Raw genomic sequence first — 133,331 nt, 5'->3', positions numbered from 1 at the left:
AAGACACAGCACGCGATCTGTCAGTCAAGATGGAAGCAGTAAATCTGGGGGCAGTGGTATGCGCAAGCTGATACCTGGACACAGCAAGCGGAAGAGAAGGAGGCTTCGTGAGGAGGAGTTGAAAGTTGCTGCCGATCAACTTGCCGCAAGAGGCAGAACTGGGTCTACATTGAGCTTACCAACTCCTTCGGACCAGACGAGCAGAAGGACAAGCAGTATTGCTGCCGATGGGGATACCAGTCTACTCACAGACGACTCCGAAGTGGAAACACCACCCCTTGTCTCACGGGACTCCCACACAGGTTATTTGACGATGTCGTCTCCCTTGATATCAACTACGACCACGCAGAGCGATGTTGATCCAGCCCGGAATCCTTCTCCACCGCGGTCGCTTGGGAACATACCGTTGTTGGTAGAGCCTAGTAAAGAGGATGGATCTCCATCGCCGAAGAGCCCGCCTGTGGCTGGCTCAGATGCAGCCTCGCTAGCAGCGGGGCTGTATGACAAGGCAGATACCCTTGGGCCAGTGTCAGGTGATGACAGCATCACCAACTATAGGGGCACCTCACCAGCTGGACGGTTCAAGGATGTTTTTGGGAAGACTAGCAAGAGTCCAAAGGTTAGCCCGGATAGAGGATCGACAGATATGACCAGCAGCATCTCCGGCCCAAAGACCGGCTCAATCTTGGTGGCAGAAACCAGTGCTGCTGGCGAGTCGAGCACACAGGTGCCACCTGCTCTACCCTCGCTGAATCAGAGTTGGCGGAATAACAATTCAATGCCGAACCTGGAAACGAAATCCCGACCATTGACGCCTCCTGCTGCTCTGATTAGTACACCCGTCACAACCGTTACGCCTCCAACCCCAACCGACACACGGTTTGAAGGAAGACAAGACCCTGTGCAGCCAGACAAGCCTGTGTCTAGGCCCAAAGAGGAGCCTTCGGGTATTGTGGTCAGTCCTTCGGGAAATATGATATCTCACCGCCGAATCCGGTCGACGTCGTCAATTGCACATCAGCCAAGCAAACTCTCAAGCTCCATGACTGCCCCCCTGACCCCTACTTTAGAGGAGAACAAATCATTATCGGGCACCACAACAGGGAACAGAACCCCAAGTAGTGGTTTATTCTCCTCTTGGGTCTCTGCCGCTCAGAATGCTGCAACTACCATCACCAACCTGACTGGCCAGAGTCGGGCCCGATCCGGAACCATCGCATCCGAAAATTCGGTCAAGCAAATGCCGACTGAGGAGCCCATAAAGGAAGAAGAGACGTCTGAGCCCGAAGTTCCACGGAAGCAATTAGCCATAGAAACAATGGGCTCGGGAGATCTCAATTTCGAGCATCTGGGTTTAGAGGCAGATGACAAAGCCACGGCGAACAATCGACCGGGCCTAGCGGACCTTCGAAAAGACTCAACGATGGAACGAGATGAGGCGGCTGCTAAGGCGGAAGATCTACTTGCGAAACGAGCTGTTTCAGCCGCTTACGAGAGGTTGTCCGACCCCGCAACCCCCGTGACAGAGATCACAGACCCGGTAGGCAATGGGAGACCACCGCAAGCATTTACGGGCATTGTCGGGGGTGAAAGGACCCCCCCGAATGGTAGTATCGCTGACAGCGACGCCTACACGGTCAAAAGAGCAAACAGTGTTCGCAGCAAACTTGGAAAACGACGATCACGCGGCTCATCGGCGGCAACAGGGCAATCCGCAATTGGTGCTATCATAGGAGCTAGTGCTGCGGCTTTAGCAAATCCATCAAAAGGGCCTCGTTTGCCTGGGTTCACGCTGGCCCCTAAACAGCGAAATCGCAACTTCCATCAACAATTTCGCAGTGTACCTGAGGACGATTATTTGATCGAAGACTACAGTTGCGCGTTGCAAAAAGAGATCATATTGGCCGGTCGAATCTACATTTCGGAAGGGCATATCTGCTTCTTCAGCAACATCCTCGGTTGGGTGACCACGGTGGTGATCTCCTTCGAAGAAGTGGTCAGCATAGAGCGCGAGAATACGGCCGTGGTGTTCCAGAACGCCATTGCAATTCAAACACTTCATGCTCGCCATACGTTTCGAAGTCTGATCTATCGTGAGCAGACCTACGATCTTCTAATTGGCATATGGAGAGTCAGTCATCCGGCAAGCTTCCAGAAGAGCGTGAATGGCAAGCAGCTCGCTGCTGAAGAGGCGAAAAGCAGCGCAGCACCCGCTGTTGAAATCCTTGCAAGCGATCAGCTTAGCGAGGAGAGCACGACTGAGGAGTCAGACTCGGAAGAAGACGACGATAGTGCACCCAGCCTCGTGGATAGCAGTGGGAGCCATGCCGGCAGTGAGAATGCAGATGGCAAGATTGTATTGAGAAAATCATCGGGCATGAACGCAAGCGCTGTTGCACAGACCGCTAGTTTGCTTGCTGGCACTGCCAGCGATGTATCCCCAGCTCTTGCTGCCCAAGCCAACATGCCCGAGGCAGCTAAGGACTTCCCTGGGCCTGCGGCCCACCCTCCAACTGACTGTACTGATAGCGCCACGCATTACGATAAGATCCTGAAGGATGAGGTTATCTCTGCTCCGCTAGGCAAGATCTACTCTTTGCTGTATGGCCCTGAATCGGGAGTATTTATGCGGAAGTTTCTGGCAGACGAGTGCAAGTGCACGGACGTCATTCTCGAAGATGACAAAAGGGGCTTGAATGTCGAGATCAAAAACAGACAGTACACGTATATCAAACCACTAGGGGGCAGCATCGGACCAAAATCAACCAAGTGCATCACTACCGAAAACTTGGACTTCTTCGACCTCGAAAAGGCTGTCAGTGTCACATGTACCACGTTGACGCCCGATGTGCCCAGCGGCAACGCTTTCAGCACCAAGACCCGATACTGTTTGACATGGGGCCCCGGGAATTCGACAAGGTTCCAGATGAACTGTACAATCGAGTGGACTGCAAAGTCCTGGCTGAAAGGCCCGATTGAGAAGGGTGCAAATGATGGACAAGCGCAGTACGGTGATAGTATAGTCAGGGTCCTTAAAAGCGCCGTCACCGGTCGACCTAGGGGGACGACCAACGCTAGCAAAGTCTCGAAACCGACGAAAAAGAAGCGCAAGGGCGACAAGAAGTCTAAAGGGATAGAGGCTGAGGAAGAGAAGAAGAAAGCTGAGCATTGGGGATTATTGGAGTTTTTGAGACCTCCGTTACAGCCCATTGTTTCGGTTGTGAGCCCTCTGTTGAAGCTGGAGGTTCTGGTGGCAATCCTGTCGGTTACAGTCATGATATTGTGGTGGCGTGGCCCGTCAGGAAGTGCAGGTTTGAGTTCACGTACAGGTCTGTCGTATTCAAACCGGCTTGCAGCCTACGACACTCTCTGGACGCAAGAACAAGACGAGTTTTGGGATTGGCTTGAAGCTCGTGCTGGCGTTGACACGGTCTTGCTGCGGAGCCAGTCTATGCCACAGCAGCAGACGGCTAACGAGGAGACGGCAGATAGTCTGAAGCAAAGGACGAAGCAGCGCCAGCGGGGCAAAGTCCTGCAAGCGGCCAGAAAGGATGTCGAAGCCAAGATCCGAGAAGAGAAGATCAGCCAGCGGGAAATGGAAGACGCAATCAAAGTCACGCAGGAGAGACTCCAGGTACTGGAGGATGTCATGGAGAAGAAGAAGCAGCCCAAGAAGGACGGCAGCGCCCACGTAGGGCAACACAATTCGAAATAGTTTGTATTCTGGGAGCCTTGTTGGCGTACGTTGGAAGGGAGACGACGCAACAAGGATTCAGCACTCTTCAGGCCTGAAAAGCCAACCGGTCTTGATTTAGGCCCTTTTCTGATGGATTGCTGCATTTTCGGAGATGCTGGGTGCCTTTGGACACAGCAGGGGACGGCTTACACAAGTCGAAACATTATTGTATTCGTCAAACGTCATGAGTATGAATATGAGCGCAATGAACAACAGCATTGCTCTCAAACAGGATCTTTTCGCCATCGTAAAAGACTACTGGTATGGAATTAGAACTCGTGGTGGTTTCCGCCGTATCAAAGCTGGAATTTGGTCCTTGTCTTCTCCATCTTGGCCTTCCACTCCCAGTCCTGCCCGCTGCGTCGTTGAATGCCTCTGTCAACACGTCTCAGTTTCAAAGTCATGCGCGGCCCGAGCTCCTGCAAGCCGGCCCGGATGCCCTCTACACCCTTGACCTCCCTGCCGTCGGGGCCGACCACGGACTTTTCAGTTTCACGCTTCTCGCGGAAAATGTAGCGGTGGCGCCGGACAAATATGTAGTCGCGCTGGTTGTGCAGAGTTAGGACCTGGCGGCCCTGCAACTCGGGCGTCGCCGGGAACAGAGACCGGAAGAGATGTGCAGTCAGCAGTCCCAGAGGAGTAGTGAAGTTGTTCAATATGAGTTCCGGCATGTGGCCCGTGGCGCGGCCGTGGCCGGGGATCGCTTTGCCGGTATACCAGTTGGAAATTGAAAAGTGAAACGTCGGCCCCACGGGCAAATGGACGATTGTCATCCCAGACGGTCTCTTCTGGTCCTCTTCTAGTACGATCACTGCGGTATAACCATGGTTATGCGCAAAAGAGGAGATTTCTCGGACGGAGAATTTGTATCCGTGGCGGTGGGAGGAGCGGCGGATGTATTTGGAATTGGGGAAAAGGGATGTCAGGATCGCTGCTTCGTCGTGTAGTGTCGAGTTTATTGACGTTGTGATAAGGATCTTGGGCGGAGGCGGTGGAGGAGCGTCCGGAGGCAAGAACAGCGTTGGAAATTTCGCGATGAGGGCTGCTGGCGCGAGAGATAGATTCGTCGAGGCGGTGGAGCGGGTAGGAGAGGCTTCGCGGTCCTGTGCTTGTGTTTGTTCTATTCTGGAAGAGCGGAGGATCTGTGATTTCGAGGGCAAAGGGTTGTGCCCCCTATCATCCAGTTCGTCTGGCTCGAGGTCTTCTTCGTCCTCGTCACTGTCACTCTCGTCCAACATTGAGTCGTTGTCATCGTCGTCGATGTCTCTGTCATTCTCGGCCCCATCTGGGTGATCGGCTCCTTCTTCTCCCAAAAATTCAAGCTGCTGCTCCTCAGCTAATTTCCGTCTCTTCATCCTCTCCACATCGTAAGCCACTCCCAAGCCGCCATCGTCTGGCTCATCTGTAACATCGTCGTATACTCGTTTCCTGTCCAAGGTCACTGGAACATTGCGGCGTAACCGCTCTTCTCGTAGTTTCGGGTTCTTTGCCTCCTCCTTTTTCCGCCCAAACCGCTCTGCTCTTTTCAATGCATCCCTTGCGCGTTTCTGCTTAATATGCAGCTCCTGCCGCTTTTGCTTGTTCGATGTTCGGAAAGGGAGCGCGGCTTTATCAGACAGTCGTGTGGGTCGGGACGGCATGACTGAAGAACATGCACGCTGTGCTAGGGGAGATAGCGTATGCGGACGGAGGACGATGGTGCTGATGATAAGAGTCTCATTCAGTGGCACAAGAAAACCACTCAATTCGCTCAGTGTTGCAGACAGACTACACCTTTGGTTGTTGTACGTGCGGTATTGTACTCTGCGGACTGAAAAAAAGTTTTGGGCACGGAGCCAACGAGGGCGGTTTGGCCGACCTCCCCGCCCGATGGGGGGTCAGGCCTAGGAGCCTAAAGGGTGCAAAGCTTAGGGGCTCAGGCTTACCTTAGGATCCCCAGCCTGTGGCACTGTGGCTAGTGCGGACTGTGGCGCACACATGTGGTTCACCGTCCACTGCACTGCCGTCAAGGTTGCTCAACTGTCCTGCAGGTGCAGGCAAATAAATTTATGACTGTTCCATTGCCCACCAACCCTACTCCGTACTTCGAGTCAACTGTCCGATTGACGCCTGACTCTCCGGAGTGCTCTTGAGTGCTTATTTCCCTTACATGCGCACTCTAAATCTTGTATCAAGAGCGACTACCGGCCACCTCTCGCAGTTTGCGAAATCTTTCAGTTCCACCGCATCGGTTCTTGGTAGGGTTCAGCCTGCCAAAGCCAACCCTAAGATGGCGACCAGCACCACCAAGACTGGTCAGCCCCTTGACCGAAGTGCACTCGAACCCGTTTTGCGTCGAAGGATGTTCTACACTCCTTCCTTTGAGATATACGGCGGAGAGCGTGGTCTCTATGACTACGGACCGCCCGGCTGCGCTCTTCAAGCCAATGTGGTGGATATATGGAGAAAACACTTCGTCCTTGAAGAAGACATGCTCGAGGTCGACTGCACCATGCTGACACCCGAAGCTGTCCTCAAGACCAGCGGCCACGTGGATAAGTTTGCGGACTGGATGTGCAAAGATCCTAAGAGCGGGGAGATTTTCCGGGCAGATCACTTGGTCGAGCAGGTCCTCGAGGCCAGGCTGAAGGCGGACAAGGACGCTCGTGGCCAGAAGGTCGAGGTCGACGAGGCAAAAGAAGCAAAGAAGAAGAAGAAGGTCAAGGATGCAAAGATCGAGAAGCTCGACGATGCCGTCGTCCAGGAATACGAAGAGACTCTGGCAAAGATCGACAACTATGGAGGCGACGAGCTCGGCGAGCTGATCAAGAAATTCAATATCAAGGGCCCTACGACTGGCGCAGATTTGGACCCTCCTAGAGCATTCAACCTGATGTTCCAAACTCAGATTGGCCCCAGTGCTGAGAGACCCAATGGCTACCTCCGCCCAGAGACCGCTCAGGGACAGTTCTTGAACTTTCAGAAGCTGCTCGAGTTCAACCAACAATCCATGCCATTTGCCTCGGCTTCCATTGGAAAGTCCTTCCGAAATGAGATCTCCCCACGATCTGGACTACTACGGGTTCGAGAATTCCTGATGGCCGAGATTGAACACTTTGTCGATCCCGAGGGTGGGAAGCAACACCACCGATTCGAAGACGTGAAGGATGTCAAATTGACTCTTCTGAACCGAAAGACTCAGCTTTCAGGCCGCACTACGCCTGACGTCCTGACGATCGGCGAGGCTGTGTCCACCGGAATCGTGGACAATGAGACCCTTGGATATTTCATGGTCCGGATCCAAGACTTTTTGCTGAAGATTGGCATTGACCACTCGAAATTGCGATTCAGACAGCACATGGCGAACGAGATGGCCCATTATGCAGCGGACTGTTGGGATGCCGAACTCTTTACCACTTACGGATGGATTGAATGTGTTGGATGTGCGGATCGGAGCGCCTACGATTTGACTGTGCACGCGAACAAGACCGGAGCATCGCTGGTTGTCCGCGAAACCCGGCCGGAGCCGCTAGTGATCGAAGAGTTTCAGATCGACTTGGAACGCAAGAAGTTGGGACCTAAGTTCCGCAAGGATGCAAAGGCTGTGGAAGCTGCCGTGGATGCGCTGTCCCAGGAGCTACGTGAGAAGTTGTCGCTTGAGCTCGAAAAGAGCGGCAAGATTGAAGTCCAGACACCAGGGATCGGAAGTGGTACAACAGAACTCGACAAGGACCTGATCAAGATTGAGAAGAGAAAGCGAACGGAGTACACCCGTGAGTACACCCCCAATGTCATCGAGCCGTCGTTCGGCATTGGCCGGATTCTGTACAGTTTGATGGAGCACGTCTACTGGACTCGCGAAGGTGACGGAGCCCGGGCCGTGCTGTCTTTCCCTCCGGCCATCGCGCCTACGAAGGTGTTGTTGGTGCCGCTATCCAGCCACCAAGACTTCAAGCCGTTCATCAGGAAGTTGACTGCTCGGCTGCGCCGGGTTGGCGTGTCCAACAAGGTCGACGACTCTTCTGCGAGTATTGGTAAACGGTACGCGCGCAACGACGAATTGGGCACGCCTTTCGGAATCACCATCGACTTCCAGACTGTCAAGGATGGCTCGCTGACGCTTCGGGAACGAGACTCGACGAAGCAAGTGCGCGCCAGTGAAGACGACATCATCGCCGCTGTCAAGGCTTTGGTAGATGGAGAGGAGAGCTGGGATGATGTTTCCAAGAGACTGCCTATCTTTGAGGGACAAGAACTTGACTAGACAGATGGGCTGGCAAGAGATGGAAGTGCGTGGACTGATTTTGCTTTTGCTTCTTGTGTTATTCCCAAAGATACCCGACCTTTGATGGTGCGATCTCCTCCTCTTTGCAATGGACCAAGGGGAAAAAGCGAGACGGCACCTCGGAGATGATGGCCAGAGCACCGTGGCGGGAAATCGCTGGGCCATGTACTTCACTAAACAAGCGTCAATGTATAAATAACAAGAAGAGACCCAAGACCCATTTGAAACCCGCTGTCGTTGTCGCTGTCGCTGTGTTGAATGTTGGCTGTTTTGTTTGGGGGACCGCAGCTTGCACTGCAGAACTGCAGAACTGCGAAACTGCGGCTCGCGTGTGCAGTGGTTGGCCGTTGGTCTATTTACTTCTTACTTGCATCCCGCATTCCGCCAGTCCTGGAAGACTGCGTATTGATTTTCTCGATTCTCCTGCTGCCCACATCCTTCTGCCGATTTCCGTACTCACTCTTTCTCTACGACTACTGTATCGCCACTGGTGTCCCGATTTTCATGCCGACCTTACGCCCTCAAGCCGATCTCTCTCCCACAAGCGCCGCCTTCCTCCCCTCCGCCTCCGCCTCCACCTCCGACCTTGTCACGTCCGGATCTGTACGAAGAAACCTGTTCTCAGCTCATCTGTCACGTCATCCGCAGTCTCAGTCTCAGTCTCAGTCTCAGGGCAACTCTCACGAGCAGATCAATCCCCAAACTACCGTGCAGCCGCGATCGACGCGGGACCCCCATCACCAACACCAACACACCCACCAGCATTCCCTCTCTCACGTCCACACACACCGACGGTCTGTCTCAACGCCGTCTCTGTCACCCTCTCCTTCACGGTCATCGCCGTTCAACAATGTCTCTCCTGAAATTGGCCACCCTCCCGCATACGTATCTGGGTACCAGCACCAGCACCAGTCGCCCCCATATCCGCAGTTACATACTCAACAACAACACGTTCTCCAGCCATCCTCAGGCCATCATGCGGTTCTGACCGAGGGCTATGACCCGACTATATCGCCCAATCGACCGCTAAGCCCGCGGTCCTCGGCAACATTGTTTCCGAACTCCTCAATCATAGCCCTGAACCCACTCACGGGCAGGCCTGTACTTCCCCATCTCCCTGTTCTCCCGTGCCGGCTACGCCTCTCGGATTCCGATGATGGCCATGATGCAGCAGAAGACGAGGATGTAGACGATGCGCGTCAGTCTACCGAAGACGAGGCTATGGCACAAGCATACCAACGCAGAGGACGAGGGGGCGATACGGCAGCATGGAGACAGCACGCATACGCCCATGATTCTACTACTACAAGAGACCAGGACCACATTCAAGTGGCGGCGGCCATGGCTGCGGCTGCAGAGGCCGAGGCAGATGCCGAGGCAGACGAAGAACGGCGCGACCGAGAACGTATTGAGAGATTACTAAGGGAGATGATGGCCAGACAACGAGCCCGGGCGAAGAGCAAGGGATCCTCTGTCCCCCCGGGTTCTAGTGGCGGGGCAGCGTCGCACAGCACTCAGTCACATTCGTACTTTCAGATAAGAGGAGGCCCACGGAGACGGAGGGACATTAACAATAACAATGATAACCACCTGCCGACGCAACGACGGACTGCACCAGACACTGAATTAGGCCGCGCCATTGACCCGACCGGGTACTTTGATCATGCACACGGGCATGAGGACGACCTTGACTATGATGGCCACGACCATGACCAGGACAACAGCGAAGGGCCCAGTCACAGTGAAAGGTCTCGGAACCATGGTCGTGACCAGGATCGAGATTCTGAGTCGGAAGCCGAGCGCGAGGAGCTTATGGGTCTGATCGTGGGAAGTCTACAACGAGAAGTTGACCGCGCGGACGAAGAGGCCTGGATGTTTGGCGAAGCATCCATCATGGGAGCCGGGGCTGGACGGGATGAAATCGGAGTCTATGACTGACCGACATGTTAGCCACGAGGTTCCTTGCCTAAAGCCAGGCCCAGACGACTGAACCACCTACGCTTGTGTCTTGGAGAATCCTTCCTTGCATCGGGACAGCAGCGCTAACCTATATATTCAGCTGGTCAAATCAACCTTGGTAATGTCATACCAGAAAAGGACGCTCATATGCCATTTTTTGATCAGCATGTGGAGAATGCTGCTACCACTTAGTTGTCGACACGTCCCTTTTGATTCGACCACTTCTTTGCTCTGTTCAAGGTACGGATAGACGAATGAGTGTGCAAGGGAATGAACAGCCGATGTACCGTCCCACTCTCACTCGCAGCCTCGCCCGTGCAGTGTATTGAAAACATGGTCTTTAGTATTGGCCGGGATCAGACCCTGACATTGATGACTGTTATGAGCTATGACTATGACTGTAGCGCAGAGCACAGATCACAGAGCGCAGAGAAGACAAAGAGAGGACAGTACTAGCTGTCCAGAATACTTGTAGCATAAGTGCAAAGAACAGAAGAATGAATGAATGAATGATTCTCAAAACAAAGGGCGGGAATGGAACTCAAGTGACCACGAGACAAGACTCGCGATGACCATGACCAGTGGAATAAATGATAGAGGTGATAAATAGCACTATTATTTTTATTTAAAACCACCGCCAATGGTCATTTGCGGATCATGGATCATGGGTCGTAATGAAGCATCCCGTACTAGGTCACTGAAATGGTCCGTCGCCAGCAGATCAGAGACAAAGACAGACATAGAGATTAACCGAATGAATACCTTCGTACCCGGTTTGATATCAAGGCTTAAAAAAATCCTCGGGTCGCGCCGCAGCCCATAAAGGGGGCCAGGCCAGCAAAGAAGCCGGACGGTCCAGCTTTGTAACAACACCCCACAGTGAACACAATGCGCAACCTCAATCAATCCAGATCCATGGCAGGCGGTTTCTCAATCTCCTTCCTGGCCGGTGGAAGCTTGGGCGTGCCCTTTGCTCCTGCTGCAGGGCCGCCTCCGCCAAAGAGCATGCTCCCCATCATATCAAACAGTGGATTCCCTCCTTGTCTGGGAATCTTGATGCCAAACCAGATCTCGCCGATGTTCGCAAGCGCGTCGCTCCAGAGACCTTCGGTATCTTTGAGGTGCGGGGCATAATATTTGGCGAGCTGGCGGAAGAGAGAAGCATCGCCCTTTTGCGCCGCGATCAGCAGCAGCGATAGGAAATTGAGCAGCGGAATCGATGGGAAGATGCGCAGGCTGAGACCGGACTTGCCGGATTCCAGAGGCTGCGACATGGCCAGGAGCGCTGGGTTGGAAGCCGTCAAATGCGACGTGAATGTGCTGAGTGCTGTATTGGCTGACCTGAGATCGCCGACTACGAGATAAGGCAGGACGGAACGAGATGCGTAGATGGGCGCCAGGTGCGGCTGGTCCAGTCTGTACCAAGTGTAATGCAGGGAGGCGAGGATCGGGGCGGACTCGCGTGTGCCGAGGACCAAGTGTCGTTCCGCGTCGTACACTTCTCCTTCTGATGGAGGTGGAGCAGGTTAGCAAGTCGGCCTGCGACGTGAATGTTCTGCATCACTTTGGATTTCTTTTCCATACCTTCCGCATACACCTTCCCCGCCTCATGATGGATCTCCACGTCTCCCCTCTCCAGTTCTCCAAACCGGCTGGACCAACTGACTGCCTCTGTGATGAATCTTTTCCTAGTCGGCTCGCCCTTGGGAAATGCGCGAAGGATTTCGATCAGTCGCTTCTTGTTCTCATCGGTGCACGCCCATTCACCCTTGGAATAGACGTCGTTCAGGAGCATGAGTGCCAGGTCGCCGCCGGACCCGCCTTGACCGGCACGTAGAAGCAGTAAGGCTCCGTTGTACAGCACATCGCAGGCGGAAGGATAGTCGCCTGCCTTCAGATAGCGGGCGGTGATGACGCGGAGTTGCTGGTGAGCCTCGTAGAAATTTCCTTCGGCGATTCTATTCGAAAACAGACAGACGTCAGTTCTTACGGCTTCACGGCTGAGCAGACAGGCATGTTGTAGATGTTGAACGGCCTTGGGAGTTGCGTGGATATAGGTATGCGGTGCCACTTACTTTTCCTTTTGCCGAGCAAGGGTCTTTGCAATTTTGCCCGACATGTTGATGGAAGGTGGGAAAAAGGGTCGCATCAGGGCGGGACAAGCTGCTTGCGTGAGCCGAGTGTAAGGTAGTCTACCTGGTCCCAGAGTGCGAGAGGCAGAATGTACGGACGGAGTAGGACGTTCACGTTGTCGTGGCTGCGTTGGATGTTTGCACAGGCTTAGGCCGACGTCATCTGGCTAGGAAGACCGCCGTCTTGGCGGCTCCCCAGCCTCAGCCTTGCGATCGACACCCAAAGGCAGTCTCAGCCTTGTCGTGGGCAGCGAGTTTAGGTCATGTACGGAGTACGTAATAGGGATGTCAAGCGAAGCGAGGAGAGGAGAGGCGGAGCTAATCGGTGCTATGAATAAGTTGTTTGTTAGACGTTTGATGGGGAAAAAGGCTACCACATGCATTCCCGCTCCGTGTATATGTCCCAAGCCCAAGCCCAAGCCAAGCCGTGAAATGGTAAGGTAAGTCGATGCTGTAGAATCCATCTCGTCGAAAAGATCAATGACCTCGGTTCCCGCTCCGCCATGCGAGACACGAGCGATAGATGACCAGGGGCAGGTTCAAATCCGTCAACAGTCTCCAGGACATGAACGACATCATCCCCTCCAATGCCAGTTCCCGATTGTGTCAAAACTCCGAAGGCAATGCACACACGCTGCAAAGCTGTAATCAAGAATAATCAAAACAAGCCCGACACTCGGTCCGTCCAAACAATCAGCGAAGAGCCTCTCGACCTGGCCACGCTTCGGAGTATTACCCCTGTTGTCATGACCCCTTCTCGTCCTCCTCCGCCATGCTTTCTAAGCCTCCACTCCCTCCGCCCCCACTGCCCGGATTGCTTCGAGTCAGTTTGGGGTTGCGGGAGCTTCCTCCTGTCGGACTCGGACTCGCGCTCTTCTTTGCAGACCCATTGCGCACCGGCGTTGGCGTTCTTTCCGTTGAAGTCGACGAGCCAGTACTCCCTCCACTGTCTTTCTTTACACCGGGTGGAGGCCGAGAGAACATGGCTTTCAATGCCGCTTTGGTTTTGGCCTTTTCTTCCTTCTCCTCTGCGGCCTTCTTAGCCGGATCTTCTTGGGCCTTTTCATCAGCATATTGTTTCCATTTCCTCCATCCATCGAAGTCGATCAAAGCTTGCATACATCCCCATTCCGTGACTTTCCGCTCCATCCATACAAAGTTGACAGGCTATGTACTGTTAGCACCCCATTCATGATCCTAGTGGCGGGCAGTGCTTACCTTTGTCAAGAAGTCGTTGCATCCAGCCGCCAACGCTTCATGCCTGTCACTTTGTAAACTGCTGGCGGTCAAAGCCACAATAATGACGGGACTTTTGAACAAGCTTCGGTCTGGTAGGGCATCGGCCTCTCCTACTGGACCCCCATTCTTCGCGGCCATCTTCGCACCGGCGTCAATGGGGCTTCCACCGAAGACACCAATTCCATTTACAGCCTCGAGTCGTCGAATCTCCTTGGTCGCTTCGAGTCCGTTCATGACAGGGAGCTGGATATCCATTAAAACCAAATGAAATCCTCCAGTCCTCCACATTGCCACGGCTTCTTTACCATTCATGGCCGACTTCCATCGGACCTTTAGTCTCTTCATGAAAGCTTCGAGGAGTTTCAAGTTGATGACGTTGTCTTCCACGATGAGGACATTGATCGGTGGAACCGTGCCATCCAATAGGGCTGCTGCAGCAGGCTGGGAAGACGACGGAGGGTCACCACCGGTCCCTCGGCCAGCGAACGCACTCCTTCTCTTCTTGGATTTTTGACCCGGATGTGGAGACGAAACTCGGTTCGGGGGAGTGATGGATGAACTGTGCTCGTTGGAACCTTGCGCCGCAGGCGGGGTGGGAAGCGGAGGTGCTGAGGGAACGGTGCCGTTCATCTGCGATTTAGACTCTATTGGGGTCAGTACCTCTCGTCCCAAGAGTAGAGAGCGACAAACGTACCAATGACTTGCCCGTTGGGTTGGACGGTATGTAGGATGGTGGGGCTACTAGTATGCTGCCTGCCATATTTGGGTCGTCCATGCCTCCTTTGCCCGTGCGAACCTGGGCTGGGTAACGGCGGCAGCTGACCCGTGGTCAGAACCGTCATGGCATGAGGAACGCCGTTGTGTTGTACTTGGGCCAGGTGTGGAGAGTGGAGGGGCATGGGGGGGAAGTATTCTCGAGCGGCATCATCAGGTCGGTATTGGTCTTGATAGATATAGGAAATCTGATGGTTTCCGGAGCGAGGAGATGGACGGGGAGTTCGGCGGGGAGGGACTTCAATGACGAGCGCCTCGTCGTGCTTCTGTCCCCCAGGGTAGTATGCATCGAGGGTGGCCCCAATCGGTTCCTCGGGTCCCAGCACCCGCTCTGTGGTCACAATTTTGTTACTTTGTTCGCGGCTCACGATTTTCAAAATGATGTCTGGGGCGTCGATGCTCCGGCCGAGCGAGTTGGCATATTTTCGCAGAATAACATCGCGGACGTTGTCGACCAGGTCGTCTTCGGCCACTTCGACTCTCGTAGGGGAGGCGCCGGGTCGCTTCACCCATATCTTTCTCTGCATTGCTTCGGGGCTACCATGTCGAGAACATGGCAGGCTGCTAGGAAGGGTATGGACGGTCGGGGTGGAGGGTCGCTGGAGGAGGAGAAGGGGAGGATCGGAAGCCACGGAGACTGGACTGGGCGCGCCGGCGGCCGGCGAGGGAGCACGAGGGCGGATTGAGATTGCCTTGGAGGGCGATGTCGTGGCAGCAGGGACAGGCGCAGGAGGATCGAGGTGAGTGGCCTCAGTCGTAGCAGAGAGTCCTGGGTTGCTGCTTCGGGTGGGTTCGAGTGGTGGCAGAAGAATGGCTGATGGAGGTGTGGCTGGTGCCTTTGGAGTGTCGGGATCGGACTCGGCGACTGTCTCATTGGGCGGAGACGGATCCAGAGGCTTGACGGAATCGGCCTTAGCAGTGTAACTAGTCGTAGTAGTCTGTGTACGAATATTCGTATGTGTAGGAGGAGTATCCGTATCAGCAGGAATCGGGGCTGGCTCCAGCTGAGGCTCTCTGCTCCGGCTTCTTCTGAATCGACTATCCAAACTCCTTCGCTTTGCCCCGGATTTGGCACGACTCCGGCGATGGATATTCAGGTTGGCTAGACTTGCTAAGGTAGGAAGATTAAATCCCATGGACCCGGATGGCGACCTGGCGGGAGGGCTGTCATCATCGTCTGTGGCTTTGGCCGACGTGGTTGTCAAAGTGGTGGTGGTGGTGGTGGTGGTGGTGGTGTCACCTGGGGTGTCGCCTGGGTTGTTACTGGTGGTGTTGGCGGCACTGGCGCTGAGACTGCGGAATAAAGGGAAGTGCGGTCCTGAGCGGCCTCTGGACAAGGGCATCCCGGATTATGCTGGGCGCGGTGAGGCCTGGAAAAGCAGCGTTTGAGACCTTAGCCGCGGAGGTCGGGCAAGGAGGGCATGGAGGATGAAGATGGAATGCATGGAGGAAATGTCTGTAGGAGGAGGGCAGAGCGGAGGGTGGGAGGAGACTGAAGACGGCAGACAGCAGACAGCAGACAGTAGTAGACAGCGGGATGAATCTTAATCGACTCTGGTTCAGCGACGTTTGAGGTGGATGTGGATGCTGATGCAGATGCAGATGCAGAGCTACGCCACCTGGGGGAGTCTGGAGATGGCTTCCTAGAGGGATTAGGATCATACAATCATACAATAGACCTGGTAGGTAGGTGTATGTATGTACCTACTAGGTAGGTACGGATACATACATACTCCGTATACCTTAGGTTACCTAGTAGGTGCCTAGTAGGTACCTCTCTGACGCCGCCGCCGCCACAGACCAGACAGGCAGCCTACAAATAATTAATCGACGGATGGTTACCTGGTAAGACACTATCAGTATTATACTGTAACAACAAGTCTTAGGCCCCTTAGCCCCTAAGCCACCTCAACCTAAGCCTAAGCCCCTAAGCCTTAGGATGTCCTCTATGCCTACTACTAGTACTACAGTAGGTACTACTACTCCTACTACTAGGTGCCTACTTCTACGATTACTTCTACGATTACACATATCCATCTACTCCACTGCATTAGGTCTGGTACATACAGAGTACTGTATCCCTGTGTGAAATGTATGGAGAGCTCCGAGCATCTCACGGAACATTCAACTACACAGCAAGTGCCGCGACAAGCGGGCAATACTGGATGGCGATATACGAATAGATCAAAGACCTTCCCTCATCACTCGCTAATGTATATATACCTAAGATCTCCCAATCCTGCCGTCCTAATCCCATGCAATCAGAATGTGGAATGTCCATCAAATCATGTAGGTATGCTGTCGTCCCAACAACCCACCAGCCACTCCATTGAATCTCATGCTTGCCAGCTAAATCTTGTTCAAGCCCGATCCTGTCTGCATCCATGCGCCTCTTCCCAAGCGTCCCTCAGATTCCGTGCTGATCGATCCGGAAATGACAGACTGTACGTGAGCTGAAACCAAGTTATAAATGTCCCGTACCTCCGGCTCCTTCCCGCCGTCGCTGCCACCAACTCAATCGATGAACGCCAGTTTGCTTTACCTTCCCGGCTGCGCGCCTCTTTGGCTGGCTTGCTTTGCTCAATGCTTGCTCGGTGCGTGTTTGGTGTCTGCTAAATGGGGAATCTCATGCGCGAAAAGTAAATAAAATAAAATAAACCGGAAACCAGATGTGCATTCCCGCTGCCCGCCCTCAATGAGCATCATCGCATCATCTCCTCTTGAAAAATCCGTGTAAGAGGAGAAGTACCCTCCCTCATCAAAATCATTCAGCCCCCTCCCATGTACAAGATTCCAGTCAAAGGCTCCAACTTGTCTATCAACGTCCAAGCATATAATCCGGATACACACCGCCCAGACCTTGTGCGCTAGGTCCGCTGTTTAATGACATCCCTCGCAAGCTGGGCATGCCACCATTGCCAGCGCCAAACCCTTGATTCCCAAGAGCCGCCGGAGGGACGACTCCAGCCACGCTCGGTATGGTCATGTTCAATCCTGGGGGTGCTGACAATCCCGGTGGAGGTCCATTCGCAGTTGAAAATCCTGCTGGGGTTGTGTTGTTGAATCCATTCAAGTTCATGGGCCCAGAGGCACTCAGAGGTGTTGTAGGCGTCGTGCTTCCAGGTTGGCCCGCCCGGACACCGAGTGGGTTCTTGGAAAAGCTCAGTCGAATGCCCCCCTTGACGCTGTTGTGAAGCTGCGCCCCGTACAGCTCATTCAAGGCTTTCGTTGCGAACGAAATGTCCTCAAACTCAACAAAACACATGGGTCCATTATGCTTGGTCCGGAAGCACAACCTCTTGTATCCCCGTTGTTTCGAGAAAATTGCTTTCAGCTCATCTTCCGAAGTGTCCATGGGGAGATTTCCGACGTAGAGCGTGTTACATGGCGGATTTTGATCGGCAGGGTTGGCCGGCGGGTAGTTGTGCCGGATGAAAGGTTGAGGAGGCACCGAGAACGGGGTATTGGATCCCAAGTTGGGAGGAAACTGTGATTGGGGAGTACGAGACTGGATCGCTGACCGTGGCGACACGTAGCTGTTGGAAGGCCCGTTAGCCATACTGGTGTTTAGGGAGAGGGTCGAGAATGCTGCAGTAGGGATACGTGGATTCGCAGGTGTTCTGCCTGTGGCCGTGCCAGAGGAGTTGTATATGTACGCCAAGGGGTCTTTTAGCAACTCTCCCGTATCATCGTCTCCGGCATCTTCGTCGATGACTTTCTTGCCACTAATTCGTGAGCGCTCAGTTGTCGCACTAGTCACGGGAGAATGCGGCGAGAAGAGGGTTTGCAACTGTGAGCTCGTATCCGACGAAGCTTGGTCCAGCGGCGATCCAGCCAGGGGAGGCGAAGCCTTATCCATGGACTGGAAAGTCCCATTAAACCGCGACGACTTCTGAGCGTGCGTGGCTGGCGGAGAGATTGAATGCGCCATTTTCCGCCCTGCCATGGGATCAATGGTATTGCGCCGCGGTATCGAGGCTAGGTTGGGGCCCGTTATCACGTCCACAATCATTTTGGCCTGTCCGGCCGTATTGGGTTTGCCATCAAGCATCGCCCTCGCTTCGGAGGCGCCAGTAAGGGACCCAAATCGAGCAATGGCCGTGGTAAATCCGGCGTCCTCCTCATACTCGTTGGGAATAATTTCGGTATCTTGGAGATCTTTGGCAAAGAGAAGCATCGTTCTAACCGCCTCAGATGTCGTGTTCCGTGGTAGACGTCGCAACAGAACGGTTGGAGATTCGACAAGAGCCTCGTTAACACTCGACATCCGTCGGTCACCTGACACTCCTTCAAAGCCTGCAGGATGCGAGGGCATATTGTATGGATTCAACAGAGTAGTGTGCAGCCGATTCACCGATGGACTGACAGCGACAGCACTCATGCTATCTCGGCCTGGGGACAGATTGAGTTGTTCGACCTCGTGACGCAAGTGAATGCTAAACTACCCAGACTGACCAGGCTGCCTGGACGATTCCGAATCACTTTTCCCTTGAGACTTCGCCTATTCTGCAGACTGAGGACAGCTGGCGTAAAGACTGGAGGTGGCTGTCGCTCCTCTGATCTAGGTTGATCTAGCAGGCCACAGCGAATTGAAAGTAACCAGGTCGTCAAGGACCATATTCGAAAGTCGATGCGAGAATGATTTCGAGGACAATTCCTGTTGAAAATTCGTGCGCGACAAGTCGAAATAGCAACTCAAACAAGTGTCCTGGGAAGAACAGTCAAGAATGCTGTCGATTCAAGGGCAGAGCGCAAAGTACAGAGTACCTAGGAATGGTCCTCGAGATAACAGGATCCACTCCTGGTTCGACTATGCTTCAGTTGTCGCAAAAGGGGTTGGAGAAGTCAAGGATGAGCGTGTCTGGCAGTTGTAATGGATGGTGTAGACCGTTTTGTGTGTACGCAACAGCGATCCAAGGTGAGCATACAGATTGTGGAAACTTGGGGGAAGTGAGTGAGGGATAGAGAGAACGACGTCTGAGCTTAGAGAGGCTCCAGGAAGTCGAAAGTGCCGGAGGTGGGATAGCGATTCAGCGACGCGGAAGATTTTGGCGGCGAGAAGTGGCCAGTCGATAGCAGCGATAAAGGTACACTAGGCCCGTGTTTGGCATTGAGCCAGGATGATCAATCGTGCCAATCCGGTGCCCGTGTGGCTTACAGGGGCGGGCCCAAGCACCAAGCTGGAGGCACAGGGTGGCAGGGCGAGATACAAATCGCGATCGCGCGGCGACCGGATGGTGGAGAGTCGAGCGGCCAGGGCGAAACAGGTCGTAGGGTCAGGAGTTTGAGGCCAGAAACTGATTTCGGACCTGATATTGGCTCTCCTCGTCAAGCTGGGAGTTGCCACGGGTCTGCCCAGAGACGCAGTAAACGCGGAGGGATCAGCGGTGGGTACGACAACCTACACCTTGGGACGATGATCGTCGGGCAGTAAGGGAATCGACACGCCGGACTCGACGTGTCCGCTAGTGAGATAGACAGAATAATGGAGTTGAAGATGGCGCAAAGTAGGTGGTGAGGGGGAATGTTGGTGTACCTGGTTGCCGAAATGCATGCGGCGTTGGGCGTGCCGTTCGTTGGCCGGGGTTGGATAGTACTAGTAGTATCCAGGAGGGGTGGGAAGTCGAGAATCCGGGCTCGTCTCACGAATATCGCTAGTTTCGTCCCAATGATAAAACACCAGTGGAAATAGCGGCTGACAGGCGAGCCCTGCTGAACCGTTTCCGCCGAGATAGAGTTGGACACAGGGGAGAGAAAATAGAGCGTCCCAAAGTTCCTTTATGGCCACACCGACTAGCGTGTAAGCTTCTTTCCGAGAGAAGATAACATGCGCCCGTATATGTAGCTGGCAGAGGCGAGCCCGCAAAGAATCGTGGTGTCGCGGTTTGCTGGCTAACGTTAGGTTGCGTGATGGGTGGTCGAGGCAGCGCGTGTTCCTTGTTATTAGAGATGAAGGCCAGATGAAGCCCCTCGACAGAGCATTAGAGTCTTCGTCTGAACAAGATGGTGCGCTAGTGAGACGGCCGACAGCTAGAGGTCAAATTGAATGGCCAGTCAGTTCTGTTAGTCTTCATGGTCGTGTCCGTGGGGAGGTAAAGTGCGCCGGATGTGTCAACGACCATTCAGAACCGCCAGCGAGTCCACCGAAATATGGGACTTCGGAGCATGAATAAGTGTGGATGGGCATGCTCCCTTAGCTTGCACTTCTTCGTCCGCCCATCCAAGCTAGCACCCCTGGGCCGTCCTCCAGGCCGGGGGCCGTGGCAGCACTCCTGTTGTTCGCATAGGATGCGTCTCTGCCGGAAAACCGTCGATGACTCTCGAAGCACGTATGCGCTGTGTTATAGTCATTTACGCGTCAAGTCTTCCCCACGCCCCTCGTGAACGAACTGGTCGGTCCTCACAGGAGCTGGGTGTGTTACTGGAGCACAGGCTCAGCATCCTATTGTTCTCTTGGTGATGATCAAGAAAGCCACCACTCTGTCTTGCAGTTCAGCATTCAGCTTTCAGGGCTGATGCCATGGACACTATTTTTCCACCACCACTGACATGTCACTCTCGACGGATTGTTGAGCCAAGTGGGAACAATCGATTGGACCTGGTACCGTGGTAGGATGGTCGGTGACCGTTCGCGTTATTACTGTTGCGCCTGGCACTGCCGCGCTTCGCAGGGATCAACCTTCTTCAGCACGTGGGTGCTTGTGTATCCGTACGGAGTCATGTTTCGTTATCTCCTACTCCGTACCATGGCTGTAGAAAACTATGTGATGGATATCGTGCCAGGACTGCATTCGCTAGGATTGACTTGTGACCGTGGGGTTTGGTGACCTCTGACCGATCTGGTGTCCCCATTGCTGGGACCAGACGTGGGAGCTTGTCAATTGCCGGTCGCTTCGGTGCCTAGGAAGGCTAGGATGGCTGGGAATCCTGCTGCAGTATCCGTACTCCGTACAAGGTACTTGAAGCTCCTTCTTTCTCATGCAATGCTCTCCAATAGAGTTTTTCAGGCGCAGCCTGTCAACGGGGAATGCTGCTGCCGCTGACAGGTGGCAGGGCTCCGCAGCTGCATCTAGCAGCATTACTCCGTACTTAGTCTGGAGCTGTCCTGTAGCCTCGAGGTACGGATACTGCCAGTGCGTGAAGCTGATGTTGGCGTGGGTGCGCTCCCGGTGTGGCTGACGGGGTGATGATTCGATTCGGCTATTTCGAGCCAGGCAAGGAGACCCGTCCGCGTCTGCTAGGTATCGGGGCGTATCACATCTTCGACAGAGAGCATGACTGGCTCATTCTGCAATTTGACAAGCTTGCTGAGGGGTGAGCGGATGGAACTAGTGGACTTGATACAGTACGTACTTGCTCCTTGTCGCCCAAGTTGGGCAACGTCGCCTACAACGCAACCCAGACTCGGGCCCAGGCTCAGAAACATGGGACGGTCCAACCGGCACACGGGAAGCGGCCCTTGCAGTCTGCACGAGCAGATTGCCCGGGTCAGTTGGCTTGACGGAGTACGGATACCACCGTGGTGAGTTCACACATGTGCGCCTTTGTTAAGGTCCAGCATCATGCCTTGCTAGCCAGGTGGGAACACCCTCCTGCCCATGTCCTCAGGCGCAGCACAGCCACTATCCGCACCGGTATCTCCAGCCTGAATCTCTCTTGTTCATCAGCACGTTAGAATGCCTTGAGAAGCAGTCGGCAACACATCCGCCCGCGGCTTTCCACGGCTAAGGGGCTCGTGTGACATGTTCCCCTGAACCCTAGCCTTCCAATAAGCACTCGAACAATCTTGATAGGAGCCAGGATTGACCTCAAGTCCAATAATGTTCTGCAACCTTCCACCCGACAAAGTGAATGCGCAGCACAGCCACCGTGATCTCAACCATGTCAGTGCATGGGTCGATCAAACCCTCCCGAAGAGTTTCGCAAACTTCTTCCTCGATTGAAATTACCTCCACGCGCCAACCCTCCTATCACACAGCTACATAGGTAAAGCTATGATGAGTCCGTAGACAATCATGCCGGGACTGTCTTTGCTTTGCGAGGCTTGGTCTTGTCGAGCCCGAAGTGTTCGATATGCAAGGAGGTTTTTTCGAGTCTCCTACTCTTTGGTGGATTGATTGGCCTCCTCCCCGTACTTCTGGAGCATCTGTTCTGCATACAAGCCAATCTTATTACCTCTCCTCTCCTGCATTTCTTGCTTGCCAACGCTTTCCTCGTAGGATGGTGGCTGGTCGGCACACTTGGGGCTATAGCCACCTCTGGCTCGTTTTGGCGACGGCTGTCCGTCCTCGTCACGTCCAGGAGTCGACGTGGACATTGGGGTGAACTCTCGCGCGGAGCTGCTGGAACGCGTCCGATCAATCAAAGGCACGTCCTCGAATTCCGCTTCAATCTCGCCCTCACCTGCCAGGTTCGACAACGAGCCTGCTTCCTGTTGCAGTTCTTCGGTGAAGGCTTGATTGTCACGGTCCACAAAGATTCTGAGCGGGCGACTCAACTCACTACCTTTGAAATGCATCGCATTTTCATTGGCATAGACGAGGAGTACAGAGCTGTGCTCTCTCCTCGCAGCTTCCAGGACTTCACTCTCACTGATCTTGCTGACTGAGTAAGGTTTAGAGCCACCGTCGCCGTCATTGTTCTCCACCGAAGCATTTTGCTCCCTTTTGGCGGCTTCAGCCTGGGCTTGTGTTACAGGTCCCATAATGGTTACCGATGGATAGAGGGTCTGGCTGTCATCTTGCAGCCATGAGCATCTCCACCATTGGTACGCCGAGCCTCCTGAATTGTCCTGATCATCATCAAGGTGAAGCAGATCCTTGTTGGGCAGACGGAGATAGGTGATTTCCGGTTTGGTCGACACTCCTTGCAAGGTATATTTACGATATGGAAAGTTGGGATTCTGTGGAGTTGGCTTTGTCAAATTCAAGGCGATCTGTCGACTTTTCCGGTTGAGTTCAGTCTTTTTTTGCTCCAAACTCTGCAACTTCTGCCCAATTCTTTGCACGATGCTGTTCAGCTCCGACTTGATTTGCTTTAAATCAGGTTGTGTCACAGAGCTCTCTGTCGAACCCGCCGGGCCGGTAAAACGACTGTTCGATATCGATCTCGGACTGACTGCCACGGTTGAAATCTTCGCTGCAGCATCGAGAACTTCACGAGTTTTGAGGACTCTTTTGTCGGGCAGCTTTAGGACTTCACAACGACGCTGAATGTTGGTGCATTGCTCGATCTCTCGGCGTATCAGCTGCAGTTGTTTGCGAATGTGTTGCATAACTTCTCTGCATTCGTACATGTACCGATCCGGATACCATAGAGGGTCAATGGTCAAGTCGAGTGCGCTTTTACCGTTGTTTGGATCACGTACTTGTACAGTGAAGACTTCAGCGCAGCGATCAATCCAAACGTCATCGAGGATACCCATAGCGTCATTCCAGACAGTGTGATCGAGCAAATCGACAAGAGATTCACCTGGAATGCGATTAATGGGTGCTTGTACATGCAACAGCGATCTTTCCTCCGGAGGACTGTCACCAGGTCCAGTGTTTTTCATTGCAACGCTGGTGAAGATTTGCGTCAATTGCTCTTGCGGAGCCTGGCGCAGTGCGGCATTACTCCAGGCTGTTAAGCAACGAAGAAAGTTAAGCTCTTCATTGGTTCGCCGGACCGCCTGCAGATCAGCCAGTGCATCAATACTGCCGTACGCACGATTTGTTCCGTCCAGAAAGGCCATCAAGCATTGGACTTCTGCAAGAAGATTGCAATCATCTTTGTCAATCTGCAGGGCACTGTCCGCCGATATAGCCTTGGTGTTTTCGTTGCTAGACCCCGACCACCAGCTCCCATCGTAGCCATAGTTGTGGATCTTCAGACTGGGCATAAGTAAAGCCTCTCGTGCAAGTGGGATACTATGATAAATTGTGAGCAAGGGCCCAAGGTAGTCGGTCTCCTTTGATCCACGCAGAAATGCAGGCTCGTCACCTATCCGCCTCCGTTTGGAAGGCGCTGGATGATCAACAATCTCGCGGGATGAGGAAAAGGTGGTCATGGCCCAATTAGACGGATCATAGTAGTCTCGAACGGCTGGGCCAAAGTGTGTATCAGCAACGGTGACCCCATTTTCTTGCGCCGGGAGATTCTGCCGTAAGGATTCTTCCATTGCACGTTGAAGCGCTGGGTCATTCATTTCCTCTTGTTCCTTTAGCGTCTTCACCGCGCTTGCTGAGGCTGCCAGACGGTCAGCATCTGTGAAATCCGCCGAATACAACCTGGACAGGTACCTGTGGCATGATCGGATGAAAGGTCCAGCAACGGGCGGTTGTTGTCGGCTCTTGAGGGTGGACGGGACATGGCGGCCGCTCCTCCCATACTCGAGTCATCCGCAACTATTTGAAAAGCTCGTGTCAAAGTCCTTCTGTCAAATTCGTCAAAATGTGCCTTACAGGGAAGATTGTCCTGAAGCTGCCAGTCATTTGCAGAGACCTGTGGGAGTTGAGCTGAGATCCAGGCTGATGGGTGTACAACTGACTGCATCTTTAACAGATCCCACTGGATCTTCGTAGAAAGCGTTCACGGCTGAATTGACATCGTTGTTGCTTTTCTGTGCAATCAACTTCAGTATTGTATATATGCTCTGATCTCCTAGCCTCCTTACTCTGAGTAACACCCTTGCGCTGGACTCATCAACTTGTGTCAATTCGCAGACTTGCTGAATCTGGTCGGCGGTGGGCTCTATGCCTGCCATGTTGAATTTCGAGGGGTTGGATTAGGCGGATAGGAGGACATTAGAGGAAGACGTCGGCAGAGGAGAGACGAGATCGCTTCGTGAGGTAGAGGTCGGCAGGGTCAGAAGTCTAGCACAAAGACCTGTAGTTGTCTACCATGCCAGGCAGTGAATGTTGTGAGGCGTGGTGAAGGCAGTGACGCTGCACGGTGTAAGCAAACGAACAGTGCCGGCCTTCCCCAAATCTGCTGGCCCGAAGGCTTAGGAGGCTAAGGAGGCCACATATAAGGCTGGGATCCTAAGCCTTAGCCCTAAGAAACAGCCGGACAGCTTCCCCGCCCGCAAGGACAAATCCAAGTAGGCACCAAACACTGAACAGGCCTTCTCATCGACCTCACACCGCCTAATTACTACAATTTCTTCATCAAGAGATGAGCAAGCCATGTACGACTACACCGCAAAATGAACAGCTTCCCAACTCTTGCTATACCAACGACATTGGGTGATTCTCTAAAAATTTGATTTGAAATAACAGATCATACCTATATAATTGAACAGTGCCCTCGTATCTCATGCCATATAATGGTATCTCTGGCCAAAATGGCAATTCCAGGACCTATAATAAACCACACGGATCTCGATAACGCCCTTTTGATTGTTGTTACTCATGCAGACACGAATCCCAGCCGCGATCCAGATCACACGCCCTGAAACGCAATCTGGGTGAGCATCCAATCCCATCGGTATTGCTTGATCATTAGAGGGTCTTAAAAGTCCTTGAACGCCTCCTCGAATTCGGCACGTAGTTCATCAGTATACCTACCTCTTCCCCCCTCGCTCTCTTCGCCCTCGATGGGGTCCGGATATTCATCAAAATTGCCAGCGTCCCCAGCCCATTCCACTCTGGGAATGATGGGGCCTCGTTTTCTCCTGTAGTAAATGTCGTCCCAGTTGATGCCGTCGAAGAAGGGATGTTCCATTACTCGTTTACTTCCTCCGGCGATGTGACCCAGGCGCTGCGTCGGGTCCGTTTTGCACAATGCTAGAATGAAATCGCGCGCAGCTCTGGGGACGTGGAGACTGTGACGGTGGCCTTGGGAAGAAGGCTGCGTAGTAGGGAAGCGAATGTGGCCAGCAACAATCTGCTCGTATATGCGCATAGGATTTTGATCCCAGAAGGGCGGCTGCCCGATCAGCATCTCGTATACCAAAATACCGAGCGCCCACCAATCCACTGCTGTACCATGACCCGTATTACGTATCACTTCTGGCGCGAGATATTCGGGCGTACCACAAAGGGTATAAGTGACTCCTGCTCCGCTCGCCTGTGGTTCAGGATGTTCGCTGCTCGGCTTCGCGTGACTGTTGTGGTGGTTATCGCCGGATGTCTGCTCTGGGACAGGTGGCAGATATTTAGCGAATCCAAAATCAACCAGCTTTAAATGGCCATCTACATCCAGCAAGATGTTTTCAGGCTTCAAGTCGCGATATGCAACAAATTGGACCTCATGGAGATAAGCCAAGATGAGAGTTATTTCTGCGGCGTAGAACTGGACGGTTGCGAATGGAAAGCGGCGAGCTCGTCTGAGATAGGAGAAAATCTCTCCTCCCGGGGTATAGTCGAGAAGCATGTATAAGGATGTTTCGTCCGAAAAAGAGGTAATCAGGGTTGTTATAAAAGGGTGGCCGGCGACCGCAGCAAGAACATCTCGTTCGTTGCGAACGTGTTCGACTTGCTTGAGTTTGATGACGTCCACCTTTTTTAGGACTTTGAGGGCAAACACTTTGTCTCGATCTTGCGGGGATGGACTGGCGAAGCGGCATAGCCATACGCGAGCAAAGGTGCCTAGAAAGAATCAAGTCAATCAAAGCTCTCCGACGTGGCTCGGGGAACCCCATACCCGTTCCAAGTGTCCGCATCAACTCAAAGTCGGTGACCTTCAGATGACGAGACGAGTGGCCCAGCTGCTTGTTCTCTGGATCCTTCGAAATCTCCTCGGGGGCCATGGTCTCTCTTGCTCTGGCCGCCTCGACATGCTTAAGGACAAGGTCCTTTTCATGTTGACGGCTTGGGTGAGGGTGCGAAGCGCTTCTGGAGTTGTGTGGGTTGCTCGGTCGCAGATGCGCTCTATGATCTTGCGCAGAAGCAGCCCGCGGCGGTGGCTGTTGCTGCGACGGCTGAAGCGTCGCTGTGCTCATCGGAGCAGCCAGTTTGCATCTTCCTCAATCCTAGGGGCCGTGGAGGCTGGGGCTCATAACGACGCGCTAGCTGAGCCCATGCGAGACGTGAATCCAAGGCAGGCGGTCGATGGCTGTAGTTTTGGCGAGACAGGAGTGCGGAACTGGACTGCTAAGTACGGAGTACGTAGGATGAAAAATGTTACAGATGAGCACTCCGTACAGAGTAGGTGGCGGTGGCAGAATAGTTGTAGCAATACCTGTCACAGCCACTGCAACAGAAAAGCTCCGTCAACCATCACTGCGGGCGCTCAGAAGGCTGACCGTGGGGTCCTGACCGCCAAGTACTAGTAGAAATCTTGAGCAGCCCTGAGAAAGGCCATGACGACAGAAAGGACGCTCAGAGTGGCGGGCCGCAAAAATGGACAGCCTGAGAGCAGGGCAATGAAAAGAGGGTCTTTCGTGTGGGACAAGGCAGCCCAAGTGCTACAGCAAATGCTAAAGGCTCGCCTAAGCTGTCCTCAAGGAAGGCCAGCAACTTGGGCTGCTTCGAAGCAGTACGTAGCAGTAGGTAGACCAGTCAGAGACGCTTACGGAGTACTATAGGTACTGCTGTCAACCCTATTAGTGAAGGCCGAGCTCGGCGACCTTGCCATGTTGGGCAGCAACTAGTGACAGTAGTTGTAGGGCGGCGAGATCCACGGGCCTGGAACTGCATCTGGATGCGGTGTCTCTTTTCGTCGCCTCACAAGTTGGAGAGCACTGGCTCCCGCTACCTAGGTAGGTAGTAACCACCATACGGTTACTGTATGGTATGGAGGGACAATTACGTTGGCAAGTCATTGACCGGTTACTAGCTGAGTACCTATGTCGCCCCCTGTTTATGACCTGGATCGAGTCCCATCACTGTTTGCTTACCGTGAAGAGAACATTTTGATTGGGGTATGTCGATCCTGATCATTCACACCTAGGTACGTAGGCAGACATCTAACAAGGTAGGTGATATCTCCTGCGCACAAGTCCAGCTACTAGTCCTAAATCCCTGCTGAGAAGTTTGCTGACCAGTCACTGATGGTATGTACCGAAAATTAAACCTACAACCTCAAATAGCCCATCTTGGAGACCCTCTCCATTCCTTTGCTGGTGCTCCTTCCTTCATCGCATTCCAAGATGACCGAGCCGTCCTGGTTATTTTATGTACGTACCACAGTATGTACCCGAAGTCGTAGTCATACTACTTCATGCATGAATCGAACGAGTCCGCAGAGCTGGGCTCGCAAAAGGACCTCACAGTTTCGAGGTGCATCATAATCAAACATTCTCGAGAGCTCAGATGACTCTCTGTGACCTTCATTCCCCTTTCATTCGCTCGTTTTCAGGCTTCCAGGATCCTGAGGTCTCGTCAACTAGCTGTAGACACATGAGCAGAGAATCTCGGGGACGTACCATCAAATTCATGTTTCACGAAGGCCATGCGATGTTCAGTCCCTTCAGCCCCCATTTGCCCAACCCCAGGGCTGAAACTGGTGATTGGCAACACAACGACGTCGCCAATCTTTTTGTGCTCCGTGATGCCAAAGAAGTCCGAGTAAGTGACGTTGGTATTTCGCGAGCTGAAATCAAAGTACTCTTTGTTATTGAAGTAAGAGAAGATGGTATCTGTCCACACGCCGGGACCCGTAAATTCCATGATACTCTTCGTCACTTGCTTGCCCTTGTGCAGTTTACCGGCCTTTTCCATCTCCAGTGTGTCATCCGTGATGGTGGCTACAATGTCTCTCAGGATAGGATGACCAGGTTTGGACTGGATTGTCCATTGGCAAAATTGTATTCGCCTGGCATACCACTCGTCCCAGTCTGCTCTATCTGGGTCGGCCTCGATTCCGATCACCAGGCCCACAGTAGACTTGTCAAGGGTTTGCGGCAGCCAGTCGGTGGCTGATTGTAAAGCTTGTGTGTCGATATCACTGTAGATGCCTCCACGAGCGAGTAGGATCAAGTAACGGAAGAAATCCGCCTTGAGGACCGGGAGAGGCATGGCTTCATATGCCTGCACCACCTCCGGCACCGAGGCATACAGATAACTGATGAGATGTGCCGCAGCGTCGTCGGTAATGACTTCATGCACAAATCCAGGGTGTAATGATGACCACGATGCCTCGAATGGTCTCAATCTTTCTTCAAACTTGCCTGAACCTGGAGCTGTCTTCCATGTCTGCCATATGTAGGCGGGGAACTTGGCCTCAATGTCGTATGGGAAATGGTATCGTAATCTTTCCCGCAACGGTCTGGAGGCAATATCTTGCACCGTCTTCTGGCCTGGCTGAGGCTTGTTCGGGGATTTTGGAGGAGGATATGGTCTCGACGGTTGCTCCGTTTGCGCTGACGTTGACTGTACCGAAAGAGGGTTTGGCGATGATGGGGAGGAAATCCGTAGAAGGAGGAATAGTGCAACAAGCACCGCGGCGACGAGTGCTGCTCTTCTAACGGTGGTCGACAATGCCATTATGAGGTCCTAGCTGGATGCATAACCTCGAATTCGGGGACCTCAAGATGAATTGTCCGCAACTTCTCAGACAATCGGATCACCGTCTAGTGTGGGGTTGCAGGTCAGAGAGGGCGCAGGCTTCTTGGAGAGAGAGGATGGAGGAATGAGCATTCAACGGATTGCTTCGCTCCGTTCGAATCAACTCAAAAGAGCGGAAGAATAATAACCATGATAGGTGTTCAAGGTTGGGGGTCGTACATTTTCACCGTAGCATGTTTCAGTCCAACCAATATGGCCGCACCATCGAGATCTCCAGTCGACGCGCAGTCAGGAGAAGAATACCCGATCGTCAGATAATAGCTGTGGACCTTCTGAGCACTTCTCAACACCTGCCGCTGGCAAGGCGAGAGCCACAGTGGGCCGTATGTCAACCAGCCGATGCAAGACGCTGAAGTAGCGGCAGGGACATGCGCAGCGAAATGTTAAGGTGGTTTTCCAAGAGCACGATTATAACCCATGACGAGGCACCAGTCTCAGGTCGGAAGGGTCGGGAGGCTAGGTTCTAGAATAACAGCGCCCCTTGTTTCGGAGACCTTGAATGGACTTATCCGTACTAATTTACTACTTGTTCATAAGGTAGCACTCATAGCCGAACTACTAGTGAGTCCAATAATGGAGGCTCCTTAGGCCTCAGGGCTCCTTAGGACCATAGCATCAGGGTCAAGCTTTGCGGCTGACCAGGTGGCCCTGGCCCAAGATCTTCGGTGTCAAGTTGTCAACATCTACGGAGTACGGAAGCACTCTTTAGGTGCGCGTACCCGGGTCCTCGGTAGCACGAGAACACTGCAAGGGTTGATTTGATTCCTTGCACGTTTAACATCAATTTCTTTTTCGCCTCGCAGGCTCGGCTATCGACTGATGTGTCCGAGAACTTGAATGCGGTTTAATTATCATTTGCTTCCCGTCGAACCCCCCCCAACCAAATTCATTGATCCTTGGGAGGTCTGCCCTGAATTTCAGTTTCCAGTTGCCCTAAGCATTAAGTGTCGTATCCGAAGCACAACGTTGCAACTGCTAAGGCTCGTGCAGCATACTGTCATACGGAGCCAAATTAACCGGAGTTGTTTTAAGCAGCATTTCATGGCCCAGAAAGACAAGCCATTGCCACAAGCCGTGCAACTTGCGTTCTCCTCCCGCAGATTTGTCAACACGGACCCGTGCTTAGAGCGGTGATCCGACCCTGTTCACACTTCAGAACGAGACACGCATCCTGATTGAGAGATCTATCTCACTTGGTATGTTGTACAAAGGCCGTCCATACGTAAAGAGTACCTACGGTCTTGCGATCAGGACCTCCAAGGGAGCTGATTGGTGGCCAATGACGTGATTACATAGAGCCTTAGAAGCCCTGCCATGCCGCTGGCCTGGCCGTTAGTCATCCATCCTACTATGGCTTTTTATCCTTCCAAATGCACCCAGAGGAGGCCCCGCAGGCTCTTCTAACATTGCCCATGCTTGAACTCACCAATTTTCCAACATGGCAGCTCCTCGAGGTGCTCAGATCGCTGCTCGCCTTCTCAGTCGAGGTTCTAAGTCTGTAGCTTCAGATCTCTCTTCCCTAGTCGACCGCAAGTTAAATCCACATCCGATCGGTCGAAAATGGACGACCACTGCTCCGTCACTTCACACACGAGCAACGCACCATGCTCAAGCTACTGCCGCAGCCGAGGAACAGCGATGGGAGACCTCTGAACCTACCAACCCTGCGCTGGCATTCCCTTGTCTGGACGCGCAAGAGATGAAGACCGCTGCACTTCAGACCCGATCACTCGAATCAGGCCCTGAGCCCTCTTATACCACCGGCAAGCATCTGGTCTTTCACAGCTCTCAACCTGTTCTGCTCGATTGGGGCGGCATTCTGTCTGAGTTTGACATTGCATACGAGACTTGGGGAACACTGAATGCGGACAAGAGCAACGCAATTTTGTTACATACCGGTTTGTCGGCGTCAAGTCATGCACACAGCACCGAAGCCAACCCCAAGCCTGGCTGGTGGGAAAAGTTCATTGGGCCCGGTGCCCCCGTCGACACCAACAAATACTTTGTCATATGCACCAATGTTGTGGGAGGTTGCTTTGGCTCGACCGGACCCTCCTCCATTGATCCATCCGACGGACGTAGATATGCAACAAGATTTCCCATATTGACCATGGACGACATGGTACGCGCGCAGACGAGATTGCTGGACGGTCTGGGAATTGAGAAGCTTTTTGCGAGCGTGGGAGCAAGCATGGGTGGCATGCAGAGCCTTGCTTTTGGTGTCCACTTTCCAGAAAGGGTGCAGAAGATTGTAAGCATTTCCGGTTGTGCAAGGAGCCATCCTTACAGCATCGCAATGAGGCATACTCAAAGGCAAGTCTTAATGATGGATCCCAAGTGGAATAGAGGCTTTTACTACGACAGCATCCCGCCTCACACTGGGATGAAATTGGCAAGGGAAATTGCTACCGTAACTTATCGGAGCGGTCCTGAATGGGAGAAGAGGTTCGGTCGTCGACGAGCAGACCCCAGCAAGCAGCCTGCATTATGCCCGGATTTCCTGATCGAGACCTACTTGGATCATGCCGGGGAAAGGTTTTCCCTAGAGTACGATCCTAATTCCCTGCTCTACGTCTCGAAAGCAATGGATCTCTTCGATTTGGGGCATGATCACCAAGAAAGTGTCAAGCGCCGACGCCAACAAAATAGTGACAAGTTGACCCAGCTCCAAGGCCGTCAGATTCAGAATGATCCATCTTGCAGCCTCACACTACCGGCCAAGAATTATGAAGAGCAGACGCAGACGGCTCCAATGGATGAGGTAGTCGTTTCCAACGCAGCAGGTGGACCACCAGAGGACCTGGTCAAAGGAATGGCGTCCTTGGCTTCGCATCCGGTCTTGGTGATGGGTGTAGCCAGTGACATCCTATTCCCTGCGTGGCAGCAGCGTGAAATTGCTGAGACTTTGAGAGCTACAGGAAATGGCCGAGTCACTCACATCGAATTAGGAGAAGATATCAGTCTCTTCGGGCATGATACATTCCTGCTGGATCTAGAGCACATTGGAGGCCCGCTTGGAAAGTTTCTGCAGCAATAGCCCGCCATACACCAAAGGACATTTATCACCTCAAGGAAAAGGAAGGTACGATCCTCTCTAAACAGAGCTTCTTCTTTTAGACCTCTTTGTTGTCACCATTCTAGCTCGAAAAGCCATACAAGACCCTCTCGTCCCATCATGCAGCATAGTTCCAATTTTGTAAAATATCGATTGTCGTTCTTCAGCTCTTAGATTGCAGGATCAAGCCCACGATGAGGCCGTAAAGTCCCAACACTTCACCGAAGATCAAAATAAGGACCATTCCAACGAAAACCCTCGACTGTTGCATGTAAGATCGTACTCCCATATCCCCGACAATGCCGATGGCATACCCAGCAGCCAAACCTGCAAGTCCAACACTTAACCCAGCGGCGAGGTGCATGAACCCTGTGAACAAGCTGTAATTTTGCTGTGGCGGCGGACCGATATCTGAGGCGATCAAGACGGCGATAACTAGGGCGTAGACGGCAATGATCCCAGACATGACCACAGGAATGAGCGACTAGACCAATTGTCAGATGCGCATGGGTAGCCGGTACTGAATGATTGTTCCCAGACCTTCATAATCAAATCAGGCCGATAGGTTCCAACACCGGCGATTCCAATGCCTGATTTAGCGGTACCGTATGCTGCTCCTAGACCTGCATATCTTTCAGCGCCTGCCCAGAAATACCATTCAAGATCGAGGTGGATGCGTACAGCCAAATATCATCTATCATCAAGCTGTCATTAGCGATAAGGGTCTTCGCGCTGAGGGATAAATTTAACGTACAGCAGATGCAATGCCGGCCTATCTCGTCGTCAGCTCAGTTATACACAGGAAGCAAGACAGAATTACCATGCCAAAGAAGGGTGCGAATTTGGGCGTGTACTCGCTGCCCGGCCCTTCCATGAGTGTTGCCATTGCGGAAAGTTGGAAGATGAGTAGAGGGCTGCTGTAGGAGAGAACGTGTGAGGAATTCGAGGGTCTGAACGAGCGGTCGTGGAGGTGAAGCTAGGAGACAAGTAATAAAAGGCAGTTGTAACGACAACAATGCGATGATGTGCCTGCGGTCCTGTCTAAAGACTCGGAAGTGCAACTGCACTTTGGCAAGCTGGCGCGGGCAGGAGCCACTCCGTCAGCCAATAAACATCGAACAAGCCTAGCGTAGTCCGTCCCGTGAAGATGCAACCAGCAGCCTGAGGTTGATCCTCAATCCAAGTTCCCATACCATAATCCATCTGCCCATGACATTATCCCTCAATATCCTCAGAGCATATACCTCTATTTTCTGCTCTGTTCCTGCTGGCATGAGGAGAGCATGAATCTGCGCGATATCATATGTAATCGCAACCGACCTGGTAACCTCCTCCATGCACGAGAAATAACCCAATCTTAAGATCAGCCGCCTTAGTCCACCTCCACCAACATCTCTCTGCCCGTGTACAAGAAGTTTCCCCAGAGCCTGGTGTCTGGGCGGGGAGAAGCGACAAGATCACGAAGGACAGAGCATAATCGTACCTGCGACCCCCGACTCGTTACCGATCACCTCCCTCGATGCACCTCCAGTGACTTCCACCCCCTTTAAGGCTGTTCATCATCTGCTATCTCTTGACTGAGCATGGCAGACTATGGTGCGCCCGATCCCCGCTATCATGGTTCTCGGGCCATGAATTACAGCGGCTCCGCCGACCATCAAAGAGATGCTGCGTTCCATAACATATTCGGCGGTGCGCCGCCTCCAGGGAGATCTCAGACAATGACAACCCAGTCAACAAACATGATGTATGATCGGCTTCCCAGTATGAACTCAATGACGCAGCCTCCGCACACAATGTCCATGAGACAGGGTCCTCCGCCACCGAATCGGCAAATGCCTCAAGCTTACGATCGAACAAATGGCATAGCACCTGGGCAGCCATACATGAACGGGACGAGTGGGACAAGACCGCCACCACACAACCCTGCACCAATGTTTCCAGATCGGAGACCTTACCCACCACCACAGCGGATTGATATTCGGCCAGGAGGGCCCCCGTCCATGCCAATGGGTCCGTACGATCGCAAACCAGTACCAAACCGCATGCCACCTCCAGCGTTAAACAACGACGCTTACCGGTCGCGATCGATGGTGAGACCTGGGGAACCCACGATGAGTCATAGGCCCCCTCCAAGCAGTTTCCAACAGGGAACCGCTAGTTCATTCAGGCAACAGCCATATGCTTCGATGGGTGCTTCGAGGACAACTGCACAAGGAAGACACATACCAGAACGGCCGGACGACATCCGGGCAATGTCCATGGGTTCATACTCTTTGGATCGCGATCATGCCCAACAATTAACAAGTGGGAGGGTTGTACCCGGACGGCCGCGTGAACCAGAGTCGGATCCATTCGCGGATGGCAGCTCTCTCAACGGCTCTTCAATTTCATCCAACTCTCCGGCGTACAGTCAAATACCGCATTTGCGGCGCACCAGTGAAGCAAGCGGCCCTGCACGTACCGTATCCGCAGCCTCTGTCGCTTCGGCTTCGTCTGACTTGACTACGATCAATGGATCCCGCAGTGACAGTATGATGAGTAGGCCAACTCCTACGACTCATTCATCTAGCCAGAGCCAGACAACAGCAGTCGTTCAAAGAAAATCACCTCTTGTCTATCCTGCTCTGCTCTCACGGGTGGCAAGCGCTTTCCAAGAAAGAATTGGTGTGGGCGACAGGACCAAGAATGACCTCTCCTACAAAAATGCCTTCACCGGTGCAGAGGCCGTCGATTTGATTGCCTACATCATCAAGACCACCGACCGAAACCTGGCACTCCTCCTTGGACGAGCTCTGGATGCACAAAAGTTCTTCCACGATGTCACATATGAACATCGTCTGAGAGATGCGCCCGGAGAAGTCTACCAGTTCCGAGAGACTATGGGCGAAGAAGCCTCATCCAAAGACGTCAACGGTGTCTTCACCTTACTTACAGAATGCTATTCGCCCACCTGCACCAAAGACCAGCTCTGTTACTCTATTGCATGCCCAAGACGACTTGAACAGCAAGCGCGGTTGAACCTGAGGCCTCAACCAGGACTCCGACACTCCAATTCAAGAGGCAGCTTACATGGAGACGACGATCAGGAACAGAAACTATGGATCAACAGTGTGCCCAAGGAAGTTGCCGATAAACTAGACGATCGAGAAAAGAAACGACAGGAAGTCATCTCTGAGATCATGTACACAGAGCGTGACTTTGTCAAAGACTTGGAGTACCTCCGCGATTTCTGGATAAGACCACTCCGCGGTTCAGGTCCTGGCCCATCCCCGATCAAAGAAGAGAGAAGAGAGAAGTTTGTCCGCACGGTATTTGGCAACTGCCTTGAAGTGCTTGCCGTCAACGGCAGATTTGCAGAGGAACTCTCCAAGAGACAAAAGGAGCAACACGTCGTTCACTCCATTAGCGATATCTTCTTGAAGTGGGTGCCTCAGTTCGATCCTTTCATCAAATACGGTGCGAATCAAATGTACGGTAAGTACGAATTTGAGAAGGAAAAGGGTGCAAACCCCGCCTTCGCGCGCTTTGTCGACGAGACCGAACGACTCAAAGAATCAAGAAAGCTCGAGCTGAACGGTTATCTTACGAAACCGACCACACGGTTGGCCAGATACCCACTCCTTCTAGACAATGTCTTGAAGTACACCAAAGACGACAATCCAGACAAAAAGGATATACCGAAGGCTATTGGCCTCATCAAGGATTTTCTTGCTCGTGTCAACACTGAAAGCGGCAAGGCTGAGAACCATTTCAACCTCCGCCAACTCAACCAACAATTGAAATGGAACGCGGGAGAGTATACGGATCTCAAGCTGACTGAAGAGAACCGTGTCATCTTGACCAAGATGAACTTCAAGAAGAGTCCGACGGATAACGCCGAAGTCCAAGTATATCTGTTCGACCATGCTGTGCTGATGTGCCGGGTCAAAAATGTGAATAAGAGAGAGGAACTCCGAGTGTACCGAAAGCCAATCCCGTTGGAGCTTCTGGTGATTGCCGAAATGGACCAGGTCATTCCACGTCTCGGCATCGCCAAACGTCCCTCATCAAGCTTGATTCCTGGCGCGAAATCATCCGCGTCCAGCACACCCGGTCAGAAGGAGGTGTACCCAATAACATTCCGTCATCTTGGAAAGGGAGCCTACGAGCTGCAACTCTACGCCACGTCGATCACGCAACGTAAGAAGTTCATTGAACTGGTTGAGGAACAACAAAGAAAGCTCCGCGAACGAAGCAGCAATTTTTACACCAAAACTACTCTCTGTGAAGGATTCTTCAATGCCCAGAATCGGGTCAACTGTCTCGTCCCAACTGATGGGGGCCGCAAGTTGATTTATGGGACTGACAACGGGATTTACGTTGCAGATCGTTGGCCGAAAGACAAATCCATCAAGCCAAAACGCATTCTCGACGCAACCCAGGTCTCCCAAATTGATACCCTGGAGGAGTATCGACTTCTTCTAGTGTTGTCAAACAAGACACTGACCTCTTATCCATTTGAGGCACTCGATGCGAATAATCAGAATCCCCTGGCCACGAGGCCACGCAAGATTCAAGGACATGCCAACTTTTTCAAAGCCGGAATTGGCTTGGGAAGACATTTGGTGTGCTCCGTCAAGACTTCGGCACTGTCAACCACAATCAAGGTGTATGAGCCGATGGATGATCTTACTAAGGGTAAGAAGAAGCCAGCGATCAGCAAGATGTTTGCCAGTGGCCAAGATGCTCTCAAGCCTTTCAAGGTAATGGTCGACGTTTACCAACGAGAGATGAGTTTACTAAATGTAGTCTAGGAATTCTACATCCCAGCAGAATCAACGTCGGTACACTATCTACGATCGACACTGTGTGTTGGGTGTGCCAGAGGATTCGAGGTTGTTTCGTTGGAAACCACAGAGCGACAGTCTCTCCTGGATCAGGCGGATACGTCTCTGGATTTTGTCACGAGGAAAGAAAACGTCAAGCCCATACACATTGAGCGGCTGAACGGCGAGTTTTTGCTAAACTACTCCGACTTCAGTTTCTTCGTCAACAGAAACGGCTGGCGTGCTCGGCCAGATTGGAAAATCACTTGGGAAGGCACACCACAGGCGTTTGCGTTGAATTACCCGTACATTCTCGCGTTTGAGCCCAGCTTTATCGAGATCAGACACATTGAGACCAGCGAATTGATTCACGTTATGACAGGAAAGAATGTCAGGATGCTTCATTCGAGTACACGAGAGGTAAGGCTTGGGCATGTTTCTGCTCGTCGTGGGCGTTTCACTGACGGATGGCTTAGATTCTGTACGCATACGAAGACGAGAACGGCGAAGACGTGATTGCTAGCCTTGACTTCTGGACCCAAGCACAAGTTTGAGGATGACCGGGTTGGAAAGGATTCGCGACCCACCGTTATTTTTTTTTTCCCCTTTGCATCCACAGGCTTGGAGACCAAGGATTGATATTGAAGTGCACTTGCTTCGAATGGAAACGACATGGGCGACGGTGCAAGCACGAGATCGAGAGAAACGAGGGAGATCATGGAGTTTTTGCTGGTACCGAAGCTACAGATACGTGGTCTGGCAGGAAGGCAGATGGGGGATTTGACGATTGACCAACCTGCAGCCTTGTGGTGGCTGTCATTGAGTGGACATGAGGGCGCGAGCTCTAGTTGTTATCGTGCTATGGAGAAACAAAGCCAAATTCAGTCCCAATTCAATGAGAAGGGCCAGCCTTGGTGTTTGAGTATTGGGTGCGTACTGCGTAGGGCTAAGGCCGAATAAGGGGGGAATAAGATGGAAGGAGGCATGCCGGTGATTGCTCGAACAGACGACCGGAGTCCGGAGTAGTCCGTCCGGAGTCGTAGGCCCAGAGCAAGGCAAAGCAGCAGGTGACGGCGATCTGATTGAGGCCTGAGGCTGAGGCTTGGGGCCCAGGATGCCTGAATGACGCGGCTATTATTGGGGTTAGGGGCTTATTATAGGCCTAAGGCTAAGGGCCCTTAGGCCGCTTGGCCCCGGATAGGCATGAGTTCCACCACCTTACCTACTGTAACCCCAGGCTGGCTTGCACGCTGCCTCCTTTGCCTCGCTGTCGAGTTCCTCAACAGGCTGCTTCATCCCCTTCCGTTACACACAGTACTCCGTACGTGATGGAGGATCTCTCACAAACCCCATACCCATGCTCTGCAATGGTGGGGAGCCCGCACGAGCATCAACTCTGGGCTTAGGGCTCTGGTCTTTCGCCCCCTGGGGCAACCTGCTCCCATCTACATCTACTGCTATTAGTATGGACGAGAGCGTCGACCATTTCTACCGAGAGAATCAACTTCGTCGCGTATACCTAGCCACCACTCTGAAGATACCACAACCGAGCTGTCCATCTAACACCAGCCATGTCTCCCTCGCGCCGCAGTGTCAGTTTCCGCACCGCTGATCACCTGGAGTTGAGAGGCTGGTTCTATCCTGCGGGCGACAAGGCCCCGACAGTGATCCTAAGCCACGGGGTTCGTTTTACCCCATTTACTCGAGCTTTCAAGCTCAAGCACATACATGCCTACTATCTATATTCCACTGCTAATACTTGTCACGGACGCTGCTAGTTGACCGGGCTCAAAGAGCAGTTCCTCGATTCTTTCGCGGCGCGGTTCCAAGCCAACAGATTTGCCTGTCTGGTGTACGACAACCGCAACTTCGGCGCCAGTGACGGACTGCCCAGGTATGAAGTCGATGCATTCCGACAGGTCGAGGACTATCACGACGCCATCACCTTTGCCACGGGTCTTTCCGAGGTCGACCCCGAGCGCATCGCCGCCTGGGGCTCCAGCTACAGCGGCGGCAATGTCATTCAAGCCGCCGCCGTCGACCGGCGCATCAAAGCCGTCATTGCACAGGTCCCCTTTGTCTCAGGGAACAGCAACGCGGCGACGCTGTTGCCGCTGATGCCTACCATTCTCGCCGACCGCGCCGACATTGCAGCCGGCAAGCCGGGCCAGATCACCCAAGTCGTGGCTAGCAGCCTCGCCGAGGCCAAGGCGGGCAATTCTAACAGCATCCTTCCTGAGCCGGACGCCTACCAATTCTTTGTCGAAAACCCGCTCCCCAACGGCATCGTTTGGGAGAACAAGATCACTCTGCAGAGCCTATTCAAGTTGCTCAAGAATGAGCCGCGGGCCTACATCCGTCGCATCGCCCCGACGCCGTTGTTGATGGTAGTTGCCGAGGATGATACTGCGGTTCATGTGCCAACCCAGCTGGCCGTCTTTGGCGAAGCCGGAGAACCTAAAGAACTGCTTTTCCTGCCGAAAACCGGCCATTTCGAACCCTACAGCGGCCCCGCGTTCGAAGTCAACATTGAGAGACAGTTGGCCTTTCTGAAAACGCATTTGCTATGAGATACAGGAGGCCTCATTTCAGTTCTCATGGAGTATACAGCACGCTGCTGGTCTGGACCGGTGGAGGAGCCAGCGGCACCCCTTGTATATTTTATGTTTGATAGCACCTCCATGGCTGTAAACTTTGGATCTTCTGAATGAATGACTGTTTGACTTATCGGGAAGCACGCTTCTGGCTTCTGAATCAGATACAGAGATGGTCAGGATAGATGGTCGACATGAGCGTCTGGGTATAGCAATCAGCGACTGTGGGTAAAAAGCATGGGAGGGATCCACATGGGCGACGGGGGGGAGGCGAGGCTGATAAGCCAATGATGACAGCCTCAGGGCCCATCCACGGCAGAAGGTTGAATGGCCTCGATGCTTGAGGCAGCTGACGGCGAAACCGCCAGTCAGACTTCGTCCACTGTGTCTACTCTGTGTGGTTCACGGTGGTCGGGCCAAGTACATGATAAAGAATTAAATATGGCAATATGTCTCGGTGCCTGCAATGCTTGTTCACGCGGCACCTCCCTCCCACTTCTCGTTCTCTCTGCTCTGCTCGGTTCGGTTCCATTGCCGGCGATCCCATATGTCTCGCATCCTGAAGTAAGAGAGTTGGCCGGCATCTGATGCAAATCTCCAAATGCTAATCAATCGCCTGCCAGTCTCGACGGCCGGGTCGCCATTGTCACGGGCTCTTCTTCCGGAGTTGGTCGCACGATTGCCCTCGCCCTCGCGAGCGAAGGTGCTTCTGTCGTGTGCAGCGATGTGACCCCGGACCTACGCCCGGGCGGATATGAAGAAGAGACAGCACCTACCCACGAGCTGATCGCAAAGACCGGAAAGGCCATCTTCCAGAAGGCCGACGTCAGCTCTCCCGAGGACGTCGAGGCCCTGGTCGCATCCGCCGTGGCCGCATTTGGCCGACTAGACATGTAGGTGAGACGGAGACGGCGAGAACGTGAGATCGCGCAACGTCCCCAGCCAGAGATGTCTTTCTGGGAGCTGGATCTGTTCTTGAGCCAGAGGCGCTGACGGTATCAAAGCTTGGTCAACAATGCGGGAGTCTTCTGTGGGCAGAACCGAATTGCAGAAGAGTCGGTCGAGGCCTTCGATAAAACCATGGTGCGATAGTCCGCAACATGGCGATGATTCCAAGGAAAGACCCCCCTCTGATTCTTCCCAGGCCATCAATACTCGCGGCACCTTTCTTGGTATGAAATATGCCATCGCCCAGATGATGAGACAGCCGCCCCGTCCGTCCGGGGATCGGGGCTGGATTGTGAACATCTCCTCGATCGGAGGCCTGGTCGCCTTGTCAATGGAACGTATGTCTTCGACTCTTTGCATTGTTCTTGTCCTTGTTCTTGTTCTTGCTCCCACCCTCTCGCGGCCCATCGTTCGTTGTCTCCCAGACTGATGGCCAGCAGCATCCTATTGCGCCAGCAAAGGCGCCGTGACGAATCTGACCCGACAGGTGGCGGTCGACTACGCTCCAGACAAGATCCACGTCAATGGGGTATGTCCTGGGTTCCTGAAGACAGCCATGGTCCGCTCTGCGCTCGAAGACGCCGCCCTGCACAAGGAGCTGCACGATGCCTCTCCATGGCCGCACTTGGGCACCCCGGAAGACGTGGCCAAGGCCGTGTTGTTCCTGTGCAGTGATGGCGCAAGCTGGATGACGGGCACCATGGTGAATGTGGACGGTGGCTACTGTGCAAGGTAGCCGATCTATGTCTAGGGCCATGGATGACTCAAGAGACCGGCATCGTCGCCTACCCGTGAAGCTGCGGTGACACGGTGGAACGAACCACTGGCTATTGATAATTGCTTCAATGAACAAACCATCACTGCTACGTTTCGTTTCACACAAGAATTCCTACTGTGATTCAGTTTGACTCCGTGACTCAGGACTTGCCAATGGACAAGTCTGCAGGCTTTTGCCATGAGTAAGGCACGCGACGGATTGATCGTGATCGGTTGTAGCTCTATTATCAACCAGGCAAAAGGAGATTCACCATCTATCGCAGGGTTGATCAAACAGCTAGAACAGCACCAAAAGCAGATGCAGCCAATTGCGGGCAACAAGAAGACACAGTCAGAGTCAAGCTACCAGGAGTGTGAATACTTGTCCAGAGGAACGCCCGAGATCAGAACCGGGACACCGCAATTACTCGGTTGGCTTGATTACAGCCTCGAATCGAGCTCGGAAATCTCGTGCCAACGCTGTCCGAACAAGGCGGACCTGACTCGTGAAGACAATGATGATGCCAAAGGTAACTCTTAGGATGCCCATGCTGATTCCGCTGCAAGCAATGCTACTGAAGATTAGGCAAGGGGAGAGATTGTTTCTGCAGGATGCGGAAGCGGAGAGAACTTCTAGAGACACGGCCGCTGGTCAAGGTTCCTAGTAAAATGAATGTTCATGCATCTAGGAGATGAGGCAACTGTGGATTCGACAAAGTGTAGCGGTACACCAACACAGTGATGCTTTCGACTCGGAGTGGAACGGTCGACTGGCAAACAGGATAGTGCACTACCTTGACCTTGTACAACCCAGAGCTGGCCATTGCAACTCACGCCTCTTTCGCTTGATCGAGCGTTACAGTTAGGTAGGTGGTGCAATCTTTTACGTTCATATCCCACATATGTGTTTCCTTCTTGGACGAGTGAGAACAAGTTTTCTGTAGTGTGGATAGCAGGACTCTTGAACAACGTAGCCAGAGGGTGGAGAGCAATGTAGGGGATGCATCGAGGGCCAGGGCCAGGGCCAGGGCCACTCCTGAGGCTGATGATGGCGAGGTTGACATCTGGTTTCAGGTGCTGTGGCCCTGTGGCGAGGCTCTACAGAGTAAGCATCGCAGGGCATTCTTCGACATCCGAGCACAGTTGCCACGTGTACAGAACGATGCGTGCGGTGCGTGGAGGTCTGTGGGTTGCGTCAGTAGGTGTATGTTGCCGTCGTTGAGCATCCTGTCTCGTGTCTCGTGTCTCATGTCGCATGTCGCATGTCGGACAGGGCGCTGGCGGGAACTGCTGTCGTGTGCCTGCTCTGTGCGCCGGAGAATTTTTGTAGGACATGGACCCCTTTTTTCTTCGCAGCTGCGGCGCGCAGGACTAGGACTGTACAGTCCACTAGACTGGTCTAGGAGGCTTAGGAGGCCTCCAATCTGTACCAAGTACGGATACAGTCGCAAGACTAAAAGGTGCTCTTTGCTTTAGAGGCTCTAGGCGTCAATCAACAGGCTTAGGGGTTTAGGAGGCAGGTCACCGGCGCCCTAACTGGCTCACACCGCCAGAAGCTTCAGGTCCCCTAATGCTTATCGGCCCTGCCCGGCCTCAAGCTTCACCGCAATGGTAGAAGTTTCACTGGCAGGCGCCCCTAAGCTCAGGGCCACGCCCCCCTATTCGAGCCAGCTCCGGCCCACCTGAAACACCCTGCTTGGCTGTTTCGGGTGGCCATGCAAATCTTCAGGCAAGCCCACGTCATTTTGGGCGAGGAAAGCACTGTAAGTCCCCGTACGAGTTCTAAGTGGCGCTGCAGCGGGTCGTGCTAAATTTTGGGGCGATCTGGCTTGCCATCGTGCGCAATTCCACTCACAAACTGATGAACCCCAGAGACCCTGAGCCTGCGGCTGCGCCTGCGCCTGCAACATTACCATACACTAAACTACTATTACTACGAACAACCTCACACCCATTACTGCTGCCTCATTTCTCCATCGCTGCTGCTCGCTCATCCTCTATCCTCTCCCGGCCCTTCTTCTCCTCCGCAATCACCGACTCTATTCTGTCGATAATGCAGTCATCCTGCGCATCATCACCCTTGCATCTTCTACGTGGTCCATCTTATTGATGTTATACTAGTCTAGTGCCTGCTATTACTTCATACATCGACGACCTCGGCTTGGACGGCCAGGCCAGCACATCATATTCCATTCCACTTGGCCGACAGAACTATATTGTCTCTCTTTTTCGGAATTTCACTGCTACGGTACTTTGCATTCGGCTCCCTCGCATCTGTTACATCCTCTGCCTTCAGACACCTCCGACCGAGCCTTCGATCGACACGACTACACGACTACACGCCCTTCTGCAGACATGGGTCCGCCTTCTCCAACCCACGCCTTCGATCCCACCCCGGCTCTTGAGCATGACCCAGACAACTTCTCCCCTCTCAACCAGCCCGACTCAACGGCCGTGCCCTCAGACAATAATGGCAGCGAAGACATCTCTAGAGCCGTCCGTTTCTTGGAACAGTCCGTCTCACGGCCGCAGGGTCGCCATTCTATTGCTACCGACAATGTTCCTCTTCTCCCTCATGTACTCTCTGCCAGTCAGCTACCAAAGTATGGATTCCAGATCACGAATACGACTTCAGAAATAGACATAACAGCTTACATGGAGCAATGTCGTTTGTGGAACACACAATTGAGAGAGTCTCATGAAGCTGAACGAAAGGCGTGGGCCATAGAACGGACTGCACTCAAAGCACGCATCGCTGAACTTGAAAGGAAACTGAACAAAGCGAGAGATCCCAAGCGGAGGTCAAGCAACGATTCTTCAACTACCGCCATCCATTCCTTTCGGTCGGATTTCCACTACTTTGGTACCGACGGCACTCACCGAGACCGATTTGCTTCCGAACCAGCAAATGCACCGTCGCCCGTTTGGAAGGGTCCCGAGACTACTCCACCAGTCACCAGAGTCTTTACTCGTGAGGAGGATGTTGCCCACCTGCCCAGCATATCTGAGGATGAACCACTTGAGTCTTTATCTAATGAAATCTCGCCGACCTCGACCCGCCAGGAGAATATCCCGGTGCCAATTGAGCAGGTGGACAACACTCTCGACGGCATCACCCTCAAGTCAGGCGCCTTGACCTCCTCCTTTGATACCAAAATCACCAGTCCAAAGTTTGCTTCTCCAGTTCAGTCGCCGTCAGCCGAGCCAAAGCAAGGCGCAGACAGCCTTTTGCAGTTCGATGTCAAGGCTCTGCTGTCTCCATTGGATGCCAAGTTGAAGATGCATGCAGGCCATACGCCAATGATCTTTGATGGCACTTTGTCTTCCGACGTCGAGAGTGCAGACCATCTGACTCCCACGCAAGAGCAACCGTTGGAGCCCGCTCCCACGAAGCGACCTCCCCTTCGTCCTTCTGAGAACTCAGACTCATACTTTTCCTTCACGTCTGCTGTTAATAACGAGGATGATCTGTCCAAACAAAGTATTCCTGAACAGCCAGAATTAGAGGAACAACCGACCCTTGAACCTGAGGACGATCCCGCTCTCAAAGGCCCACTCATGCTCGATCCCAGTGCTAAGACCGAGGGGGCTAGTACTTTCCTAGATATTGTGGATGGCAAACTGGAGGATGAGCTGGCGCACCGATCTAGGCAGGAGTCCAATTTGTCCCCCAGCACAGAAGAGAAACTGCCCTCGGAGCCACCCCAAGGAACACAGGACGCTGCTCAGGAAGAAGCAGATGAAGATATGCCGAGATTGAGGATAAGAAACAGCACCAATTTTGGTAGCGCTTGGGGTGGAGATATGCCCGGGCGCATGTGATGAGTCTTTCCATCGGTTTGCTTAGCGATCATGGCGGTGGAGTTTGAAAAAGATTTTACCGCTTGTCAGCGACCACAGGAACAAAGCGGCCTGGTTCAGCGAGAAAAGTTGGGTTTGCACGTCTCTCGCGTGTGACCGGTTATATTTTCGTTCGGATGTTGAAAAGAAGACTAGTTCTTGATTGAGTATTGTGGGTAGGTGAGGTCAATCCAGAGGCAGTTGTTGAAACCCGATCTTTGGGTCTCGAGAAGGCAACTTGTCACTGCGAACCCGGTAAGGAGGCACAGGGAATCGTCGAGGTTGAAGATGTTGCTGCGTGTAGATAAGCAGGTAGAAACAACTATGTTATCGAAACGAATGTGCATACATACATCTGGAGGTACCGTTTCCATCGGGGAATGCGATCCAGACCTGCCATGCTACTGCCAACCCCTATATAGAAACTAATTGACCGAAATCTAGGATCGGGGTGCCCGTCCACAAGCCAATACTGCTCACGTAACATAAAAGTGCAAAGTCATCTCGACGCTTGAAAGTCGTGATCATTATGCCTCCGTCCGGGTAGACGGCGTCGTAATGGTATACGCAGAACTTCTCTTTGGTCTAAGAACCATGCCGCATGCCGATTTCATTTGCGGCCAGAAGCAGTGGAGGTTTCTCGTGCCCACGGGACCTTGAACGATCATGACCACTATTGAATTCTCCTGCATTTAGAGGTGACGAGAAGATGTATGCTAGGCTTTGTAGGCTGATAGAGTCCGGTAGTGTAAACCGCCCGAAAGTCGGTCGGAAGGATGACGGCCCTGTGGCCAACAAGCTTCAGCGAGGGTGCGTTGGTGTTGGCGCAATAACTGCGTTGAAAGCGAGCGGAAGGAAAACCGGGTGGAAAGGCGGTGGCGCTGGACAGCCTCGTGTTAGATCGGAGACCCGAGATTGTAGTGGAACGAGATGTTCGTGAATGGTGCCCAGGGATACTCGTTTCAATTGCAATATATGTAATTGCGGCTGTGACGATGTGCACACGTGCACTCTTCCTCCCTCCACCGCTGGTCGCTTAGTATTCCATTCGCCGTCGTGGACATCGCGTGACTCGGAACCAGCATCTATATAACAAGACCGGAATGGTCACCATCACAACCAGACCTTCAACTCCTCAATTCTGCAAATATATATGGGAATATGACCACACACGCCTTCCACAAGATCAGCAACCCTTGAACGAGACTGAGAGGGAACAGGAGGAGACCATTCTCTTGTATTAGGATCCAAATGCTCCACAACGCCACGCTGAAGAAATGATAAAGCAGCACAAATGGCCGTCGAATGAGGGCGCCTAGCAGGCCCACCGGTTCATCGATGCATCTTCCACCAAGTTGGAAATACCGGAAACAGCCTTTCTGGAGATACTTCAGCTGCCAATCGTTCGCAGCGAATAGGGAATACAGGGCCTGTGCGAGAATGTTGACTATGGCGGTCAGGGCTTTCCGGCGCCAGTGGAATAATCTGAACTGCTTGAGGACAAGGTCTGTGTTGGCTAGGTCCGCCACGTTCTCAGGGGAAAGGAGTTCAGATATCAAAACCACGTCGTTGAGCGCGACGGACATTCCGCCACCTGTCAGGGGATGGCGCATGTTCAAGGCGTCTCCGAGAATTGCGAGACCGCGAGTCCTGTTCATGGTCGGAGGCAGGAAAGAGTTAGGCATGCTGCGAAGCACACCCTTCTCCAATGCCATCTGGAAAGAAGGCTGCACTGCAGGAGGCAGAGAAGGCAGGACAACTTTTTGGAGATGACCCTTGATGCCGCCGTTGGCTGTCGATGTGGAGGGCAACCCTTCCGGTACATCTACCAAGACGCGAGTCTCGTGAGTTCCAATCTGATAGAGCAGGACGGGTGAATTTTTCCCTAGGACCACAACACCGTGTTGAGGTGTCGGCAATGGACAATCCAGCAATTCCATGCCCCAGAATTTCGACTTGACCTGAGGAGTATGATGGATATAGGACTTCCGAAATTTTGAGGCGTACCCATCACAGACTACGGTTAACGAGCCAAAGAAATAGTCCTTCTGGATCTTGCCAGTCAGAGATTCGACACCCAGGATCTGGTTGGTATATGAGCATGTGATCAACGAGGTGGCCTCGGTCTCGAAGACCGAAATGTTAGGATGCGCCAGTGCCGTAGCTCGTAGTCGGGAGACAAATCGACCGTGATGGAAAGATCGCCCTTCTGGTTTATTGGGCTTCCCTGATGTTTTTGAACCCGGACGGATGGTTTCCGTCGCAGTGGTGGGATAAGGGATGGCCACCGACTCATCATAGTAGAGCACGGTGTAGCCCGTGACGGGGATAGCGTCGATGCCCTCGAGGGTATGTTGTAGGCCCAATTGGATCAATGCGTCGTAGCCTCCTGGTTGCAAGAGTTCTCCCACTATCCGGTCGGGTTCCTTGAGAGATCTCTCCAGCAATATCACACTGCGCCCTTGATTTGCCAACGCCACCGCCAATGCAGCACCCAGAACCCCTGCGCCGACGACAACAACGTCGGCATCGTGATGTATTCTCCTGCTCTTTTCCCGCTCTGCTTGGGAGTGGATGGAAGAATCGGAGGATGAGTCGAGAATGAGAGGCATGTTGGAGGGGAGGTGGTCAAGGTTCGAGCAGGCGCACTCGAGAGCCTACTGAGGCATTGGGTGGTCGGAGGAGGAGGGGGAAGAGGATGGGGAGGGAGAAGGAGGAGCGTGAAGCTAGAATCAATTATATTATGAAGGATATCGGTGAATAGAAAAACAAGGGTTGGGTTGTGGCCTGAGATGTGGTGTGATGGAGCAGAACTCGAGCCAACTTAGTAGACTGCGTTGCACGTTTGATATGTGCATTGATCGTTGCTTCACAGACGACCGCACAGGCCAGAATCGATTACTTCAGCATGCATAGAATGATCATCACTGGGTAGGTGATTGGCAGGGGAGGCACAAATTCTGGCAGGGGCGCTTCTTCCGAATCGTACGAGCGGCAAATCTAAGCCTTAGGGCCTTAGGCTTACACTTAAACCTAGCATTGCTAGTGCTACGGCTAGTACGAGCAGGCTCTAGCCTAGGTACAGAGCCTAAGGACTCAGGAGCCTCATAAGCCTTGGGCTCAGGGCTTAGGGGCCCCTGAGCCCTTAGCCCCGCCGGAGCCTCAGCCTCATGCACCTGTACTCGATTATCCCCCGTTCCTGAATGGAATCTCTCAGCCTCATCAACCCCTTGAACTTGAAGAACGTCTCTCAGCCTCGCTAAGAAGCACACCTCGTCGTTCACTATTAGGTACCTGGTAGGTGCCTTCCTACCTAGGTACAGGTAGTAGTGTATCCGGCTCTGTAATCTCATACAGCACTCCAGAACCTCAAACTCCTTGCCTAGGTACAGGTACCAAGTAGGTACTCTCCAACACTGATCCCATACGTACATGTACCGTGCCCGTTTCACACCTGGTGCTCATCGCGGCCTTGACTGAACCAACATGAGAAACGGCCGCGCTTCATTAATAATGGTCACATTCTTTTCATTCAGTCTGCTAATCTACTTCTCGCCAACGTTTCTCCTTGCCCAGGATAACAGACAGCTGAATCCTTCCTTGTATCCGCTTCTTTTTTTTTTAGGTTGCGTTTGTAGCTTTTCGACAAGGGAGCGTCTCCCTATTTGTGCAACGTTTCCTTCCGTGGCGCAGTCTCTTCCTTGCAACCTCAGTGGTCAAAATGACACAATCGCTCGCTTCTTACTGCGTCCACTTGAATGCCATCTCATGACCATTTGGTCCATGCCTCAAAATGCAAAATCCAGAGCTCGTGGCCGTCGATTGGGGCTCTTTCCCAACGTCTCCGAAGGGGTTAATATTCCCTGCCTCGAGTCGTCCGCGTTCAATGAATCACTCCGTGAATGCTCGTCTCCCACTGTCGAGAGTACGCAAAACGCCGCTTTGACGTCCAGAACAGCGCTCGCAAAGCCACCCGCGCCCCATGGTGCCCTGAAACAAAGCACCGCCTGGGTTAGATCGACAAACGCCAACAGATTTTGTTCATGCATAACCCAAGAAATATAAACGACCAGATGTATGCTGTCGATACCATAAATGCTCCCAAAAGAGGCCAAGGTGGCCGACCCGTATCGTATCCCACCAGATCCAGCACGAGCCAAACATCCAGAGCGCGAGAACAAAGGGGAACACCATGCATAAGCCAAGTTTGGTTGAACTATGAACATCCGCAAAGGAGCCCCTAGCCACCTTTTCGTAGGGACTCATCGGCCGGCAGTGACTCCCCGCCGGAAATGTTCAAAAGGTGAGCGTCGTTTTCTGACTTGACCGTCTTCTTGTTCTTCCTTCTTTTTTTTTGTGTTTGCCAGTCATTGGCCGAGGATACACCAGCAGTAGAATTCGTTGTCGGCTCAGATGATCCCACCGAGCCGTTTGGTCGGGCAGCCAATGGTCTTGGGCCGGGTCCTGCAGCATCTCCGTTAGCCGTCCCCTCTGCCTCTCCCAGGGATTGATCTTGGCTGGTTGAGCCGGCAAATTTGGGAGACAGGCATTCGCGATTGAAGCCTTCGACCCTGGGTGAGGGAGTTCGAACTTCCTCCACTGAAGAGAGCTGTCGATCCAGAGGCCAAGCAGCGTTTCCACCTTTGGTCGCAACGCCCGGTGTATTCATCGCCACCGAATCTGCAAGTATTGTACCCTTCGTGTGTGACTCTTTAGGTTTGCTCCCCAATGTCCTCAGTGGTAGGTGTCCAATCATGTATTCTGAAGCTCCTACTGACTGCGTAATTTGCTTATGGGCGGTGTTGAGGCTGCCTGATGGACTCCTTTCCCGGGTGTGAGAATCGAGAGTGTCTGCCTGTGACTGTTCATCGGAACTCGACGGAGTGTCGAATGCCAAATCTTCCGAGGTAGAGGCGCTGAAATTGACATGCTCATCAGGCTCGTTGAACGACTGAGTTGTCCGTTGGCGTCGTGGCGACTTGACTGAGCCATCAACGATCAGAGGCCCTGACCTTGCATTGGGTAGCACCATTTCGCCGTTCACGCCCTCGGAGTTCTTCCCAACTGCTTCTTCGACCTCCTGATTCTCTGAGGCATGAGTTGGAACTGTCTGCAACAAAGACGTTTGAGTTGTCCCAGAAGTTCGAGTCGACGCTGGAATCAGCCGTGGAGACAACCCCCCATGTTGAATGGCCAACCCTACATGAGAAGGGATCGGAGAAATCGTAGTGCTTTGAGTATAAGCCGACAGTGAAGGAGACTGCCCAACATAGTAGCCAAGATACTCGGCCGGCCTTCTCATTGGGTCATAGATTGCACCGGATATCCCGAGGCCATTTTCCAGGTAGCCAGGAAAATGGTCCTGGGAAGTTGAGGACGCGGAGGACCTTCGACCCAAGGAAGCATCTTGTAGATCAGAGCGGTCGGGTCTCGAGTGCATCTGGCCCAAGGAAGAGACTGGAACTGCGCGGGCGGGTGTAGATTGAGCCCGTAAGGCAGCCCCCGACGACTGTGTTACGGAGGTTCGCCGCGAGTACCGTCGCGAGTCTGGAATGGCGGAGTTTAGCCTTGGAGACGAAGGATTCGTTGCGACGCCTTGACTAGGGTGAGAAGATGCTAGGTAAGGCGAGGAAGGAGCAAAACGTTGTTGGTACAAAGGTGCGGACATTGGGGCGCGGCTCATCTGCCCATTGGTACTAAAGTCGAGGCCATCTTCGTGCGAGGCATAATGTGCATACCCCGGGTGTTGATGATAAGCAGATGCCATCAACCCTCTTTGCCGAAGATTCTGTTGGTGTAGTTGCATCCTCAGTTCCTGCTCTTGTAATTGCAGGTATTGGTACTGCTGGAAAAGCTGGTCGTGGAGGAGATGTTGCTGATGTTGGGCTTGTAGCTGCAGTTCTTGCGTCGTCATCTGGAACGGGAGATTCCGCAAGTAGGTCGAACTCCTGCCTGAAGGGTTCGAGGATCTTCGACCACTGCTATTGCGGTTCACGTGGCTTGCATGTCTGCCTCCGCGGGCAGGATTTCGCCCTGGCCGGGGCAATGTGGTTGATGCCTGTGTGGGAGCCTGCGTCGGGAGCTGCGGAATCACCGGCCGTGCCGATGGGGGAACGAAATGTTCAGAGGGTTTGATCTCTTCGGCAGGATACTCGAACTGCTCGCAGCAATCTTCCAGTTTTCCCTCCCCTATCAGCTTGTATGCCCTGCGCAATTCTAGATGTATACCTCGCATCGACGTGTCGTCGGCAGTATTGGCCAGATTTCGAGAGATGTTGAAGGGTTCTTCAACACACAAACGATTATCCTGAAGCAGATGCCACGATTTCTCGACTTTTGGCAAAACGCGACCTAGGCGAACCGAGACCACGCTTTGTTCGAGATCAAACTCGTGACTATAATAGCGGAAGAAGTGGAACAAGAGTTCGCCTAGTGAGGACTTATTTCGAGAGCCAAAGTCCTTGTGCGACTGGACATCCCGATCGAAGGCCACGTTCACGCCGGCGAGGAACTTGGGTTCCAACTTGGGTTGCTGCTGCAGAGCTGGTAAGATAGGAGGGTCTCTGGTCTGCAGAAAATTCAACGCCAAACAGATCCAGGTATAGGAGCTTAGGGTGCCTCCGAGCGCTTTGAGATAATCAGTACCAAGTGGGATTGTGAGGGTCCCAGGAAGAACATACCGGCGTCGTTCAATATCCTCCGCTTGGCCCAGTACTTGATTATCATGGCGAGGGGCCTCACTCGACTGTCAATACCGACGTAGGCTCGGACCAACTCAGTATTCTCCAGTGCGAGAGGGTTGTTGACGTTGATATCACAGGCCACTTGCAGTTCTGGATCCCAGATCTTGACGATGGGGACTTTGGCGCTGGATACACATACAACTCTTTCCATCCCATGCTTTGCCAACAGATCCGCAATCGAGCAAACGCGCTCCATTTCCTTGCAGTCAGTGGTGATGCACACATCGACGTCGGAGTCAGAAGTGCCAAGATTGTTCCCAGTGGAACCAAAAACGTTGACATTTATAGAAGATGTAGGCCATCTCCCTCGTAGGATCTTGTCAAGCTTTTCGATGAATCGCGACCTGCGTTTTTCACTTTCAGCGGTGGGTTGTAGCGCTTCGTAGAGCGTCTGCATGTCTGCAGTAAGCTTTTCATTCTCTTCATGGGTCAATCGTGTCTTCAACTCCGTCTTGACCTTCTCCAGCGGCTCGGGACCAAGTGAGTATGGGACGCGCCGTCTTGCCCTCGCCATCCCTGTCTCGTATTTACAGCCTCCATACTGCTTTCGGCCTGCAGGTGGCGTTTGACTCTTGTCAGAGGGTAGCGAGAGTGGGGAGACGCTTTTCCCCACGGGCTCTGGTGATGGCGATGTTCTTTTCTCCGAACAAGACTGTGGGCGTTGAAATGGGGTCGAGGGTCCTGAGTTTGAAAAAGGGGGTAGTTGGCCTGGGCGCCTTTCAGAGGAAGATGGCGCCTTAACTGGAGATCTCCCCTCCATCTCTGACAAGGTAGCCGTTGTATATGACACAGTCATTGGTGTTGGTTCACTCTTTCCACCATCTTTCGGCGCTTTATAGGTCATACGACTGCCCGGGTCGGCTGGACGACAACTCCAACAATGAGACCGCTTGGAAAAGTACCAGGCGTGTAGGTCGAAATGCGTATATTTCTCAATCCAAGGGAAGGTCTAGCAACGGGAGAGTGTCCCAGATCGCACACGGTGGTCCAAGATCGTCGGCCGTAGTCGAAAGAGCGAGCCAGGCGTGTATATTCAGTGCGTCGTTGAGTGAAGGGGCCACGAAAAACCTGCGAAATGTAGCACGCGCAACACTGGGCGTCGCCTTGAAGCGAAGGGCCACTGGCTGGCGAAAGGGGAAAAGGGTGCGATGTAAATACTCCTCGAATGGTCTGAGTAAGCCTTCGGAACGGGTCAAGGAGAACCGGCTTTAGCACAAGGATTCGGCGGGGACCAATGCCAGATGGACGTGGTGAGGAGGTCGCCGCACAGTCTTCTAGAGCGACAGTGTGAAGGGATCAAGAAGTGGTGGAGTTGCGGCGGGATCGAGGCCAGCGAAATTGTGCTTCTCTGGGGGGGGCGATTGAAGGGAGAATACGGATCGAAGTTGGCGATATACAGGAATGAGGATGCGAGTAGGAGCAGGATAGGCAGCTAGACGCGTGTCGGTAGGAGAGATGAAGAGGATGAAGCGGGAGAGGTGGAAAGGAGCAGGAGTTGTAGAAGGTGAGAGTGATTTCGAGGTGCAGTCTGCAACAGGCGATCCTCGCTTGTTCCTGGCTGCTACGATGAGGACAGGCACGGAGGCTTAGGAGGCAGTGGTAGCGGGAGTACTCTAGATTAGTAGCACCAGTATTAGGTGGTTTAGGTATTACTAGGTAAGTGGTGAGCAGGTAGGCACCTGGTAGGTATTCGAGCAATCCTGGCTATTGGCCGCAGTCAATGGGAGCAGCTGTGCAACTGACGCCGCCCACTGGCACCACCGCCCACCGAATGATCGAGCACACCGCCTGCAATTAATTACCGGCTACCAACTACTTGCTCACTATTGGTGATTCATAAGACACTGGTCACTTAGGTAGGGGGTTACCTACGTGCCTACATCAGGTACCATATAGGTGCCATAAGGTAGGTAACCTTACCTATGCGTAGGTTCCCTGAGGAAGACGATGAACAATACTGGATTTGCCCAGTCGCGTGCGTACAGTGCCAGTGCCCGTGCCCGTGCCCGTGCCAGTGCGTGAGTCGCGTTACTTCTGTCGCCAAGGCCAGATAGGCTGCCAGTGGCAGCAGTCACCTACTAGGTTAGCTAGGTACCTCACTTATAGGTACCTAGGTAGACATAGGTATCTACCTACCTGTGTAAACCATCGCAGTGGGAATACTATTAATTAGGTGGCACCTAGGTGGTAGGCACCTACCTAGTAGTAGGTAGGTGGTAATTAGCAGCAGCAGTAGCAGTGATGATACTAACATACCACTAATTAGTAATTTATTACGGAGTACACCTATTAGCTATTAGGGATGATTCTAGTCCACCTTCAGCAGGCTTCGAGATTGTCTTGGTTCCTGCACCTGAACAACCAGGTAATTACCATGGTCTCCTTCGGGTCACCACCAGACTCACAGAACTAATGCTTATTACAAAAGACCAGGATGGTTCATGTCCAGTTATCGCCCTCGTCTTCAGCTGGAGAAGGCGGGGAAGGCCTTGCAGGCCACACCGTCCTGGATTGAACTCGTACGGCCTCACAACCCTACAGACCTATGACTGTGTTGGTGCACAGCAGGGCGCTATTATTGCGAGGGTAGTATGGGATGGGATGAGTGCGCCAGAAGCAAGTCCAGTTTCCTACAAGTGCTCATTCTCATCGTTGAGCTCGCCCGCTGGAGATCTGTTCATCATGCTCAGCCGCCTTCTCTTCGACCTGCGCCTTCTCAGCAACATCTCCGCGATGCTCCAACCTCTTAGGCCCTCTAGTATTATATAATATACATACTATGTTGACTTCTGTCAGCGTGTACTTCTGTCAGACTGATTGGACTTGTCGATCAGCACAGCCAAGGTGTTTAGGTCTCTTTGACTACTCCGTAGTCGCGCCATCATGAACGGCTAAGGAGGCTCTCAGATGACGGTGCACACGTGCAGAACACAATCAGCTTGTTGTCATGGACCGCGAACAAATCCACCCGCTTACTGGACGGAGGTACTACGTATCAGCATCTCGTCAGCTTCCCTCAGCTTCCCTCAGCTCCTGCCAAATGCCAGGGCGGTGTCTTCCTTCGTCTATGTCCGCGTTGCGGAGGCGTTCTGACCAAGACAGCCTGCTTGTCGATGCCAATTATAGACCGGCGCTATCCTCCACGCTTTGGGTGGCTTTGAAAATGGATCTGGCCCTGAAATGGTATTTTCGTGCCAGAGCCAACGCTCAAACTCATCTCTCACTGCTCAGTAGGCCTGATTACGGTATGGAGCTCCAATATTCTTGTCTGTATGAGATATAATCTAATCTTTGGAATTTCTGCTAGGCATTCGTCTCCTCCTACTGTATGTACTCCGTAAGGAATAATCGACTTTGCGCACAGTGACTGGGCGTCTCCTTTCTCACGAGCATGCGCTGTCTTTGCACTGAGACAATGTCTGAAAGCCGTTTTGCGTAGCAGGCACAGACAGGGGTTGGGTAGGCCGCTCATCAGTCTACAATGCTCGACGATCCTCCCCATCCAGACACGAGTTTTGCGAAGTACTAGTATTCAGGCCTCGTTGTCAAGCATCGGCACGGGGCACGTGTACCAGAGCTAATGATGATGCTGTTCAATGCAATCTGGGATTGAGGGTCGAAACAAGATCGTAACACAATTACACTGCTCAATTCCTTTTTGCCAACTAGGAAGCAGTAATAATAATGTCGACTATCAATTATTGTCAGACTCATCGCCAGCCCTACCGCGCTGTACGCTAGCCTCGTGGTCGTGGTTCGTGATTTTTGGACAGTCTGTTATGTACCTAGTAGTCACGAATCACCAGTACTCCGTAGGTGGAATTCCGAGGCGAATCCCATCAGGCTAGTTAATGACAGGCCAATGACCACTGGTAACTTGGTATCACAGAAGCATCCCAAAATTGAAAGAAGGGCCCCTGTACACGAGCCTACCCTCGTATAGGAGACGTTTTGGACGCTGGCTGAAAGTCAAACCCAAGGTTGTGGAACCGTGCGAGATTTGAGGACCGAGCGGAATCTCAGGCTAGGCCGAATCACAAAAGTTGAGCGACCTTCATCGGGTTCTAAGTTTCTTCTCATCACTTAGTTCAGCACACGTGGTATCACCAGCTTGTATCACCTCCAAGAACAAAGTACTCCGTAGAAGTGACGAACATGGGCCACAACCCGTCAGTTACGCTGGTACATATCTGTACAGCAGTTATTATAGAGTAGTCAGGTCAGACCAGGGTGACCGGGCTGCCCATACCTGTTTTGGGAGGACCGATTGGCATGCTCCTGGGCGCCATCAAACTGTATGATCTGGATCCCCGCTTGAACGGCTCGTGTCCGTTGGAGCGCCATGCGTGCGACAACGTGCCTGGGCGTTTTTTGGCGTCAAGTCCCCTGGCCAGTTATTTGCGCTGCGAAGGTGAAAAGGTCTTGCATCACAGCGAAAAGCTCGTAGTTCTCCTCTGTTCATCACGAAGAAGTAAAGTCTGAAGCGCTCGTGTTTGCTCGAAGCTGCAAGAATCGAGGTGCAGACTGGGGCCGACGGGTACTCATGCCAAAAGGCTTTCATGAGCCTCATGCGCTTTCATGACTTTGTGGCACTCGAAGCAGAGCTCGGACTTGGAGATCGAAACCTGTAGGATACGCATACGGATATACATACCCTGAACCGTCAATAATGGTGGATGGCCAGCATAGATACGGAGTAGAGTACCGTCCTTCATTATGTTGTGGCCAAACTAGAGAGGGGAGCCGGTCGATGGTCGCAGGGGATGCCATCGGCAGAGGGAGATTGGCAAACTGAATTCTTCATGTTGGATCCCCCACACCCAAGCACGCGAAATACCCTACCGACATGGCACTGGCTCCACTAGATTGCTGTCCGTCCGCATGGGCCTTGTCACTTGTGATACAGTGGTGCCATGGTTGCTATCATTGGAGTAGAACTCGGAATGCCGGGTGTAAAGGGTATAGCTGCCGTCCCCGGAACATATTCTAGCATCCTTTCTCTTTCTACCCAAATACCCCATAAGGGAGCGACCATAGTGATATATTGATATTCAGAGGCTGCGAGCTTTAGTCCATCCGCGGCGAGTGGTTGCAGGTCGTACAGTAGGCCATTGGGCCGGAACCCGAACTTGAGGGGGCGCTGCTCAGGCATCAAGGATCAAGGACCCTTCTTCGCTGTGGGGTGTGGAAGGTCTGTTGCCTAAGAGGAGTGCCGCTTTAGCAACCCAGCCGGTCGTCGCTAGGCCCAAGAATGTCCCGCCTGCGCTTCCTCACCCACTGTGTACTCGGCGTCCAGAATCCTCCGGCACGCGAAGAACGCAACGCTGGGTGCTAGCTCTGCAAGAGGCGGATGCAGCAGGCATGTATCCGTTTTGTGGTGCTTCGATCATGTCTGGAAGCAACAAGGGGGGACAGTGTCCAACGGCATCAGTCGGCAATGGAGAGAAGCAGGAGACGGATAATGGATGGATTTATCAATCTGTACGTGTCTCTTCAAGAGTACGGAGTACTGCCAGTGAGGTACGGGGTTCAGGACCAGCAAAAAGACAGAAGCATAGGCACAATTACCACTAGGCAGTAATGCTCGGCTTCCTTGACTCTCCTCCGAAATTCCTCCTCCCGCTGCGACCCTCGCTCTCCCCACCATACGATAGCTTTTCGGTAGTAATAATAACTTCTTATTATCATCATCATTCCTGGTTCTCCTGCTCTGTCTCGCCCCCTTTCCTCGGCTTTGTCGTCTGCCGTTTCTGCTGCAGTGCCCGCAGGTGGACAACTTGAACTTCACTTCATCCGGTCCGTAGCAATTCCTCCGCCCGGTCCGTCTTCGTAAGTTGAACTGGGTTGCTTGCCCTCTGCCCCAATAGTGGTCGCGGGCAAGTTGACCGATTCCACTGCACTCATCATTGGCTCGAGCCGGCTGATCCTCGAAAAAAATGCCCTCTCCCCACCCAAAACTTCGCACCAAACCAAGCCAGACATACAACCACATGTCCACCTCCTCTCCCCGTCCAACTGCGTGCTTCCCTTCCATCATCTTCCAGCCAGTCGCATCTGTCATCTATCACCTTTGGTTGTTGAAGCCAACAGACTTATTTGTTCTTTGGTTTAGTTCGAGGCTCCGCGAATACTGCACGGCGCTCCTTTACCGACCAGCAATTCTGTCCTCCCCGAGACCATTCGATCCTCCTGTCAACCCGTGTCAATAAAACCTTCGGTGGACAATGTCTTTTTACGAGCCACAGGGATGGCAAGCTCCTGTCCGGCAGGCGTCTTGGGAACAACCCCCGCCGCCGTCAAGGTCGGGTCTGTCGCACTTGGAACGACACTTCTAACAGGGAAAGAGCTGACAGTCTTGCTAGGCGCAAGTTCCACCTCACAACGCGAAGATGGCAACGCCTTCGCCATCCAATTCGAAGGTCCAACCCTCATACCGGTTCACAGTTCAGATGCTGATTTGAAATAGAGGTGGACCGAGCCACGGATAATCTTCTCAAGAGCGGCAAGTTCTATACTCCAGGCCCAAGGCCGATGTCCATGTCTGTGCCTGGCGGTCGGCCCGGAGGAGATTTCGGTACGCCTTCTCAAGCAAATGGGCCATGCACCAATACTGATTTAATAGCAAAAGGGCCTCGTGTATATGGCGGACGCCATACCGACTTCGACCCCTCTCGGCCCCATACAGGCGCAAACCTCCAAAACTTTTATGCTTCACAAAGGCACCAAGGGCGGCAACCTGATCCCGATCAGATTGCACTAGCAAAAAGGAGGATGGCGGCTCAGCGAGAGCGCGAGCTTCGCAATTACCATCAAGAACAACAATACAATCGAAGTAAGCGTATTAATCCGCTCCGGACACCGAGCAATGGTACTGACTGCTCAGTAGGTGTATTGGCGGAAATGTCGTCCAGTAAATCCGATCGTTCGATGAGCCCCAGCGCCTTGAGCGAGGAGGGCCGCCGGGAATTGATTGCCCGTCAGCATCGTGCTTTGTACGGCGCCGAAAACTCCGCCTTTGTCGGTCAGATTCCGTTCACCGCCGACGACGCCACCAGCCGAGACCAAGGAGCCACTGTTCCTACCAGCTCAGCAGGGGCTGCTCGAGGCCCGTCGCCTCGTGGAGTCGATCCCTTCGGTATCTCCGGCCAAGTCCAACAAAGCGAAGGCACTGCGCAAGGCGCTCCAGGTCAAGATGGCTCCCGGGTCGAGAAGGCGGCCTCGCCTTCTGCACAAGCATCATCCGGATTTGGGAACTTCGACCCCTCGATGCAATCCTCTGGCAAGGCGCCAACACCACCATCTGGAGAGGAATCGTCTCATTCCCGACAAATCTCCAAGTCCACGATGGCGCCAGGCACTGGTGGTATGGGCCCTATTGGAAGTCGTCCCAATGCGCAACAAGCGCCCAATCAATCCCTCAACAAGCGAACTACATCACCACTTCCTTCGTCTTTGGGTTATGGTTTTGGCTCAAACGAACAAAACGCCGACCGAGCGAATTCGGCGAACTCAACTTCTAATGCGACGAAAGAGTCATCTGCGAATTCTGGTACAGGAGCTTGGGGCACTGGAAGCGGGGTCTGGGGATCTAACAAGATCGGGGCCACCTCGGTCTGGGGTTGAATGAGCTACGAAGACATGACCAAGGCATGATATGTTTTGTATGAGCGGAGTTGTGTTGTCTTTTCCAGCATATCTTCGGTGTACAGTGCATTGAAAAGGTGGAGAGATCAATGTTGGTTATGCATGTTGGTGTGGTTTTGATGCTTCTGCACAGCGTTCTCCGGGGAGAGATCTCACTCGAAGCGATTTCGTTCATTCGCGCTGGGGGATATGGAGTTTCTACAACTGGTGCAACGGGGACGAGTGGAACACGGCAGAGATTGTCCACATCAAAAGTGGAGGCTTTTGGGTTTAGGACGCCTGAGTCTGAAATCATTTTGGTCGCATTCCGGAGCTTGTTGTCAGTCAAGATGCAATGCGTCTTCGGAGAGGGGGGTTGCGTCAAGGCGGGAATCGATAAAAGGGCTGGTATGCGGTTGTCGTCATTTACTGTTGATTGCTTGAGCGGGCATGGCTCTGGGCTTTTGGGCTGCTGTGACATGGTCCTTGCAAAGCACGGCGTTGCGGGAAATTGAGGAACTTGGTCTATTTCTGGACGGTTGCAGGGATCGAGCCTCGTCAATCAGGAGGAAGAGCAGGATCGGTCTACATTTTGGTTTGGGGGGATAGGGAATACGGGCAATGCAGAAAACGGTCGCCTCCATCAACGTCATCGTCATCGCGTAATTGACTATTCTGCCGCTCATGGCTAAGTCCAATTTTGGGTTGGGCTACAAGAGTGATTGATCTGTGCGAGTCGTTGTGACTTTGGAGAGTGCAGTGAGCAAAGGCGCACTGGGGAAGGTGACCGAGCAGCAACGTCGTTGGGGTGCGGATGGACGCAGACCGCCTGTTGAGAGATCAGAAACTCCATTCTTCATCCCACAACACCTCCCAAGACGTTTTCACAGCTTCTTGCATTCCTTTCACTGGTGTGACTCGGTCTTACCTACCTATACCCAGTACTGTAGTATGCCTTCATACGCACCGGCCAACAGAGAGTCTCTCTCAGTCGTCTACGACCACGAAACAGTCTGCTCCTACACCACCGACCACATAGCTAGGCTGACCAGCACGGCTCCACCAGATGCATACTGCTACTGCTACTACTACTAATACTGTCCTTTCGAAGCCGTGCCTGGAACTTGGTGTTGAAGTTGAAGTTGAAGTTGAATCCCGCTCCGAGTCTTGGCGTCAAGTCTTGGCATATTGATAACCTCGAACAACCACTGCAGGCACGACGACACGACTACACGACTTCACCGTGACTGGCACTGCACGAAGGCGGGATGCTTGACCTCTCTCTCTTCTCCGTTGCTAATCCTTCTTGACCATCTTGAACCAATTTAATACTCCGTATGTGGCTGGACATGGCGCTTCAGGCTGCGGTTGGAACCTGTTTGCGTTTGCTACCTGATGAGGGCCCATTTGTCCGTCGGCAGATAGATCTCTCAGCCTGTTCCTCGGAGCCGACCAGTCCAGGTATAAATACTTTGTCGCTCCCGCCGTTTGACTTATTTCATACTAATATGGCGACGTTTCCGGGGACTGGACGCACTAATTCCGCCACCTCCGGCGTTTGCGTGAATCTTCGCGTAACAACTATCTTCCAGGTCAGAATGCGGACATGCCAGAAGTGAGATCCGATGTGTCAAGTTCAGCCACAAACCTCGGCGTCCCTTGATGGATTTCCCCGTTTCAGACAATGTCCTTTTGTTCTTGAACTCCTGGTATGACCTCCTTGTGCACTATCTCGAGAGAAGACCGCCGTGCCCTAGCCGAAGTTATGGATATGACAATATCACGGAAACATCTCTCGTATCCATAGTATATCTCTTCGGCACTTTCGGCCATGAAAGTGAGTCTGTCTGTTGCGGAAGTCTTGCTGGAGTTGTTGAGACACCTTGCCGACGACTAAGGCCGGAGATGGCCTTACACCATGCAGTTGGATCCAAGGGGGGAGGTGACTGGAGCAACGTGGACGTCTTGTGGCACGGAGAGTTAGGCTTCTGTGGCCAGTGTTCCTTGTGTACCCCACCAAGTGTGAGTATCACAGTCAATCGTCAAATCTATATATCGTCTGTTGTGACCCAGATTGTGTCTCAACCCCGTGCATTCGCCACGAGACATCCTCACTTCCGTTCTCCCTGTTTTGAAGTCGGTTCATTTCTCGCCTCTCCTACTCATACCACACTGGTCTCTAAAGTCGATGTCGCTTTGTTCATCGACGAGCGAGCTGGCAGATGAACATGCATCCTTCTCGGGGCGAGATTGCTGTCAAAGTTCCTCCGAGCAGGGAGAATGAAGACATGTTGGAATCGGCTTCTACTAGCACCCAGGAGCTCGGCTTCGACATGAAGGCTACCAAGAAGTTAATCAGAAAGCTGGACTGGACTCTCCTCCCATTTTTAGCACTACTCTATCTACTCTCGTTCCTCGACCGAACAAACATCGGAAACGCTCGCCTTGATGGGCTGGAGAAGGACCTGGGCATGGCAGGCTTGAACTACAACGTTCGTCTTCGCTGATTTTCTGCTCTTGAATCGACGGTTTCTTACATCAGATAGATTGCACTTGCTGTCTTTTTCCCATTCTACGTTGCTGCGGAGGTGCCGTCTAACTTGATGATGAGGAGAACCCGTCCCTCAATCTGGATACCATCTATCATGGTCACCTGGGCCATCTGCTGCAGTCTGATGGGCATTGTCCACAACTTTGCTGGACTCCTTGCCGCTCGTGCTGCGTTGGGTATTGCAGAAGGAGGGCTGTTTCCGGGAGTGACATTTTATATCACAATGTGGGTGAGCCAACGAGATTAAATGGAGCTGCCTACTGATAGCATGTGTCCAGGTGGTATCAGAGACATGAATGTGGCCTCAGGATGGTGAGTGATGGTTTCAACGTCGGCGTGGCAAGTTGCAAGAAGTCCTCATTCATGAACATTGAAATAGGCCATCTTCTTCTCCGCGGCAACAGCTGCTGGAGCGTTCGGCGGGTTACTGGCCCGTGGTATTATCGTGATGGACGGGGTCGGCGGCAAACCCGGCTGGGCATGGATTTTCATCCTGGAGGGCCTGTTTACGCTTGTCATCGGTAAGCGATCTTCACCTCTCGCTCGGGATCGATGATCTGACTATCGGTCCACTGCAGCTGGAGTGGCTTTCGTTGTCATGAATGATTACCCGTCTACTGCAAAGTTCCTGACTCCTGAGGAGAGAAAAGAAGTCACCCGCCGTCTAGAGCGGGACCGAAGCTCACTCGCCGACGAATTTGATATGAAATATCTCTGGCATGCTATCAAAGATTGGAAAATCTGGGTTCACATGTTCATTACCATTGGGTTAGGGTCAGCTTCTCCCGTTAAAGCTTGGTCTGCTCACACGCGCCAGGATCTATACTTCTCTCTACTCCGTTGCGCTCTTCCTACCAACGATCATGAAGACTCTCGGCTATACGAACGCGACTTCTCAGCTTATGACGGTCCCCCCATACATTATGGCTTGCTTCTGCTGTATTACTGGGGGCTTTGCGGCGGATAGACTCAAGACTCGAGGCGTTTTCATGATCGGCTTCAGTTGCACCGCATTAACCGGACTTATCATGCTTATTTCCTCCCAAAACCCACATGTCAAGTACGCAGGTTGCTTCCTTTTTACTGCTGGTATCTATGCCAATGTTCCACAAGGCGTTGCCTGGAATGGCAACAATATCGGCGGGACCGTCAAGCGCGGGGTGGGGATCGCCATGCACGTGGGATTTGGTAAGTCTTCTAATGTCTACATGCCGGCGCCGGAACCTGTTGAGAGGGTTGGCACGTATTCGAGACCAGCCAAAGCTAAATCCAGGTCTAGGGAATCTTGGCGGTGTGATTTCAGGTTTCATCTACCTGTCTACGGATTCTCCCAAGTTCACAAAAGGCCATGCTATCTTGATCGGGATGGTCGCAATGAGTACAGTTCTATCAATGTTTATGACCATCTACCTACGGCGCGAGAACGCCCGTCGAGACCGCGAATATAAGAGCCTGGACCAATACACGGCCGCAGACAAGTTTGCGGAGAGAGAGGCGGGCGATAACGCAACGTTTTTCCGTTACACCGTCTAGAATAATTCAGGGGTATCAAAGGGGGGGGTCGCAGTGTAAGTCTGCTTGGCGATAGGACCATACCAATGATTGGAGTTACATCAAGACGGCCGATGCACCGCTCTCTTGCAGGCTTCTCGTACAGTCTCAGTGGCATGGCTCATGGCTCATGGCTCATGGCTCCATCAAGTGGGAGTTTGAGTTGTTGAATGGAGTCGGGTCTCGAAATAGCAATAGAATAGTGAGACAAGCGATGCGAGCACTTGGCATTCGAAGCTTGGCCAAACCTAAAAGGACCGCGAAAACGAAGCGCGAGCACGTGACGTGACTGCCCGTTACTACTCGTTCCTCGTTAATACCGAAGCTCCTCTACCAGGCAATTAGCAGCATACTATTTGGTATAGTACAGAGATGGTACAGTCACCAGTGGACGGAGTTCCTCTCGAGTCTCTGGCACCTCTGGCAGACGGTACTATTAATCCGATAATGTCATCCAAGATCACTCGCGGCACATCCGGGCCAGACCCAGATCCAAATGGCCTACGGCTTCTTCCACCTCGAAGTCTCCATCTCTGGCTGCGCCCCCATCTAGCATCAGGCATCTGGCATCTGTCGCTCCCGACTGAGACCGAGGAATCCCTAGCTGCCACTGGGACCCTCTGGGGTGCTTCTGCTTCAAATAGCTCAACGAGACTACCACCGCGAGCTCCGTGCCCGCAAGTGTCACAACACTGCTGCACCTGTCGAGAGTTCTTGGGGGCCAATCACTCCGCTCAAACAGCGCTAGTCTTCCCTGCTCACCCGGTTACAGTTATGTGCCCCTGACCTCCTGCGTAGGAGCGTAGGTGCAGGTTAGCCGCACAGCCTTACCATCTGGCGCGACAGAAAAGCCCTCGGATCCATTCCTGGCAAAGTATAATAGCCGTACCTTCACCCTCGGACAGCATGGCGGTCTCTCCAGAAAGCCGGCCTAGATCTATTACCTACCTCACTATACGCGCTCGCGTCAGGGCTGTGTTCGGTCTTCACAACACATTCTTTCCAATGAGTCAGTCGTTCTGCCCTTGACGAATATTTCGTCAGCCTCCCAAGACAGTCGTCTCTTCCCCCTTTCGTTCCGGATCAAAGGTTTATTGCCATGGTTGCCATCCCTGCTTATCTACTGGCCTCTTCGGCCGTTTCTTCTCTGGGACCCTTGACGCCTCGCGACATAGTCATTCGCTCACCCCAACCAGAACCGCTGCCAACGTCATCAGCAGCCGGGGGCCCGTCGACGAACCCTTTTGCGTCGGTAATCGGACCCCTCGTCGAGACCAACTTTGCTGATCCAGGCATCATTCACGTGGATGGAGTTTCTTACGCCTTTGCGACCAACAACCGAGGAGTGGGTGCCGACATGATTCATGTGCAGATAGCCACCTCCACAGACAATCAGACCTGGACGTTATTAACCCATCATGACGCCCTGCCGCAGATCGGCGCATGGGAGACTGGCGCCCGGGTATGGGCGCCCGATGTTGTACAACTTGTGAGCTTGAGCTGTGCTGCAACTGACGGAGATTCTCAGAAACTGATGTGGACTAGGACGACGGCTCGTTCGTTCTTTACTACACCGATGCACTCGTAACGACTCCAGCCTTCCATTGTGTGGGCGCTGCTACTTCTCTGAATGTCTTGGGACCTTACGTTCCCCTTGATTCTCCTTTAGCTTGCCCAGATGTTCACACGAAGGGTGGCGCTATCGATCCCGATGGATTCCACGACCCTTCCACGGGTAAGCGCTATGTGGTCTATAAGACGGACGGCAATTCAATCGGCCATGGCGGCAGTTGTGGCAACACCGTTGCTCCAATCGTCCCGACTCCCATCATGCTTCAACAAGTAGGACCTGACGGCGTCTCTCTAATCGGCGATGTGATTCAGATTCTCGACAGAGACGACCTTGACGGACCTCTGGTCGAAGCGCCTTCACTCCACCGGTCCGAGGAAGGTATCTATTTCCTCTTCTTCAGCAGCAACTGCTACACCACGCCCAAGTACGACGTATCCTATGCCACGGCCACAGATATCAATGGTCCTTATACCAAGTCCGGTCGCCCTCTGCTTGTCACAAACGACGCCAATCTTGTTGGGCCCGGTGGCCTGGATATCATCAAGGGAGGTGGTATGGTGGTCTTTCATGGGCACATGACGATTAACAATGACCCGGCATACAAGAAGCAAGCCGAAGAAGTCGCCGCTTCAACTGGCAAGCCGATTACGGACGTCAATCTACCCTTGGTCAGAGGTATGTGGTCGGGGTCTGCTACCTTTCAAGGGACGGACGTCCGCCTTGGCTGATCCATCACACCTCGTGCCTTGATGTTTTGTTTATTTTGCTGCCTGTCTCCTATTTCCCGTCTGATGCAGCGTTCAAGCGAACTTTGCCAGTGTTTCAGCACTCTAGATTCTAGATATCCAGGCGGCACCTTGTTTTGCCCCCCACTGTATAGAATTCCCAGCCCACGCCGGGACTCGCATCTGTATATACATAGTATCTATCTATACCTTGAAAGTAGAATGGGACAACGTGGGTGTTTCAACGCCAAGATGAATCTGCCCTGTACTCCATACACAGTCCATCATGGTCAGCCACTCTGTACGCGAGCCCAGTTGATGGCCACGTCTTGACGCCGCCTCAAACCACTTCGTTGTTGCCCAACCGCTTGACGGAGACCGCGGCGCAGCAGGAAGCCAGCCGGCGTGATGTTCTGAAGATGGATCGCTCTCAGACGTGGCTTTCAGGTCAACAAATGTTGTCTTCTCTCTTGCTAACTTAACCTGAGCCCAGTGCTGGCAGCAGTCCAGTTGGATGGGCATGGCATCGGCCCAGCGCCCGAAGAGGATGTGGTTCTAGCCTTAGCTCTGACCATCTCATCCAGCTCCCGTAAATTGTATGGTTACATCTCGAAGGGGAGCAAGTAGATAAAGGGGCAAAAGCCTGATAGACATACCATTGAAGATTGAGGGCGATGTGAAGTGCGAAGGATGCAGGCTCCGTTGTGGGCGAACCAACACCGGCACTGGGGCCCTTGTTCACCTGTTGATAATCTATACTGCCGCACTTCATATCGTAATTCGCCAATTCCCTCCTCTCAAGTCCCGATGGCGCAGTGGTATAGAAAGAGACAACAATGGGTGGTACGCACAAGCGTTTAGAAAGAGTCTCAATTCAACTGGTGGATCATCATCTTACACGACCAACGACCATTCCGAAAACCCTCAGTAAAAAACAGGTTCACTTCCCTACAACCTCCGCTCGAGGGGTTTGTAGGCAAAGTTTTTGGCTCTCATGACGCTCGACCTCGACCTCGATTATCGGATATCAGAATGCTCGTTTCGTGGGTCATGTGTCAAGTGTTGTTCATGAAGACCTGGCCAAGTTTTTCTGTTGGTCCATGAATCATGCAATCATTTGATCTCAGCTTTGTGTCCAGGCAAATACTCATACTGGCTTCTTGTATCTCAGGGAGACAGATTAACAGATTAACAGATTAAATTCCAACACTCACCCGTTAACTCTTCCGGTCTTGCCGTACACTGTACACTGGATGTTGATATCAGCAATAAATAATTCTGTCTGTCAATAGAGTATATGAATTTCAATAGCAATCAGGCTGTCATCCTTGTCATTTTATTGCCGTATTTAGACACGCTTGGCCTTCCAGAAAGGCAAGTCTGCCGGGCACTAACTCCGTCTCTCTGAAGCTCTGCAAGCAATTTTGTGTCTCGTCTCCTCCATCCCATTCTGTCCTTCGTCGTCGACGCAGAGAACAAGCTGGTCCGGTTACTGATTTCCCAGCTACGACCGCTGCCAAAGTCAAAGCATTCCCCTTCTGAGATCATGCGGTAACATTGTAATCCGTTCCTTCTCATACCTTGTCAGATAGCTGGCCACCATGCCTCCTCGAATACCACCGTCGGCCGCTTCAATTACGATTCCTCGTCCCTCCGTCCATACCCATTGCAAATCATGCCTCACCCGCGCATTCTCTTCCACCCCTTCTTCCCAAACTCAACTTCGAAAGCGCATGTTCAACTGGCTTCAAGGGCCCGGAGCAAATTTTCGACAGCCTCTGGCCAATTCCACAAACTATCTCTCGGCATATGATCGGCGAGGGAACCTGATACGCGATCGGAACAAGAAGCAAGGCTCGTCTCCTGAGCCCGTCTCCGAAGGACCAGAAACGGAAAATGTCGTCGCTCTCGAGGAAGCTGCGGAAGAAGAACCCCGATTGCGCAAAGAAGACGAGGAAGACCTACGACCCTTCCCGCTAAACCACACATTCATTTCACAAAGCATCCTGTCGGACGAGCTCCGCGAAGAAATCTGGAAGCGAGTACGAGTAGACGGCAAATCCGTCCGCCAGGTCTCGGTCGAGATGGGCGTGGATATGCGCAGAATAGCCGCTGTCGTTCGTCTCGTCGAGGTCGAACGAAGAATGGTCGCAGAGGTATGTCCAAGAAGGCCCCATTTCTTTTTCGCCCTTGCACCCTCTACTATGATGAACAACCAAAATCGATTAGTCTTCCAGACTTCCACCATGGTGATCTAAAAAAACAAATTACAACTCTCTGATTCAGTATTTGAATGCTTAACATCGAGGCTCCCTCACATTCTGCTCATGGAAGAGACAAGATGCTAACAGAGTCCTCGATTCAACTAGGGCAAATCCCTCGCGATTCCCTACGCACGAGCCATCCAGTCCATGGTACCAGTGAACAAATTGAACCCTCAGACACGCAAGCCCGTTGAGGAGCACGAGCCGATCAACGACCTTGAACAACATCCCATGACCTACCGTCAGATTTTCTGGCCCACGTCGGAGTCGCGAGCCTTCACCCGCACGGACGCTGGGCGCGTTTTCAGTGGCGCTCCTCGCCTTCCAGACGAGCAGGAAAGGGGACAAGATGGCAAACCACTCCTAGAGCCCTGGCAAGACACCACCCCCGAGATCGTCGGCAAACCAGGCCACGAGCATCCGGTTCTGAAGCCCGCGGATGCGCGCATCCCTCACCCGCACCTGGTGGCCTACGAGAAAGACAAGCTCGACCCGACAATCAAGTCGCACGAGGTTCGGGCCCGCTACGTCGAACGACTACAGCAGGAAGATGCCAAGCGTAAGGCAATCATAGAACGCCAGGCCCGAATTGAAGAAAAGAAGAAGATTCGAATCGAGACGGATCGCTGGCAGTTTGTCGTCACGGAGGTCCGCGCCACCAGGACCGGCACGGGACTGGACGGGCGTGGCACCAAGGCTCCAGGATTCAGGTACGGCGTGCCCAGCCAGGAGCGGAAGAAGGGACAAGTCAAGATCCCTACCAGCGTAGAGGTTTGATTTGGGGCAATGTTCCTGTAAGATTTAAATTTAGGGCGGAGAAACACACCACATTGTATTGTATCTTGCGGCCCGTCTCATGTTTTCTGTTTGCCTCGATGGGAATACACAAATCTGACCTGCGTGCTCTGCTGGCCACGGAGACGAAGACGAATAAGGTGTCCACGAGGCTGACGCCTGTAAAGACGATCTAGTCTCAAGACAGACTATGGAAGGAACTTGATATCGTCGTGTGTATATTATATGTGTGTCTGTGTATATTCCCGGATTCCGAATCCTTCCTTCTAAGGAAAAGAAAGCTCCTAGGACAGAGAGGGAAGGGACAGAAGCAGAAGACCAGCTAATAGTTCTACGGAGTACTACTGGACTGGTCGATCCACAGCTTCGATCCCCTTGAAGCGAAGCAGTCATATATCAGTCAACTACATAACTACAAGTTTCCAAAACAGTCAAACATCAGTCAACTAACTCAGTACAAGTTTCGAAAACAACTCGACTTGCTCGACTTCAGGTTGCTTCTCAAGGTGTTTCGTGGTCAACCCGTACGAGTGTTGTATTGTAATCGGGCACCCGGACCCCCAGCTTGCCAACCTCGCCGTTCTCTATCCATGCAGTTAGGGCTCCGGGCCTCCCAACTGGATATTCTAGTCCTACCTATACCTATAGAATAAAGGACAAAACCAAGACCAAGACCAAGACCGAACCCGGAATCGAGGGAGCGAAAAGGAAACAAGTTTAGGTTTACTACTGTCAGAACGGGATGAAACGGAAAATGCTGAATTCATGTTTGCTAAATAAAAGTCTCGTTTCCTTATGCCTGTTCAATCCCATCTTGTTGGTGTTGTCATTATCACTAGTGACGGTGTCGATCATCGGCCCGAGGAGTAATCGGGATGCCCAAAACATGTTCATCAGATGCATCTCGTCTCCATACCTAGATCTTATACTGCATTACCCTACTCCATCATATCAGGTAGTGCAAGCAAGCACGCATACAAAAGACATGTCCTTTCCAGCCGATGTTCCGCCATCCATGGGAGAAGGTAAATCATACGGTCGTAAATGTCGTCATCGTGCTGTGTTGGATTTGTATCGAGTTGGTCGTATCTGTCTCCGGCATGGTATGTATGTCAGTCTGGTGTGTCTGAATGTCTGGCAGATTCTGAGAAATGGGCTGGTTGGTGGGAGGTAACTGTTTCCTTTTTGTCTTCGGACATGAAGGCAGGTGATAGTTGCTAATTCATACCTAGGACCGGATCTTGTGAGACCATGTCGCTATGGGGTATGCGCAATTGCATGGCCCCTCTCATGTCGTGGCGCGGCTCTGTGTGACGAGTCTGGCCTGATTCTTGTCCGTAGTCGCCGATCAGGTACGAGAATATATAACTGACTCTTGAACCTTGGAGGTGTGCCTTTCATGAGATAAGGAATTGATGATCGTTCCTTTCCGTTGTTTGATGTTGGTGCTAAGGCCTCCAACCGTAATCTGGACGGAAAGTCTGAGTGTCGGGCTGTGCAACCAGCTTGACAACAACCCGATCTTGTACCGATAAGTTCCAGACGTTGTTACTGTGAGACCTGGTCCAGTCATCGGTTACAAGGGTCGTTCTGTCCAACCATTCAAACGTCTTCAGTATATCTCTTCTCGTTCACCATAGACGGCATGCTGCGACTGCTCGGTTTTGCGAGCAACTTCTTCCTCGTCAACTTGCCACAAAAGGCCGACTTGAGGCTCGGCAAGGGATCTCTAGCCTCTGGTAAAACAAGCAACAAAAATACCAAAGTCACCCCAGCTGTGGCGGGCAAAAAGCCGTATAAATAGTGCGCGGCAGGTGCGAAGTCATGTGGCATGCTGAAAATGGCGCAGGCGAGCGCAAACGGTGCATAGATTAGGGCGATGATTGTCAAGTACCGCGAATAGTCGGCCTGGCGGACAGATTCGCCGTTGATCGAGGTAAGAGACGTGGTGTCTTGACATTGCGAGACGGCGAGGATATGCTGCATCTGTGAGTCGCACTCGGCACGGTAGTGGTGTAAGTCGATCAGAAGACTGCGGTAGTCCTCATTCAGGTCCGCATCCGCGCCCACGAAGGATTTGATGCGTGTGAGGATGGGCTTATACCGACTAAGCATCGAGTCGAGGGAGATGCATTTGTCGAGCGTCCTCTTCGTCTTCGGCGGGTCGGCTGTGAGGGATGTCGAAATGGGTTGGGTCTCGAGTGTGGCGCGTATGTAGTCGAAGAAGTTGCTGCATTCACTTGCTGCGATCTGGAAGGCCGGTTTCATGATGTTGAGCAAGTTTCGGCCCGACGGATTGATCAGGCCGTCCCGGGCCATGATCTGCCAGTGTCGACATAGATCGTCGAATGGATTGGGACACATGGGCCTTGCTCCACATTCGCGGAAGTCATGCCCATCTTTGCTTGGAGGTCGTCGGTGTTCGATAAAATCCAGATAGCCTCCATGATAGCCCGTTACATCAAGACGTTGCGTAGGGGAGTACGCTCCAAACGTCGATTCGAGTCCGAGTGTGAAGTATGAGATTGGTGGATCGACGAGGACAACACATACCCACGGATCGAGAGTCGTCTTCATGTAGAATGAAATCTTCCGACGGGCGAGAGCAACTTTTTGTTTACCGTGCTTCGAACATACCTCCACCCTCCGACGATAGTTTCCCTTGCAGTAGAGCTTGTCGATGTCGACATCCTTTCCGCAATTCGCGGCAACAAATGCACAAGGGTATTCGATCGTGAAGAACTGTTTCTGGTGGCGTAGATTTTGAGACGCGAGCGGAGATACCGTGCTGACCTCCCCGGCGCTTCCAATGCCATGGTCAGCAAGATGCGAGGCGAAAAATGCCGGCTCGATGTTGAGCAGTCCTCCCAGACTATCTACCACCTCAGGACTGATGTTGTTGACCATGATGATGCGGCCCTGAACACCGGATGTCGGTAGAGCTGGAGCAGTTGCGGGTTTTTTGGTCCATTCCTTCAACAGTACCCTCAATTTTGTGGTGTCTGAGAGGTCTGATGTTCTAAAACTTGTCGTTCCAAATTCGAGCAGAATCGCTGTTGAATGCTGAGGTCGTTGGGCACTGGGGTTTCGACTGGCTTCTACTCCCCACTGAAGGTATTCGTCAAGACAGGCAAGGTTGTGAAAGCCATGGCTTCGCAGGAAACAGACGTAGTCGGTATATGTCCAACGAAAGGGGTCTGGTGGTGCCATCATGCAGGTTTCGCAACCTCGTGCCTGGTGGTCAGACCGCATCACATCTATGACTTAGAATGAGGGGAAGCTCCTGTCGGTATAGAGCACGCGATGCTGGCACAGAAGTAGTCAGGTGTCAAAGAAAAGACACAAGCTGTGCTGAGGAGGTTCCGATGGCAAAGGTAGGAAGCGAGGGGTACACATACACTCATGGACCAAAAACCGGAAACCAGGTCCCACGAAGACCATGGCCCCGGTCTCATGACTGAAGTCTGCAAGAGGGCATGTTGGATATAGATGGGCTGGGGAGGAACAGGGTAGCTAAGGTAGTGGAGAGGAGACATTGGATGAGATGACATGGGTGGTCGCTAGGGTTCTGTGGTGGTGGTTGATAAGCTTTGCAGAGATGTCGGCCAACTCTGATCCGAGCAGCTTCGTTCGTCGGGAATATGTGTGTCTTACTACTGGATCAAATGCAACAACATGCATCTCAACATCGTGCGCCAGCATCTTGTTTACCTGATCGCCAGTCTCCGGAGACGCAGCCAGTGGCTTGCCGAAGTTCTCAATTCCAAGTCAAGCCAATGCGCTTACGTGCAGGTTGCGGAGCTGACTATGGCCGGCTGGGTGCGCACAAGAGCCAGTCCAGTTCCTGCCACAAAACAGGGCACGATCGCGGGATCTCGTTTAGCGGAAGGGAGATGGCGTGGTTGAACAAATCATTGTTCCCAGCCACCGATTTCCGGTGCTATTGTTTCAGGTGAGACAACTGCACATGTCAAAGGCCAGGACTCCACCTCTGCAAGTCTCAAGCGAGTTCCGGCGGCCGACCTGGACGATTGATGGTGGTACAACATTCAACTGGCCCTTGAAAAGATGGTGATGGTGTTACAGACGCAGCTTGAAGGTGGATGCAGCTCTGGGCATCTGGGAGGAACACTCAAAACATGCCAAGCCCGAGGAGCACTGTTTGACATGTTTGCCCTGGTTGCCCTCTCCTGGCTGCGCCTTTGGCCTGAACTCACCACATGCCCTGGGAACGAGGATAGTAGTCCAGCCTAGGACAGTCGTGATGGCGACGGACACCAGCGATCCGGAGGCAGCCGCTCACGGCACCCTCGCTCTCCTGACAACCCGCCTTGACCGACTGGAATTCCTGCTCTCTGGTAAAAGCAATGAGGAGGGCAGGCCCGAGTCAATTACAGCACCTACCCACAACAACGAGACGATTTGGGCACAGTTGGATTCTCTGGAGGCTAAGTTGTGCCAGCTGAAGAAGCTCACTGGTCCAGCGGGTGAAGTTGTCCGCAATGTAGAGCGTCTATGTAGGAGAAGAAATTCTAAAGATGATACCAACTTGAGGAAGGCCACTGATACCTGCTCCAGCGTCTACGTATCCGGATCTCTTTTCTCCTCAGACAAGCACCTCCGAGATACCTGAATCCGAAGATTTGAGCACGCTTGCTTCAATTGTCCTCTCACATGCGACCTTATTCCCGGAAACTGCGTCCAGGCTGTCATCTCTGCAAACTCTTCAAGTCCCGTCTGCAGAACAAAGCTCAAAGCTGGTGTCCCTGATTCCGAGACTTGCCCAATGCAAGGAGAACGAACAGAGCCTCGAAGAGGACATTCAAGAGCTCCGAGAGCGTAGCGCCAGATGTTTGGAATGGTGGGTCAAGGTTGGCGTGATTGGGACGGGAGACTTGTATGAAAACTGGGAGAGAAGACTACACGAGGTTGAGAGACACCTCATCCGTTCAGAGCGACGAGCGAAAGAAGAACAAGGATACTTGTGAATGACAATTGTTGGAACACGCGGCTCAAGGAGGCGTCTGACGACAACACAGGTAATGGTCCGACTCGGCTTAGTGTGGCATATGCAGAGCTGTTGCAATTGTCCCAGTACTGGGATGGACCACATGAAAGCTCAACCATCTGTTTGATACCGGCAACCGAGCTCGAAGAGTCGCCTGACTGAAACTGCGCCTTTCTCGGGGAATTCTCCGAACGGCTTGGAACGTCACCCCGCAGATCATCGTAGGGATCTAGCATGTGCAAAGCATTGCGCTCTGAGGACGACCGTAAGGGTGCATTTTGTGGCCTCTATATCACATGGTCGGGATATTCATCGGCCACCAGCCTTCTTGTCGACTATTGGGTGTGGCCGAGTGCCCACGGACTTCATCTTGCCCGCCACAGGAAACAATGGTCTGTGGGACTTGGAATTGCGGGAGCACGCTTGTGGCGGTGTCAGGGGCGAAATGTGGAGTCGCCAGCATTGGTCGAGAACGATGGATCAGCCATATCAGGGGACGGTCGTGTCTCACCCAATCGTCGTAGTCAGGGACGTGCATTTCGCGTTTCACCTCGCAAGGAATGAAGTCGGAAAGGAAGCCATCCGGGTCGAAAAGTATGTAGGGGTGGCATCATATTACATGGGGAGGTTGACGACGCAGGAAACGAGATGATTGCCTGTGTTAGCGTAGGCAATTTGGATGAATGATCGCATTGCATCCATGTTAATTTAGCTGGTCCAAATCGAGTGCTTGTGCCACAGCGCATGCCCGCAGCGTAGACGAGCGCGTGGCTTGTGCCACGGAAGCAGGGCCCCAGGACCATTGACGATGGAAGAAATTAGGTTGATAGAGGCGTTTGCTGGTCTGAGTGTGAAAACTGAAGGATGGAGCTCCTCGATCAGCTGGCACACTGACAGGCTTTCACAACGGTCAGACAGTCGGCGATCATACCCAGGTACCAATCAAGCATCGAGTCAAGGGAAGAATTGTAAATCTGGAGACAGTGCATGGTTTGAACAAATGTGCCGCGAGTTGAAACGCGTTGCAGGGCTCGATGAAGGCCTGTCAGGTGTTGGGTATGGGAAGGGCGGTAGCTGCTATGTTAGTGGTCGCGAATAGGGCCTGGGGGCTGTCGAACCAACTGACTTATTACCGGGAGTTCATCAGTCTAGGAGGCGGCCGCCCTGCTTGGCCCCTCCCCAATCCAGCTTCTCTTTCTCCCTCTTCTTTCAACTCCCCCATCCCTTGGTGTCCCATAATACTACTACTACCACCTCCTCTATCCCTTTGATGCGCCTTTCCTTCGATCTCGACTTCGACTTCTCCAATCAAGTCTTCCTCCTAGACTCAATCCCTTGTTCCTCGAACCCATCAGAGCATCACTACACCACACCACAGCAATAACCACCCACATTCGTTCAGGCTCCAACTTTTACCTACCAACTTTCATTGCCCAGTGTCAGCCGACCGTCGATCGTTCTTCTCCTCTCTATCTTCGCCTCTTCTCTTTGATCGGCGACTACGTTTCTCGAATCTATTTCTTGCTAGTCGAGTGCACTCAAACCACCCGGACCAACACCCACCACCAACCGAAGCACAGCCATCCTGCGCCCGGACCTCTTCCCAGCCAGCCTGCGCCTGGACCTAAACTTCTTCAGACTTGACACCACAACTTCGATCTTGTCGTCTTCTTTGTCTGCCCCGGTTTCGCTTGTGTCGGCACCCTGTTAACCAAACCGCATCTGCACGCGTTTGTTAACCATTCATGCCCTCATACGGATCTCTTCATTCACCCTCTCTGAAGAAGCACAACATGTTGGAAGCTCGAAGAGGAGGCAGAATTGATTTCGGCCTTATTGTTGGCGACCCCTTCGCGTTAGCAACAATATCAATCGGTCTGGTAAGAGACTCGAAGTCCCTGTGCAAGATTTGAACTGACAGCAAGACAGCTCGCATGGCTGATCGCGTTTATCTCCTCAATCGTCGCAAATATCCAAGATCCTTTCCCGAAATATGCCTGGTGGACTGTAGCATATATGCTCTGCTGCATTTTGGGCATCTTGTTCGTATTCGCGACGAACTCTAGCAATACCTACGCGATTGCCGTAAGTATACTCGATCCTGTTTGTTGGGAGGACTCGACTGACACGGTTAGATTGTCGGTTACCTCGCTGCCGGCCTTGTTATGACAACATCTGCGGTCAATTCGCTTGTCTATCAACCGCAGGGTGCCATGGAGGCAGCAGCTGCTGGTCACATTTTGCTCTCCATGGTTGCTGTACGTATATCGTCGCGTCACCGGTCGTGCCAGGCTAATACATCTAGATTATCTGGATCTTCTATTTCGGCTCCGCGCCCGCCGCCGCTCATCGCGAGTTCATTGACCAGTTTGCCCTGCACAAAGATCGCGGTGCTTTCCGTGGCCCTGCACAAAACATGACCAATGCCTACGATCGACCACAAACCACAGCTTCTGCTCAGCCGCCACAAATGTACACGTCTGCGCAATTGAATGGCTTCGAAACGTCTTCACCTATCTCGGGATACCCAGGTGGACCTACAGGAGCGGCGGCGCGGCCATCGACCCAACCACCCTCCAATACAAGCGCTTCGCCTGAAGCACAGGCAGCAGCCCAACCCACTGAATACCCCTATCGAGCCAAGGCCATTTACAGCTATGAGGCAAATCCAGATGATGCCAACGAAATCAGCTTCAGCAAGCATGAGATTCTCGAAGTCTCGGACGTGAGCGGTCGCTGGTGGCAGGCGAAAAAAGAGAGTGGCGAGACAGGCATCGCACCTAGCAACTACTTGATCCTGTTATGAGACCAGGCAAATCGGTTTTCAGATTGTTTTGCAACAGACCATGGGTACGAAAACGGCAGGCGATATGCATTGCCTCCCCGACACCCCTTTAATGACCCGTTTGACGATTTTGCATTTCTCTTCTGTGCACATCGCCATTTTTTTTCTCAACGAGATGTTTTGTTATTCAAGCCTCGTTTCCCGCCAGTCAGGTTCTCGGCGGAGCTTTGAGAACCATGCTCTACGGGATTTGGAGGATTTCAGTGGAAATTGTGACTTGGAATAGTCCAAAGGTTGATATGGCAACTTGATGTGGTCTTTTCTTCAATTGGTCTACGACGGAACGGTATGAATTTTCCCGGGACCTGTACAGGTGTCAAGGCGCAAACCGGAAGAGACAAAACGATAGGAAGTTCTCGTGGCTCTACCAGCTAGATCGGCTTCTGGGAAAGATTAGGACTGGAACACCGTGCTATCAACTTTCTGAACTTTTCTTTTTGAGGTCGTCGAACAAGATTGTACCATCGGCAACGAAGATGACAGTGCTTGAGGGAGACAGGCTCTCGAAGGCATGGACTCAAAAGGGAATAAGCGGTGACAGCACAATGGGAGTATTCAAGGGTTCCCCCAGAGACAGGCATTTTTTCAGATGACAGAGCAAGAATCTGTACGGATCTTGGCTTTGAGCTTGACCTCGGAGTGGGAATGATATGTACGATTGAGCATGTAGCAGGGGCGAGAAGTAGGACAAAGGGGCCTTGCCAACGTGAAATCGGCAATGAGTTTCAATGGTTGTACGCTCCTGAAGGCAATACTTCTTTCGGCGTCAATTGGATTGAGAGTAACAGGCCACTCTTGGTCATGAACAACCTGTTCTAACATGGTCTGCCCATCCGTGTAGGTCAAGGTTCGGATCTTGACGTTTAGATCTACCGGTCAGATGTCCAAGATCGTTGATGACTCGAAACGCCGAACACCATATGTTTCCAGGCGCACGGCTATACACTCCAAGCTGTAATAGACATGATATGCCGCCATATCCAAACCCGTGGCAAGCGGGTACTAATGCTCGACCACTTCGGAGTGGCAAAGACCTGCAGTATGAATACATGTATGATTAGATCACAATGATGTTGGGGTCAGATAATGGCCCATCTCTCAGCAGCACATGCGTTCAATGACCGAAATAAAGGAATGCCACCGCTGCTGGTCATCGAATCGGCAAGTGTTGGCCCTGGGCTCCGTACGCGCCAGTGTAGCTTGTATCATAATCGTGGATTCCCAAGCCGTTATGGTTCAAAGGACTCTGCGGCTGTTGCGGTGCCATATGCGCAAGCTCGTCGTGGTCGCCCTGGTGAATTGGAGCATATGCCTCGTTGTCGAAAGAAGTCTTTGTATAAGCATACTCCTGTCTGACGCCGCCATTGTACTGGTCAGCGTCAAGGTCCTCCTCTTCTGGCCGCATATTACTCGAGAAGGCGTCTTGAGTGGGATCCGAGCCCTCGTTGTATTTCCCATCCGCTCCTGTTTCATGGGTGGTAGGCATCATCCCGGTGCGTTTGTAGGTCATGACTGCACGGAAGGAAATTAAGGTAGTGGCGACGAACAGGAGCATCTCAAACACGCCGAACACGATGATAGCCTCGCTGAGCTTGCAGCGCCCGGGCGTGCCATACTTGAAATTGTCACATCCTGAGGCGTCATTCTTGTCGCCTTTCCCTTTTCCCGTCGACACGTATGAAGCGACCGCCGCCCAGGCGCTCAGCCATAGAACCACAGAAAGCCCATCGAGCGAGGCAAAGGCATACACGTTTGCAAACCGTCGGGCGCGCGACCACATCGGCACCATTACCAGGTAGACCAGAATAGGGATCGTAAGCCAGCACTAGACTCACGTCAGAAGATGATGACAGGTAGCTAAGGAAGCAGCCATCTAAGGTGACGCCACTGAACATACCAGGCCAAAGTACCAGCCTACTCGGCCATCCGTATGCCCTTTCCGTGTGAAGAGGGCTATTGTGAGGATCCAGGCGAGGAACAAGATAGCCGCTTGGACCCCGTGCACGATGGTTTTTATGCGGCCATATTTATCTAATGGGACACGCATTTTCGGGGGTATATCTGTCCAAGAAGGTCCGTGTATATCGAGGACTAAGCCTCGACGCGAGGCAATCAGGCGTAGAGAGGGTAGTAGAAGTGGTTAGTTAGGCTATTCGTGTCGTAGCGCTCGTACAATGGGATGGGACGGTAAAGCAATGTTGTAGGAAAAGGAATGAAGCTTGAAGAATGATCTTAGGGAACGTTGTTAGGACAGAAGACAGAACCAAAGGTCTAGAAAGAGGAGAAACGAAGGACACAACGTTGTTCAGGGAAATATGAATGTGAGATGAAAGACTGCCGCAGGTTCAGTTTCCAATCGAGCGCCATGCTGAGGTGCGCAGTGAGGCTGAGCGGGTGCGTGGCGCAGTCTGGGTTAGGCCTCGCTAACACCCGCCCACTCCGTACCTAAAGTTAGGCACCGTCAGGCTGAATCTCGCTGGCTAGACGTACCAGATGCATGGAGCATTGGAGCATGCTTTTCAGTACTCCGTACTGTGGAGAGGTACGGTGTAGTAGAAGATTAGTGTGTTCGATCCAAGTGAGAGTCCCATCTTCGTACATGCATCCGAACAGTAGACTGGTAAGAGTGCTTTAACCCAGCAGAACAGATAGTATTACTCTCTATGATAAATACCCGACCAGTACTCCGTACATTGACTCATCTGAAATTTATCAGAGGCTCATAGATCTAGCATCGTTTGCATACAGTTAGGCGAAGGGCACATGGTACGCCCAGGTCATTTCGTGAGCGATCAGTATTATGCCGAGCACAGGATTGGAGCCGGTAGATGCTCACACTGTTGCTCGACTACGTACCTACCTTAGGTAGACATCCATTCCCCCTCATACAACAAACGTATAGTGCAGAGAGCAACGGCAACGGCAATAGCAACAGCAACTTGGACACTATCTTCCTCGCCGAAATTGTTTGCCTTGGTTGGTCTGGCTAGCATGCAAACAAAACAGAGTGCGCTGGACGGTTTGCACAAGGCTGACCAGCTGTACCTGGTATTCTTGCATTATGCTTGCCCTCAAGCCCTGCTCCATGTCACTGAGCTCAACGTGTAATCAGGCACGACAGTGACTAGACCTGGGGAAGAGTGCCCATCATAGTAGGTAGTGAGGCTGCGACACTGTCTTCTGCTAGTAGTGATTGGTGACACGAACTCACCAAACAGCAGGCATCTGTCAGGTACAATCGCACGGTAGGCCAACACACGCAGCGCCCTAGTCCAGGCTGGGAAAGGTGTGGCCTGTGATTCTTCTCTGCTGTGCTGCTCTGAGTCTTGCGTCTTCACTGATGATGACGGTTCTTGTCGCTAGCACGGGATGGGTTGCACAGGATGTTATACAGCGGGTGACTTCCCCTCCCCGGTGGTTAATGTCAGTTGGCTTTTCCCATTCCGGGTAGTTGCCGCGGCTCTGTCACTGACTATTCGCCTGCTCCTTCCCGCTAGTGAAGTCCCACCGCAACTGCCACTAACTTGATTCCCAGCTAAACTAATTTTATTATTTTCTCAGCCTGCGACGCCCCCTTGGATCTTCCCTTTCTCTTTGTCTCCCATCAACCAAACCATCCTTCTTCTGACCACAACCCGAGCTCATCTTCAAACAAACCTCTGAATCTAGGGCACTCAGCTACCCTTTAAACCCCTCATCCAACTGATTTCCCAAGGCAGCCTCTAGCTACCTGAGTTATTTCCATTCACAAGTCCTGTCCCTCGCGGTCAACAACAACACTTGTGCCTCAGCCACAATGTCTTCTGCCGTCGACAACCTCGCCGAGAACCTCAAGAACGCCAGCATCGAGGACAACTCTGCTGCAAACAATGAAGCTGTCCTTGCTTCTGCTGCCGAAGGTCGTCGATTGTACATCGGGAATCTCGCTTATGCGACAACTGAGGTGGAACTCAAGCAGTTCTTTTCAGGCTACGATGTGTATGTTGCCACACGTCTGTTCTTTCTTTTCCACCACCCGCTAACCTGCACTTCTTCTCAGAGAGTCAACTTCCATCCCCGTCAACCCGCGGACCAACCGTCCTGTCGGCTATGCCTTCGTCGATCTGAAAACTGCTGAAGAGGCCGAGAAGGCTATCGAAAACCTGTCTGGCAAGGACATCCTTGAGCGCAAGGTTTCTGTTCAACTCGCTCGCAAGCCTGATCAGACTGCCACAGCTGAGGGCGCCGCTGAAGGTGCTGAAGGTGCCGAGCACAAGCGATCCTCGGGACGCGGTCGTGGAGGCCGTGGCCGTGGCCGTGGTGGACGTGCTCGCGGAGGTGCGAGAGCTGCCGTATGTCACACACGCAAAACGTCGGTATTGCAAACTATTACTGACACGTCACAGGACGGTGCTGCCACTACCGATTTCGCAGAGAACCCCCTTCCCTTGACCGACGTCACCGCCGATGCCAACAAGGCCAGTATCAACCCAGACGCCAAAGCCCGCACTCCCCGTCCCCCAAAGCAACGCGGACCACCGGAGGATGGAATCCCGTCCACGACCAAGGTCATGGTTGCCAACCTGCCATACGATCTCAGCGAGGAAAAGGTAAGGATCATCCATCCCGCCACAGACAATCAGAAACTAACATGAGGCCACAGCTCAAAGAACTTTTCGCCGACTACGAGCCGGTTTCCGCTAAGATTGCTCTTCGTCCCATTCCTCGATTCATGATCAAGAAGCTTCAAGCTCGCAACGAGCCTCGCAAGGGCCGCGGCTTCGGCTTTGTCACTCTTGGTTCCGAAGACTTGCAGAAGAAGGCCGTGGAGGAGATGAACGGCAAGCAGATTGAGGGTCGTGAGATTGCAGTCAAGGTCGCCATTGACAGCCCAGGAAAGGAGGACCATGACCATGAGCACGAGCACGAGCACGAGACTGCTGAGAGTGGCCAAGAGAACGGTACCAACGGTACCACGGAGGAGGTGGCTGCTGCTTAGATCGAAGCTCAGCGCAGTTCCCTCAGCAATCCAAGATGAAGGAGTCGATATTCTCTTAGCAAGGCATGCTCTTAGGGAGAAGGGAAGGCTTGACTGCTTTTTCCACCTTTCAAAAGGGTGGTGCCGGAGCTGAAGTATCGCACAGTCAAGAAGGTTGATGGATCAGCCAGACAACCGTATCTTTCTTGCCTACATGGCTGTATCTTCTAATACCCGAATATCATTCCTCGGTTCGAGCCTGTTTTGTTCTGTTCTGTTGTATCGTGATGGCTCAGCGCCCATTCCAACAATCTAGCACAGTGTACGGAGTATTCCGTGTGAAGCAGAAAGGAGGAGCGAGGCGACTTTGAGTAGCCTTGAGACGAGGTGGCTATAGCGTGACGCTGAGATGTATCCCCGCTCATTATGTAACAGGCAATGACTTGAGCAGGTCTAGTCATGAGGCCTGTGCTCATCTCGATGGTCTGAAACAACACTTTGAGCCGCAGTACGGAGTAAATGGATCTTATGATGCAGTGATTTTCCCAGCCTCGCGTGGCGGTGACAGCCTGCCGATAAGCGACAAATGCCGTGCAATGTGTGGCGTCCAAGTGCCCCGCCAAAACACCAACCACTTCGATTTCGACCGCTGCATCGCCGGGGATTGGAAAATAGAAAGGCAGGCTTCGAGCACTGTGCAAGTGCGGGCCTATCCTCCTGTTCTTCTATATTTCTGTGAGGTCTTTGCCTAGCAGATTTTCTGTCCTGTATTGCTGCTACGTGACCACCACCACCACTACCCTCTGCCAACTTCCAGTCAGCGATTTGAAGGGCGGGGCAGTCTTCATTGAGAACCTCACTCAACCTGAGTTGCAGAGTAGTCAGACTGCAGACACCTAACTCCCCGAGACAGGTGTTCTAGACCGCTGAACTTGGAGCGACTTGGTCTCAGCTTCTGCTATCGCACCTGGACCGCTAGACGATCTTTCCTCGAGAACAAGCGAATCCGCCGATCCAGACCGTTGCTCTACTCTCACCACATTGCATCATCCTACATGTCGCAAGACTTGTTCCCCGGTGCTCTCGCACATCCTCCTCCTTCCCGTCTATTGCCTTGCAACTCTCTTCACGATGGCTCTTCGTTGACCCTCCCTCCACCCGCACCGACAAGAGGCCACCAGCGTTCTCGAACTGCTACCGACTTGCCACCCTTGTTCGCCCGAGCGTCCTCCTCTTCACCAACAAGATCCTCCACATTCCTGCCATTTCTTCGCCCCCAAAGTACCCGATCGTTGTCTCCAGAAAGATTGCCTACCCTAGAAGCAGGCTCCATTTCCCAGCTCCCGTCCGAAGCACCAGTACCAAGGAAGTCGGGAGCGGTTGAGAAACTAGCAAGCTGGTTTGATGGTTCATCCGAGCCTGTCAATATCACCCTGATCCCGTCGCCTCGAAAGGAGAAGCTGGATCCTATCGATGAGACTGGGACAATGGAGAACTTATTTTCTGCCAGTCAGGATTCTCTAGACACATTTACGAGAAAGCCCAATAGACCGAGTCTGTCGGGCCCTGCTCCCCCCAACGCCTCGAGGTTTAGCTTCTTCCGTCGGTCAACAGTTGCACAACCTTCTCTAGACGGTATTGACTTGGACGAGCTGGCACACCTAGACATCCAAGACGCTCTCTTCCCACATGGTCACCCGGATGAGTTCTCACCTGCCGCATTCAAGAATCTGCAACTCAATGCTGAAGGGACATTGCGCCGGTTCCAACAAGCCTACTTGGATCAGCAAAAGTCGCTGAGGTCCGCCATATCCGACAAAAATGTCCAAGCCGATGAGCTGGAGGCCGCGCAAACGAGGAACGAGCATCTGAAACTTCAACTCCAGGAGATGGCAGAGAGAGCGGCAGAGCAGGAAAAGGCCATCGCAGACCTCAAAGCACAATTGGCAACACAGCGACCATCCCATGAATCGCGCCAAGCACCACACCATGGCATCAGATTGGTTGACCAGGACTGCGAGCTTGACTTGAGTTCTCATCCCAAATATCGCAGGAACCGTTCTTCTGATATTTCGACTTTGGCAGAGTCTGAAGCCGGTTCAGATGTAAGCTCGGTCGTGAGTGTGTTTTCGGAGGCTGTGTCTGCCGCACCGTCCCAGGCGACCTCGGTGTCAAGCGCCACCAACATGGGGTACACCAGAGACAACTGCCCCCGGTGTCACGGAGTCAGTGAATCGGAAGCATGGGACGTGGTTGGCATGATGAAACTGGAGTCGGCGGCATTAAAGCAACGCATCTCGCAACTGGAGAGTGCTCAGGATGATGCCTTGGATTTCCTGAGCGGACTCAGCTTGTCTTGAGCAAGGAGGATGTTGATGCAATATACGCCAGTTCCACCATAAAAGAGATACCCTGATGGCGTTGGCAGGCTCGCATTGTATAGCTTGAGCAGAATAATTGTGTATCTGTATATCCTATATCCTATGTCCTATATCTTACATACAATGCATTTTGAAGTCGACGGTTGTCACCTTGTGCTGTGATTCCCGGGATTGCATTTGATTGGCCCCTTTGCCCTGAGGCTCCGGCTCCTTAGGCTGCGCTGCGGCAGCACCGCCTCCTAAGCCCACCGCCCACTCTGATAGCCCAAGCCTCCTCAGCCCAGCCACCAAACCCGCCACCATCGAACTCTTGACTCTTGACGTGTATCCAATCACTCTGTGGAGTACTCTGACTCTATCCAGTTCCCGGCCTCCAGCTTTGCTTCGGTTCCTTCATATCTCCTTCCCAGACAATGAATGGGCCTGTTTGGACGTGTCTTTGATTCCGCATGCCGTGTCTCTGGCCAGTGAAGTTCATTCGTTTGTAGACCATGTTTGACCCGCACTAACGTTGCTTTCTGCTCAGCCCGTCGTTCTTTTCAACATCTTCCATTTGGATATGGCTGTCCTTACACTACCGTCCTATTCGACTAGACCGTCTTCTAAGACATGTCGTTCAGTGGGCGTACTCCAGAATCCCTTCTCCCGCGCTCCGACTCGAAGAATCCAGCGACAACATGTAGAGGAATCACCTCGACCGGACGACCATGTCGGCGAGCCCTAGCGGCGTCGCCCAGGAATTCCCCGGCTGCCTCGCCCAGTCGTGGGGCCGGAGTGCTTGCGGTGCTGCACGAACAAAATGCAGCTGCCTTCTATTGCTGGCAGCACAAAGACCAAGCCGAACAGCTGGCCGCGAAAGGTGCCCGGAGAACGAGTCTACATCCGCTCAAAGAAAAGTCCAGTATCGATACTCTGGTCGAGCGAGTTGGGATATTAGAACTCGATGACGAGCTTCCCGACCTGCGGAAGCGGCATCGTCGGCAGCAGCAGCAGCAGCCAGGCAGCCACCGCCCCCGTCGGCGAGATACACTACCGTCTGGCTGGAGTCAGATGCAAAGTCCTCTGATGACTGTACCAGAGGAGGCTATCCGCCGCAGACCACCACCAAAACCTCGAAGTCCGCCTCCACGATCCAGTTCCAACCGGTCGTGGGTCTGTTGCCTTCAGGTCAATGATGACGACGATGTCCTGCCTGCCCCAAGGGTGAGACCAGACAGGGCGAGGCAAGAAGCCGGCACAATACGGCCTGCAAGGCCAGAGATGAGGCAGTCACGCGATCGGGTATACACCAACCCTGTCCCACAGACCCAGGCGTTCAGCTCTACACGCCCAGGACCAACTGCAATACCATCAAGTCAGTCTCAAACGCAAACACTGCTCTCCATCATCCCCGCCCAGCTTTCTCCGCAGACCACTTCACTTCTGTTGGCCGAGTTGTCGCGACCGATCTCTTCGGCCGATGAGGCCGGGTATATCTACATATTCTGGCTGACTCCGGAGACGGAATCGTCCAAGCCGGATGACGAGACGGCTTCGTCACTGTTAGATGACGATGACGACGACGATGCGCTGCTGTTGACTGCACGCTCCCAGAGGACGAATCAAACGCTGACGCGCTACGCCTCCATCAGGCACCCTCGTTCGCACTCGCGGTCGCAGCGCACAATCACTTTGAAAATCGGCCGTGCAGCCAACGTCCACCGGCGAATGGCTCAATGGACCAAGCAGTGCGGCCAGAACATCTCGCTCATCCGCTACTATCCATACACGGCTTCATCGCCATCCAGTTCCAGGTCGAATCCCGTGCCGGCAAGAAAAGTCCCTCATGTCCATCGTGTCGAGAGGCTCATCCATCTCGAGCTGGCCGAGCGGCGGGTCGTCAAGTCCGAGTGCGCGCAATGTGGCCGTGAGCACAGAGAGTGGTTCGAGATCGAGGCGACCAGGACTGGCTTGAAAGGCGTGGATGAGGTCGTGAGACGCTGGGTGGCCTGGGCTGAACGGCAATAGCATGGCATCTTATGATGGCGCAGTTTGGGAGAAAGTAACAGCAGGCCACAGAATCACGAACAGAATCACGACGAGACGAGACGTACATCTTTGCGGCGTCCAGCCGAATTGGGCCAGCAATCTAAATCGCCACTAGATCAGGATCAGTATAATGGAAGAATATCCAAGTACATTATATACCCGGCGTTGATATGAGTGAGAAAGGCCGCCCGGGTCCGAACCATATGGGTTATAATTGATTATCTATCCGTACATGTGAATGACTTCATTAGCTCGCATTACCCGCGCTTTGTTCTGTTGTGGGATGAGTACAGCTCCCCCAAATATTGGTGGTCAGTCCTGTCTGTCCGGCTCGTTCACCAGATAGCTAACTTGGCAAATGGCCTATCTCGATCCCGCATTCGCCTCTCGCCGCATGTGCCCAAAATTCGGGGCTAGACTCAAGTACTCAAGAACTGCAAGAGGGAGAAGAATGACAACGAAACCCAGGAGGAAGCAACACTCATCGATGGGAGGTGCTCGAGTAACGCATTCATTGAAAATGCTCTCCAGAATGGCTTCCTCGACAACCCTCCCTCCGCGGGGCCAGCTGTAGCCATTGTCACCTCGTCGAGATCGAGTCACCGTTCCGAGAGTACAGAATGTGTCAAAGAACTTCATGCCCGCCATCAGGAACTCATCAAGATCGGTAGTTCATGCTGGAATGCACAGTGGCTGCCAATATTCCGTCGAAACGCACCCAGTCGTGGTAAATGACCTATCTTCCTAAAAGTCAGATTTTCTTAAGGGTAGTATAACGTTCTTACAATCGAGGCAATACTCGGACCTGTTCGAAGCTGAAGCGGCCTGGGAGGAACTTGCGACCTGAGTTGTGGACATAAGGATGCCAAGCCAATTAGGGACGGTAAGTGATATTTGGCACCTAGGGCATCGGGATAACCACTAAAATAACAGTCATTCATATCTAAAAGTAGTCAATTTTTCGTCAACAAATAACACAAAGGGGGTGTGGTCTAGTGGTATGACGTGTAAGGATTTCTCTCACCCTGCAACAACATAACAAATTACTCATCGTGGTATACAGTTCCTTAGCATCACAATCGTTTAACTACGATTGGAAAAGGTTCGGGGTTCGATTCCCCGCTCCTCCAGTTTTTTTTGGTTTTTCGATTTTTGGAATCATGTTTTCGGTATATGCCATTACTTAGTGCTCGGAGTGCACGGATAGAACACATGTTGCATTCGGATGCGCATACAGAATCCAATCAACATTTCGAGGAATTGGTGACCATATCGTGCTACGGTGGATCGGTGGATGAGGCAGCATTGCAGGCGGACGAGGCTGTCGCTAAGCTCAGGCTTCAGGTCTCGGCTGCAGAGAGGGCTAGGCGTGGGTGGTAGGGATGGTACAGGGGCAGATTCTTTTTGAGGTGCACTAACAAGCTGGATTCAGATTCGTTGCATTCACCATCCAGTTTTAAAAAACGCACGGGATGATCTCGGCTGTATGACTGAAAGCCCTCCCCAGTCCCAACATAGCTGTCTATGGCTTCTCTTTTTCTCTCTCCTCCAACAGCTTCGTCGCTTTCAGCCTCTCTAGGATATACTCTCCAGCCTTCAACGGCACAAAGAGACTTTCGCCCACCGAGCGCTCCGGCAGCGGGGCCACCTCGCCGTCGTAATTGATACTGAAGAAGAACGGCACCGAATACCGCTCCCCGGCGCCGGGCTTGCTCATCACCCGGTGGATGGTCGACTTGTACAAGCCGTTAGTCCAGCGCATCAGGAAGTCCGCCACGTTCACGGTCAGCGTGCCCGGGCGCACGGGGCAAGGGCGCCAGATGGGCTTGTTGTCCGACACGGCGGACGGCGGGAACAGGATCTCCAGGCCCGGGTTGGTGGATGACAGGAGCAGCGTGAAGCATTCGTAGTCGGTGTGGGCGCCGAGGCCGAGCTTGGCCGCTTCTTCATGACCATCGGTGTCGCCTTCGCCCTCGTCCGCGCCCTTCTTGCTCTCATCCTCCACCTCCACCTCCACCTCCACCGCCGGCTGGGCGGCGTAGTAAAGCAGCCGCGCGATGCCGCCGGGATGGGTCATCAGGCCGTCGAAATACGTCTCGTCCAGTCCCAGCGACAGCGCAAACAGCCGGAACAGGTGCCGCGCCAACTGCAACACTTGTCCATAGTAGGTAGCAATCGCGGCATGGAAGCCCGGCAGATCCTCTTCGGCGGGCCACACATTGCCGTTGGCGGTGGTGGTGGCCGTGGCGCCCGCGGCGCTGGGCCGGGACCCGTCCAGCTCGACATACGCGCCGTCTCCGCCGGTCGGGTCCAACGCCTCCTCGTAGCCCCAGTTAAAGCCCTCTTTCGTCTCCTGCTGCGGTGCCGCCCCGGCCATGTCGTCGGGATTGACATAGGTGTAGTCGTGCGGCTCGTAGCCGCGGAACAGGGCCGAGTGCTTGATGTGCATGGCCTGCTTTTTCGGCTCCGACAGCTCGTGGAAAAACCGCTCCGCCTGCTTCAGCACCCCGGCCATGGCGGCCGCGCTGACGCCGTGGTTGCTGATTTGGAAAAACCCCGTCGTCAGGCACGCCTCGCGGATCTGCGACGCCACCTGCTTGCGCGATTCGAGAGTCCCGTCGAATGAGGGCCCGATGTCGATCAGCGGCACCGACGGCAGCGCGGCCACGGCCACTCCGGGCGGTGGCTTGGTCAGCGCCCCGGCGAGACGGGAGCGCAGATGTCTCTGCGCGGCTGCCACTTCTTCGAGAATGCTTGGGGTCCCGCCCGGCGCTGTTGGTGGGGGAGGAACAGAGGAGGAAGAGGCGCCGCTGGCAGCGTGCATCGATAGAGGGTCGGGCACCGGCTGAGGACTCATTGTCGAGGTCGCCATGGCTGCGGGCTGATCTCTTGCCGGTCAAAAATGACGAGAGCAGAAGGAAGCAGACGGGCGAGAGGGGGCGACAGCCTGGGCACGCAGCTCAATGTTCGAGTCGTGGAGGTCGTGAGTCGTGAGTCGTGAGTCGTGAGTGGGGAGCAGGGAGTGAGTGGTGAGAAGGGAAGAATGGTCGAATGAGGCCCGACGCCCATGTCCTTCGGATTCATATACTGCCAGCTCCCCGGACTCTTTCGCCCCAGGCCTAGGGTCGCTATCATATCACCACCAATCCCTAAAGACGTTGATTGGATTCTGTACAGGCCACCTACAGGCCCCGTATCAGGTCCGCGGGTCCTTGGGCCCGGAGTACTCCGCCCGGCGACGAGGCTGAGTGAGATACGGATACAGTACGGAGTACAGCCATGGCAGAAGAGTCAGAGGACTGGATCCTGCAGTCTTGGCTGATCTATATCTATGAATATGGCTCAGCTAGCCACGCAATCAAGGGCAAAGACAAGACGGCTTGACTTGTATCAATCATGATTCATTTCATCATAATGCATCTACATCATCACGAAGAAACTGTCGGGCTGTGGTAATGCCCGTCCGACACCCCCGTTCAGGTCCTGACACGGCAGCTTTTACCCCTGCTTCGTTCACATGCGCATCCCAGAATGCCGGCTTCTCTTTTTCAGGTGGCCACCAGTCAAATAGCAGAAAGGCTTCTTCTGAGGTCCAAGGTCCTACTTCCCCCTTCGCAGGCTCGTATGTGACCCCCTGCGCGGGATCGTCAACTGCATGATCCGGCACAGTTGCGTCTGATACGCATCGATATAATTTTGTTGGACTCCTGGGTTTCGCTGGATTTCGCCGCGAGTTTATGTTGTCCAGTATTTTTAGAGGTGTCCGTCTATCGCCGACAGGAAGACAAGGAATCCGACCCATTTCCTCGGTATCCACAGCATCATTCTCGGAGAAGACGCGTCGGAATGTGCGTCCGGCAGTATCGTACGCTGGGCTTGCAACATCCGGCGGGCGAGTATCGTTTCCTTGATGAGTGTCTTCTTGAGTATTCGAATGCGTACTAAACGGCGAGGCAACTGTTTCTGAATAAGGGATCTGGCCTTGATTTACAGTTGGTGCGTCTTCAACGTTGAAGATATCTTCTTGCGACTCATGCTGTCTTTCTGAGCCCCGTGACAGACCAGTGCCAGAGAAGTCAGTGAAAAGGAAGCTCTCCTGCGTGGGTATCGGCTTCGGAGACGATAGTTTGTGTCCAGCGTTGTCTTCTGGTACGAAAAGTGGGCTGGAAGTAATATGGTTGCTCTGGTCAGATATCTGGGGCGAAGACGCGCAAGAGCTCGAGACCTGGATGGGCTCGTGGCGTTCATCATTTCCGTCGGATTCCGTTTCTTGATGTCGGATAAGCAATCCTGAACATTCACTTGATACGGCTTCAAGATCATTCATTCGATATATGCTCCGGCCGTTCGGAGTGTCAGCCGTACCTCTCATACTTACATCTCTTCTGAGAGGCAGCAAACACGTCAATTTGCACCTAGGCTTGGGTTGGCTTAGTAACAACCGCGCAGTCCCCAGCAGAGATGTTCGCGAGCTTGTAGTCACGGAAAGTGTTCCCGATTGCTGGTGTTTAGAGGCAGTATTGTTGTGTCTGCGAGAAACAGCTTTTGATGCTCCGCTCGTAAGAGAAATTTCCGCCTGATGTTTCCTGACAGTCCGAGGTGGGTTTGTAGATGCAGAGGTAGGCTTCGTCTTCTCCATAACATTCTTCACCACCTCACTTCGCATGGGTTGTGGACGGCCAATCCTTCCACGCGGTCGTTGTAGCTCCTCGTCAGATGAAATATCAAGCACTTCTTCGAAGTCAACTGGGGCCTCTCTCCCATGGATTGAGGGCGCATTTGTCTCGCTCAATTGGACCGGCTGCGGAAGGGGCGGTGGACGGGGCTTGGTCCCTTGGGTATCACCACTGATTTGATTCTCCTTGTCGCTGGATATTCTTCGCTTCTTCGCTGGCGGCTGGGCAGCCTCAGTGCGAGGCATTGGCTGCCGCTGTTCGTAAGGTGATTGTAAGGGCAATCTTGTCCGGCCAAGTCGACCTTGAGACGGGCCCAGAACCTCCAGCAACGACTTAGGCCTCTGAGTTCGGCTCTGAGTGAAGCCCGTTGAATGTGGGCGTGCTGTGACAGGTGCCGTCTGCCTGGGTTGCGGCCCTACCTTCTCGGGACGCTGTCTCTCGAGGATTGGAGCCAGATCAGTCTGGGTTTCTCCTAGTCGCTCACCAACTTCGACCTTGACTCCACGATCCAGCTGTATCTCGACCCCATCAGCAAACTCCTCCTCTTGCGTGTAGTGGAGGTCTCCAATGTAGTTCTTCGCATCATCGTAGACCATGACACGTCGATTGAAGGTGTGAAACCGAAGAGAGCCATCGTGCCATTTCTTGGCCTTCTTATGCAGATCGCGTGTATATAGGCAGCGGTATTCATGGACCGGGGCGGTATTCTGTGTCGGAGCAACAGTGAGGCTTGAAGTCCCTCGGGGGGTTGAGGTCACAGTAGTTGCCATTTTCACAACTACTGGAAGGAAGCGCAGGAGTCAGCGACATTGTGCTTGGTCGGCAGCTACTGTGTCAAAGACATGGACCTCTGCCGCATCCTAACGATGCAGCATGTGCATAAGAACGCATATGCATACCTACACACACGGAGTGAAGAGGGAAACGCGTGTCTGCCGAGTCGCTGTGCTCCGTCGTACCCGCACTGCAGCGCAGTTCTCCTTTCTACGGCGGCGCCTTGGGATCAAGCCGCAAAAGGACCGATCCGCTGCGCCGCTGTCCTGCTGCGGCACCTGCAGGATCGATATTCTCCTTGTTGTCTCCCCCAAGGCATTCGGAAATCAGGCTCCCAGACAATGGTCTGGCAGCTCGCCAAACGAGAAAACATTCAAACCTGAAACTCTTGGGACTAGGAAGTACCATGACCTCCACATTCACGTGATCGGCGTTGCGTGACGCGTCTTCTCTTGCATTGCGGAAAGCCCATGTTCCAGACTCCGCTTCTAGCCATTACCCAAGCAAGGCAAGGAAAGGAAAGGAAAGGAAGCAGAACTACACAGACACTGTACATCGAACTTTGAACTTTCTGCCTCCTTGACGGCCTTGTGCTACACAAACTCCTACCATTCACAGGGTCCAGAGTTCTACAGACCACTCGTACCATTGTACTTCCGTTGACATCCTGGATCTTTTGAAGAGACAGAATTAGGGCCGCTGTGCCGGCTCTGCCCTCGCCCAGCAGCCACCATGCATAGCGTCCAGCGACATTTTGGCAAATACATGAAGAGGAGCGCAGATGAGCAACATGTCTCACTCCTTCTCAAGGATTTTGAGGAAGCAGATCGGCTGTTGACAAAGGTATGTTGACATGCTGCCGCACCCCCGAGGCTGTACTCGGACCACTGACCCGAAAAGATCATCGAGGCGTCCAAAGCATGGAGAGAAGCGTGGATTTCCATCCTATCCCATCAACACCGTGTCTTTGAAGAATTCGAAACCCTCTATACCCCGATTATCGGAGCGGGCGACGACTACCAGGGCCACGTCCCAGCCCAAACTCCGGAACACATCCTCCGTCGGGCGAACAGAATCAAATTGGAATATGCGGACTTGAAGAGAGATCTCACGGATGACTTGGCTCAAGTGGATGACAGGTTGATCAAACCGGCCCAAGATGCCAAAGACAGCCTCCAGACGATGCGGAAAACGATCAAGAAGAGGGAGGACCGCAAGCTAGACTTCGAGAGATACCAAAACAGGGCGGATTCGGCTCTCAAGAAGACAAAACGCTCCGAGAGAGACAATGCGGTTCTGGCAAAGGCCCAATCTGACCTTGCAGCTGCCACTGAGGCGTACTCTGCCGCTGACGAACACTTGAGAAATTGTCTTCCTCGTCTCCTGACGTCCGTCTTCTCGCTCCTCCCGCACTTTCTAGGCGCTCAGGTTCAGATCCAGAATAGCCTGCTTGGGCATTACTACACCATGCTGCATGGGTACTGTACGGAGGAAGGCTTCCCTTCTCCGAGTCCCCCAATGGACGAAGTCATCAGACTGTGGGACGATGCCTTTAAGCCTGTGCAACGAGAGGCCGAGTCGTTGGTGCTTCTGGCCAATGGAAAAGCCGTCAGGGCACCCATGAACCAAGAAAACACTCAGAATCCCGTCAATGGGTATCGACGACCCAGTGCTAACTCCTCCTTCAGTCGTACACAGTCTGTCTCGCCTGCACGGGCCCTACCTCCTTCTCCATCTCATGACATGAAGCCGAAGATCGCCGCATCACCGGGGAATTCCCTACTGAGCCCTGTGACGCCTCAGGATATCCTGCCCAGTCCTTCACCACAATCGGTCTATCAAACTCCCATGTCTTACTCGCCCGCTGCTCCCAACACGGACTACTTTTCTCGAGACCGGCAACCCTCCACCGCCTCGGCCGTCTCTACTGCAACCGCGGCATTGGTTGCCCAGAAAAAGCGGCCTCCGCCGCCGCCTCCACGGCAACCTTCCCAGCAAGCGCTATTTGTGACGGCTCTGTACGACTTTCAAGGCCAAGGTGAAGGAGATCTCGTGTTCCGCGAAGGCGACCGAATCAAAGTGCTCAAAAAGACGGAGAGCACGGATGATTGGTGGCAAGGCGAGCTGAGAGGGGTGAAGGGGGCATTTCCCGCCAATTATTGTCAGTGACAGTCATTGCAGCAGTCAACAAGCTAAACGTTGTGGGAGCGTGAGGCCGACTAAAGACCAGATCAGAATTCAACATGTCTTTGAATTAATCCAAGGGTGGATGAGGTAAATCAAGAGCAGGGTAAGATTTGCCCAAAGGTCAAGAGCGAGCATTAAGTGAAAGCATAGAATGATTTGATTGATTACGCCAACAAAGCAAGGCGTTGTGTGGCGTACTAGTACTGCAGGTTGAGGACGAGAGTTGGCTGGGATGTGAAGAGATATGCCCCCAAATAAAGATATACCCCAAATCACGGAAAATCGTTGAACCTGAGCTTCACTTGGAAATGTCTTAGGTGTCATCCTGCATGACTCTTCCATTCCGCGTTGCGTACGGAGTACTCGTTGGGCTCAAAAGAGCGGCAAGCCAGGGGCGGGCGAAAACGACACTCAGTTTAACCGGTCTCATCTAAAACTCCGAAGGGCTCCAAGCACTTCCTCGGCTTGCGATGTTTCTTGGCCGGCACGGCCTCCGCTGTACCTTATGTACCTAAGACGGCGCGGTCCGTCCTGGGCGGTCGCGGGTTCCCAATTAGCAGTACTACATATTAGGTACATGTACCTTAGGTATGATATTGTGACACCGCAGTGGCAGGCAAGGCAGACCAGGGCGGAACGGGCTTGGCATTCACCGCCACCGCCCGGCTCTACGGCGGAGTATATGTTAGATATCCTACTACCTGGGCACCGGTCGACCCGGAGAGGAGACAGTTGCAGTGCGTGAACGTCGCCCTGCCTTTTGGAAGTGGCAGCCGGACCCATCACTACGAGATTCTCATGAGATAGAGACAGAACTGGAACTGCAGGCCTCCTAAGCCTGCACGGCGCCGTACTGTAGAACTGGGCTTAGGCGCGTGTTAAAGGTGTGCGGCATACTCCGTCCGGAGGGTGGAGTCGATTGAGCGAGAAAAAAAACTTCCCTTCGTGGACGGGGATATTGTAATGTCATAAAATCATCGCCGTCTGCCACTGGCCACTCTTGGAGTTCTACGTTACTAAGTACACGAGACGAGCGACGAATCCCAAGACGACCTTTGACGTTTTGGACTCTTTTTCCTTTTTCCCTGTCCCCGACCTATAGAGAGAAAGAAAGCATGGCCAACCAGGACTCGGCTCTTCAAGGACAAGGCGGCGCGGCGGCGGCGGCCAAGCCCGAGATCAGCGTGACCGGGCTGAGCTACAAGTTCGTGGACGGCTCACTGGGGCTGCGCGACGTGTCGCTGGAACTGCCGGCGGGCAGCCGGACGTTGCTGATCGGGGCGAACGGGGCGGGCAAGACGACGCTGCTGCGGCTGCTGTCGGGCAAGCGACTGGCGCCGTCGCAGACGATCCGGATTGCCGGGGTCGACCCGTTCTCCGCGGGGCTGGAGGGGGTGACGTACCTGGGGCTGGAGTGGGTGCTGAACCCGATTGTGCGGACGGACATTGCGGTGCCGGTGCTGCTGGACTCGGTGGGCGGGTCGTTCTACCCGGCGCGACGTGACGAGCTGGTGCGCATCCTGGACATCGACCTGAGCTGGCGCATGCACGCGGTCAGCGACGGCGAGCGGCGCCGCGTGCAGCTGGCCATGGGGCTGATCCGGCCCTGGGACGTGCTGCTGCTCGACGAGATCACCGTCGACCTCGACCTGCTCAGCCGCTCCAACTTCCTCGCCTGGCTGCGCGGCGAGACCGAGCGTCGCGGCGCCACCATCGTCTACGCCACCCACATCCTCGACAACCTGGTCGGCTGGCCCACCCACCTCGCCCACATGCACCTCGGCCGCCTCAAGGAATGGGGGCCCATGGCCAAGTACGATGCCGAAACCGACTGCTACACCAACAGCGGCAACAGCAAGCTCGGCGAGCTGGTCCTCAAGTGGTTGAAGGAGGACCTGCACGAGCGCGGCCCGCGCAACCAGATCCAGAACCAGAACCGGCCCGGCCAGGGAAAGACTTACGAGAGTCTCGAGGGCTTGGGCGGCTATGGCCTCGAGAAGAAGGCCGAGGACGACCAGTAGGGCTCAGGGGCCACCCCATCGCCCATCGTGGGACGCCCGTCATGGAACCAGGGCGGCGTTTGCTTGTTTGTTTTCCTATTCGGCTTCTGGCATGGGTCGGTGCATGTGGTGGGCTAGGGCATACTTAACATCTCGTTTGAGGCATACATTCTCATTGCATTAGATACCCCGTCTGATCTTCAACAGAGATCACGAGCAACTGGCATCGGAACCGACGGCGGCATCGGCGGCAGCATCAGAATCAGCATCCCGCCGTGCTGAGCAAATGTGGTCTTAACACCATAACCGTGTCTGGACTCTCCGTACATGTTTCACTCTCACGTGCTACGGCTTTAGAATTAGAGCTCGTCCAGAATCAATATGTATCATTTGTTTGGCTCTGATTTCAAGTCGATCTTCAATATCCGCACTGAGCTGTCCTCTGACGCCACGGCCAGCTGACCTTCCCCATGGTGTTCTCTGGTCCCGGTCCCCGTCTCCGTCACCGGACGCCACGCCAACTGGTGCACCGCCTTTGACGGACAGAAACGACGGTCCACCTCGATGCTTTCCCGGACTTCGGGCCCATCAGCGGTGCAGTAGACCCGGTGAAGTGAGATACTCCCGTCGTCCCCGCCGACCGCCAGGACTGAGCCGTTGTCACCATCGTACAGGGCAGAAATGGACGTGACTGCGGATTTGCGGGCAATCGAGACCTTGCACGTGAACTCGACCCCATCTGGCCCTGACTGTTCCGACCACAGTTTGACGACTTTGTCCCTCCCTGCTGTTGCAAACATCAACCGGTGGCGGTTTCCAAGCCAGGCACCATCCAGAATCATCCGACCATGCGCCTTCGGGTGGATTGCCAACAACTTCCAGCTCCGTGGGTCACCATCGTCTTCTCCTTGTCTGAATACTGCCCATTGCCGATCTCGACTCACGCTCAGTAAATGGCCGGGTGGATGAGAAGAAAACGCGAGCCGAGTGACCGTGAGAGAGTGTGCGCTCAGCGGCGGCTTGATCTCATGCCAGTCGTTCGTGTCGTAGAGCCGGATCACGGCGTGGTCGATTGAGCTCGCCTTGCACGCAGTAGCCAAAACACCCCCATCAACCGGTGTCGCGGCTGCCGAAATCTCATACCCATGCCCGTACAGCTTTTCATGCTCCGGCCACAGTGTATGTCGGGACAGAAGGTCCTCTGTAGGAGGCTCTTGGATATCTAGTAACGACGACCCCGATCCGTGAGATGTTGTGTCCGAATCAAGCTGCTCCGCCGTCACATTCTGAGTAACATCCTCATTATCATCCATCGCCTTGTTCGACAGGCCCAGAACGGGGATGGCAGCCGTGTCCGGTAACTGCGATTGTTCCGGCGGCAGCGGGATTTGACATAGACGGTGTAGCATCTTTGCTATATCCTTCGGCTCGTTGAACACGCGGAGCAATTTCTCGTCTGCTCCGGACGAGAACTGGTAGGGAGATGTGCTGACGACGCAGTTGAGATCGTATCCATGGATCTGGGGCCGGGAAAATTCATGCCAGCTCCGTTTCGTGCCTCTTTGCCACTCCGCATGTAGCCTTGTCGTCTGATCCGAGCTGGTGGAGAGTAGATAGCCTCCGTCTGGCGCCCAACAGACTCCATTGGCAGAACTGACATGCCCACTAATGGCATGTCGTTGTGTCCAAAATTGCGTTTGTTCGGAATACTGCCACAGGCGCCAACTGCCGGTCCGCCCTAGGCTAGTGACCATTCCGCCATCGGGACTCCATAGTCCGGTCCAAAAGCCCCCGGATGAACCGGTGGCTGTCGTTGCTCCTTTTTGACCACTAATCTGGCCCAGCCGAGATATACTGATCCAGATGCCGGAAGCTGGGTCGGCTTCCCAGATTGAAAGAGAGCCGTCCGCTGAGGCCGTGAGTAGCTGAGGGCTCGAGGCGTGGGGACGCCATGCAGCCATGTAGACCCAGTCTTCGTGGCCGAGTAGAAGTGCGTCGAAGGTGATGGAGTACTTTGAGTAAGAAGTAGACACAGTCTGGACCTTTGCCGTCAATGTGTCCCCCGTGCCTGCTGAAACGGTCGGGCCGACGGGTCTCTGTGCGAGCACGGCGTCACCCGGCTGGAAGCGCCAGAGGCGCACGTATTTGTCCTGACTTGCAGATGCCAGCCAGAAGCCACCCTCTGGATGTGGCGTCAAGGCCAGAGACCTGACCCATGCTTCGTGTCCTCTTAGAGCTGCGCATAGTCTGACTCTTGTTTGAGGAGTGGACGAGGACGACAATCCTTCGATCCCGTACACCTGGATGTCATTCCTAGTCCCCCCTACCACCAGGAAAGCCGAGTCGGTAGCGCTAGAAGGAAAGAGACCGGCAGCCAAAGCCAAGGGTATGAATCTGGGGGTCAGCGGAATTGTTGCGCCTAGTTCAAGCTTCTCCTGGCCGATCCACCATAGTTTTAGATTCCCATCCGCACCTCCAGTCACGAAGGCGTTGCCCCGGTCGAAAGTGGCGATGGCATTGACCGTCCCATCGTGGGCCTTGGCCCTGTCCAGCAGAGTCCAGCTCTGAGAAGGACCGTGGCCGTGGAACTCGAACACCAGGAGGTCGCCACTTGCAGAACCCGTCACGAGGTGGCATGGTAAGAACTTGACCGCTGTGACCTTTGAAGAATGCCCCGATAGCAAGGCGTGGATTCCGCGGCCAGTATCGTGCAACGGCTCCCAGATGGCGACGTTCTGGTCAGCGCCGAAGGCCAAGAGGCCCGAGGACGAGGACGCCGACCAGTCGGCGGCTGCGCTGTGTCTGTTGCCACCGACGCTGAGATATTCGGGCACAATATCAGCAGGCATTGGAATTGGAACGAGAGAAGAGGAGGACGCGCTGGCGAACAGAGGAGAAGGCCAGGAATGCAGGTACAGCGACAACGTGAAATCACCCGCTCAAAATAGCCTCGCCATGCCGGCCAAGATATTTTTGGATACTCTGGAGTCTGTTCTAGTAGAGCAATTACATGTATCAGTATTTTCGCCGCGCCAGACTCTGATTGGCCGACCAGACAGGAGCCTTCCAGCCCCAGCCTTGTGCTGCAAAACTTCATCAACCTCTCAACCTCTCAACCTCTCAACCTCAGGTGTATCATCATCCCGCTCCTACTCTGCAGATTCCATTCCTGTTCCTGTTCCTCCACCATCCCGACACCACGCAGGTACAAACGAGGTTGTCTACCGGAGCTTGCGACGGCGTGAACCTTGAACCTTGAGCCTACGCCGCCGCCACATCTATCGTCGCCCGCAGCCGGAGACAGATAGTAATCATATTTGTCGCGCTCTGCTCTTGTCGTGATGTCCGACACCGTCACAATTACAGTCGAATTCTCGTAAGCGAAGCTGATCTCGCGTGTCTGGCCACTTCTGACGGTGAAAGGGGCGGCTTGGAGATGCTGTTCGATCATGTCACCAAGCACGAGCTGACACTTTCAAAACACGCCGCCGACACCGACGGGAAAGCGCCCACGGTCGGCTACCTGGTCAAGTACATCTGTGACCAGCTGATGAAGGATTCTCGGAAGGAACTCTTCGTCCTGGATGGAGCAGTGTATGTGCCCACCCCCTCGCCGCGGATCAAAGACTAACACTAACACTGCCGTCTCAAGCCGACCTGGTATTCTTGTTCTTATCAACGACTCTGACTGGGAGCTTGAAGGCGAGCATGAATATGAACTCCAAAATCGTGACAACATCCTATTCGTCTCGACTCTGCACGGTGGCTGAGACTCTTCAATCACTACGATCTAAGCAGCAGCAATGGGCCAGATACTAGGTATCGAGTGCGACCAGATAGATTCCTGACATTGCGCACATCCGCCCCCACGCCCAGGTTGGAATCCGCATTGTTCCAGAGGATTCGAACCCGAGGACGGCATCACACCACATCATGCATCCGAACCGACAGATTTTCAGAATCCTCCGGCGTCTTATAACCGGATGCAGACGGCTCCGGTGTCCCCGGTCCTCGCCCGGGCCCAAGAGGACTCGCTAGGCCGCTTCCTAACCCAGGAATGGGTGTAGCGAATCCGCTGGGAGGAGCAGGTGCTTTGATTCCTTCCGGGGATGCTGGGATGATCTCCGGCGGCAGATCGGGGATTTTGATCCGTTTGGCCTCGTTGTTATAACTCGCAGGAATGATCTGTCCGCTCGTCAGCACTGGTCAGTGTCATTGCATGAGTGCGGTCCGGCTCACCTCGATGATCTCATCTCGTGGGAAAGACAAGAAGGGAATGTCGGCGGCATTGCACGCCATCAGGTAGCCGTATAAAACACGAAGCACGCTTTCGTGGGCAATGATGAGGAGATCATTCTGCTCTCTTTCCAATTCCAGGATCACAGGCTCTAATCGGACAGCGACATCGTGGTAAGACTTGGAAGATCAGCCAGCGTCCTTGACATCAAAGTCTTGCAACATACCTCTGCTCGTGGGAATCTGTGATGGTATGGGTCAAGGTCGTGCTTCAATACTTCTTCGGGATATTCCTGGCGGATCCTTCGCTCTGACTTCTTCTCGCATACCCCGGGGTTCAACTGACTCATCTGAGATCTCTGTCTCACTTTGAACCCCTTGGCTTCGAGGAAGGTAGAAGTTTCCACCGTTCTTCGTCGGGTCGAAGTCCACACGATGAGCGGCTTCAGCGGGGTTTCAGTGCCCCCCTTTTCCAAAATGGCTTTTCTCTCCTCTTCCCGATGTTTTAGCAACGTCGCCGTCATTTTCTTCGCGTAGTCTCTTCCCTGAGGCGATAAGGAGGCGTCGGCCTTGAATGACTCCTCTTCCAGAGTTGTGCCTGCACGTGTAAAGTATGTGTGCCGAGATTTGATGTGTAAATTCAACAAATAAAAGACAATCCGATGCGAGAGATAGCCGAAGCTGGTGTTGTTGACCACCAGTCTCTGGCCGGCATTGATCATCTTAATCCAGTCGAGATCTTGTTCCTCCATGGTCTCAAAGTGCGGGATCTTGGCCGCGATCCGATTCAGATAATGCTTGACGGCGTCTGCCTCCGACCATCCCACATAGTCCGGAGAGGAGATTTTCACACTGCGGACATTCTCTTCGATTATCCGCTGGTCGTCGCAGCTGGATTCGATGAACAGCGTTTTGATATCGTGTTTCGCGAACTCTTTGGCCAGAGATCTCCGTCCCGCCGACAACGGGTTGACTGCATCGTAGATCGCGATCTGCCCATTTTCGTGGTTGAGAAAATGATAAATATCCTCTCTGCATTTCTTCAAGATCTTCTGCCGCAGCAAGACCGATGAAGCGGAGGCATTGACGAAGAAATAGTCGTCAGGCACATCCGTTCCTGGACCTACAATGGCTCTTCGATAGTCGCCCAGGTGGAAGATCCTCGTCTTGACTCCGAGCCAGCGAAGGTATCGAGCAAGGGCCACGGAAATATGTGTTTTGCCCCGGGCAGGCAGCCCTACCGTAGCAATCGCGATCCGCCCAGAGTGAAACAGACGCCCAGATTCAGTGCTGTACAGCTGGGCAGGTGCCAATTCGCTCTTCTCAGGAAGGTCGTGGATGGCGTCCACAAATGTACTCGACTTGCGTCGGTACCGAGGTGAATTCACCGCCGACTCGGCGGTCAACAAGGTGTCCATGATGGTGGAGGAACGTTGCTCAGATGGATATGGATTCGGTGAACATGGAACCGGCGGCAAGCTCAGAGAACCCGGATCTTGCGCCTATTACCTGGTCGAGCAAAGAAGACGCTCGATATATCAGGCGTGTCGTCGTTGCCACTGGGCGTCTCGTCACAAGTCCAACATCGACAGGGGGACGAATCTGCTGACAAGATAAGCAGGCCAGCCCCGGAGAGATATATAGTCTTCTGTTGGGCGAGCAGCGCCTGGGGAAGCACTGATTTGTCCGAGGCGTTGGTCAACGAGCAACCTCGTCCAAGTACGATAAAAGACCGGGGGAAGTGAGGGCCTGTCTGACAAAATAATTATCCCTGGACCAACGCCTTCGGCCGTCATATCGGACGGATCTCCGCGTCAGCCACTGTTCTTTTTCATCATTGGCTCGTTGGCCAAAGGGAGTTACTTGGCAGGCCTCTGTTCTCAGATTTCCCGCGCGCAGCAAAAAGTCGAGCTCTTGAATGACCTTACTAGCCAGCAATCTCCAATACTATCTAGGCAGTACACGAGAGCATCGCCAGCTCTTCATCCTTTCTCCCCTTGCCTCCTATACCTCATTGCCAACACCTTGCACGTCAGGAGGTAACGGTTGAACTGACAGGCGGTGCTCAACTCATCCAAATCGAGTCAAGCCCTGAAGTCATGGCGCTGGTCGAGGAGAAATCATCGTCATCTCCGTTGGCTCTCCTGACCGACAATGCCATCTCTGCGGCCCTCTCAGACACTTACTCGACCCTGCAGGAGAGAAGGAAACTTCTAGGGCTCGAGAACCCCGGAACTGTGGACAACATCGCCCGCGAAGTACAGAAAGATGTCCTCCTATCTAATTTCATGTTCTCCGGTCTGCGTTGCGACCTCCAGAAAGTCTTCAGCATCTCTCCTTTGTTTCGGCTACAGCATGGATTGGCAATGGGATCGCAGGCTCTGCCGCCCTGGCAGTTGATGGCGTTGTATGGCACTTCAAATGTACCTTCCGTCTGCCTCGTCAATTGAGGTCGTTGGCTAATGTACGACGCAGGTCTTCATGCAAGCCGCCTACTCCAGCGACAAGTCTCTGACGGCATGGGGAAATCTGAGATGGACCCCCCGATTTGTGACCAAAACGCAAACCTCAATCGATGCACGACAGGCGCAGGCAATGGTGCAGATCGAAAATGAATATACTGGTGAAGATTTCTCAGCCTCTCTCAAGGCCATCAGCCCTTCAATCCTTGAGGGCGGTTTAACTGGCATCGTCATTGGGAGCTATCTGCAATCGGTAACACCTAGAATCGCGCTCGGCCTCGAGGGCGTGTGGCAAAGAGCGGGGCTCAACACCAAGCCGGAGACTGCCCTGTCCTACTGTGCCAGATACAAGGGAACAGACTGGATCGCCAGCGCTCAATACCTTGCGCAAGGATCACTGGGAGCGTCATACTGGCGAAAGTTAAGCGACAAGGTGGAAGCCGGTGTTGACTGCCAACTGCAATTCGCTCCAGCCATGGGTGCTGGTATGTTTGGAGGCATCCGTCGTGAAGGGACCACCACGGTCGGCGTCAAATACAACTTCGCCGCATCCGTCTACCGGGCGCAGGTCGATAGTGCGGGTAAATTTGGTGTCGTACTCGAAAAGCGAGTTGCACCACCTGTAACATTGACCTTCGCCGCCGAGATAGACCAGTGGAAGGTGAGTGGTGGATTGAAGAGAGGTCTCCTGAGCATGCTTACTGACTTGTGCTATAGAACACCCACAAGCTCGGCCTCGCAGTCTCCCTCGAGGGCGCGCCAGAAGAGCTGCAAGAGATTGCCGAGCGGGCTGATACCCAGAACCAGCTCCCTCCGCCTATCTAAGCTGTCTTGCCCGCTCTGTTGATGCTTGTACTGCTCAGCGTAAGTGGCCAGATGAGATCTCTGGTAGCGGCTGCTCCAGAAGCATCTACCTCAGCCACGTTCTTCAAATATTTGTTTTACTACCCTCTTCACTCCTGAGCAAGCCCGCCGGACCGCAAGTTCCGTTGGGAAAAGAGTCACGATCGGTTGTTCTGGCGAGCGGAAGCCATCCAATCCCGTTTGCTTAGTGAAGGCGTTCTGACTTTCTGATTGTGACGTCTTTGGCATACCTCAGGGGAGCAAAAAAGGATGATCGAACTGGGCACTATTATTGTTGAGAAGGATGCCTGGCCTCTTTTCTGTACATGGGATCATGACGGAATCTGGTGGCGCGAGATTCAAAAGCCGCGACGGATGGATTCAGCCACGGAATCTGACATACTGCATAATAGAAGGCTTGTACCAACAACTCAGTTGGACCCCTTTGGATGTGTAAAGCTGGTCCTATTCTTGCCTCGTCAATCTGAGCGTGCACCCAGCCTCCTTCGCCACGTCCAGTTTCTGCCGGTAAATTGTGGATTCTTGATGCAGAGCAGCCACCTTCTAAGTCTAAGCAATGGCGCCCTTCAGAGCTCACCAACCAGCCTCTCACGACTCGTACCCTGTCAATTTGGTAGAGAAAGGAGACGCGCTGTTGAGCGATTTTTCGCCTACAGCTGACACTGCCTTAATAGTGCGCTATGGCAGCGACCGCAATTGGATTGGCTCTTGGACGGGCCGCACAGCAGGGCGCCAGGCATGATCCTGTGTCGGATACAGTCGACCGGGCAGGGATGCGATGCATGCATGAACAGGCCAGAGTTTGCCAGGTCACTGACCAGATTGGTGCTTCTGCATGAGCAAGGCATAGCTGTCTTCCAGTCAGCTGCTCCTCTGATCGACGCCTCTTCTGCTCAACTCTTTCTGCAGCTGGTTAGTGTGGACGAGGGACTCCTGAGGCTAAGAGAGATGCGTCCAGGGGGAAAAGGGGCGGTTGGTTTGGGGGAAAGAACAGCTGACTTAATGGGTTGAAATCTCGAAATCTTTGATCAACTCCGGGAGATCGTTCAACGAGGGTTGAGATTCGACAGCCTCGTCAACAAAACGAGGGTTTGGTGGTCCATACAAGCCTCACAACCAGCCGGACCTCGCGGTCCGAGTGACTTGTTGGAATGGGTGTGGACCGGGCTGTGCGCGAAGCGATGTCATTGGGACGAAAAGTCAACGCACCGGAGCTGTAGGTTTGTAAGGTGAGGCGAGCACTAGACTGCCTAAACCCCGTGCGAGTCGCACCGCATGCATCATCTTTTACGCCCAAAGTAAACTCCGTGGATTGCATGCCTGCCATGACGCACAGAGCCAGGAGACCTGCATTGAACAGGCGATAGAGCTGCTGCAATTCTGCACGTTTGACTGCGTCCCTGTGTGTACCTAAGGGGCCTTAAACCCTATCATGTTCATCGGCCACACCGTTTAGGTACATTTTCCTTATTGATGTGTTGATTCAGCTAAATTGTCAACAAGAATAGCCATGGATGGATCAAGAGATCGACAAGGATGGATCACCTGTGCGACACGACGCCTCCCGCCTTGCAATTAAAACAGGGATGGCCAAGGGGCGAGCGGCTGTGCGTGCGAGTGGATGGATGACTTCCGTCGCTGGCACTGGTCAGCCCGACAACTGTCTCTGACTCTCTGGCATGCAGCCGCAAATTGCTGTCTCGTGTATCAATTGGTAGTGCGCGTCCACCGTCTAGGATGTTACGCATCCTCCCGAACGTTATCGGAGCGTCGATAATCTGTAACATGCTGAAAGCCTTACAGTGGCGGAGGCTAGATCTGGGCAATGATATTCTTGCACCTCAACTTTGCCAATTGACCGAGTTGATCGTGCGACTCTCGCGCCGTTCGGTGGAGGGTTCGAGAATTGTGAGCATCCTCGTTGCTGGCCTATTTTATCCACCTTTCAACAACGATTACTCGTGCCCGCCACTTAACGAGTATTTTGAGTTTCGGTCAGAGTATGGAGCATGATGGAGAAGTCCAGCCAGACTATTTTTCACCTGGCCTCGACAGTGGCTGTTGGGAGGCTTGATCTGTCGAAACTCAGCTTCCGAAAGGCTTTTTAGCGGGCGCCGGATGACGTTGAGGGCATCCCTGTAGTCTGGCAACCATCATGTCTGTATGGCCACTGTTCGTCGAAGCGACCCGCCGGGCCCATACAGTCGCATGCTCTATTTTATGTTATGCTGCCCGTGCCATGCCTGTGGGCTTGGACTGAGATTCCCCAGGCGCCCGCCCTCTACTAACCTCCAAAGGTGTTTTTGCAAGCTGTCAGGCTGCATCTCCGATTTTGGCAGCATAAGCGATGGCTCTGGCCATCCTCTGCTCTAACTCACAGAGCCGTTCGGTAATTGTTGCACATTCGAGCTTCGAGCGGCTGGCAACAAGGGCAGGGGCGCCGCGAAAAAGATGTTCATTCGTGTCAAGGCACGGGCGCTGGGATTTCAATTGGTTGTGGCCATAGGAGAACTGGAGGAGCACGTGGAGGGAGACTTCTTGTCCAGAGCGCTATTCGCACTTAGCAGACGATCCAGTCAAAGAGCGATGCCACAGAGTCTTTAGGTCCCTCTTCTCTCGGAAATGGGTGAGATCTGTCTGGTCAAGACGCTGCCAGGCCCTGGAGGGGGGGCTTGTCGACGGGAGGTCGGGAGTCAGTGTGGACCTGACCCTCTCAGCAGGCGAGCCTAAAGCCATTCGTGAGCGATGAATGGATTTCCTGGGTCAAGGTGTGGTTTTTTCTTAGTGATGATGGGGACATCATGCACCAGTGCGGGCTTTGAGGGGGCATCATCTGACCTGCGTTGCTCCTCGGACCTCCAGTGCCTTGCCTCGCCTCGCCTTTTTCTGCAGGTCTGCTGGTGTGCTCCCCTACTCGCCTGTTTTCCACCTCTCATGCTACTAGAGTCGTCGCTCGAATGAGTTTGTCACATCCTTCTGTTACTGGCCCTTTCAACCTGTCCCTAGATTGAACTCCTCGCATTATTGGCGGACGAATGGTGCGTGAGAGTGGTCAGAGATGCTGATGTCTCGAGAGGAATTAGGGAGCCTGTTGAGCATGAGGATCTTCAACTCGATTGCTCTGTGCGACACCACTCCGAGGCCGGGTCTGTAAACAAGTCAATCTCATGTTTGTCCGGATTTGTTGAGATCTCTCGGGCTCAATAGCAGGAGCCAGTACTCCGTACCTACAGAATAGTCAGCCGTGGGCATGATTCCTGGTGTTCGCAGTCCAGGGCACAGTTGTGAATTTTTCGCCGTCAAGACCCGCCTAAGGAGCCCTGAGCTGCATCTTGCAGCTGGCTGCGCCTGTGCCTGCGCTGCACTGTCCTGCGCTAACAGGGCCATATGCCCAAAACAATAAACCCTACCTGGCCTACAGTACCCTACCGTAGCTACTGCTCTTGTGAGCATAGAGTGCTGTACAGTGGCCCTGCCCAGGTGCAGTGCCCCAGAGCCCGTTCCTTTAGACATTACTACTTCTTTTAAAGATCCTCCAACTGCGCTGCGCTGCACTTTCCCTTCCCCCTTCAACATTCTTCTGCGAGGCCAACAGAACAGGTGGTGTTCATGTTATTGTTCGTCAAGCGAGGAATAGCCACTGTCCAAGTCACTTCGCCTTCATCCTCGTCCCTGCTTCTTCCACCCTGAGTCGACTTACCGTCATAGACCTACTTCTTCTACCTCAGAACTCTTTCATCCTCATCCTTACTCTCACCATCTACCACTCCTCGTTCTCTTTGCCACCCTACGCACCCGGGCTGTACGCTCTGCCTCTCCGCCTGCTGTCAACAACCCTCGTCTCCCCGGTTTCATCATCGCTGCGCAGGTTCCCACACCTCATTTCTGAAAGCCTCACCTACGCAAAGTGGGGAAATTAGCGCTTCTTCCGCCAACCCTCACCTGCTCCTCCACCCTCTTGACCCTCGACCGTCTCTTTCCCTCGAGTCTCGACATCGCCAATCCTCCCGCGGTCGCCGCAAAGCCTTGCCGTCCCCGGTTTCGAGATTTCGGTACCCGTCTGTTTCGCCTCGTCTGCCAACGCTCCTTCACCTCCTCGCGTCGCTCCTTTGTTCAGAATTGCCGCCTGTCTACCCAACCACTCCGTCGCCAAGGTGGATCCCACACTCCCCTAGCACTCGACAATGTCGCAAAACAGGCCTGGAGGAGCTTTCTCCGGCTTGCGCATGGGTGGTAGGTTTCCTTTTCTCCTTTTGTGATACGACACGCCTGGTGGTGTTTTGGGGGCACGTGCGCTGACAACTGTTCCCAGAGGTGGTACGAGAAAAGGTGCAGGACGGCCTCACGGGCGAGACAAGAGAGATGCAATATACCCAGTGCAAGATAGTTGGCAATGGTTCGTTTGGCGTAGTCTTCCAGACAAAGCTGTCGCCCAGCGGAGAGGATGCGGCGATCAAGCGAGTCCTTCAAGACAAACGATTCAAGGTAAGCGAGCTGGGTTTCATCTCCCCACTGACATCCCAAAAGCATCCACTGACATTATGCAGAACCGTGAGTTGCAGATCATGCGCATTGTCCGCCATCCGAATATCGTAGAGCTGAAGGCATTCTACTATTCAAACGGTGAACGGGTATGCGTCCTTCGCCCTCACTAAGATTCTGCCATACCGCAACTAACCACCTCCCGTTCATAGAAAGATGAAGTGTACCTCAATCTCGTCCTCGAATATGTCCCAGAGACAGTCTACCGCGCCTCGCGCTACTTCAACAAGATGAAGACGACCATGCCCATCTTGGAGGTCAAGCTTTACATCTACCAGCTGTTCCGATCCTTGGCCTACATCCATTCGCAAGGAATCTGTCACCGGGACATCAAGCCGCAGAATCTGTTGCTTGACCCAGCCACGGGAGTGTTGAAGCTGTGTGATTTTGGAAGTGCAAAGATCTTGGTCGAGAACGAGCCAAATGTTTCTTACATTTGCTCTCGCTACTATCGTGCTCCGGAGTTGATTTTTGGTGCCACAAACTACACCACCAAGATCGGTATGTACCTTGGGCGTCTCTTCCTATCTAGTTTCCGGACTAACACGCATAGACGTCTGGTCAACTGGCTGTGTTATGGCCGAATTGATGCTGGGTCAACCCTTGTTCCCTGGAGAGTCAGGCATAGATCAACTCGTGGAGATCATCAAAGTCCTTGGTACCCCAACCAGGGATCAGATTCGTACCATGAACCCAAACTACATGGAGCACAAATTCCCTCAGATCAAGCCTCATCCGTTTAATAAGGTTTTTCGGAAGGCAACGCCCGACGCGATCGAGTTAATTTCTGCTCTCCTGGAATATACCCCAACTCAACGACTGTCCGCCATTGAAGCCATGTGCCACCCCTTCTTTGACGAATTGAGAGACCCCAGCACCCGCCTTCCTGATTCCCGTCATGCTGGCGGACCTCCACGCGAACTTCCCCCTCTATTTGACTTCTCCCGACATGGTTTGTGACCTCCTCTACTCTGGTGTTTGCATATATGAGGCTAATTTGTCGTCCAGAACTATCGATTGCGCCCCATCTCAACTCGAAACTCGTCCCACCCCATGCACGATCACTCCTGGCAGCCAAGGGTATCGATCTGGACAACTTGACTCCACTTTCCAAGGAGGAAATGATGGCTCGACTTGATTGATTCAAGCCCAGCCAAAATCTGTTACGACGTGACGCCGAGAGGGATTTTGTCCATTGATGTGCCCATCATTGTATGCAGGTTCATTGGCGTCCACGCAACATGCATCGGAGACTGCTACAGCTAGCATTCAGTCATCATGTGTCTAGATAGATATCTCTCAGAGTGAGAAGGTATCTGTCCCGAACGGGAGCCAATGGCTTTTTCTTGCAGGTCGCAAATGGGACTGGAGGCTCGTGAGTGACCTTCCAAAAACGGGGTTGAGCTGGATGTTTTACAAAAATCGACCGTTTCTGGTCCGGCAGGGAAAGTGTGCTCTGGTTATTGGGTCAGCGTGTCTACCCTACGAATGGGAGGGAGGGAAATTTGAACCGGAGCTGAGACATTGGGCAGATGGTTCTGTGCTCAGAATATGCAACGGATGGCACACAGCTGTGCGTATATTGCTACTGCGTACACGTCGAGGAGGACGACGCTTTTAGACGATTTCAATCACAGAAAATCGAGAGGGCCCCTGTTGGGTGCGAACTTATCCTACAATTACTCCCAGCCCATAGAGTAGAAGACTGGCTCGTTTTCACCCAGGCGCCATTTGGAGATGAAATGGAAAGGGAAAGGGTTTCATTTTAGCAAACGCTCCAAGAAGTTCCCGATCGACACTGGAGGCCATACTCACGATGTATCTGTACTTTCCACACGTCTCATTTCACGCTATATCCACAACCGTCGATTTTCCTCCCTGTACCCCATCATGATCAATTGTAGTTCAAGGATCGCTCTCAACAGTCACCACCCAGATCGTACGGGAGGGATCCGGTCGAGTCCAAGCGGGGAGCCATCATCCCAACCCCGACGTCGAATATTAATTAACACTCCGTCTGTTCCAGGCAGGCAGGCAGGCAGGCAGGCAATATGATATGTGCAGGGAAATCGAGAGCGGAAAAGCTAGCCTCGTCAGGGCAACGCCTTCTCTCTCCTTTCCCTACCGATGGAGACATGCCCGAGGCATAGATATCCCGAATGCCTTTGACGTATAGATGACACCGGAAGCAACAAAGACGCGACTCATACCTGGACTGGTCTCCGGCTAAATGAAATCGCTGGATATCCACGTGGATTGACGTTCGGAATACTGGTCCCAATGCTGTACAAGGTAGTGCTAGGTCTAGGTCTAATTCAACGCCAATCTACGCCAGCTCGTCCAAGAATCGCTGGTCAATTACATATTACTTCCATCATCGCCGGATTTTCTTGCACTCCGCCGAGAGATGCACGGCCACCATCGTCCTCAACCTCCTGGGTGATCGCCCCAGATTCCCGGTCCTGGTCTGCTTCGTTCACTCCAGTTTAGACAGCTTGGTCAGTTTATCGAACATCTCATCGTTTGGTTTGCGATAACTGCCACCCAGTCGATCCCAGAGGGTAGTGAACTGTCCGTAATTACACCGGAAGTAATAATGGTGAAGACTGTGGCACGCGGCTCCATTGATAATGGCAGACTTGGCATAGTATTCTCCGTCGTGGATGAGGATGGTCCACATGTTGATGAAGGCGAATAGGAAGATGTATGCGAACTTTTGTAAAGGGAAGAGGAACGGGAAGAGGTGGTAGGGGATAGATTGCGCAAATCCGTCGATTGGATGGAAGGCGTGAGAGGCGTAGGGAGTCGGCATGATCCATTTGTGGTGTGGTTTATGAAGGACTCTGTAGACAGGCGGGTAATGTAGACCGCGGTGGATCCAGTATATGCAGAAGTCGGTGAAAAGGACGAAGAGAGGGAATTGGAGGACGTTATAAAATCGAAAAGGCGCCTCGGCGGCGCTGTCATAGAGCTTGGAGTATCCTCGTACTTCGGCCAGCATACACGCGGCGGTCAAAAGGGACATGCCCGGCATGGCCTTCTGAGTCTGCGCAATCTCCAAGCGAATCTGGTTCTTGAGGTATTTCGGGTGTTCAAAGGTTTTCTTATCGAAGACAAAGACGTAGGAAAGCGTGGCGAAGAGAAAATACAATATGATGCCGAAAATCCTGTCAAAATCCATGAGCATTTGAAGGGACGGCTGTTCCAGGTCATAGACGCTCACCACACTATAAAGAATAGACTGATGGCCTGTCTGAAAATGTTGTCTCGCGGCCAGGCGCTGCTGTAGGTCCAGTCGGTAGGCTGGAGACTGATATACCTTGACGCGGGTTCAAAGACGTAGGTGTATTGGGGCGCCGCGGTTGCTCCCTCCCGCATACTCGAAAACGTGGATGTGCTTCCATTGCTGAACTGGTATGAGAGGTATGAGGATGGGCTTGCAGGTAGCAGGGTCGCGTAGAGGCGGTCTAAAACAAGGGTGTCGGCGATTTCGAGGACGATATCCATGGTGAAGGCGGAGGGATGGTCGGCCCTCAACTAGAATGTATTTTGAACGGTTCGGTCTTAGGAAGCTCCCAGAGGTTGGCGCAGGCCGGGTAAGGTGCAGGAGGATATCTGCTGCACTGGCAGGGCGAAGTCAGCCGGCGATGCGGTTGGGATTGTATTTCTCATCAAGACGGAAGGGGAGGGAAACGCGGCAGCTAAAATAAATATTAATTAAGGATAGAAGTGGCGTGAAATGGCTCAGGGCAGATCCGAAGCCCCTTAGCCCCGATAACGGGCTTTCAGTATGGCAGGAAAACTCCACCAAATCATTATTCGGACCACTGCCGGCGTGAGCCTACGCCTGTGCTCGAAGCGCGGGCGCCGGGCGGTGGTGTGAGTGGGAGCCGGTGGAGGAAGGGCAAGGTCGGCAATTGGTTTACAGAGGTAGCTTTGTATATTGTACATGTATTCCGTATATGAGACAATCAATATTAATTAGACATAGTACGACTGAGACCAGTCTCTCTCGCATGCTGTTGTCGGGATGCTTTCTTTCGTCCCAACTCCCGGCAGCCTTGCATGACTTGGTTCCCTGGGGCCCGCCTTGTCATGTGACGTGAAGCCTCAGTTCACGTCACATGACTGCTTCTCTGTCCTGCGCTGCTTCAACTTCCACACAATAATGGATGGGTCTCTCGACGATGGGTCTCTCGACGATTGCTCTACCGTCTTTCGTCTTTCGTCTTGACCCGAGATGGTGACCACCTCGATGTTGGGGGTTCCAGCTGCATCAATCCCTCAGTCCCGCAGCTCACTCCCATGATATCTGGCCCATGACGTCCCAACCCAGGCATGGCCTCTCACCTGCCTCTGTCGAGACCATTGCAGGCCTTTCTGCAGGTTTGGTCGCAACCATCATTGTTCATCCCCTGGACATGATAAAGACGAGGCTCCAAGGTAGGCTATATGACCAAACTTTTGGCGAGAATTGGACTGACAATGGCCTGTACCAGTCGATACCTCTGCCCATCCTCTTCTCAACTCCTCCCGGTCCGTCCTTCGTGACATTTGGCGCAATGAGGGTTCTGCACGGATTTCAGCCCTATACCGCGGGCTCACTCCCAATTTGGTGGGCAATTCTGCAGGTTGGGGCCTATACTTCTTGTGGTATCGCAAAGCTCAAGATGTGATTCGCAAAATTCGAGGGTACCAACAAGATCAGCGACTTACATCAGTTGATTACCTGTCTGCGTCGGCCCTCTCTGGTGCCCTATCGGCAGTACTCACAAACCCGATTTGGGTAGTCAAGACACGCATGCTTTCCACCTCGGCCACACAAACGGGTGCATACCAGGGCTTGGTCTCGGGCCTACGCTCAATATACAGAACGGAGGGTGTCCGTGGCTTCTTCCATGGGATAACCCCTTCGCTTGTAGGGGTTAGTCACGGAGCGTTGTACTTTGTGGCATACGAAAAGCTCAAATTCTGGCGAAGACAGTCTCAGAAAACGGATAAACTTAGCAACATGGATACTCTGATGACATCCTCCTTGTCAAAGATATTTGCAGGGTTGTTGACCTACCCACACCAGTTGGTGCGTGCCCGACTGCAATCACACGACCCAACTGCAACCACCTACGTCCGAAGACCCGGCATCATCGCCTTGATCAAACAGATCTGGTATAACGAAGGGATCGTGGGCTATTACAAAGGCCTGTTTCCTAATCTCCTCCGTGTTGTCCCGAGCACATGTGTGACCTTTCTAGTATACGAGAATGCTCGTTGGAGTCTCCCGAGGATGTTTGGTACGCTAGAGTAACATGTAGGTAGCTTGCAGTGGCACCAATGCTCAGCCTTGTGTTCGTCTACTTTTCTGCCTCACCCACGGTCACTACACACCACCACCACCACCACCACAGCCTTGGCGGCCACATTCACAGCATCACGGCCAACACTTCACCCAACACTTCACCGCAGCTGAATAATGACCGGTTCATATATTATTGCCGCGAGATTCCTCCCAACAATCCACCGAGACAAACCCAGGCCTCGATGGTCTAGGTGTTTGGACGGTGGTTTGTTAACCACTCTCTCTAAGCAAACCAAAAAAGTTCGAGCCCTCCCGAAAGAAATCCTGGGTACAACCCCGGTCTTGCGAGGTAGAAGAGCGTGTGATTTCCCCTCCTGGGGTAAAACACCGTTGGCCAGACAAGATCGGTGTGTTGTACAGCACCCACCGGGGTTTTCACTTGGTTCCAACCTGCTTCTAGAAGACCCTAAGAACGGGGAAATTGCTAGGAGGTCAGCTTGGTTCAATAAGTTTTTTGCCTTTTTGGTATTTTTTTCCCTTGCCAGATCGAACATGTGACATGATTTTGTTGTCACTGCCACGGATTTGACCCGGAAAGCGGAGAAGAAAGACATTATAAGAGCAGACAAGCGACTGCATGTTTGAACCCTCAAGGGCGAGTTTGAACCCCATCTATTCCTGTGGAACATTGTTTCTCATGGTCGACAACTGCTGTGCCCATTACCGGCGCACTAGGCCTAATCCATGCCAGGAGAAGGATCAACTGACTGGAACGCTGTGTGGATAACGGTGTCATCCAAACCATTCCACGGCCACCTCCGGACCGGTGGCCTTACTCCAGCCTCACTCCGTTGATCACCCTTGTTTTTCTGGAAGGTCACGAGATGCAGTCAGCAAGATGAATGGACGGCGTCATCGTCATCAGAGATGTTAAACGAGACAGCATTCTTGAAGTGCAACGCTTCAATCCGACGGTCGTCTCTACTTTGATGTGCGACAGCTGGCGTCATCCTGGCCCTCTGGTACCTGCATGCATAAGTTCAGGGCTCGGGCCTAGCGTGATGTGCTGAGCAATTTATCTTCCGACAGGAGATACGCCGATTCGGCCACCGCACACCAGGTTAAGAGAGTGCGTGGTGTGGTCAAAACTAAAACAGCCGTCCCGAGAGCAACGACGGGAGCTTGCAACGGCACGACGCATTCGACGCGAGAGGCGAGTTCCGGGGGATTGTCCTTGCGCCACCACACTTTTGATTCGCGAGAATGCACGTCTTGGGCAGGTGGGAGGAAACGAAAAAGCAATTTCTCTGCAATGCATCATTGGCGGTAAATAGCGCAACGTCACAAGGGACAAATTGTATCTGGCAAGGACGGTGAACGCCAGAAGAAAGAAGAAAGAAGAAAGAAGGAGCCCAAGATGCAGCATGACTGTCTTGTGATGCTATCGTGTCGAGACATGTCGATGATTCTTGCTGAGTTGAACATTGGCTTGCTGCACCATTGGGTCCTCAGCCAGCACTACATGGTGCCCCTTGTCTGTGGCGGCGCCAGGCTTAGGGCCCTAAGGTCCGTGGAGCGAGTAATATGTACAGATACTCTGTGTATAGTATAGTACTCAGTACTACTGTAACCTGAGGCATTCGGGCGGAATTACATTCGTATGGTGGGCCTGCCCTGCAGCCATCCCTGTTCCTGATGCTACAGAGTGAGTACGAGTAAGGACGGATGCAAACTACTCTGGAGTCTGTACGGATACTGTAGTCTGTAGTCTGTACTCCATACTCGCTACTCTGTCGATCGGTACGGATGGATAGTGGGCTCCTTAGGCATTGGCCATCCCACAACGAATCGCCAGTGCACTACGAAGCATGAAGCGCGCGTCCGGAGTACAGAATAGTATGCATTGCATCGCATTGCATCCGTACTTACCACTTACCTAGGTACTTGCTGTACTTGATAGGTACCTACTCCGTACTCCGAAGCACGGTATCCATACTGGCACTCTGAGGTACGTAGGTACCTTAGGTACGTACGTAGTTCGATGTCCCCATACTCTGACTGACTGACTACCAGAGACCTAGGGAAATCTGCCTTGCCATAGGTCAGGTAGGCTTTTACCTAGGGAGGTACCTCCTATTAGTAGCCTCATATATGCACACACCAGAGCAGAGGAGGTCACTAGGACACCTAAGGCACCTAATTATCGCAGGTAGGTGACCTACATATGTTACGGCTCCGTCAGTGTCGGTGTCGGTGTCGGTCGGCGTCGGCTGTTATGATGGAGAAGTGAGTGACCAAGTCCCACCGATCCCGTTCCCATTTTTCTTCCAAAGGTGTTACAGAGCAATCTTCTGGAATTCTTCTAGCGCCAGACAGGGGACAGTGGACAGTGGACACGGCTGCTTCAGCCTGGCACTCAACTCGGCCAAATTAAACTAAACTAAACTGACCGCTCCTCATCTCCACTAAATATTACTGTGTTAGGTCCGTATGTATCGGTACATCGAGATCAGACACCAGACACCAGACACCACTACTGTACGACGTATGGAGTACGTACCCAACTATTCAATACTACTGGGGCTGTGGTGTGGGCTTGAGACTTTAGTTTAGACTTGACTTTCGACGCTACTGATACCCACTGCACTGCACCTACCTACACCTACACCTACACCTGCCTCTACATACTTCTGTTCTGTACGCTGTGCTCTGGAAGGGGGTATGTACTGTACACTGTAGTAACATGACTCTTCGTATAGACATAGACATTTCCCCTCTGTTCTGCTCTGTATGTCAACTCGTCCCGGCGAAGGAATTACATATAGTGATCTCCTGTGGTGATCCTCCTGTGGATTAGACTGACAATAACAAGACGACAACCTGGAATGCAGCTCCTTCACTGTCGAGTCTCATTCTGCGTAGGTCTACATACCCAGTAAGGCGCTTAGCAACCAGTCATGGCAACCGGCATCACGCCCAGAGTCTCGGCTTTTCAGAACAGATCAAATTGTCAAGTACAGTATATCCTCGCTCGGCAGCGACAGTCTGTCTGTATGATTCAAAAGGAACCCCCTCAACCATACCAAACCAAACCACAAACGCGCAAAAGGTATCTTCGCTCAGTAACGACGGACGGCCGCTCAAAATCAAAATCAAAATCAAAATCAACCCCAAATCAAACAAATAGCACCAAAACAGACTATCAACTTTTTCCTTCCCCAAGGTATGCTGGCCCCTTTTTTTGGTCTTTGTTCCTGCTGTCGATATACTGGTAGGGTGGACGAACCACCCAAACAAAGCAAGGGAAGGAGAAGTTCGTGAAACATAGTCACATAATACATATGCGCCACCCCTCAGAGAGGCGCTATCATCGCTTTTTGGGAGAGAGAGGGAGGGAAACGGCCCAAGTATCCGTACAGGTACAGGTTCCCTCATGGCGCTGTCGCCTCGAAATTTCCTCGATCCTCCCTAGTCATGTTCGGCTCACAAGAAACCACCATACAATTGCTTCTCATAACAAACAGAATGGTTTTCCTTCTCAGAAAGCTCATCATCGAGAACGACAGTCATTTGGGTCAATTTTAAAATGACCCTTGGGAATTTTGTGGCTCGTTCTCGATTTCGCGGAACAATCCCTCAGGCGCGCAGGCAGTCGAAATATGAACAGCTGACATTCATCTTCAGTAGCTTGGGATGACAACCGTGCCGAAATGACCGGATCCTGGATATTTAGAGCTCGAGTGAAGCAGTGAGGTGGTGCTGTGTAGTCTGATCCTGTTGCTGCTGTCTCAAGACGGTTCACGGGTTCAGGGCTGGTCGGGATGAACGATAACCTCGACCTTGCGACCTTTCCCCCGTCCCTTGATTCCCTTGTTGCTGTGCTTATAGAGGTCTTGGAAATACCTCCTCAACTCCGCTTCCTCCTCGTCCACTTCATTTTGAGCGAATTGTTGGGAGAGTCTCGCCAATGTTTCTTTATGAAACTTGTTCATGTGTGCTTTGAGGTTTCCCAATTGTGTAAAGACCTTGCCGGCATGGCCCTCTTCAACACCCCGGCAACCGTCCAAGATGCATTCATACTTCCGGCCCCGGGCCCCAGGATCAGACGAAGATCTCTTGCGATTGGGTCGTTGACCAATATGCCGTCGTTCGTGAGTCCGCAGGTTGCCCAATTGAGAGAAGGATTGCCGACATGTCGGGACAGAACACGTGTAGGGCTTTTCCCCGGTATGGGAACGGAGATGGATCTTCAAATGGGTTTGTTGAGAAAAGAACTTTCCGCAATCGGGATGAGGGCAAAGGTGCCTCTTGGGTTTCCCACTGGAGTCGCTGGGTTGAAGTTGATGCTGAGGTTGAGGAAGCGTTGGGGCGGGCAGTATCGCCTTCATGAGCGAATCGACCTCCGAGGCCGCCTCTGGTGGAGAGGATTGCTGTGGCAGGATAGGAGGCGTCGTCCGGCTAGACGAAACCATGGAGTCAAGGTTCGGCCGTTCTGAGAGATCAAAAGAGAAATAACTCGAGGGGGCTTCTGAATAGGTGGACAGGCCGTCATCAAAGTTGCCCTTCTCTTCACCAGCCCAACTCGCCGGAGTCAAGGGATCCTGGCCATTGAAGAACTCTAAGGAGGTGAAACCAAACTCGGACATGTTCGCGAAGGTATGCGCACGCTGGAGAGTGGCAGGTGCCGGTTCGAAGGCGCTGAGCGCATCATATTCGTACACATCATCGACTGGGACGGGCTGAAGATAGAAATTCGGCGGGAAGGATTGGCTGGTCATGGTCGAGTTGGATTTGGATGGTGAAGGTACAGACGTTGGCACCATCCACTGTCGCAACTGATGCATGTGCCACTCAATCTGGTTCGCGGTAGGGTTGAAGGCCATCCTCACTCCGTCGGGCGTCTGTGTTTTGGGGGGTAATGCGTGGATGGTATGTGGGCAAGAGTAGGCGCTGGTCTGTCCACGGAGCCAGGTAGTGATAAGACACTCCAAACCAGAGACGGATATCTACATGGCAGTCTGAAACATGGCCGTGGGGAGAACGAGGAGGGTTTGCGGATTGGATATAATCTGGGCACAACAGAGCGTGGGGTGGCTGATCGGGCGAGGAGCGAAGATCGGTGGACGAGACGGTTGGATACCCCGTCGACGCAGATATCAGAAAGGGTCAAAGGTCACAGAGCAGGAAGCAACACGCTGGACTGGGCTGGTGATGGGTGGACAAGATCAATCAAGACGATGAGAACAGACTCGGGTTTATACCTCTGCGGTTCATGGTTGTCTCGAGAGTCGATACCGCAGTCAGTAGGCGTGGGCTTGACAGAACGGGATAAGCTAACTGGACCATCATAGTGCCATGGATTGATTCCAATGCAGGTTGAAGAGATTGCAGACCCCATCGAGAAGCGAGTGCCCTGTGTCGTCAGGGCTAAAGCATGAAGCAAGAGATGCAGCCTTGCCTGAAGGGATGTGCAGGAGCACAGGCGCCACAAGGCCTCAATACGCCTGTGCTTACCCGGTTAGGAGACGCCGTGTGACAAGATGAAAAATTTTTCTGGATGGCGCGCGTCTCACTGGCTGTGTCCTCGAGCTGGTAAGGCTCGAGGCCAGTCAGATCATGTCGGGAAGGCATGAGAGGTGCATGAAGGAGGGTGCAAGGGGGAGGGCTGTCAGAGCGGAGAGCCGAGCAGCAGCCCACCAAACAGCCCGGACAGCGACGTGGTGGACCAGGGATTGGCGGATAGCGCCAGCGATCGCATGATTTCTGGTAGCAAATCCAGAGATTTCAACGAGAGTTATTTGGGAGACTGGAGACTCGAGCGTGCAGGTGAAAAGGCTAATCAGACGGAACTCGAGCACACTTCTCCGTATCGATGTTGGCGCCGGCATAGCGTCTCGCACGACGCAAGAGTCGCAGTGGCCCATGCCGATGGCCTCATTTGAGCGGCACTGATTGGGGATAGACGTAGGTCCTCTATGCCGGAACAGGAGAGTCGTTGCATGAACCAGCTCGTGGCTTTGCCAGGACTAAGCGAGGGTCTCTCTGGCCGACCCTGCTTCTCGCGTCATGTCGTCGCTCCCTCCCACCTCCCCCCTCCCCCCTCCACGGAAGCCTTGGAGACGAAGGAGCCGAGAATGCCGCTAGCTGCTGGAGGCTTGACCACCGCACCATAGTAGGGGCTTGGGGCCCGACAGGCTTGGACCGATGCGGGAAAGGGAAAGGAAAAGGCCTCCTTAGCCGTCAGGTACAAGGTTTTCCAGTCCGCGGCCTGCCTGTCACCGGTGATAGCGCCGGGCTGTTGGTTATCTTGCAGAAGCTGATAAAGATTCATCTCATATTCCGCCCTCTCCTTTTGCAATGTCCATGCACAGTGAAAATTTTTTCCTTCGTGCAGGTGCAGTAGACTCTAGGGCACCAGCCAACGGCCACTCCCGCTTAGGAGTGTTTGGGGGCCTGTCCAGCTGGCATGGGCTGTCCTAGGGAAGATCGGCCCTTTCGCAGGATCGGTCGTTGGCAGTTGGAACTTGCAAGGACAATGATAGACGACGCGAATTTTTCCTCTTCATCCCACGCCCCCTCTTTTGGAGGTGCTGCACCAGACCCAAAGTGGGAGAAATGCCATCTGGTTCTGGTCTTTACGCAAATGGTTCAGTGAAGGATTCGATTAATCAGACAGGGATGGGTGGGATGGTTGGCTCGACCTTGATTGACAATCGAGATAGATGGTTGAACCACCACGCCGTTTGGATGTGGTGACTGATGGATTGAAGCGGTTGAGCGCTACCACGGAAGAATACTAGGTAGGTACCTAATGGACAGAATGACGGGTGATGCCAAAGAAGCCCACCACCCTCCTCACCACTGCCAGTGACAGTACGGAGTACGGAGTAACGACGTAGCTGCGTAGCTGCGTAGCATGCCTGAAGATCGCTTGCGCGGCTGCGCCCGCCCGGCAGCCTCCGAAGGGCGAAGGCGAGAATAATAGCAGCCCTACCTACCTGGTAAGGTAAGAGCCTAAGGCGTAAGGGGCCTACGTACATAATTCAGTAACCCTACTGGTGACTGGTACCTGCGATGTGACAATAGAGCACCTACTCCGTGTACTATCCCCGAACACTGAGCACCCAGGTACCTATGTGCTTGGTTGCGTCCCTTACCTTGACGTCCAGTAGGAATGTCCTATGGGTGAAGCAATAGGAGGCCTCGAGCCTTATAGGTGCGCGAGCCGCTTGACATCTACCCCGGATGGGTCTTTTAAGAGGACTCCGTATACTGTGCAGTAGTAAGAAAGCATCAAGGAAGGACCTCTAGGCACCTAGGTAGGTGGTCCTGTGGTCCCTAGCTTTGGGGGGGACCCCCTCGGTAACTTTCACCTGGAAATCCACCTAAGCCCCCCTCTAATTATGCCATTGCCTAAGGGCCCTAAGGCTAAGGCCTGTCATTCCGTTACAGCATAAGGGGAACCCCCCAGTACCCACCCAACGCAGCCTAATAAAGCCCTTGAAGCTACTCGTACAACAATAGGCCGTCAAGTACGGATAAATCTCCCTCACTTGCGTCCCACAAGCCGGCCGGTCCTGTTGTTGTCACGCACTCCGGCTCTCATCGGCAGCCTACCTGGCTAGGTGCCTAGTACTCAGGACGCTTCTCGTGCCAGTGTACCAGAACGCTACCTCAAGCTGAATGAACTGAGCGGTAAGTCAATGTAAATTGGATGATCATTATATCTGATTCCTCAAATGCGTTAATCCACACTGCGTCGGCATCGGCATCGGCATCGGCCTTGTATTGCGCGGTTTCCTTTTCCTTGACATCGCCCTTCAATCGTTTCTTTTATATAGCAATGCAAAGCAGAAATGAACGAGAGCTCAAGTGAGCAGTAATCCCAAAGAAAATCTGGCTCGTGGGCAGCCAATACCGTCCTTCCTCGGCTTTGCTCATCAAACCGCCGCCCAGTGCGCCCACACACACACGAACACACACACACACACACCCGCACACCCATACAGATTCTCACTAATGCGAACCTCCCACGCCCCTAAAAACATCATCCAAGCTTTCCATAAAAGAGCTATCCAGCGGAGACGGACCGACAAAAAGACCCTGCTCATCCACATGTGCCCTGAGCTTGAGCGTCTCTTTGCCAGTGCGGCCAACATGCCTGCCGGCTGTAATCTGCTCATGTCCAAGAAAGTTGCCCTTGGGTCAAGCCCGGGGTCCTCACGTCGAGGGGAGTCACGTCATCCTGTTGCGGCATGGACAGCTTTATTTCGCTGGCCCATCCTAGCCTGTTTCACCCCTTGGACGTTGGGCACAGTACCATACCTCGCCTGCTTCCTAGATGCCCTGGTGCGCTCCTCTCCAGGTGGTGTATTGCCAGATCCGGGCCTTCATGTCACCTGATCCGGTGGCGAACAAATGACCGGTTGGGCACGGTGCCACCGAGATGACCGAGTTCTTGTGGCCTTGTAGCATCATCTGGGCATTGCCTGTGTTGGGGTCCCAGAACTGCACTCCACGATCTTTCGACCCAGACATAACCCATTCACCGCCGGGCGTAAGACAAACTGAAAGCACATAGTCCTGCAAAAAGGTCAGACTGCAATGGCAACGCGGTAGATATGATGCTTTCGAAAGCTTACCTTGTGGCCTTCAAAGGTGCGGATACATTTGCCGTCTTTCCCGGCTGACCCTGGAACGAGACTGCGTTGTGGCGACAACTCCCACATCTTGATCGTCTTGTCCAAACTGCCACTGACAAGCTCGCGTCCACTGGGCGAGAATGCAACAGAGTAGACACTGTCCTTGTGGCCTTGGGGTCCCTCAAGGCGTTCGACGAGATATCCGCTCGAACAATCCCACACGCGAACACTCTTGTCCAACGACCCAGCAGCGACATATCGCCCATCGGGCGACATAGCCACTGTGGTGACGCCGTCTTCAATAGACAAGACCATAACTTGCTGGTTGGACTCAATGTCCCACAGCCTTACAGTCTTGTCGCCCGATCCGGAGGCGATTAACCGGCCAGTGCGCGAGAAGTCTAACGAATAAATGTCTTGCTCGTGGCCGTCGAACGTGGTGCGGATGCGCTTGCTTTCAATATCCCACACACGAATCCTCTTATCCTCTGCACCAGTGGCCAACAGCTTACCATCAGGCGAGAAGCACACCGAACGGATGTACAAATCCCCGTCCTTGTCCTGAACGCTCTCATCCAACAACTCGCACACCTTGCGCCCATCCCGTGCGTCAAAGATCTGAGCGCTACGGTTGCAGCCGGTGGCGACGTACTTACCATCGTTGGAGAAGCGGACGCAGCAGACCACGGACTCATGGACCAGATTGTGCAGCAGCTGGATATCGAGCACCCGAGGAACATTGGGATTGAACACGGCATGCCACTCGCCATTGGGGCCAGTCCGCTTCAAGTGGTCTGGAAGATCGTCAGGGTTGAGGTCCGCTAGGACGTTGCCTACATTAGGATATTGTCCTTGGGTAGGCATCTGATGACGAGGTCCAAGTTGCAGGTCACTTCCCGGAGGCGTCGGTCGAGGGATCTGAGGCGAGGCCCGAGGATCATTCTGATAGGGCATCGGCTGTGGTTGGTTGGGATGTTGCTGAGGCGTAGCCGGTCCAGGACCGCCTCTGGCTGCCATTGTCCGATTCTTGCCCAGTCCGGGCGAGTTTGTCGGTGGCTGTGGCTGTGGCGCGTACCCGTTCAATGTAGGGCCCTGCTGATAACCCGGAAAGGAATTTGGTGGTTGAGGTGGGCCTTGAGGTTGTCCCGCCGGTGGCGGTGCCTGTAGGGGGTGTTGTTGTTGGGGAGGCTGTTCTGGGGGAGGCGCAAGGCCTGGTCCGCCCTGACCTTGGTTTGCCATGATTCCACTAAATAGACCACCCTGGCCATGTCCCAGAGACGGAGGAGCCTGCGCTGGACCACCGTGCTGTGGAGGGCCAGCGAGATGGGATTGTACCTGGGGTCCTCCACGCAACTCCAGTTCATGGCGGAGCATTCGGATTTCAGCCTCGTAGTCTTGTTTCATTTTCAGCTGGTTCTGTTCGAGCTGGTAGACCTTGTTACGGATCAATTCCATCTCTTGGATCTGCTGGGCGACTTGGTTCTCGACTTGCTCGGACGCGCGACTTTGGTTTTCAAATTCGGCCCGGAGAGAGTCCATGATCTCGTTAAGACGATGGTTCGGTTGTCCAGGAGGAGCGGGTCCCAAATTGGGATTGCCGCGATGCTGGGTAGCATTGAACATGGTGAACGCGGCGGGAGACGGCTGGATCGAAGATGGGGAGGAAACAGCTACTGCCCCGATATGGGCGAAAGGAATCTGTGAAACGGTGATATGATAGAGGACACAAGTCGAAGAGGAGAAGAGTTGTTGCGACCAGCGCAGGTACCGTTTTCACGGGCTGGTCAGGCGGGAGCGCGCTAGTGGTAAGGGGAGAAAAATGGGCACAAGCTCATAACAAGCCAGGCGACAAGACCAAGGCTGCAGATGGGGACAATGCAGTTCGACGGATATCGGTGCTTGACAAAGCGATGCGAGCCTTGATATAGACAAGACGGGCGAACAGGCTGGGGAGAAGACAGAGAGTGTGGTATGCGAGGTAACGGCTGGTGGGAAGGGGAAGAAAAGAAGGCGTGCCGATGGGGAGCACCAGCAGCAGCACGAGCAACCAGCAACCAGCAACCAGCAACCAGCAGGAGCAGAACAGGGAGCAAGAGGAACGCTCAAGATGGGATGGAGCCCGACCGGGGGTGCCAGGCATGGGGACAAACACACCGTAACCCGTAACTGTAGTGCCGCACGCCTCAAAAGGAGGCTGCAGCGCCCCAGAGAAGCCAAAAAAGAGGATCCCGGACCAAGAGCCAACGCCCGAGAGATCCGCTTCACACTGGCTGCGAGAGCCTAAGCCACTGGCTGGTCCCAGCTTGTAGCTTACCTGAGGGACTATCCCTGCAGTGGTCCGGATATATTGGCATCACCGCTATCTTCTGCCGAGCGGGCAATTGGCGGGGTCCCTTAGCCACCAGAGCCACCCACAGGCAAAGCCTAAAGGCCTAAGGCCACGGAAAACCAACCAGTGTGCCAGTGTGGGAAAGCTGCTTCAGCCTTCGGACCAGCTCTGTGGAACCCATGATGTGCAGTCGGCACATGGACACCATCTAGGCGCCAGCCTCGTAAGCTCGATGCAGCCAGCCTACCTTAGGCGTGCCAGCACACCGCCGACTTTGAGACTTTGGGACTTTTGGGCCTGTAGAAGCACGGGTTGTGCTGTGCTGTCAGTGGACAAAGTGAAAGTGACCAGGTTCTTATGCAAGAAGCCTCAGCCACCAGCTGGGACGCGGCAAGTCCTTTGCGGGATTTTCTTTATCACGGCCCCTCTAATGCCGTATGTTCAGAGTATATACGGAGTACTCTGTACAGTATCTCTGCCGCGTTAATAGGGAGGCGTTGTGCTTGGTGGGATGGTGCACATGCTGCATGTCCAAGTCTCTTGGTGTCTCGTGTCTTTACCGTTGACGAGCCATTCATGCACGCCTTATCTTGCTTGATCTAGCAGGGCCATGATGGAGGAGGAGCCTAATCTGGCTGGGTCGACGTCATGAAGTCACAAACAACAAGAGACCGCAGAATGTTCCAGTTATAATCAATCCGAACGGTCAGAGTTGGGAGATGTATTGACGTGTAACGACACATTTAACTAAATCTCGGTAGAGATCTGAAGATCTGGCACGAGTGATTCCAGCACCCACTGAAGGGATGATTTGCCCCATTGTCAGACCGAACGTGTCACATTGAAACAGTAATAGAGTCAAGAGGTGGAAGCTCGAGCTGATATACAACGCGCTGCTACTCCGTGTGCGGCCGTCCGAGGAGTATCCTATTTTCGACATTCCAACATTTTTCTTTTCACCACAGCTTCATGCCGACTGTTGTCTCAGACTCTTCCTTACCACCACGCAAGCCTCGACCATCTTTATAAATTTCCTCCACTAGCCATGGGATTGCACATGTCCTCCATCGGTTGCAACGCGCCCATGCTTTGCGGTAGTATTGTACAAGGTGTTTTTGGAGTATTGGAGATGTTTCAGTTCGCAAAAGGAGAGATCAAGCTGGTTTAGGTCAGTCCTGGTCAGAAGCTGGTAATCTGGAAGGAGGATACCTGATCAAGGCCGGTTTTGGTTCACTTCGCGTATAACCTGCACTGGTTAGTCTCGTGACAAGCCCAAGCAGAAAACCAACGTCTCGTACCCAGGTAGAGTATCAGAGGGAGATAGCCATAGTGGACCACCTCGCGCGTGATGTCGATGATCTTAGAGATGCGCTCCTTGGAGCGAAAATTAGAAGATGCCGACACTGGTCTGTCTCGACAAACTTACTTTGGTCTCTTCCGAAAACTGGACCATCGTGTAGATTAATATTGAAAGAGTATGTGTACAAGAAGCAGGCTAATGATATGTCCTCGGACGGCTTGTGGAATCGATATGGAGGAGGTCGCAGTGTCGTCGCAGTGTCTGCTGCAATAAATATTCTACAGTGATGCTGGTGATGCAAAGCTGTGCAGCGCAGTCCTATTGGCGAATTGGGACAGTCACGTGATACGTTATCGAGGCTAAACCTGAAGAGGCAAGGCTCCGTGATATTCAGAAACCTGAAGCCTTCACCTCTAAAATATTCTGTGGAAGCAGTCGACCATCTCATCCTATATTCGCCTTTTGCGCTGGTCACTCTGTGCAAATTCTCCGCCAGACCTGGACACTGAACTCACTTGTATTGCCTTCAAAGTTCCGATCTGAGCCCCCAACCCTAACCCCAACACCATGTCCGGTGCCAGGCATTGGGAGCAAGACAAGGACTCGACGATATACATCGGCAACCTTGATGAACGCGTCACAGATGCCTTGGTCTGGGAACTTTTTCTACAGGCTGGCCGCATTGTGAATGTGCATTTACCCAAAGACCGTGTAACTCAAACTCATCAAGGATATGGTTTTGTCGAATTTACTTCGGAGGAAGATGCAGAATATGCGGCCCGAATAATGAATCAAGTCCGACTTTATGGCAAGCCGATCCGGGTCAACAAAGCCAGTGCCGACAAGCAGAAATCGGTTGAAGTTGGTGCTGAGCTGTTTATTGGCAACCTGGATCCTATGGTCGACGAGAGGATGCTTTACGAGACATTCGGCCGATTTGGGACCCTTGTGGCTGCTCCAAAGGTATGGAACGGTCCTCCACTCCGCCGGGACAGATTGCTAACGTTGTACAGATTGCCCGTGACGAAAGCAACCTGTCCAAGGGCTATGGATTCGTTTCCTTTGGCGACTTTGAATCGTCAGATGATGCCATCGCCAACATGAACGGCCAATATCTCATGAACAAGGAGGTGACCGTTCAATATGCCTACAAGAAGGATGGCAAGGGCGAAAGGCACGGCGACCAGGCGGAGAGAATGCTCGCTGCCCAGGCCAAGGCTCACGGGGTCCAGCCTACTCCGGCCACTATTCCCATGGGCGGCCCAGTGTTTGGGGGCGTGCCTCAGACCCCCCCGACTCCTGCTGGCTTTGCACCGCCAGCTGGCAATTTCCAAGCTGTTCCTCCGCCAGCTCATGCAAGACCACCTCCTCCCCCCAGTGTGCCACTTGCTGCCCCGCCGATTGGTCTTCCGGCACGCCCTCCACCAAGCCAGGCGGGATACGGAGGACCGCAAGGGTTCGTGCCGCCAGGGTTCAACCAGCACCAGGTGCCCACAGGTTTCCCCCAGCCAAACGGCTTGCCTCCCGGATTCGCTCCTCCTCCCGGCTTTGGTGGCCCGCCAGCCGGTGCAGTTCCTCCGCCTCAGCCTGTTATGCCACCGGCGGGATTTTCGGGATATGGCATACGCAAATAAGGGCCTCCTGGATCCTGGAGCGATGCTGGCGAGGTATGATCTGCGCGGAGAAGACGAGGCCATTGTCTCTATCACAGCAGCATTAGCCTTGTACGACAGCCATCATCTCGTCAACTTCACCGGATGATCCATTGCACTCCCTCAGTCGCTGTCATGGAATACAGAGCACGTTCCTCCCATAGGATGATGCAATTATGCATGCCATCAAACGCCCACGACGAATTGGAGCCACGGAACACGACCCATTGCAGGAATTCACATCACATCCATGCCAGAGTCTTTTGTCTTCTCGGGTAGCTTGACCGCCGAGAAAGTTTCGCCTCGTCAAAACCAACCACTCCCTGCCGTGGCCGTGCGCAAAAGCCTCCCCATCTCCGCCCTTCAATGCCCGTGGTGAAAGAGGCTGGGTGAACCGAGGTAGGGTGCGAGTCCTGCCGGCTGAGACGGAGGATTGAAAGAGCGGGAACGAGCTCGGGGGGCTTGAGCCTGAGAATGAGTATGAAGCACCGCAGGTACGGGAATGCAAGTTTAGAGATTTGTCGTGAGCCGGTCACCCGGGACCAGGACTAGGACCAGGGCCACGACCAGGGCTCCTATCCGGACCTGAACCCCCGATCCAGCAAGTCTCGATAGTATCGCCATGGAGCACACACATGGCCGGGAAACTCATGGCACACTAGTTGTCTGGTATCTGCTGATGATGGACTGTAGCGGCTCGGTCTAGACCTTATGACTTTGAGGATCGACGTTTTTTTCCTCGCCATTGCACGACAGGGGCCATTTTTCAAGATGGCTACGCAAAACGCATGGAGTGCATATCATATGAACCAGACTGGATTGTACGAAGGCAAAATGGAGATGGAGATGGAGATGCAGTCGGATGTCCTCGCTTACAGAGCATCAACTACCTGTTCAGACGCACTCGGGCACACTCGAGCTTGCGATGAGTGAAGGGCTTAGGTAGCTAGGCCCCTGAGCCTCAAGGATCATAACCCAAGCTGGATATCAAGCCGTTCGGGTTATCCATCAGACCACCGTCCATTGTTTCCTCTGGTTCGCCCGTTAGAGCAGTATAATTACATATGCTATAAATGCCGCTCACGAAGCAGCCACAGCGTCCCAAGTCGGATAGACGGTCGAAGCTGCTCGAGCCTTGCTAATAGTAAATAGCATCAATCCTTGTATTATAGTTGTTACAGGCAGAATGCACATTCCTCGTTCCGGAACCGTCTTCCTGCCAAAGAACAGAACGGCCCACTATGCAATGAGATCGACGTCGTCGACCATAGCTCCATTCTCCCCTTCCGCGTCCTCTGCCTTTGTCACTTCCTCCATCTTCGCATCATTGTCGACCTTTGTCTCAGGTTCCGGGATGGGCTTCGCCAACTCTTCACGCACCCAACTATCTTCGACCGCGTATTTGCGTTGGAACACCCTGGCCCATTTCCCTCCCCATGCCTTAAGCAGATCTTCTTCTTGAGCACGGAGAGCATCGCTACTCTCCATCATCTCATCTTGATTCCCGTCACGGATGCTGACTGCTGCATCTTGGATGATGCTGAACAGGTTCTTCATCGTCTCCAGTTCACGAGCCAGCGCCTGCTGAAGCTCGCCCTGTTGCTCGCCTGGTAGACCGGGTTGCCTGATTGCACCGACGATGCTCCTTACACGCCCTGCCACTTTGCTCGTGGTATGGCTGACCAATTCGTAGCTCCATGTTTTGGCGAGTAACGTTCCCCGGGCGACGTTGTCGATGAGCACCCACTCGAGGATACTGGCAGGGGTCAATATTTGATAATTGAGTAGTTTGTCCAAGATCACCACGCCCACTCCGGTCTGGTCTTTCCAGTAGTCCATCACGGATGTGATTATCTGTTTTCTGCACGTAGGGCTCGTAGAGCTGAGCGCCAAAAGCCGCTCCTGGCAACGTTCAATGCAGGCCAGTACGTGGGACAATGATTTGGAACCGACCCAGCATATCGAAGTGACATACGCATCAGTCGACGCATGAGCCGGATCGCTCAATCCCGAGGCAGTGGCATCCTGCTCAATTTTCTCGAAAATTGGCGTGAACTCTTCGTTGCCGGCTTTCCGGCGTATCAACTGAGCGATCTCCTTTCCTTCGGCAGCGAATGGCGTTGACTCATCGTTATATTTGAAGTCGGGCGCATCCTTGTCTTTGGCTTCAGAGATCAGAGCCTGATACGGTACAGGTAAAGTGCCCTTGATACGTTTGGAGAAGCTTAGGCGGATTTCCTTGTCTAAAGAATCGATGATAAAGGCCTTTTTCGGATGGACTTCGGGTAAGTTGACATCGTCAACCCTAGATTGCCTGTTAGTCTTTGCATCCGCCGATAGGAAAGTACATACCATTCAGTCCATTTCCATGTGAACCCGAAATTACTGAGATGATGAGCAAACCAGTCCAAGAAGCGCTGAGAAAGCTCCAAGTCCAGTCTGTCCACGTTCCTGTACAGAAATCGAATCGCTCTCCCCAAACTGGGCGCAACAGCGGCCGGTGCGAGTTTGCAAGTCTCGGTCAGTACAGAGTGGTAGTAGACCAGTTTGTGTTCGGGGGAGGGCAGTTGCATCAGCTGGCCGAAAGCAGCATCAACGATGACATCTTCCGGTTTCCAGGTTGCCTTGTCTCCTGTCACTTCTCGTAACTTGTCAAACGGTGTGGCCCGTTTCACGAAAGTGTCTGGGGCAAAGTAGCAATCCACGTCGGTGAGGAATTTTGCGGCAATCATTCTGTTGAAGTCCAGAACATTTATCGTGTCAGACAACGCGTCTCGGATCAGCAGGGCAGCAGTGTCAGTGGGGCCCGGCACTGTCTCAATTTCCTGTTCTCCATAGACTGAGAAATAGACCTCGGGAAAGATAGCCCGTGCACCATTTTGGACAACCTGTGGAACTGCGACCTGTGGGAATGGGTGTTTTTGAGCAGCGTTCAAAGCATCTTCCTCTTCAGAAGATCGATTGCCTTTCCAGGGGCGAGGCAAGCAGGACAATTCCCAGGAGCTTTTAGCCTCCTCCTGCATGTGCTTTTGCAGTAGAGCAAGCGCGCTTTCAGAACTCGTGGGAGCGCCGACCTCAGCGCTAGGGAAAGGGTCGACTAGAGCTTCTAGAGGGTGTGCAGTCGAGGCAATGATGTCGGTCTTCTCTAACAGAGCGCTTGCCTGGGTTTCAAATCCGCTGGCCGATGATGACATGGCATAGGGGATGGTCATGAGAATGACTTTGACAAGCTCGAGGCCCAACGACTATTGCAGGATCAGCCAAAATTCGAGTCTCGCGTCAGAGAGGCAGCGTACATCTTCAGACGACTTCATTTGAAGGTCCGCTGCCCTGGAGAAAAGTTCCTCAAGTATGGTGAAAATACCGTCGCCCTCGAAAATGCCTTGCAGGCAGGCCAGGAAGCGGAGGTATAGTTTGACCTCGCGCCATTCTCCAAGGTCTAATCGACGCTGAAGTGATTCGCCCACCTTGCTCAACACATCGACTGTCAATTCAGGCTTCTGGACGTTCGCAAGAAGGACGATCGCGGCGACAAACGGTATCTTGAGAGGTTGCTCGACAGTTCTTTCAAGGTCAGTTCTTGCTCATCACCAGGGAACCGCGCAGCTCTTACAGCTGTACAGCAAGATCCACAAATCCAGACGTCAGGTCATGATCGAAGTAATTTTCTGCGAGGGCCTTTGCGATGGTCGCCACATCGTCCTCCACTCTTCGAACCGGCTGTGGACATGTTAGTCCTGCGCTTCAACCCCATTGAGAATTAAACTGACACTTTCGGCGATGGATAATACTTGCTTGCGGACCGTCACGGCGAGGGGTTCTTCGTAGCGGCGGCGTTGAGGACGACGATCCTCGTAATCATCGTCTACATTCATCAGCCACCAGGAACCTGGGGATCTCGCGGCGAAATGGCATACCTCTGTATCTTCTCTTGCGGTTGTTGAAGTGGCCACCACCACCTCCTCCTCCTCCTCCTCCTCTCCGTCGGCGGTCGTAGTCAGCCATGAGGCGAAAGGAGTTATGCTTGCGTAGAACGGGAAACAGTACAGTGAAGAGATATGAGCTCGCAACAACACCGCTGCAGTCAAGGCAAACCCAAGTTGGCGCGTTTCATGAATTAAACATGAAACTTTGCCGGGACGCGCAGATCGAGGCCGCAGCCTCAACATTCGCTTGGCGGCGCAAGATGCTAATCACCGTGACACCTACAATCGGCGCCGCTTTTAACATCTGCTCACCTCCCATTCACCTACTCCATACACTCACCTCAACCGCGTTAAGACAACCTGCCTCCCTTCGAATACGGATCTCTGCTCTCGCACTAGCCCGTGTCGAGGAATGGGCGGCGCGATTAAACCCCCAGCCTACTCATTGTCCAAACTATGTGTGATACCTTGGAGTATGTACCCGTGTTTCAACGCAAGTTTCCAGATAATTTAGGTAATATCTATCCGTTTTGGCGCCAATAACCTTGAACTACTCTATGCATTCGTGCAAGCAGATACAATAGAAAGAGACCATGACTGCCCTTCTGGGCGAAATCGAATTGTGTCGGCGCCGAGGCAGGCATCACTGGGAACTTCCAAATATATATGCCATTTGTATAAAATAGTCATGAGAGGGCGGCATGGAATAATTCTCAGTGTGTAGCCATGAGGTTGGCCTCAAAATCCGAGGATCCGGGCGAAGACGTGTAGTACATCGTACATATCGCATTGTCCAAACCTCCGAACCCGGTATTTCTGTATAGACAGAACCTGATAGTGCTTCCCGTGTTGAATGATGTAGTGTCCATTGCTGCTCCTTTTACGAAAACGAAACAAACTTCGGGTCGCGCGGGATGCCGTCCTCGCCGATGCCGTTCTTCTTGAACCTCTGCTCCATATACAACCGTCTGGCCTCGTCGAAGTTAATCTTCCGGATCTTCATCAGTCGCTGGATGTCGCGCTTAGCCTTCTGGTCGAGGCCGCCGCGAGAATCGCCTTCCATGATATTGCTTGACAAGTCGAAGTCCGCTGATGTGAAGCCGGATTCGACATCTCCCATGAAGGTGCTGGGGAGCCGGCTATATGTGAAGGTGAGGGTCTCTTGGACTCGTTCAGGTAGGTACGGTGTCCATCGGGCGCGCGTGAGATAAAGGGCTGGTACGGCGAAGATTAGAACCGCGAAGGTGGGGAAGCTAGAAGTAGAGGAACCCTTACCTGTTCCCAGGACTATCGAGGCGAAGAACACCGAGTACAATAGATAGCCCATTGCTGCACTGCCGGGTTATGTGAAGGACGGACGACCCGGCTAGCAATGCGATACAATGGATAAGATGCAGGGGTGAGTATGATTGTCTTTTACTCAATCGTGGAAATTGCTTCAGGCGTGATCAGAGGTTGTGCCCATGGTACGGTGCATCGAGGTCGCGTCAGACGGGGTGACCGAAGCGAGGCTACAGCGACTTGGTATCTCTCCCAAGATGAGGCTGGTGTTGGTTGTCGTCAGCCTGCGGAGACCGGATCTGTCCTAGTAGGGCCGAGCGCTGGAGCTTTTGGCTGGCAGTGAGCAATATATTGAGGTCACATGACTCGAACCTCCCTCTATCGAACAGCATTGACAGGGTCTCGCTCCTTTGGCATCATCATTCATTGAGGTTGCAAAACGTAAACACGACATGTGCAGGAAGTTGCGGTCGCCCTCGAGACTCTACGACATTTTTTGTTGGATGATTGTAGGTGATTGTAGGCGA

General features: G+C 53.2%; 46 protein-coding genes across 46 annotated transcripts in view; 24 read left to right on the top strand and 22 right to left on the bottom strand.

Annotated features, from left to right (window-relative positions):
- Window positions 1–3,715, top strand: part of A1O3_07959 (uncharacterized protein) — a gene marked incomplete at both ends in the record, with an annotated part of 3,858 nt that extends 143 nt beyond the window's left edge. Inside the window, one exon of the mRNA XM_007738063.1 lies at window positions 1–3,715. This exon is cut by the window's left edge and continues 143 nt beyond it. Within this exon, the coding sequence (XP_007736253.1) occupies window positions 1–3,715 (3,715 nt within the window).
- Window positions 3,716–4,032: 317 nt separating this feature from the next.
- On the bottom strand, window positions 4,033–5,376 carry A1O3_07958 (uncharacterized protein; the record flags this gene model as incomplete). Its single annotated transcript, XM_007738062.1, has 1 exon — window positions 4,033–5,376. One exon carries the CDS (start codon window positions 5,374–5,376, stop codon window positions 4,033–4,035), a length of 1,344 nt encoding a protein of 447 aa, XP_007736252.1.
- Window positions 5,377–6,005: 629 nt separating this feature from the next.
- On the top strand, window positions 6,006–7,979 carry A1O3_07957 (glycyl-tRNA synthetase; the record flags this gene model as incomplete). The annotated part of the gene is made up of 1 exon (XM_007738061.1): window positions 6,006–7,979. The coding sequence occupies one exon, from the start codon at window positions 6,006–6,008 to the stop codon at window positions 7,977–7,979; it is 1,974 nt and encodes a 657-aa protein (XP_007736251.1).
- A 1,362-nt stretch (window positions 7,980–9,341) lies between these two features.
- A1O3_07956 (uncharacterized protein) lies at window positions 9,342–9,938 on the top strand (the record flags this gene model as incomplete). The annotated part of the gene is made up of 1 exon (XM_007738060.1): window positions 9,342–9,938. The coding sequence occupies one exon, from the start codon at window positions 9,342–9,344 to the stop codon at window positions 9,936–9,938; it is 597 nt and encodes a 198-aa protein (XP_007736250.1).
- A 923-nt stretch (window positions 9,939–10,861) lies between these two features.
- On the bottom strand, window positions 10,862–12,078 carry A1O3_07955 (uncharacterized protein; the record flags this gene model as incomplete). Its single annotated transcript, XM_007738059.1, has 3 exons — window positions 10,862–11,466; window positions 11,544–11,917; window positions 12,035–12,078. The coding sequence occupies 3 exons, from the start codon at window positions 12,076–12,078 to the stop codon at window positions 10,862–10,864; spliced, it is 1,023 nt and encodes a 340-aa protein (XP_007736249.1).
- A 757-nt stretch (window positions 12,079–12,835) lies between these two features.
- Window positions 12,836–15,447, bottom strand: A1O3_07954 (osomolarity two-component system, response regulator SSK1; the record flags this gene model as incomplete). The annotated part of the gene is made up of 3 exons (XM_007738058.1): window positions 12,836–13,258; window positions 13,310–13,974; window positions 14,025–15,447. 3 exons carry the CDS (start codon window positions 15,445–15,447, stop codon window positions 12,836–12,838), a joined length of 2,511 nt encoding a protein of 836 aa, XP_007736248.1.
- Window positions 15,448–16,922: 1,475 nt separating this feature from the next.
- A1O3_07953 (uncharacterized protein) lies at window positions 16,923–18,419 on the bottom strand (the record flags this gene model as incomplete). The annotated part of the gene is made up of 1 exon (XM_007738057.1): window positions 16,923–18,419. One exon carries the CDS (start codon window positions 18,417–18,419, stop codon window positions 16,923–16,925), a length of 1,497 nt encoding a protein of 498 aa, XP_007736247.1.
- Window positions 18,420–22,202: 3,783 nt separating this feature from the next.
- A1O3_07952 (uncharacterized protein) lies at window positions 22,203–24,454 on the bottom strand (the record flags this gene model as incomplete). Its single annotated transcript, XM_007738056.1, has 2 exons — window positions 22,203–24,331; window positions 24,385–24,454. The coding sequence occupies 2 exons, from the start codon at window positions 24,452–24,454 to the stop codon at window positions 22,203–22,205; spliced, it is 2,199 nt and encodes a 732-aa protein (XP_007736246.1).
- Window positions 24,455–25,594: 1,140 nt separating this feature from the next.
- A1O3_07951 (AGC protein kinase) lies at window positions 25,595–26,834 on the bottom strand (the record flags this gene model as incomplete). Its single annotated transcript, XM_007738055.1, has 2 exons — window positions 25,595–26,673; window positions 26,729–26,834. 2 exons carry the CDS (start codon window positions 26,832–26,834, stop codon window positions 25,595–25,597), a joined length of 1,185 nt encoding a protein of 394 aa, XP_007736245.1.
- Window positions 26,835–28,355: 1,521 nt separating this feature from the next.
- On the bottom strand, window positions 28,356–29,511 carry A1O3_07950 (alpha 1,6-mannosyltransferase; the record flags this gene model as incomplete). Its single annotated transcript, XM_007738054.1, has 2 exons — window positions 28,356–28,396; window positions 28,452–29,511. 2 exons carry the CDS (start codon window positions 29,509–29,511, stop codon window positions 28,356–28,358), a joined length of 1,101 nt encoding a protein of 366 aa, XP_007736244.1.
- A 1,519-nt stretch (window positions 29,512–31,030) lies between these two features.
- Window positions 31,031–32,629, top strand: A1O3_07949 (homoserine O-acetyltransferase; the record flags this gene model as incomplete). The annotated part of the gene is made up of 1 exon (XM_007738053.1): window positions 31,031–32,629. The coding sequence occupies one exon, from the start codon at window positions 31,031–31,033 to the stop codon at window positions 32,627–32,629; it is 1,599 nt and encodes a 532-aa protein (XP_007736243.1).
- A 181-nt stretch (window positions 32,630–32,810) lies between these two features.
- A1O3_07948 (V-type H+-transporting ATPase 16kDa proteolipid subunit) lies at window positions 32,811–33,533 on the bottom strand (the record flags this gene model as incomplete). Its single annotated transcript, XM_007738052.1, has 5 exons — window positions 32,811–33,131; window positions 33,188–33,270; window positions 33,329–33,341; window positions 33,402–33,419; window positions 33,468–33,533. 5 exons carry the CDS (start codon window positions 33,531–33,533, stop codon window positions 32,811–32,813), a joined length of 501 nt encoding a protein of 166 aa, XP_007736242.1.
- A 697-nt stretch (window positions 33,534–34,230) lies between these two features.
- Window positions 34,231–38,009, top strand: A1O3_07947 (uncharacterized protein; the record flags this gene model as incomplete). Its single annotated transcript, XM_007738051.1, has 3 exons — window positions 34,231–37,392; window positions 37,444–37,875; window positions 37,932–38,009. The coding sequence occupies 3 exons, from the start codon at window positions 34,231–34,233 to the stop codon at window positions 38,007–38,009; spliced, it is 3,672 nt and encodes a 1,223-aa protein (XP_007736241.1).
- Window positions 38,010–39,026: 1,017 nt separating this feature from the next.
- A1O3_07946 (uncharacterized protein) lies at window positions 39,027–40,025 on the top strand (the record flags this gene model as incomplete). The annotated part of the gene is made up of 2 exons (XM_007738050.1): window positions 39,027–39,137; window positions 39,234–40,025. The coding sequence occupies 2 exons, from the start codon at window positions 39,027–39,029 to the stop codon at window positions 40,023–40,025; spliced, it is 903 nt and encodes a 300-aa protein (XP_007736240.1).
- A 571-nt stretch (window positions 40,026–40,596) lies between these two features.
- On the top strand, window positions 40,597–41,733 carry A1O3_07945 (alcohol dehydrogenase; the record flags this gene model as incomplete). Its single annotated transcript, XM_007738049.1, has 5 exons — window positions 40,597–40,613; window positions 40,673–40,942; window positions 41,054–41,132; window positions 41,194–41,335; window positions 41,438–41,733. The coding sequence occupies 5 exons, from the start codon at window positions 40,597–40,599 to the stop codon at window positions 41,731–41,733; spliced, it is 804 nt and encodes a 267-aa protein (XP_007736239.1).
- Window positions 41,734–44,108: 2,375 nt separating this feature from the next.
- Window positions 44,109–45,575, top strand: A1O3_07944 (uncharacterized protein; the record flags this gene model as incomplete). Its single annotated transcript, XM_007738048.1, has 1 exon — window positions 44,109–45,575. One exon carries the CDS (start codon window positions 44,109–44,111, stop codon window positions 45,573–45,575), a length of 1,467 nt encoding a protein of 488 aa, XP_007736238.1.
- A 1,145-nt stretch (window positions 45,576–46,720) lies between these two features.
- On the bottom strand, window positions 46,721–48,205 carry A1O3_07943 (squalene monooxygenase; the record flags this gene model as incomplete). The annotated part of the gene is made up of 1 exon (XM_007738047.1): window positions 46,721–48,205. The coding sequence occupies one exon, from the start codon at window positions 48,203–48,205 to the stop codon at window positions 46,721–46,723; it is 1,485 nt and encodes a 494-aa protein (XP_007736237.1).
- Window positions 48,206–49,833: 1,628 nt separating this feature from the next.
- Window positions 49,834–53,180, bottom strand: A1O3_07942 (uncharacterized protein; the record flags this gene model as incomplete). The annotated part of the gene is made up of 2 exons (XM_007738046.1): window positions 49,834–52,220; window positions 52,274–53,180. The coding sequence occupies 2 exons, from the start codon at window positions 53,178–53,180 to the stop codon at window positions 49,834–49,836; spliced, it is 3,294 nt and encodes a 1,097-aa protein (XP_007736236.1).
- Window positions 53,181–58,560: 5,380 nt separating this feature from the next.
- Window positions 58,561–59,959, top strand: A1O3_07941 (uncharacterized protein; the record flags this gene model as incomplete). Its single annotated transcript, XM_007738045.1, has 5 exons — window positions 58,561–58,642; window positions 58,699–58,755; window positions 58,803–58,910; window positions 58,965–59,168; window positions 59,223–59,959. 5 exons carry the CDS (start codon window positions 58,561–58,563, stop codon window positions 59,957–59,959), a joined length of 1,188 nt encoding a protein of 395 aa, XP_007736235.1.
- A 2,228-nt stretch (window positions 59,960–62,187) lies between these two features.
- On the top strand, window positions 62,188–64,043 carry A1O3_07940 (uncharacterized protein; the record flags this gene model as incomplete). The annotated part of the gene is made up of 7 exons (XM_007738044.1): window positions 62,188–62,451; window positions 62,506–62,735; window positions 62,789–62,822; window positions 62,890–63,031; window positions 63,089–63,278; window positions 63,328–63,698; window positions 63,790–64,043. The coding sequence occupies 7 exons, from the start codon at window positions 62,188–62,190 to the stop codon at window positions 64,041–64,043; spliced, it is 1,485 nt and encodes a 494-aa protein (XP_007736234.1).
- A 1,117-nt stretch (window positions 64,044–65,160) lies between these two features.
- A1O3_07939 (uncharacterized protein) lies at window positions 65,161–66,362 on the top strand (the record flags this gene model as incomplete). Its single annotated transcript, XM_007738043.1, has 2 exons — window positions 65,161–65,550; window positions 65,607–66,362. The coding sequence occupies 2 exons, from the start codon at window positions 65,161–65,163 to the stop codon at window positions 66,360–66,362; spliced, it is 1,146 nt and encodes a 381-aa protein (XP_007736233.1).
- A 1,598-nt stretch (window positions 66,363–67,960) lies between these two features.
- On the top strand, window positions 67,961–69,400 carry A1O3_07938 (uncharacterized protein; the record flags this gene model as incomplete). Its single annotated transcript, XM_007738042.1, has 2 exons — window positions 67,961–68,515; window positions 68,729–69,400. The coding sequence occupies 2 exons, from the start codon at window positions 67,961–67,963 to the stop codon at window positions 69,398–69,400; spliced, it is 1,227 nt and encodes a 408-aa protein (XP_007736232.1).
- Window positions 69,401–71,020: 1,620 nt separating this feature from the next.
- On the bottom strand, window positions 71,021–72,628 carry A1O3_07937 (uncharacterized protein; the record flags this gene model as incomplete). The annotated part of the gene is made up of 1 exon (XM_007738041.1): window positions 71,021–72,628. The coding sequence occupies one exon, from the start codon at window positions 72,626–72,628 to the stop codon at window positions 71,021–71,023; it is 1,608 nt and encodes a 535-aa protein (XP_007736231.1).
- A 1,054-nt stretch (window positions 72,629–73,682) lies between these two features.
- A1O3_07936 (uncharacterized protein) lies at window positions 73,683–74,406 on the top strand (the record flags this gene model as incomplete). The annotated part of the gene is made up of 2 exons (XM_007738040.1): window positions 73,683–73,935; window positions 73,997–74,406. 2 exons carry the CDS (start codon window positions 73,683–73,685, stop codon window positions 74,404–74,406), a joined length of 663 nt encoding a protein of 220 aa, XP_007736230.1.
- A 1,813-nt stretch (window positions 74,407–76,219) lies between these two features.
- On the top strand, window positions 76,220–77,232 carry A1O3_07935 (SHO1 osmosensor; the record flags this gene model as incomplete). The annotated part of the gene is made up of 4 exons (XM_007738039.1): window positions 76,220–76,306; window positions 76,356–76,511; window positions 76,562–76,684; window positions 76,732–77,232. 4 exons carry the CDS (start codon window positions 76,220–76,222, stop codon window positions 77,230–77,232), a joined length of 867 nt encoding a protein of 288 aa, XP_007736229.1.
- A 1,189-nt stretch (window positions 77,233–78,421) lies between these two features.
- A1O3_07934 (uncharacterized protein) lies at window positions 78,422–79,318 on the bottom strand (the record flags this gene model as incomplete). The annotated part of the gene is made up of 2 exons (XM_007738038.1): window positions 78,422–79,096; window positions 79,169–79,318. 2 exons carry the CDS (start codon window positions 79,316–79,318, stop codon window positions 78,422–78,424), a joined length of 825 nt encoding a protein of 274 aa, XP_007736228.1.
- A 1,749-nt stretch (window positions 79,319–81,067) lies between these two features.
- On the top strand, window positions 81,068–82,249 carry A1O3_07933 (uncharacterized protein; the record flags this gene model as incomplete). Its single annotated transcript, XM_007738037.1, has 4 exons — window positions 81,068–81,249; window positions 81,311–81,602; window positions 81,657–81,860; window positions 81,914–82,249. The coding sequence occupies 4 exons, from the start codon at window positions 81,068–81,070 to the stop codon at window positions 82,247–82,249; spliced, it is 1,014 nt and encodes a 337-aa protein (XP_007736227.1).
- Window positions 82,250–83,283: 1,034 nt separating this feature from the next.
- Window positions 83,284–84,588, top strand: A1O3_07932 (uncharacterized protein; the record flags this gene model as incomplete). Its single annotated transcript, XM_007738036.1, has 1 exon — window positions 83,284–84,588. One exon carries the CDS (start codon window positions 83,284–83,286, stop codon window positions 84,586–84,588), a length of 1,305 nt encoding a protein of 434 aa, XP_007736226.1.
- Window positions 84,589–85,218: 630 nt separating this feature from the next.
- Window positions 85,219–86,616, top strand: A1O3_07931 (uncharacterized protein; the record flags this gene model as incomplete). The annotated part of the gene is made up of 1 exon (XM_007738035.1): window positions 85,219–86,616. One exon carries the CDS (start codon window positions 85,219–85,221, stop codon window positions 86,614–86,616), a length of 1,398 nt encoding a protein of 465 aa, XP_007736225.1.
- A 1,543-nt stretch (window positions 86,617–88,159) lies between these two features.
- On the bottom strand, window positions 88,160–89,509 carry A1O3_07929 (uncharacterized protein; the record flags this gene model as incomplete). Its single annotated transcript, XM_007738034.1, has 1 exon — window positions 88,160–89,509. One exon carries the CDS (start codon window positions 89,507–89,509, stop codon window positions 88,160–88,162), a length of 1,350 nt encoding a protein of 449 aa, XP_007736224.1.
- A 2,137-nt stretch (window positions 89,510–91,646) lies between these two features.
- Window positions 91,647–92,083, bottom strand: A1O3_07928 (uncharacterized protein; the record flags this gene model as incomplete). The annotated part of the gene is made up of 2 exons (XM_007738033.1): window positions 91,647–91,744; window positions 91,798–92,083. The coding sequence occupies 2 exons, from the start codon at window positions 92,081–92,083 to the stop codon at window positions 91,647–91,649; spliced, it is 384 nt and encodes a 127-aa protein (XP_007736223.1).
- A 736-nt stretch (window positions 92,084–92,819) lies between these two features.
- A1O3_07927 (uncharacterized protein) lies at window positions 92,820–94,256 on the top strand (the record flags this gene model as incomplete). Its single annotated transcript, XM_007738032.1, has 2 exons — window positions 92,820–92,930; window positions 92,988–94,256. The coding sequence occupies 2 exons, from the start codon at window positions 92,820–92,822 to the stop codon at window positions 94,254–94,256; spliced, it is 1,380 nt and encodes a 459-aa protein (XP_007736222.1).
- A 1,133-nt stretch (window positions 94,257–95,389) lies between these two features.
- A1O3_07926 (ATPase) lies at window positions 95,390–96,295 on the top strand (the record flags this gene model as incomplete). The annotated part of the gene is made up of 1 exon (XM_007738031.1): window positions 95,390–96,295. One exon carries the CDS (start codon window positions 95,390–95,392, stop codon window positions 96,293–96,295), a length of 906 nt encoding a protein of 301 aa, XP_007736221.1.
- A 365-nt stretch (window positions 96,296–96,660) lies between these two features.
- A1O3_07925 (uncharacterized protein) lies at window positions 96,661–99,123 on the bottom strand (the record flags this gene model as incomplete). The annotated part of the gene is made up of 1 exon (XM_007738030.1): window positions 96,661–99,123. One exon carries the CDS (start codon window positions 99,121–99,123, stop codon window positions 96,661–96,663), a length of 2,463 nt encoding a protein of 820 aa, XP_007736220.1.
- Window positions 99,124–99,615: 492 nt separating this feature from the next.
- A1O3_07924 (ubiquitin-like modifier 1) lies at window positions 99,616–100,044 on the top strand (the record flags this gene model as incomplete). Its single annotated transcript, XM_007738029.1, has 3 exons — window positions 99,616–99,650; window positions 99,698–99,868; window positions 99,927–100,044. The coding sequence occupies 3 exons, from the start codon at window positions 99,616–99,618 to the stop codon at window positions 100,042–100,044; spliced, it is 324 nt and encodes a 107-aa protein (XP_007736219.1).
- A 151-nt stretch (window positions 100,045–100,195) lies between these two features.
- Window positions 100,196–101,928, bottom strand: A1O3_07923 (elongator complex protein 2; the record flags this gene model as incomplete). The annotated part of the gene is made up of 3 exons (XM_007738028.1): window positions 100,196–100,459; window positions 100,514–100,690; window positions 100,738–101,928. 3 exons carry the CDS (start codon window positions 101,926–101,928, stop codon window positions 100,196–100,198), a joined length of 1,632 nt encoding a protein of 543 aa, XP_007736218.1.
- A 681-nt stretch (window positions 101,929–102,609) lies between these two features.
- A1O3_07922 (mitochondrial import receptor subunit TOM40) lies at window positions 102,610–103,797 on the top strand (the record flags this gene model as incomplete). The annotated part of the gene is made up of 3 exons (XM_007738027.1): window positions 102,610–102,933; window positions 102,986–103,633; window positions 103,690–103,797. The coding sequence occupies 3 exons, from the start codon at window positions 102,610–102,612 to the stop codon at window positions 103,795–103,797; spliced, it is 1,080 nt and encodes a 359-aa protein (XP_007736217.1).
- A 4,223-nt stretch (window positions 103,798–108,020) lies between these two features.
- A1O3_07921 (CMGC/GSK protein kinase) lies at window positions 108,021–109,520 on the top strand (the record flags this gene model as incomplete). Its single annotated transcript, XM_007738026.1, has 6 exons — window positions 108,021–108,069; window positions 108,149–108,321; window positions 108,384–108,467; window positions 108,531–108,879; window positions 108,932–109,330; window positions 109,387–109,520. The coding sequence occupies 6 exons, from the start codon at window positions 108,021–108,023 to the stop codon at window positions 109,518–109,520; spliced, it is 1,188 nt and encodes a 395-aa protein (XP_007736216.1).
- Window positions 109,521–110,854: 1,334 nt separating this feature from the next.
- A1O3_07920 (C-5 sterol desaturase) lies at window positions 110,855–111,885 on the bottom strand (the record flags this gene model as incomplete). Its single annotated transcript, XM_007738025.1, has 2 exons — window positions 110,855–111,545; window positions 111,602–111,885. 2 exons carry the CDS (start codon window positions 111,883–111,885, stop codon window positions 110,855–110,857), a joined length of 975 nt encoding a protein of 324 aa, XP_007736215.1.
- An 812-nt stretch (window positions 111,886–112,697) lies between these two features.
- A1O3_07919 (uncharacterized protein) lies at window positions 112,698–113,683 on the top strand (the record flags this gene model as incomplete). The annotated part of the gene is made up of 2 exons (XM_007738024.1): window positions 112,698–112,821; window positions 112,878–113,683. The coding sequence occupies 2 exons, from the start codon at window positions 112,698–112,700 to the stop codon at window positions 113,681–113,683; spliced, it is 930 nt and encodes a 309-aa protein (XP_007736214.1).
- Window positions 113,684–117,480: 3,797 nt separating this feature from the next.
- Window positions 117,481–118,452, bottom strand: A1O3_07918 (krueppel-like factor 1/2/4; the record flags this gene model as incomplete). The annotated part of the gene is made up of 1 exon (XM_007738023.1): window positions 117,481–118,452. The coding sequence occupies one exon, from the start codon at window positions 118,450–118,452 to the stop codon at window positions 117,481–117,483; it is 972 nt and encodes a 323-aa protein (XP_007736213.1).
- Window positions 118,453–122,011: 3,559 nt separating this feature from the next.
- On the bottom strand, window positions 122,012–123,939 carry A1O3_07917 (glucose repression regulatory protein TUP1; the record flags this gene model as incomplete). Its single annotated transcript, XM_007738022.1, has 2 exons — window positions 122,012–122,257; window positions 122,317–123,939. 2 exons carry the CDS (start codon window positions 123,937–123,939, stop codon window positions 122,012–122,014), a joined length of 1,869 nt encoding a protein of 622 aa, XP_007736212.1.
- A 1,875-nt stretch (window positions 123,940–125,814) lies between these two features.
- A1O3_07916 (uncharacterized protein) lies at window positions 125,815–126,098 on the bottom strand (the record flags this gene model as incomplete). Its single annotated transcript, XM_007738021.1, has 3 exons — window positions 125,815–125,891; window positions 125,944–126,019; window positions 126,072–126,098. The coding sequence occupies 3 exons, from the start codon at window positions 126,096–126,098 to the stop codon at window positions 125,815–125,817; spliced, it is 180 nt and encodes a 59-aa protein (XP_007736211.1).
- A 414-nt stretch (window positions 126,099–126,512) lies between these two features.
- On the top strand, window positions 126,513–127,579 carry A1O3_07915 (uncharacterized protein; the record flags this gene model as incomplete). Its single annotated transcript, XM_007738020.1, has 2 exons — window positions 126,513–126,908; window positions 126,959–127,579. The coding sequence occupies 2 exons, from the start codon at window positions 126,513–126,515 to the stop codon at window positions 127,577–127,579; spliced, it is 1,017 nt and encodes a 338-aa protein (XP_007736210.1).
- Window positions 127,580–128,836: 1,257 nt separating this feature from the next.
- A1O3_07914 (uncharacterized protein) lies at window positions 128,837–131,602 on the bottom strand (the record flags this gene model as incomplete). The annotated part of the gene is made up of 6 exons (XM_007738019.1): window positions 128,837–129,902; window positions 129,950–130,842; window positions 130,894–131,161; window positions 131,211–131,317; window positions 131,368–131,462; window positions 131,515–131,602. The coding sequence occupies 6 exons, from the start codon at window positions 131,600–131,602 to the stop codon at window positions 128,837–128,839; spliced, it is 2,517 nt and encodes an 838-aa protein (XP_007736209.1).
- An 801-nt stretch (window positions 131,603–132,403) lies between these two features.
- On the bottom strand, window positions 132,404–132,850 carry A1O3_07913 (uncharacterized protein; the record flags this gene model as incomplete). Its single annotated transcript, XM_007738018.1, has 2 exons — window positions 132,404–132,738; window positions 132,799–132,850. 2 exons carry the CDS (start codon window positions 132,848–132,850, stop codon window positions 132,404–132,406), a joined length of 387 nt encoding a protein of 128 aa, XP_007736208.1.
- Window positions 132,851–133,331: the final 481 nt, after the last annotated feature.

This window comes from Capronia epimyces, assembly GCF_000585565.1.
Source record: "Capronia epimyces CBS 606.96 chromosome Unknown aczIQ-supercont1.7, whole genome shotgun sequence".
NCBI lineage: Eukaryota > Fungi > Ascomycota > Eurotiomycetes > Chaetothyriales > Herpotrichiellaceae > Capronia > Capronia epimyces.
This window is presented reverse-complemented; position numbering and strand designations above follow the sequence as displayed.